At 48.7% G+C, this 144,179-nt stretch overlaps 1 protein-coding gene and 1 long non-coding RNA gene across 2 annotated transcripts; one reads left to right on the forward strand and one right to left on the reverse strand.

The window, feature by feature from the left end:
- The first annotated feature begins 22,679 nt into the window (after positions 1-22,679).
- LOC129382772 (globin-like) lies at positions 22,680-74,610 on the forward strand. The gene is made up of 2 exons (XM_055066953.1): positions 22,680-22,957; positions 74,194-74,610. Exons 1-2 carry the CDS (start codon positions 22,680-22,682, stop codon positions 74,507-74,509), a joined length of 594 nt encoding a protein of 197 aa, XP_054922928.1. The 3' UTR covers positions 74,510-74,610.
- Positions 74,611-104,710: 30,100 nt separating this feature from the next.
- On the reverse strand, positions 104,711-107,873 carry LOC129382773 (uncharacterized). The gene is made up of 3 exons (XR_011895050.1): positions 107,769-107,873; positions 105,961-106,126; positions 104,711-104,859 (listed from the first exon to the last, which is right to left on the reverse strand). It is a non-coding gene; the product is annotated as an uncharacterized lncRNA (long non-coding RNA).
- Positions 107,874-144,179: the final 36,306 nt, after the last annotated feature.

Genomic DNA, 144,179 nt, shown 5'->3' on the forward strand with positions numbered 1-144,179 from the left:
ACGGCAGGACGGCATCCCAGGTCTTGTGTTCGACGTCGACGTACATCGCTAGCATGTCGGCGAGGGTCTTATTCAGCCGCTCCGTAAGACCATTCGTCTGCGGGTGGTAGGCCGTGGTTCTCCTGTGCCTTGTCTGACTGTATTTCAGAATGGCTTGGGTGAGCTCCGCTGTAAAGGCCGTTCCTCTGTCGGTGATGAGGACTTCTGGGGCGCCATGTCGAAGCAGGATGTTTTCGACAAAGAATTTCGCCACTTCGGCTGCGCTACCTTTCGGCAGTGCTTTAGTTTCAGCGAAGCGGGTGAGGTAGTCTGTCGCCACGACGATCCACTTATTTCCGGTTATTGACGTCGGAAAGGGTCCCAGCAAGTCCATCCCGATCTGCTGGAATGGTCGGCAAGGAGGCTCGATTGGCTGTAGTAATCCGGCTGGCCTTGTCGGCGGTGTCTTGCGGCGCTGACAGTCTCGGCATGTTCTGACATAACGGGCGACGTCGGCGGTCAGGCGCGGCCAATAATACTTTTCTTGTATCCTCGATAGTGTCCGGGAAAAACCGAGGTGTCCAGCGGTCGGATCGTCATGTAGGGCGTGCAATACTTCTGGACGAAGTCCTGACGGGACAACAAGAAGGTAGTTGGCACGGACTGGTGAAAAGTTCTTCTTCACGAGGAGATTGTTTTGAAGCGTGAAGGAAGATAATCCGCGCTTAAATGCCCTGGGGACAACGTCGGTGTGCCCTTCCAAATATTCCACCAGGCCTTTTAGCTCCGGGTCTGCCCGTTGCTGTTCAGCGAAGTCTTCCGCGCTTATCATGCCAAGGAAGGCGTCATCTTCGTCATCTTGCGGCGGCGGGTCAATGGGGGCGCGTGATAGGCAATCGGCATCGGAGTGTTTTCGTCCTGACTTGTAGGTTACAGTGATGTCGTATTCTTGTAGTCTGAGGCTCCACCGTGCCAGTCGTCCTGAAGGATCCTTTATACTCGCTAGCCAACACAACGCGTGATGGTCACTGACGACTTTGAATGGCCTGCCATAAAGATAAGGGCGAAATTTAGCTGTAGCCCAAACGATGGCGAGGCATTCCTTTTCGGTTGTAGAATAGTTGCCTTCCGCTTTTGACAGCGACCGGCTAGCGTAAGCTATCACCTGTTCGACTCCGTTTCTCCTCTGGACTAGAACGGCACCGAGGCCTAGGCTACTGGCGTCAGTATGGATTTCTGTATCGGCGTACTCGTCGAAGTGCGCAAGTACCGGCGGCGTCTGCATGCGTCGTTTGAGTTCTTCAAATGCGTCGGCCTGCGGCGTTTCCCACTTGAACTCAACATCACATTTAGTTAGACGTGTCAACGGCTCGGCGATGCGTGAAAAGTCCTTGACAAAGCGCCTGTAGTAGGCACACATGCCAAGGAATCTACGCACTGCCTTCTTGTCGGTGGGCTGCGGGAACTTTGCGATGGCAGCTGTTTTCTGGGGGTCGGGGCGTACTCCGGATTTACTGATGACGTGGCCTAGGAACAGAAGCTCGTCGTAAGCGAAGCGGCATTTTTCTGGCTTCAGAGTGAGCCCTGATGACTTGATGGCCTCTAGTACTGTGGCAAGCCACCTAAGGTGATCGTCGAAATTTCCGGCGAATACAACGACGTCATCCAAGTAAACGAGACAGGTCTGCCATTTCAATCCCGCTAAAACCGTGTCCATCACGCGCTGGAACGTTGCAGGCGCCGAGCACAGTCCAAATGGCATAACCTTGAACTCGTAGAGGCCGTCTGGGGTGATGAAGGCGGTCTTTTCGCGATCTCTTTCGTCGACTTCTATTTGCCAATAGCCAGACTTGAGGTCCATCGAGGAGAAGTACTTAGCGTTGCAGAGCCGATCCAATGCGTCGTCTATCCGTGGAAGGGGGTATACGTCCTTCTTCGTGATCTTGTTCAGACGACGATAATCGACGCAGAAACGTAGGGTTCCGTCCTTTTTCTTCACCAGGACAACAGGGGATGCCCATGGGCTTTTCGACGGCTGGATGATGTCGTCGCGCAGCATTTCGTCGACTTGTTCTCTTATAGCTTCGCGTTCTCGCGGCGAAACTCGGTAAGGGCTTTGGCGGAGTGGTCGAGCGTACTCCTCGGTGATTATGCGATGCTTGGCGACTGGTGTTTGTCGAATCCTCGATGTCGTCGAAAAGCAGCTTTTGTATCGTCGGAGCAGACTTCTGAGCTGCTGTTGCTTAATCACTGGGAGACTTGGATTAATGTCGTAGTCTGGTTCGGGAACCATGGTCGTCGGGGTAGATGCGGCGGAATCCGAGAGGACAAACGCATTACTTGTTTCCAGAATTTCCTCGATGTACGCGATCGTCGTGCCCTTGTTGAGGTGCTTGAACTCCTGGCTGAAGTTTGTCAGCAACACTTCAGTTTTCCCTCCATGCAGTCGAGCGATCCCTCTTGCGACGCAAATTTCACGGTCTAGCAGTAGACGTTGGTCGCCTTCGATGACGCCTTCTACGTCAGCGGGTATTTCGGTGCCGACCGAAATAAAAATGCTGGAGCGGGGCGGGATGCTCACTTGGTCTTCGAGCACATTCAAGGCGTGGTGACTACGAGGGCTCTCCGGCGGTATCGCTTTATCTTCCGACAGCGTTATTGACTTCGACTTCAGGTTGATGATTGCGCCGTGTTGGTCCAGGAAGTCCATACCGAGAATGACGTCTCGTGAACACTGTTGGAGGATAACGAAGGTGACAGGGTAAGTCCGGTCGTGAATGGTAATTCTTGCCGTGCACATTCCTGTAGGCGTAATCAGGTGTCCTCCAGCGGTCCGAATTTGAGGGCCTTCCCATGCAGTCTTAACCTTCTTCATCTGGACGGCGATGTGTCCACTCATGACTGAGAAATCGGCGCCTGTGTCGATTAAGGCGGTGACTGCGTGGCCGTCTAGAAGCACGTCGAGGTCGGTGGTTCTTTGTCTTGCGTTGCAGTTGGGTCTTGGCGTCGGATCACGGCTGCGTCGTGTTGAATTGAAGCTAGTACGTCGCGTCGTGAAGTCGTCTTTCGTCGGTGCAGTCTTGGCTTCCTGACTTCCTCGGGACGGTGGCGCGTCGTCATTATGTCGTCGAGATGGTTTCTTCGGCGCTTTCGTCGGCGGCGGAGGATCTTCGTCAGTTCGACGAACAGCAACCGCACCTCCATCGGTTGCTGCTTTTAGTTTTCCGGATATGGGCTCGCTGACCGGCCCCGGGCTGGGCCACTGTATGGTCGGCGCTGCGGCGACAGGTAGCGGCCTGGTGATGGCGAACGCGACGCTCGTCGAGAGCTCCATTGAGTAGCGGCGAGGTAGTCGGCGATGTCATGTGGGCGCTCTCCAAGCTGTGGACGCGGCGCGTTAACGGCGAAACCTCGCAGTCCCATCTCTCGGTATGGGCATCGTCGGTAGACGTGACCTGCCTCTCCGCAGTGGTAGCAGAGCGGGCGGTGGTCAGGAGCGCGCCAAACGTCAGTCTTCCTCGGGTAGCTGCGCTGGGCAACGGGTGGGCGTGCTGGCGGCGGCGGTGGTGGTCGACGGAATTGCGGCGTTACGGGGCCCTGGCGCGGTAGTGGAAAGGGACCTTGACGGCGGGCGACGGCGGCGTAGCTCATCGCTTGCGGCTGAGGCTGCGGTGGTTCTGGTTGCACCTCAGGAACTCTAAGCGATCGGTGCACCTCTTCTTTTACGATGTCGGCGATCGAAGCCACTTGAGGCTGCGACGAAGGCAAGACCTTGCGCAGTTCTTCGCGCACAATGGCCCTGATGGTCTCGCGCAGATCGTCCGTGGCCAGTGATTGAATTCCTGCGTAGGGGGTAGAGCTTGTACGGCGGTTGAATTGCCGGTTCCGCATTTCGAGTGTCTTCTCGATGTTCGTCGCCTCACGAAGAAACTCTTCGACGGTCTTCGGTGGGCTTCTTACCATCCCGGCGAAAAGTTCCTCCTTCACACCACGCATGAGTAGGCGAACTTTCTTTTCCTCGGCCATATCCGGGTCGGCGTGGCGGAACAGACGGGTCATTTCTTCCGTAAAGATGGCAACGTTCTCGTTTGGTAGCTGCACTCGGGCGTCCAGCATAGCTTCGGCCCTTTCCTTGCGCACGACACTTGTAAAGGTGCACAGGAAGCCGCTACGGAACAGGTCCCACGTAGTCAAGGTCGACTCCCTGTTCTCAAACCACGTTCTGGCGGCGTCTTCTAAGGCGAAGTAGACATGCCGCAGCTTGTCGTCGGAGTCCCAGTTGTTGAATGTCGCGATTCGCTCGTAGGTCTCCAGCCAAGATTCCGGGTCTTCAGTCGCTGCTCCATGGAAGGTCGGTGGGTCCCGGGGTTGTTGTAGGATAACGGGGGACGCTGGGGCAGCCATTGAGGTTGTCTTGACCACGATCTTCTTTGTCGCCTCAGGTAGAAGTCCGTGCTCTGGGGGCAGGCCTTGCAGTCTGCGGCTAGCACGCTGGTCTCGGGCGGTGTCGGTTTTGTCCTCGGGCTTCGGGCTTGGATCGCGGCTTTGCGGGGGCGTTCGGTACATGAACGCACAAGCACCTCCACCAGATGTCACGTGGTGGTGACGTTGAAGAAAGAACACAGTAGCAATACTGTGAACAAGAAAACTAACTTTTATTGGGCGAACCTGTGCCCACAAAACAGGCTACACTTATAGCGCAACGATAGCGGCGAACACGCTCGGCGATCGTCGAAAATCTGCTCAGCGGGTCAAGCGCGTCGGCTTTTATAGAGCAGTCGTCGAATGTTCCAGACTAATCGTTTGGACCCGCGTGCTTTCCACAAAGTTCTACACCATTCGCGCTACGCGATGAAATCAGATAACACAAGGTTCGGCGACAACAGACAGCCGGGTAGAAGCATCGATAACTTTCCAGAAACGTCGGATACATGCAGGCGCGTCCCGCGCTGTGCGATTGCATTTGTTAGCCGCGAAACGTGGTCGCCCGATAAAGATAAGTACACGTATCAATATACAGGAACACTAGTTACACCCACTGCAGGGCAAAGGCCTCTCCCATACTTCTACAACTGCCCCCGTCATGTGCTAATTGTGGCAATGTTGTCCCTGCAAACTTCTTAATCTCATCCGCCCACCTAACTTTCTGCCGCTCCCTGCTACGCTTCCCTTCCCTTGGAATCCACTACGTAACCCTTAATGACCATCGGTTATCTTCCCTCCTCATTACGTCTCCTGCCCATGTCCATTTCATTTTCTTGATTTCAACTAAAATGTCATTAACTCGAGTTTGTTCCCTCACCCAATCTGCTCTTTTCTTATCCCTCAATATTACACCCATCACTCTTCTATCCATAGCTCGTTGCGTCGTCCTCAATTTAAGTAGAACCCTTTTCGTAAGCCACCAGGTTTCTCCCTGTACGTGAGTACCGGTAAGACGCATCTGTTATTCACTTTTCTCTTGAGGGGTAATGGCAAAATGCTGTTCATGATCTGAGAATGCCTGCCAAACGCACCCCAGCCGATTCTTAATCTTCTTATTATGTCAGTCTCATGATCCGGATCCGCGGTCACTACCTGCCCTAGGTAGATGCATTCCCTTACCACTTCCAGTGCCTCGCTACCTATCGTAAACTGCTGTTCTCTTCCGAGACTGTTAAACACTACTTTAGTTTTCTGCAGATTAATTTTAAGACCCACCCTTTTGCTTTACCTCTGCAGGTCGGTGAGCATGCATTGCAATTGGTCCCCTGATTTACTAAGCAAGGCAATATCATCAGCGAATCGCAAGTTACTAAGGTATTCCCCATTAACCCTTATCCCCAATTCTTCTCAATCCAGGTCTCTAAATACCTCCTGTAAACACGTTAGCATTTGAAAGGCCATGTTTCCCTGCCTGACGCCTTTCTTTATTGGTATTTTTTTTCTTTCTTTATGGAGGACTACAGTGGCTGTGGAGCCGCTATAGGTATATTTCAGTATCTTTAGATACGGCTCGTCTACACCCTCATTCCGTATTCCCTCCATGACTGCTGAAGTTTCGACTCAATCAAACGCTTTCACGTAATCAATGAAAGCCATATATAAGGGATGGTTATATTCCGCACATTTCTCTATCACCTGATTGATAGTGTTAGCATGGTCTATTCTTGAGTAGCCTTTACGGAATCCTGCCTGGTCCTTTGGTTCTTTGGAGATATGAAAGACTAAAAACTCTTTCCCTCATTATAAATAATCATGTTAAAATAAATAAATCAGATTACTTTGAGATAAAAACTAATAAAACATCAAAGCATCGTCATAGTAAGTTTATCCCATTACCGACTTTAAAAAATAATTGTTTCAAGCTTAGTTATTTTCCCCGAACTTCTAGAGACTGGTACTCTCTTCCAGATTCTGCTGTTCGGTCGACACCATTAGCTGAATTTCTACGCCACTTAGATGATTTCATCTATGGCACTAGCGCAAAGCGATGAGGTCAGATTGTTGCTGCATAAGATGGCTCTTCTGATTTCTGAGTGATGCATTTTGTTTTGTTTGTGTCTGCATTTCAGGAGATTATTTTTTTTTCTTTGGATAATATATAAATATGGTTTTCAATATGTTCTGTACTATTTATTTTGCTGCTCAGTTTCGTTTTCTTTTTTCCACTCCTGTTACAGCGCTTGAATGTGGGTGACGGTATGAATAAATGAAACGAAATGAAATGACAGAAGTCTAAGGTGTTCCGGATTCTACTTGCGATTATCTTAGTGAATACTTTGTAGACGGCTGCCAGTAAGCTGATCGGTCGATAATTGTTTCGTCTTTGGCGTCCCCTTTCTTAAGAATTAGGGTTATGTTAGCGTTTTTCCAAGATTCCGGTACGCTCGAGGTCATGAGGCATTGAGTACGGCTGGCCTGTTTTTCCAGAACAATCTGCCCACCATCCTTCAACAGATCTCCTGTTACCTGATCCTCCCCAGAAATCGCAAATAGAATCAGGAACACCTTAGACTTCTGTCAAGCAAAGGACCAGGCAGGATTCCGTAAAGGCTACTCAACAATAGACCATATTCACACTATCAATCAGGTAATATAGAAATGTGCGGAATATAACCAACCCTTATTTATAGCCTTCATTGATTACGAGAAAGCGTTTGATTATGTCGAAACCTCAGCAGTCATGGAGGCCTTATGGAATCAGGGTGTAGACGAGCCGTATGTAAAAATACTGTAAAATATCTATAGCGGCTCCACAGCCACCGTAGTCCTCCATAAAGAAAGCAACAAAATCCCAATAAAGAAAGGCGTCAGGCAGGGAGACACGATCTCTCCAATGCTATTCACAGCGTGTTTACAGGAGGTATTCAGAGACCTGTATTGGGAAGAATTGGGAATAAAAGTTAATGGAGAATACCTTAGTAACTTGCGATTCGCTGATGATATTGCCTTGCTTAGTATTTCAGGGGACCAGTTGCAAGGCATACTCGCTGACCTGGAGAGGCAAAGCAGAAAAGTGGGTCTAAAAATTAAACTGCAGGAAACTAATGTTTAACAGTCTCGGAAAAGAACAGCAATTTACAATAGGTAGCGAGGCACTGGAAGTGCAAAGGGAATACATCTACTGAGGACAGGTAATGACGGCGGATTAGGATCGTGAGACGGAAATAATCAGAAGAATAAGAATGGGCTGGGGTGTGTTTGGCAGGCATTTTCAGATCATGAACTGCAGGTTGCCATTATCCCTCAAGAGAAAAGTGTATAATTGCTGTGTCTTACCAGTACTCACCTACGGGGCAGAAACCTGGAGGCTTACGAAAAAGGTTCTACTTAAATTGAGGACGACGCAACGAGCTATAGAAAGAAGAATGGTGGGTGTAACGTTAAGGGATAAGAAAAGAGCAGATTGGGTGAGGGAACAAACTCGAGTTAATGAAATCTTAGTTGAAATCAAGAAAAATAAATGGGCATGGGCAGGACATGTAATGAGGAGGGAAGATAACCGATGGTCATTAAGGGTTACGTAGTGGATTCCAAGGGAAGGGAAGCGTAGGAGGGGGCGGCAGAAAGTCAGGTGGGCGGATGAGATTAAGAAGCTTGCAGGGACGACATAGCCACAATTAGTACATAACCGGGGTTGTTGGAGAAGTATGGGAGAGGCCTTTGCCCTGCAGTGGACGTAACCAGGCCAAGGATGATGATTATGATGATGATGATCCTCCCAAGCTGCCTTCCCCCTTTGAATAGCTGCCAAGGCTTTCTTTAATTCTCCTGGCGTTGCTCGTGAGATTTCAAATTCCTCTAGACTATTTTCTCTTGCATTAACGTCGTGGGTGCCACCGGTACTGTATAAATCGCTATAGAAGTCCTCAGTCACTTGAACTATCTCATCCCTAATATTAATGATATTGCCGGCTTTGTCTCTTAACGCGTACACCTGATTCTTGCCTGTTCCTAATTTCTTCTTTACTGCTTTTAGGCTTCTTCCTTTCCTGAGAGCATGTTCAATTCTATGCATAATATACTTCTTTGTGTCAGCTGTCTTACGCTTGTTGATTGCACTGAAATGAAATCTGAACTGGTTAACTTAGAAACTTCTGCCAGTTCTATTCTATCTGTAGGGTTAGATGCTTTCATACATTGTCGTTTCTTAATCAGATATTTCGTCTCCGGCGATAGCTTACTAGAATCCTGTCTAACAATGTTACCACGGACTTCTACTGCACATTCATTAATGATGCCCATAAGATTGCCGTTCATTGCTTCAACACTAAGGCCCTCTTCCTTAGTTAAAGCCGAATACCTGTTCTGTAGCTCGACCCGGAATTCCTCTATTTTGCCTCTTACTGCTAACTCATTGGTCGGCTTCTTATGTACCAGTTTCTTCCGTTCCCTCCTCAAGTCTAGGCTAATTCGAGTTCTTACCATTCTATGGTCACTGCAGTGCAACTTGCCGAACACGTCCACATCTTGTATGATGCCAAGGTTAGCGCATAGGATGAAGTCTACTTAATTTCTAGTATCGCCATTCGGGCTCCACCACGTCCACTTTCGGCTATCCCACTTGCAGAAGAAGGTATTCACTATCCGCATAATAGTCCGGAAGAAGGCTACATTACTGGCTCGTTAAGCTTCGCCCTACTACCCCATGTATCGCCCGCGGGCAACCTGTGCTTAATTTTCCCGACAGTGGACACAAGTACGCTCGTCGTTCTACGGCGCGACTTTATCAAGTCATCGTTGACTGCTTCCTATGAAGGCCCCTTTCGTGGGGTTTCGCATTGAGATAAAGCTTTGAAGATTGACGTTCGCGGCAAAGAATTGGCAATGTCGTGCGACATCGTGAAGCCAGCCTATCTTGAACATTCCCTCTTCATTTCTTCCGCCATTCACACCTGAGTCTCCGGCATTGTAAGGATAGGGGGGTGCAGCCCTTCTAGTGCCCGCCCGTGGCCTTGCGTCGTCGCGGGGGTCATTTCCCCCTGCTGTTTCTGCTGAATTGAGGTGGCTGCCCGACTGGTGCTCGACCGCTGCCACTCTGTAAATCTGTTTGTAGTTTTGAATAGAGCCAGTCGACTCTGCGTCCTCAACGTGCCGAGACGTGTATTCCTTGCTCTGCTAAACCGATCTCCCTACAACACTTTTTTCTCTGTTCTTCTTTTTGCAAAGGGCCCCTAAACTGGAGTTCGTTACAACGTATGGTATAAGCTTTTACAATATTGTATACTAGACTACGCAGCGCCGAAATAAACGTGACTGGCAAGTGAATGTTTTATATTCTACAATAAAATTGGTATATTTGCTATGGAAATTCTATGTTGTGACTAACAGTGCGCAAATTTGAGCTTGATGTGAAATCAGTGTTAGTGGTTTCGAACTTATACTTTCGTTTTAGGGCAATATTGTATCTCTTTTTCTGTCAAATAGCCAACTTGTCTTTGTTACATACTTTCTCCGCCTTTTTTTCTCGTTTGTTTGCATTAGAGAGCCAATTTTTCATAAGTATCTTTGCCTGACAGACGCAGTAGCGGGCATCCCTCAGTATGCCAGCCTTTCCCGCACCCGATTCAACAAAAACGAGAAGTTGCAAGACGATTCCGCCGTTAGTTGAAGACATCATCATCAGCAGCAGCCTGGTTACGCCCACTGCAGGGCAAAGGCCTCTCCCATACTTCTCCAACTGCCCCGGTCATGTACTAATTGTGGCCATGTTGACCCTCCAAACTTCCTAATCTCATCGGCCCACCTAACTTTCTGTCGCCCCCTGCTACGCTTCCCTTCCCTCGGAATCCAGTCCGTAACCCTGAATGACCATCGGTTATCTTCCCTCCTCATTACATGTCCTGCCCATGCCCATTTCTTTTTCTTGATTTCAACTAAGATGTCATTAACGCGCGTTTGTTCCCTCACCCAATCTGCTCTTTTCTTATCCCTTAATGTTACACCTATCATTCTTCTTTCCATAGCTCGTTGCGTCGTCCTCAATTTAAGTAGAACCCTTTTCGTAAGCCTCCAGGTTTCTGCCCCGTACGTGAGTACTGGTAAGACACAGCTGTTATAAACTTTTCTCTTGAGGGATAATGGCAACCTGCTGTTCATGATCTCAGAATGCCTGCCAAACGCACCCCAGCCCATTCTTATTCTTCTGATTATTTCACTCTCATGATCCGGATCAGCAGTCACTACCTGTCCTAAGTAGATGTATTCCCTTACCACTTCCAGTGCCTCGCTACCTATCGTAAACTGCTGTTCCCTTCCGAGACTGTTAAACATTACTTTAGTTTTCTGCAGATTAATTTTTAGTCCCACCCTTCTGCTCTGCCTCTCCAGGTCAGTGAGCATGCATTGCAGTTGGTCCCCTGAGTTACTAAGCAAGGCAATATCATCAGCGAAGCGCAAGTTACTAAGGTATTCTCCATTTACTCTTATCCCCAATTCTTCCCAATCCAGGTCTCTGAATACCTCCTGTAAACATGCTGTGAATAGCATTGGAGAGATCGTATCTCCCTTCCTGACGCCTTTCTTTATAGGGATTTTGTTGCTTTCTTTATGGAGGACTACAGTGGCTGTGGAGCCGCTATAAATATCTTTCAGTATTTTTACGTACGGCTCGTCTACACCCTGATTCCGCCATGCCTCCATGACTGCTGAGGTTTCGACTGAATCAAACGCTTTCTCATAATCAATGAAAGCTATATATAATGGTTGGTTATATTCCGCACATTTCTCTATCACTTCCTGGGCTTCCTGGGCTTCCTGGGCCAGTTGAGCGTGAGATAGGACTGGAGTCACTTCGCACGACACTCTAGCGTGTCATTATTCGCGTGACATGAGTAGGAGGAGCGTCCTATTTCTTAATGCTTTATGTGCACTATCTTCAGAGCCAACGCACATTTTATGCTGCCTTGTCTTTGTGATCAGCCCACCTTTTAACATATGGCCACGACAAACTTGGTGACATTCAAGTTGCGCACCCTTTGCATTGGCCACTGTGCACGCCGTACAGTGGTGTTGTTCAGCAACAACAGGCAGCGATCTTCGTGGCACGGGCAGCCAGTTGGACCCGGCTCGCATGCGCCACGCGCACGAGGTGTCACGCGAGGAGAAGAGGAAGACGGTTCGAGCCCAGTTTGAGAACGCGACTGCCGCGGACTTCTTCACGACCGCAGTGACTTTTACTTGTGGGCACAAGTTCGCCTTTAACAAATATCGTTGTTTTACTAACATCGTTACATTTCTGGTGGAGCTGCGGGGTATGAGTCGAAGCCCCACGAACGAAAGTCAGCGTAGCCCCGACAACCCGCGAGTCCATCCCGTGGAACTGACACCTGTACACCAGCGGACCAGCCGCCGTCTTCGAGGTGACTCGCCCGAATTCGGCCCTCTTCTCGTCTTGCCAAGAGAAACTTCCACAACGGACGCCGCCACAATGACTACCCAGCTAACACCGGCACATCTAGTCGTAAGCCAACCTCGCAAGCCGCCAACATTCCATGGTGACTCGTTCGAAGATGTGGAAGATTGGTTGGAACTGTTCGAGAGAGTGGCGAGCTTTAATGAATGGAATGAGAGACAGAAGCTCCATAACGTATATTTCGCTTTGGAAGACTTCGTAGAAACGTGGTATGAAAACCACGAACCCTCTTTGACCTCTTGGGAGGAATTTCGACGACAACTGCTAGCAACGTACGCCAGCACGGATCGTAAAGAAAAGGCGGAAATCGCACTTCAAGCCAGGAACCAGCTCACAAACGAGATCGTGGCGATGTACATCGAGGACATGTCCCGCCTGTTCAAGCGTGCTGATCCCACCATGAGTGAAGATAAGAAGCTGCGCCATCTCATGCGTGGAGTAAAGCAGGAACTCTTCGCAGTTCTCGTCCGCAACCCACCGCGCACGGTCGCCGAGTTCAGATGTGAAGCAACGACCATCGAAAAGACGCTGGAACAGCGGGCTCGGCAATACAACTGTGAGGCAAGCTGCGCACCTGTCCATGTCTTCCCTGGAGGCCTGCCAAATGACCTGGAAGCGCTGCGGGAGCTTGTCCGGTCAGTGATCAGGGAAGAGCTCCACATGTTGCAGATACCTCAGGCTCCAGTTGCACTATCTATCGTCGACGTTGTCCGGGACGAACTCGGGAACGTCATACGGGATCCAGAGCGTGAGCCACAGCCGACGCGGCGCACCCCAACGTACGCCGACGTACTCAGGCAACCCGCGGTACATAGTAGTGGAGCAGTTGTGACGACCGCTCCCTACCCGCCTACAGTACGCAGTGCACCTCGTCTACTCGAGCCACTGGCTGCCTATCAGCCTTTAGCACGTAGTGCACCTCGTTTTGTAGAACAAAGGCCCCGGAAAAGTGACGTCTGGCGTTACCACGAGCGCAGGCCTCTATGTTTCCACTGCGAAGAAGCGAGTCACCTGTATAGATTCTGCCCGTGCCGTCAAGTTGGGTTAAGGGGTTTTCCCTTAAGCGCACCATGCCCCGAAACGGTGAACGGCCAGCGGAGATCGAAGAATACTTGTCGACGCGCCAAAGCGCCGTTACTCCTCGCCAATGGCAACCACAATCACCGTCACCCATGCGCTACCGATCGCCTAGCCCACGCGCGTCTCCAATATTGCCTAGGCGTCGTTCACCAAGCCCACACCAGGAAAACTGAAGCAAGTGACCTGTGGAGGTGAGGCCGCTGATAACCAGAGTTACGAAGATCCTCCAACGCGATTCCAGTGCGGTGACGAGATAATTCAAGTCTACAGGTGCAGGAATGAAACGATTACGTCAGATTTGCGGTTGATAATAGACGGATGCGAGCTGAATGCCTCAGTCGACACCGGCGCTGATTATTCGGTAGTAAGCTTCAAGATGGCGAAGCACCTTGAAAAAGTTGTGACGAAGTGGACTGGTCCGCAGATACGCACGGCGGGCGGTCATCTAATTACGCCCCTTGGCCGATGCACCGCAAGACTTACGATAAAAGGCTTCACGTACGTTTCTGACTTTATTGTACTGCCAGAATGTTCACGGGAACTTGTATTGGGAATGGATTTTCTACAAGCTAACGGCGCCATAATTAACCTACGTAGGTCCAGTGTATCTTTCTCGACAAAACAAGCTATACCTGTGGAAGAATCGGAGGAGCGACGGCTCGCTGCACTGCGCGTCGTTGACGATGACGTAACTGTGCCGCCACGCTACAGTATAATGGTTCTTGTGGAGAATGAAAGATGTTCCGACCGCGAAGGCATAGCGGATGGAAACATAGAGCTCCTTTTCAACAAACGTATTTGCGTGGCTCGGGGCCTTGTTCAGTTAAGCGATGGCCGTGCAAATGTCGCACTCACAAATTTCGGTAATGAATTCCAACACATCGCACAAGGAACAGCTATTGCTTATTTCGACGAGTTCTGTGAAGCGACCGAATTATGCAGCCTAACTACGTCAACTGCCCTGCCAGAAACCTGCAGTGTCGACAGATCAATTACCGTCAACCCGAGACTCCCGGAAGCCCAAAAGAAACAGTTATATGCCCTGATAAAGGATTTTTCTGACTGCTTCTCCACGTCCTCGAAGGTACGGCGCACGTCTGTTGTGAAGCACAGAATCATAACAGAGGACGCCGCAAGACCGGTATGCCAGCACCCGTATCGAGTTTCACCAAGAGAAAGGGAGATCATCAAGAAGCAAGTAGAGGAGATGCTTTCAGATGACGTTATTCAGCCTTCCAGCAGTCCATGGGCGTCTCCGGTAGTGCTCGTTAAGAAAAAAGATAACACACTTCGATTCTGCGTCGAGTACCGTAAACTGAACAGCGTAACCAAGCGGGATGTGTAACCCCTTCCGCGTATCGACGATACTTTAGATCGGCTCCGATGTGCAAAGTTTTTCTCCTCCCTGGATCTCAAGAGTGGATATTGGCAAATAGAGGTGGATTAACGGGACCGTGAAAAGACAGCATTCGTAACCCATGATGGCCTCTCCGAATTCAAAGCACTTCCATTCGGCCTCTGTTCCGCGCCCGGAACGTTCCAGCGAATGATGGACTCTGTGCTTGCAGGATTGAAATGGCAGTCATGCTTAGTGTATTTGGATGGTGTGGTCGTATTTTCCACCACATTTGACCAACATCTAGAGCGCCTGAGACGAGTATTAGAAGCTATTCGCGCAGCAGACTTGACAATTAAGCCGGAAATATGTCAATTCGGCTTCGATGAACTTCGTTTTCTCGGACACGTCATCAGTGCTGAAGGCGTTCGGCCACATCCCGAAAAGACAGCAGCTGTTGCGAGGTTCCCGACACCCACAGACAAAAAGTCAGTGCGACGTTTCTTGGGTTTATGCGCATACTACAGAAGATTTGTGGAAAACTTTTCAAACATTGCTGAGCCCCTTACAATACTGACAAGAGAAGATCAAGCTTTCATGTGGAAAAGCGAACAACAAGACGCCTTTGACGAGTTAAGGAAACGCCTGCAAGCTTCTCCAATCCTTGCCCATTTTAATGAGACACCCGACACTGAAGTTCATACCGATGCGAGTAACGTCAGCCTCGGCACCATACTAGTACAGTGGAATAACGGCCAGGAGAAAGTAATTGCTTATGCAAGCCGTAAGCTCTCGAAAGCAGAGGCAAACTACTCCGCAACCGAGAAAGAGTGCCTTGCAGTTATTTGGGCAATGTGTAAATTTCGACCCTACCTCTATAGTTGACCATTCAGAGCAATCAGCGATCACCATTCGCTTTGCTAGCTGGCGAATCTCAAGGATCCATCCGGACGACTAGCAAGATGGAGCCTTAGGCTTCAAGAGTATGACATTACTGTCGTATACTGATCCGGGAGGAAACACAGCGATGCCGACTGCTTGTCACGCGCACCCGTCGAGACAACTGTGTCAGAGGAAGAGGATTTCCCGTTCCTTGGCATTGTTGACGCGTCACAAATTGCTCAACAACAACGATATCACCCGGAGTTGCTTCCACTTATACAGCGCCTGGAGGGACTCGAAGTTCAACTCCCGCGTATTTTCTCTAGGGGGCTATCCTCGTTCTGTCTGCGAGGAAGTGTCCTCTACAAGAGAAACTTCGAGAACAGCGAGACAAAGTTTTTACTTGTCGTACCCACATCTATGCGAGAAGAAATTTTGCATGCATGTCACGATGAGCCGACGTCTGGACACATGGGCGTGAGCCGTACAGTCGCCAGGATTCGTCTGAAATACTACTGGCCCAAGTTATTAGCATCAGTGCAGCACTACGTCAAGACTTGTCGCGAGTGTCAAAGGCGCGAGACTCCATCCGTAAAACCGGCCGGCCTCCTCCAGCCTATAGAGCCACCAAAAGCCCCATTCCAGCAAGTCGGTATGGACCTCCTTGGACCCTTCCCAACATCATCTTTAGGCAAAAAGTGGATAGTTGTGGCCACGGACTATCTGACCCGTTACGCAGAAACTGATTCCCTGTACAATGCAACGGCTGTAGAAGTTGCAAAATTCTTTGTCCACAATATCGTGCTCAGGCATGGCGCTCCCACAGTTGTTATTACCGATCGTGGAACGGCCTTTACTGCGGACCTAATGAAATGCTTGTTGCAAATGACACATACTGCTCATAGGAAAACTACGGCGTACCACCCTCAGACGAACGGTTTAACTGAACGCCTCAACAGAACACTGACCGACATGCTTTCAATGTATGTCGACGTTGAACATAGGCTGTGGGACGAAATTTTGCCATACACCACCTTCGCATATAATACGGCCGTTCAGGAAACAACACGAGTCACCCCGTTTGAACTTGTATTCGGCCGAGCAGTAACCACAACTTTGGGTGCTATGTTGCCGTTAGATGAAGAAAAGCATAACTCATCTGACCTAGATGATTTCTTGCAACGAGCCGAGAAGGCACGACCGATGGCAAGGTACCGAATACGCCGCCAACAACGCATCGACTCCAGCCGGTACAACCAGCGCCATAGTGAAGCTCATTACCAGGCTGGTGGCAAGGTGTGGGTATGGACCCTAGTGCGCCACCGTGGACTGTCTGAAAAGCTTCTGTGCCGATACTTCGGCCCTTACGAAATACTTCGTCGAATAAGCGACGTCACTTACGAAGTGAAATCCGCTGGACACGAGAGCCCAAGACGGCGCAACTCCGTGGAAGTTGTGCTTGTTGTTCGCATCAAACCCTACCAGGAGAGGTCATGAACAACAACAACAAAAAAAAGTGAGACCCCACAGGAACCCCTACTTCCTCTCAAGCATCGGGCCGATGCGGTAAGGAGGGGGATAATGCCACGACAAACTTGGTGACATTCAAGTTGCGTGCCCTTTGCATTGGGCACTGTGCACGCCGTACAGTGGTGCTGCTCAGCAACAACAGGCAGCGATCTTCGTGGCACGGGCAGCCAGTTGGACCCGGCTCGCATGCGCCACGCGCACGAGGTGTCACGCGAGGAGAAGAGGAAGACGGTTCGAGCCCAGTTTGAGAACGCGACTGCCGCGGACTTCTTCACGACCGCAGTGACTTTTACTTGTGGGCACAAGTTCGCCTTTAACAAATATCGTTGTCTTACTAACATCGTTACAATATGATGAACTGTTAATTATTTGAAATTATTTCCGTGATTTTCCATGTCAAAGCTGCGATCTGATTGCGAGGTATACCGTTGTGGGGGAATAGCGTCCGTGGCGTAACGGACACTGTAGCCGTCTTGTGTGCTAGAGGTCCTCAGCTCGAATCCGGCAAGTAGACAACTGTACCGATTGATTTATAGAAAAGCGAAGGGTGAACCACTGGCAGCAATATCAAGGTTTAGCTTTGTGCTTAAGGTGAATTCAAATGGCAGATTCGGAACACTTTCGGTAGTGGTTTCTCTGCTGCTTGCGGAGCAAGTCTATTCAATTAGGAGATTGTGAGTGCCTCCCGTATCTATCAGTGGCAGATTCGGAGCCGCTCCAGCGCCAGATGTACTCTACGGACCATGGGAAGGGGAGGCAATGTTGCTGGTGCATTTTTCGGCCCTTATTAGAGGACACGCGCACATGATGTGGTGAAGATCCGATCTACCTGCGCATAATTTACAACCTGCTGTACATAGCCCGGGACAGGGGTGGCTGTACGCCACAGGGTTTGGGAAAGTGTGCGTCTGTAAGAAGCCCCAAGTTCCTGATTGCTTTTCACGTAAGTTCTTGTGAGCGGGCACGGTAATGCTCCTGCCCTTTTGGTAGAATTGGGAAATTTTCTTGTAGCATATCATCCGGTCCCTGCCTTAATGGCTGAGGGATTCCAACTGCTCATTGCATGATGTTATCGTGCAGCCGCGGATGGCCACTTCTCGGGCCGCACTGAGAGCATCTTCGTTTCCCGGAAGACTACAGTGCGCCGGTGCCCAAACGAGTTGCGTCCAATTGCGTCGGGTTTCGGGTACCCAGGCTAGAATTTCGAGAGCTTCGGGAGAAATGCACCTTTGCGCGAAATTTTTAATGGCTGTCTTTCAGTCGCCGCCTGTGGAGGAGGCGTACGCCAAGGCGACTTCGACTTCCTCCCCGATCTACGGCGAGGTTATAATGATTCAGTTTGCTGCGTTGGTTTGCATTTGTTCATCTAGTCCAGCCGCTGACATGGTGTCTCGATCACGATACCCGGCCCCGTCTACATAGGCCACGTCCTCAGACCTTGCAAAGCGTTTTTGCAAGGAATAAGCTCTCTCCTGCCTGCGCTCTTGGTTGTGCTAAGGGTGGGTGTTCTTAGTTAATGGTAAAAACTCATTTTATTTCGTCCGCGGGAACGTATTCAATACAAAAAACGGGAATTTATTCCCAACACTCGTAGATGTACTAAAACCTGTCGTAAACAGAGTTCCTTTCCTCACCAGAAATCTCATATGTATATCGAGCAATATAAAGGCTAGTGCGGCAGTCGCATAAAGTAGAAACAGTCGCGTTCTTTTCGCCTCTGCAATTGTTGCTTCTTTCCTGCGCTTCAACTCATGGGTACTACTTTGGAGAATCAGCAGCCATTTCTACAAGCTTCTGACGTCACAATGAGAGCAATGACATCTTGATGTCTTTCTCAGCACGCCGTACACGACAGAAATTCTGACCGCCTCGTCGACGACGGCATGAAGACACAATTTTAGGCCTAGCATCCATGGACACCTCCTCTTGGCCGGACAGCTGCAATACCATTCATGCAGGTAGACGAGCCTTGTCCAGCGGAGACAACCTCGCATCAGTCAGCTAAGTTGAAAGGTGGTGAATCAACTTTTCGTGCTCTAGTGGCGCCTGCATTCAGAGTTGTGGCGTTTACATGGACTCTTATGGACGCCTTAGTCCTATCATGCAGGAAAAATATGGTTCGGAAATGAAGGGCGATGCTGCGGGAACCAAGTGCGCCTGAACGTATTGGCCCTCGCGTTACATGTTACGCGGAGGAAGGAGGTGTCTTTAACGTGGCGCTACCGCTTTCTTTACCAACTCGATTCAAATTGAGAATACCATGAGAATACTTCGAAAAGGGGCGGAAAAATAGCGTGTCTCTGCGTACGTGCATATGCGGGAGGAAGGAGTGCGTCACACGTTGCTAGAATGTATGTGCGCATGTGCGAGCGCTCGCGTTTTACTAGGGCTGGGTGCGTCGGTGCTTTTTTCCTGGAAGCTTACGCATGAGAACTTCAATGTGTGTGTCCGTGTGCATGTAGTTTCGTTGCAGCAGGCGTTTGCGAGCCCTCGCTTGTCGAGTTTTGACATACCGCACACACGAGCGCCTGATTCGACGCGAGGCACGGGTATAGCAAGCAAGTTGCGGAGGCGAGTACAACGATTGCCTATCGTCAATCCGACACGTCTTTGGCAGGTTTGGTGCACACTGATCCCACCAGAATGTAGCGTGTCTACTGTCGCTAACATGCCTGCATGTTCTCCCTTTGCCTGCGAAGAGGAGACCATTAAGACACCCTAAAAGTGGTGTGTGGTCAATGTCGCGATGCACAACTTGAACGTCGGTTAGGCAGCCAAACTTTCTGTACCTGTCGTTTGAGCGTGTTCCCTTGCCGCAATTATGGGACTTTTGCCATCACTGATTTAGGAAGGCTGCAGCCACATCCAATTTGGGAATACCGAATGATCTATGCACTTTTTACAGTGCCTCATACTGAGTAAAAACCATTTGCAGAAGTTTGTAGGTCGGCTGCCATGCTAGAGTTATTCTTTTTTAAAGAAATGCAGTCGTAAGTGTGTTACATTTCTTGTTTTAAATGTGGTTGCCCCCAAGTTAAGGAGAACGACACTTCACATGGTTTACTCGAGTAATATAAATTGTTGTTGTAGTTGGCTACGCATCGTTCTTTCATTCACTTTAGTCCGTGCTTCCTTTTATCATCTGCACTGTGTTGTTTTCGTGCGCGTTTCTTTATTGAATGTGCGATATGGCGGCTTTTCGTCGTGTTGATGAATGATATAAGCTTTATGGTATTGCTAGATGATATGTATCATTTCATGTAACATGCCCTTATTACGCTTAAGGTTCCTCGAGTGCTGTTTTCCTCTATGCTTTGTCGCCCGTGTGATGTAATACCTACAGATAATCAAATACACTTCAGACAGCTATCCGGACTACCATAAGATTTATTTTCCTAAATAAATCATAAATTACATAGAAATGCTAAGAAGCAATACAAAGGCGACAATGTACTCCTGTCCAATATTTCATTCGCTAATGGTGCTATAAAAAAGGCGTCGTTCGAACTTGAATCTGATCATCGTCACATGCTCTTGCGAACGTGAAAGCTCAAATGCAAGCTTTTTATTTGTACTGATTTCACGTTTCGACTAATGCTATTGAACAGAGTTGTCTAGCCGAGAAAGGACGGTAGCTAGGTCGGTAGATAAATGCTCTTTCTATACTTCAATTCTATAACAATCTTCAGAGAAGTATAATAAATAAATTCGAAATCTTATCAAACACAGCTAGATAGGTGGGAAAGAAAACAGGTTATCTTAAAAGTTGCTACCAGCACAGAAAAATGCTCCTGGAGCACTTTATCGGTAAATAATGAGTGTCGGAAATCCACGGCAGCAAAGCTGCACCGTCACTTCATTGCAGGAAAAAAAAATATAAATTATGTGGCAGGATCTCGAGAAACTATTTTTTAGAAATCTAGTAGCATTTACTCCACTTAGAGTCCCTAAATCCACTTAGAATACCTAAATACGCCTTCCGGAACTGAATATTCAGTTCAGTCGGAACAGTTTGCAAACTCCTGAGAGAAATGAAGTAATATTTACTCCTATTTGAACACCATTAAGACTCCTGCCAGAGATATAGTTAACTCAAACTGCATATGCATGGACAATATTAAACTCCCATTCAGCAATGTGCTAGGCGACGAGGTGTTCCCTCCCACACGGGCTTATTTCTGCTTATTGTGTACCATGTGATTGAATTATTACTTGGAACAGTGCGATATTCGTTTTTGGCGCTTAAGTCTGTCTTGCGGCTTTATTATCTACGACTTACATGCCTCTATTAGCTCGAATGATGAAGCAACCTGAATAATTTGGTAAATACATAAGGTAATGAGACTGAGCGCCCATGCATAATCCTTGCGGTCTGCTGTATCTATAAGACTATTTTTAGGATGCCCAATTCACTAAAGTCCAAAGGCGCTCGAAGCCAGGCGGGCTTATTTGAGGCAAATTTATTTACTGACCATCATTCCTGTGCTCGCAGCTCCCATAGACACTAGCGGCATAGATCACTCTAGTGGTTTTAGTACAAAAGTTTATGTGTAAGCCGCTTTCCACAAATCGAAAGCAGTCTTGCACGTTTTTCGTCAACCAAATGCGAGGTCCCGTATCTGTGATCATTATCTTTCCCAATGCTTGAAATTTCTCTAAGTGCCATCCACAATTTTTGAAGCAGCAACAAACTCAGTGTTCAAGTACAATCAATGGTAATGGTGATGGCTTATTGGCATCCCCTTTGAAGCGCAGCGGGGATATATAGTCACCTAGCCTTCTTGAGTTAATCAAATACATGCTTTTCATTGAAGCATTTTTGTATACATCGGTTTATTCTTTTCTTTATCTTTCCTAAAACTTGTCTACCTAGCTCAAACCCCTACCAATGCCTGTAATGGATCCAAACGTATAAATTGCTTCTCTGCTTTTGTCCACCAGTACTCGTACACATCTTGCTTATCTGGACTGATTACCGGTGGATGTTTCCATCCACTTTCAGCGCTTCTGGAAAGTCTACATTTCGTACGGGTCTCACTAGGTGAATTCCTTCTCATTCCATTGGTATCTACAGAGTGGTCTCCGTATTTTGATGCAGCATACATATACCTCATCTTGATGACAGTATTTGCTCCGGTGCCTTCTTGCCCTTAGAAAATCAACTCGAGCCTGAGGTAGCAAGGCATCGCCTTTGTGGTATCGCGCTTAAAATTCCTTCTAATTTCTTTGCTGCTTTTCTTGTAAATTTCAGTTGTGCTATTTTTGTTTCCATTCGTTGCCTCCGATTCAATGTCTCAGTTTCGGTCACTTTCTTTTGAAGACTCTTGGTTGCATGATACACTTTCAGTTATCCTAGAAACCCGCAGGTTGTGCCACCTTCCACTGGTGGCAAGTGCAGTAAATAAAATGGGTTTCTTTTGGTTAAACTTTAGTTTAAAATTATGTTTCCTATGTGCCTCTACTCTTGCGAAGAGCAATGGAAAGGTTTACATTGTCAAGCTAGATATTCTTGTGGGTGAATGAAATTTTGAATTTAAATTCACACATCACTCTTTCATTAAATTGCCACTAAAGTGACTTAGAGTAGCATTACTTTTGTTTTCATCAAATGCTCCATTTTCATGCAAACGTTACTATGAACAACACATTCCTTGATTACAATCTGCCTGTTCTCATGTTTTCTTTGAATAAAATACAGTTCTAATATTTTATTACATATTAGGCTGTCGGGTTCTTGGCCTATCCCCTAGACTAGGTATGTGCCACTAGCAACTCAGCTCTGCGTGTACATGTACATCAAGATTGTACGCGTAACATGGCAACAATACGCATCGAACGGCTCAAAAGTGCGAAGTTTCGTGTTTACTGCTTTGGCTGTTTTGCGCGTCGGTGTTTGTGCAATTCTGATCACATGTCTTTCTTTTTTTTACTTCCAATGGCGTTGCAGAAAAGGAAATCGCACGCCCCACACGCCCAATGTTCACCCTGCCCCACTGCATCCGGGTGCCGCACGAGACGGTGACAAAGAAGAACATGGGCAACAGCCTGCGCCGGGTCGCGACCTCCTCGGGGCATACCGGCCTCACCTACCGCGAACGGAAACATGTGCGCGACACCTGGCAGGCGTTTTGTCGCGCCAAGCCCGACTACGGGGTGCTGATTTTCGTCGAGTTCTTTCAACGGTACCCCACCTACCTGCAACTGTTCCAGCCCTTCGGAGACCTCCCGCTCAAGGACCTTGTCTGCAACCACAGGTGAACAATGAATGGCTAGCGTTGTGTCGTGTTGCCCCTAAGGCCGTACATATATAGCACGCACTGGTATCGGCAGTGTCGGTAAGATGGTAAGAAGATTACAGTAGCCTGAGTTTGCATGTGTACAATATCACCAATTAGGTAAGACTACCATAAAGCTGCGCAACATATGCAACAGCACTGACCGGATGCCGCCTGCTCAACAGCCTGCATAAAACACAGAATAAACAGCATGCATCTTGACAGAACTTTACCCCGCAGAAGCCGCCTCGGCATTCCTTAGCGCCGGGCTCGACTTGACCCTGATCGCTATCCCCCCTCCCCGTGGCTCGATGCAACCGCTAAATGCTGCAGTTTCCAAGGTCCCAGCAGGCGAGGGTGCACAATTGTCCGCCATTTAGCTGTGGTGGCAGCTCACGGCTGTAGCTGTTGCGCTGCTAATCCTGGTTCGACCCTCATCCGCATTTCGGTGGGTGCGAACTGGGAAAGCGTACGCGTACTTATTATGATCATTATCACCAACATCAGTCTATTTTACGCCTACTGACGGATGAAGGCTTCTCTCAGCAATCTTCCAATGCGCCTGTTTTGCGCTAGTTGATTCCAACCGGCGCCTGCAAATTTCCTAATCTCATCTCCCAGCTAATCCTGTGCCGGCCACAACTGCGCTTCCCTTCCCATTGTCCTCCACTCTAACTTTACTGGTACGCTGGTTATCTGGCCTACGCATTACACGGGCTGCTGCACAGCTCCTTTTTTCAGCAGCTACACATATTAAAAACATATAAAAGAACACTCTGCTGCTGGTAATGGTAGTGCATTTTATAGGCATTCCTTTTAAACGGGGTAGGGTCAAATAGTCCTATAGCCTGCTTGATTTAATGACGGTTTACTACATCCATCGCCACCTAGGCCTTTGCCTATCTGATCAATATCTTAACTTTTGTATTTAAAACCTCCATCACTAGACTGTACCATTATCTACGCTTAATGTAACTCAAGTTCTGTAAACCGCTTCCCTGCTAGTTTTTCCCACCAATACTCAAGTCGTCCCCTACGTATCTCGGCTTATGCTCAATTACTTCCATATTTTTTTAATTCTAACGCTTCTGCAAAATGCACACTTCCTACGGCTTTCGCTCGGGGAATATCTTGGTATTCTATGCTTCTTTTTATGATTTATTGGCTACCGATTTGAAATGGGGTGGTGACAAATAGTCACCTAGCCTGCTTGGTTAACTGGGGTAAGCTATACATGCTTTTTATTCTAGCCTATTTATGTACATTACGTTAATATTTTTCACTTCCTCAAAACTTCTCTATCTACCGCGTACCGCTACCTATGTTCGCAACGGATACGATTGTATCAATCTCTTCCCTACTTCTTTTTGCCAACCAATACTCCAAAGATCTCTTGCTTACCTCCACTGCTGACCGGTTGATGCTTCTGTCTGCTTTAAATCCAAGTGCTTTTGGAAGGTGTACGTTACCTACGAGTCTCACTGGGGGAATCTCTTTGCATTCCATTGGGATGTGCTCAGTGATATCTAGTTTTTTTCTGCCACATACACATGCCTAATCTGGTGTGTATATTCGTGGTATGTGATTGTCCGTAGGAAGCCAGCTAGAGCCTCAAATAGCAAGGCAATTCCCTTCGTGTTATTGTAATGATTTTTCCTTCTAATTTCTTTCTTCTCATTCTTGTAAATCTCCGCGGTCCTTTTTGTTTCCATCCTTTGAAGTTTGAAGTTTATTTCCTTTCTTCATTACAGAAAGAGGAAACAAGAGATAAAGGCCATTTGGCCTGACAAGGGGCTCTTGCTCCTAAGTGAGTTCGGCTTACATGATGATCCAATGTACGAAAAAAGCAAATATAACAAGAAACAAGCAAGTACGATGCAGAAAATACAAATAAACAAGATAATGTGTACATTATACAATGACTATGTGAAAAAGACATTTATGCTTCAATTTTTGTTTGTGCAATCACTTTACCGCGCAGATAAGGAATACATATATAGTGCATAAAAAAATTTAGTGCAAGAGCAATTTATGTGTAAATAATTTGATAGTGTATGAGTAGGTTTTTTATACCTTGCTTAAAATTCGCCACACAGAAATAAATTTTTTGCTCAACAATGTTTAGTAGCCTTGGTATTTGCATTCAGTTAACCGTCTCTCTTTCTCTCGCTTTCTTTCTAGGGGATTTTTGTTGTCTACTTACATTCTCATTTACTCTGCACTAGGTTGCCAAACGTCTTGACCTCTTCTACTATTTTGTGTGCACATTTTTCAGGTACAGATAAATCTCCACTTTAGCCACGCATTTATGTTGATCCACGTTCCTGCGTCTTTTTAGAAAACTAACTGTGCTCTGGTCTTCTCTGATTTCAAACGAGGCCAAACCTTTGTCCCCCTGCACTGCGTCATTTGTGGTTTTACCATGGGTTCCCAAAGCCAAATGGCTTACCAATCTTTGGTCAACTTCCAAACCCGACAAGATATCTAATCTTAAGCATAGAGTGGCATTCGCGAACGTTAGCGCTGGTACCATTACTCCTTTTCAGATTCCAAGCATAACCTCATATTTATTGTGACCCCAAAGGGCTCTATGTTTCATTATCGCCAGCTTTCCGCTTCCCCTTCATTTTCAGACTATCTCAGAGCGAATTCCTCTTCGGCGCCTATTGCAAAGCGAAGTAGGAGCGCGAGAGCACGGCCCACGCGAAGGCAACGGCCACCCGCTAGCCTTCCAACTCGCCGCAGGTATCGCCCAGGTAGTACGCGCTCAGCCACCAGAGCTGAAGCTATGCGCGCTTACCTGCACCATTTCCCGCTTTTCGTAGCGCGCACATTTCCCGCCTTCAGCCCTTACGATCGCCAGAAGCCACGGCCTCGTCAAGTCACACCCTTCTCGGCTCACTCTCGCAAGCTTTCGCTCGCACCTACAGCACACGGTCAGTGGATGCGATGTTATCGCACCTAATATATCTTGTACCATCGAGTATGCCTGTGACGTACCGAATCGCATGAATTTCTTCCCTGCTTTCTTTTTCTACAAATATTTTAAAGTCGGTTGCTTATCCCGACTGCTGACCAGAAGAGGCTTCCGTCCACTTTAAATCCAAGCGCTTCTGGAAGGTGCATGTTAACTACGGTTCTCATTCGGTGAATACCTTCGCATTCCATTTAGATGTGCTGAGTGGTCTCCGGGTTATTGCTGCATCATACACGTGCTCCTCATCGTGTTGCAAATATTTGCTCATTCATGTTACGGTACTTAGGCAACCAGCTCGGGCCTAAAATAGCAAGGTACTGTCCTTCGTATAATTGTACAGATTTTTCCTTCTACTTTATATCTTTCCATTCTTATAAATATTTGTAGTCTGTATTGTTTCAATCATTTCCATCCAATTCGCTGTCTCTGTTTTCCTCACCCTCTGTCTAATAGCTCCTGGTTTTCTGTTTACACTTTCAATTACCGTGTACTTGGCTGCCAACTTTCTCGACTTTTTCGTTCGTTGTCTGTCCAGGCTTTTCATGTACAGATGCTTGTGCACTGTGGCCGCCCACTTATTTTCATCGATGTTCCTGAGGGTTTCTTGAAAATTAATTTTGCTCTGCGCTTCTCTGACTTCAACCAATGTCACCATGCACTTCCTCATTTGCGGTTTCACCGTAAGCTCCATAAGCCAACCGGCCAGCCGGTCTTTGCTTAACTTCCATCCTCTGCAAGATGTCCGACTTGAAGCACATAATCAGATTTACGAGTGTTTTTTAGCGCTGGCGCCATTACTCCTTTCCCGATTTCACGCACCACCTCATATTCATTGTGGACTGAAAGTGCGTTATGTTTCGTTATTGCTGCATTATGCTATCGCTATATTTCCAGGTTATCGTGGAGGGCGCTTCAGTAAGACATTCTTTTGTTTATGAATACGTCGAGGTACTTAAACATCTTGGCTATTGGTATGACCTGTTGCATTCGCACCACATCACCTCTCTTCTCTTATGTAAACGTCACAATTCCCTATTTCTCTTTGCTGAACTTAGATGGAAGGTGGATGCAATGTGCATCCCAATGAAACGCGGGGGGGGGGGTGCATTTCACGGGCGGGGAATGCATGCCCGCATTTCTCTTCCCCTTAACTGTTGTTGTTCCTGTGTTTCCGCATTACCGGTTGCCTTCGTTTATTCATATACCAAGGTAATTATATCTTTTATTCGAGGTATTTCCTAGGCTTGTATTGACACTGTCTGCCCACTGTTTTCATTCAATATCATAACACCTGATCTTTAAAGCTAAATTTCATACCTAAATTCTACCGTTTCTGACCACAAATAATTGCCAGGCATTGCACATCATTTTGCTTCTTAGCTAGCAACATAATGCCGTCCGCATAAAACAAACGTGGAAGCTGCTGCTCTACTTATGTACCCGCCAATTTTTCTGATAGTTTAAACCCAGTATTACTTTCCCCTAGCGCCTCTCCATCCTCACCATGTACATTGTAAATAGCAGTGGGGATATAGAGCAGCCCTGCCTCACTCCTTTGTTGATATTGTTACGCGAACAAAGGATTAAGACTGGAGACCACTTACAAACTATATCTACAAAAGGTAACTGCAGCGCTAGCCAGTTTGGCCGACAGCTCGAGAGCCAGAGAGCGTTGGTCGTCTTCATCGGGGCGCCCACGTGCATCGGCCACAAGAAACACGCAATATGTATGTATCATTACCCCCGGCGGCAGAAACACCATCCCTGGGTGTCAAAATATCGGTGATAACAAGAGACTAATATGGCTTGAGGCGTGCGACATGCACACCGTCAGTGGAATTTGGGGCAAATGAGGCACTGCTACTGACTGGGCTGACTGGGGCGATATCGTAGGTACCGGGAGTCACGGCACGCAGCGCTCGATATGGGCCTGTGTACCGAGACAGGAGTTTTCTGACAGGCCAAGGTGACGAGTCGGGGACCACAGGAGCACCAGAGATCCAGGAGAAAAGTGCACGTCTATGTGTTGGCGATCGTACAAGCGCCGTTGCTTGTCTTGAGAGGTCAGGAGGTGAGCGCGGGCAATTACGCGTGCTTGGGTTGCCCTGGTGATGGTGTAAAGTGCCTACTCGCTGGACTCTGCTTCGGCGGATGGAAGGGATGCGTCCAGTGGCAATGTGGGCTCTCGGCTGAACACCAGAAAGAACGGGCAATAACAAGCATTGTCATGACGCGAAGAATTATATGCAAAAGTTACATAAGGTAGGGCAAGGTCCCAATCAGTATGGTCGGATGAGACATACTTTGCAAGCATGTGTGTTAGGGTGCGATTCAGACGCTCAGCGAGACCATTAGTCTGTTGAAGGTAAGCCGTAGTCAGCTTGTGCTTCGTCGAGCAGGACTGAAGGATGTCAGCTATGACTTGAGAAAGAAATGTCCGGCCATGGTCTGTGAGCAGTTGGCGTGGAGCACCTTGCTGCAGAATTAGGTTGCGCAAAAGAAAATCGGCAACATCTGTGGCACAGCTTGTTGGAAGCGCTATGGTGAAGGCCTAGCACGTAGCGTAATCTATTGCCACAGCAACCCACTTGTTGTCAGATGTAGATAGCGGGAAAGGGCCAAGTAAGTCCAATCCAACGCGAAAGAATGGCTCCGTAGGAATGTCGAGCGGTTGAAGGCACCCGGCAGGGAGCGTCGACGGTGTTTTTCGGCATTGGCATTTTTCGCACGCCGCAACGCATTTTCTGACGCAGCGGGCAAGGCATGGCCAAAAAAAGCGTCGGCCGATCCGGTCGTAGCTGCGGGAGACGCCAACGTCACCTGCTGTTGGTAAATCGTGAAGTTCTGGGAGAGCAGCTGACCGGAGGTGCTTAGGAATGAAGAAGAGGAGGGCAGGACCGTCGGCGCGTATATTGTGGCGATATAATACACCATCCTGAAGAACAAACAGGCGAAGAGACGAATCAGAAGGCGAAGATTCCAAGCCATTATGATGGCGCGCAGAGTGGCATCATAGCGTAGCTCGTCGGCAACGTGTAGCAGCTGAAAAACGGAGAAAACGCCAGCGTCGGTATCGGGGTCAGGGACTCCGGGTGGTTCTTCCACTGGATAGCGTGATAAACAGTCTGCGTCTTGATGTAATCGGCCCGCCTTGTACACTACTGTATAGAAATAATCTTGCAGCCGCAGAGCCCAGCGACCAAGCCGGCCGGTAGGATCCTTGAGGGAGAAAAGCCAGCCGAGTGCGTGGTGGTCTGTGATTACAGAGAAATGCCTGCCATACAAGTACGGGCGGAATTTGGAAACTGCCCAGACAAGAGCCAAGCATTCACGATCTCTAATCAAAGAGTTGCGCTCCGCTGCTGTGAGGAAGCGCCTAGCGTATCCGATAACGCGATCTTGACCTTGTTGGCGCTGGGCAAAGACGGCTCCGATACCGTGACCACTGGCATCGGTACGCACCTCTGTAGGAGAGGACGGGTCAAAGTGGGCCAGTATAGGTGTCGTGGTAAGAATGTTAGTGAGGTGGGTAAACGCGGCAGTTTGAGCGTGGCCCCACATAAACGGCATGCCCTTCTTCAGAAGATAAGTGAGAGGTCGGGCAATCGCTGCGAAGTCTTTAACAAAGCTTCCGAAGTAGGACCAGAGCCCTACAATATTTTCGACGTCTTTGACAGACGGAGGTACAGGAAAAGAAATGACAGCACAAATTTTCTCCGGGTCTGGTTGAATACCGGAAGCGTCGACGAGGTGGCCCAGCACTGTAATCTGCCGACGGCTGAAGTGCCACTTCGACGAATTTATTTTTAGCCCAGCTTCACGAAAGACTTGAGGAAAAGCTGATAAGCGCTCAAAGTGTGTCTGAGATGTACGGTAAAATGCGAGAACATCGTCTTGGTAGCAGAGGCATGCTGACCATTTGAATTCTTGAAGCAAAGAGTCCGTCATACATTGGAACGTTCCTGGGGCGTTGCATAGACCGAATAGCATAACTTTGAATTGATATAGACCATCAGGAGGGACGAACACGGTCTTCTCTTGGTCTTTTTCACCCACAGAAATCTGCCAATAACCAGAACGCAGGTCTATTGATGAAAAGTAGTTGGCACCATTGAGACAATCGAGGGCGTCGTCAATGCGAGGCAAGGGGTAGACGTCTTCCTTGGTAATGCGTTTACATGGGGATAAACTCCGCAGAAACGCCAGTGCCATCTTTCTTTTTAACAAGCACCACGGGCGACGCCCAAGAACTCGACGATGGTTCAACAATGCCTTTGGCAAGCATCTTGTTCACTTCATCTTGAATAACCTTACACTCTGAATCAGAAACTCGATATGGCCGGCGATGAATAGGACTGGCATCACCCGTATTTATGTGATGCTTGACTGTTGAAGTATGGCCCAATTGGCGATTGCTGAGGTCAAAGGTCAAACATGTCGTGGTAGTAAACCAAAACATGACACAGAGCGGCTGCTTGTTCAGGCAAAAGGTCCACAGCAATTATAGGATGAAATGTTGCGTCAGAGCAAATAGCATCCTGTGGACATGGTGAAGAATCTGAGTAGACATCTACGGAAAACGTCGTGACGTGGTAATCTCCGATAGCACGCAGCGTTCCAACCGAGATGCCTTTGGGTAGCGCCTCCTTTGTCAGGTCAAAACTAATGACAGGGAGGCATGTCCGGATATCGGCGAGGGTGACGACGGAGTGGGGCACAATGATATTGTGTATCAAAAGGACATCACGAACAGGTGTGGCGACGTAATCACCATCGGGCACAGAAAAAAAATGATTGCAAACCGACGAAACTCAATGCTTTAAGCGGCAGGCGGACGAACGCGGTCGTACTGAAGTTGGCCGGCAGGACGGCACCAATATGCGCGAGTAGAGGACGTTCGAGGCAAAGGGTAAAGCAAAGGTTCGGGTTCGAGCAAAGGGGCAGTACATTCGATCAAAGCTGAATGCGCCGTAAGAAAGTCGAGTCCGAGAATTACGTCTTGGGGACAATTGGTCAGCACTGTGAAAAGAAGAGGAGCGTGGCGACCAGCGATAACTATAGGGGAAGTACACATTCCAGTGACGTCAACAGTGCTGCCATCGGGCACGCGTACAGCTCGTGTAGTAGGAGGCGTGAGAACATTCCTCAGTCGACAACGGAGGTTACAGCTTATTATGGACACCTGGGCTCCAGTTTCTATTAACGCTGTCAAAGGAACACCGTCGACGTGAACATCAAGTAAGTTCTGGTTTGTTTGGAGCATCACTGGAGGACTTCGACACGACGAAGATAATGCAGCACTACCTCAAGAAGCTGCATGGCCTACTTTTCTGTCCGGGAGGGTCCATAATTGGTCTGCGACAAATAGCGGCGTGGTTGGGGCGACGGGGACCGATGGCACTGAGAAGACGGCGAGCGAGCAGAATGACGGTCATCGATGGATGCGTCAGAGGTAGGAGGCATACGGCGAGGCGAGTAGTGGCGCGGGTCGGCATATGGGCGATGAGACTGGGAAGAGGAGCTCGAATACGGCGACGTCCAGAAGGTGCGGACGTGGCGAGCGATGTGGCCAATGCGGAAGCAAAGAAAGCAAATTGGCTTGTCGCCCGGAGTTCACTCGATAGGGTTGTGGTATCCAGGAGGGGAATACAGATCGCCGTGAGGCGAAGCAGTCGGCACCGGTCGGCCGTCAGGTCGGGAGACGGAGCAGGCACCAGGAAAACCTAAGTTTGCAAATTCTTGCCGAACGACTGCCTCAGTGAGAGAGATCAGTGGGGCTAGTTGGCCAGTGGGTTCAACTGGGCGTCAATGGAACGGCACAAGACTTGTAGCCTCAAGCTCGCGGCGAACAATACGTGTGATGTGCTCACTTAAGGGTGGTGATGCGGTAAGGTCAACGCAAGACGACGTCGCAGCCGTGTTAGGGAACCAGGAGAACTGTGGAATGACGCGGCGGCTTTTGGCGAGCTCAAAGCGGCAGCATTCCTCGACAATGACGTCGATGGAGGGCACATTCCTGAAGACCAAAAGGTTGAAGGCATCGTCCGCGATCCCTTTGAGTAAGTGGCCGACTTTCTCAACCTCGGCCATTTTCTCGTCAACTTTCCGGCGAAGAACGAGCACGTCTTGTATGTACGAGGCATACGATTCAGTAGAAGACTGAACTCGGGTAGCAAGCTCTTTTCCAGCAGCCAGCTGCCGACCGATGCTATTTCCAGAGAGGTCGACGAGCTTCTCCTTGAAAACATCCCAGCTAGAAATCTCGTCCTCGGGCGTCCGGAACCGGACACGGGGAGTTGTTTTGGCTAACGCGCTCATAAAGGTTGAGCTAGTCCTCAATGTCGACATAATCTTGGCCGGCGAATATGCCAGGATCGCGGGGATTTGTAATGGTAACGTGCGTTGTTGTCAGGACCGTAGGAGTAGAAGGAGAGGAGGGGGCGTTAACAGGAGCCATGGCAGAAAGCCGGACGGTGCGGCCGCTGCGGAGCTCCATGGCGAGGGCGGTGAATGGCACCCGCCACCAAAATGTTACACATACAAAGGGTTAAGAATGGAGACTATTTACAAAGTATATTTACAAAAGGTAACTGCAGCGCTGGCCAGTTCAGCCGACAGCTCGGGAGCCAGAGATTGTTCGTCGTCTTCGTCGGGGCCCCCAAATGCATCGGCCACAAGAAACACGCAATGTGCATGTATCAACATGAGCCTTCTCCCCACTCCTCATTCCTTCCCGTTCAACGCAAACGGTATTTTCTAGGTAAATCTCTCTCAAAGGCTGTAGACAATCGTCGCCTAAGCGCTCCCCTTCCACAACATCCACAAAATGTTGCGGTCAACGTTGTCATACGCTCCTGTAATGTTTAAAAAGGCCACATAATGTGATCTGCTTTCTCCTCTCGGGTATCTCAATACACTGAGTACGAACACATAAGCTAGCATCCAACCGCCTACCTATTCTGAAGCCATTCTGAAGTTCTCCGAAAAGGCCATTATTTTCTTCCTATGCTTGCAATTTGTATTGAATTGCATGCACTGCTAACCCGTATATTACCGATGCATTGGTCAACGGTCCATACGAGTGGGTTTTATCTTTCTCCCCCTTACCTCTATAAATTAAATTCATTCTACATTGTCGCCAAATGCGTGGTATTCGTCTAACCTTTAGACTTTTTTGTACTGCTTACAACAGATCTTACTTACTTTTGGTCCAAGTTCATTAAAGGCAGATGACTGGTGGTCTACCTGAGTAACAAAAATAGTGAAAAGGGGAAAAGAAACAATTGAGCTTGACGCGCGTTTAGTCTGGTTTGAGGTGAATGGGTAAATTAGGGATGAGAGTAGGCTCACGAAGCAAATTGATAACTGTAGGATCGATGGGAGAGGCTTTTACACTCTACCGGACATACATATAGGATCGTAATGATGATGGTGACGTCGGTCACAGTCGTCGTTGGCGGGAAGGCGAAAGTGCACTTTAATCAGCCTAACGGGAACCTCGTCGAGCCCCGTGGCTGTGCGCCTCAAAATTTTTAGTTTTCTTCCAGTTGAAATCTGTCAGCGCCAGCTCATTTTCCATCTGGTCCTCCCCTTTCATGCCTCTTTTTTCCTCAACTAGAACCTCGTCACTGCCTTGGAAAGATGGCTGTTATATTTCGGATATACTTATTGCGGCTTCCCCTAGCACTTTGTTACTGTGTTTCCATCTACGTCTAGGATGCATTGTACTGTTGTTGACTTTCAGCCTGATAATTTTAGGTGTTTGCAAAATATTCTAGTTGCGGCCTTCTTTTTCTCACGTATTTCTGGCAACCAGCATTCACTTTTCCCTTTTATCCTTGCGTGCACCAGCATTTTAACCCTGTATTTTTTTGCTCCCAACATAATTTCCATTTACTGGCCACTTCATCTTGCGGCAACTGCGCCTTTGTTGCCTGCCTGGGCTCTCGGGATGCTTTCTGTCGTTCGGCAATAGCTTCCCGTATCTCCCTGTTCCACCAGCCTTTCGGATTCTTTTTTACTTTCCAACGAACATGCTGCTTCTCTTTCCGTATCTCTGTCGCTATTACACTTAGAAGCTCACTATATTCCCACTTTTTACTTGACCCTTTGCCAAGTTCTTCCCCGACTGTTGCGACTATATTTCGTATTTGTTCAGCGTTCAAATTTGGGCTGGCCATTTTGCACTCCTTGCTCACTTTCCCAACTACATGTCCCATTTTCAAAATCAGGCGTTTATGGTCACTCCCTGTGCTGCTATACCCTTTCTCGTCAATGACCATTTCTCTGAAGTTATCATGAATTCCTTTGTCATCAGGCAGTAATCAATGGTCGATTGCCCGTTTCCCACTCTCCACGTGATCTGCATTTCACACTTAGGCCCTGTATTCACGATAACATGGTTATGGTGCTCACAAAGGTCTAGCATTGACCTCCCGTTGTTGTCGGTATGGCCATGTAGATCCTGTATGTGGGCGTTCATGTAACCTAATACGATCATTTCAGCATCATTCCTGAAACCCTAACATCAGCACTTATGCATTCCACTAGCTCTTGATTCTTCTCTGTGTAATTATTTCTGGTCGAGAACGTTACGCCCAGCCAAACTTTCTTCCACACATTGTACCTGATACCGAAAGATTCTCTCGACATTTTGAATTTACTCTTTTCCATTTGGCTGCCTTCTGGAAGAGGATTCCGACCGACTCTCCCTCCTTTTCTTTCCGGCTCAGTTCTGTTCCACCCTTCCCACACAAAATTCTCACTCACTGGCGACTCTTCTGAGTCTGAAAGGTGCGTTTCTGTAACCACAGATACCCTTATTTGTTCTCTATTTAAGTGATACGCAAACTCTGCCCGCTTTCCTTTTTCGGGTGCCCTGCATGTTGACGTAGCCTATTGGATAGCGAGCTCTCTTTCTTGCTTTCCTCCTTTTTCTATTATAGACGGAGATGCTATGTTGAGGTTTCCCTACGGGGCTTTCTTCATTACTACCCACTCTGGCCTCCTGCGCGCCCGTTGTCCCCCTAAAGCAGCAAGAGCGCGAACAGCAAGTCGCGAACCCACTTATCGTCCAAGCCTGTAATTGAAGTGGATCTTGTCTCGTTCAAAACTACGACACCTTCTCACGTCCCTGTTTACGTCTACAACCTCGAAACCTTAATCTCGGTTCATTTTCGATATCGCCTCATTTCCGGCCACTGTGGCTCCTTGTACGTGGCTGTCACGTGCAGGCACCTCAGGCACCATGCACTCCTTAACCTGCACCTGTGGGGACTGCTCGCGCAAGTCATCTACCCCCTTCGCGAAGCGTTCGGCTAGCCCTGGCCCTTTCCTGTTTAGGACGTCATTTAGCCCACCTGCTACTACGACAAGGTTTCGCACGTGAAAATTTTTCGCGAGCTTTGCTTTTGCTCACTGAGTGACAGAACCCATTGTCCGCCCTGGAAATGTGCCTACCGCCCCTATTTTATCGCCTTTCACCCTTTCCAGATTTGCTTCTGAGCATAAACCCAGGTTTGAGTCACCGTCGATAATCACAATCCACTCTGTCCTTCCTCTCCCTGCTTCCCTCTTTTCTTTTCCACGTGATTACCATTTCACAAGGGGCATTGACCTCTGCGCTCCTGCTTTTTTTGCGTGGCGGCCTCAAGGTAGCTGCCGCTCTTTCCAGCTACCGCCTCACCACGTTGCCCGTATTCCAGGTGCTTTGCCGGCACGCCCTCTCCTGTGATGTCGCGGGACTGCGTTCCATTGTCACGACTATTCTCGTTGACAATGGCGTCCTTGTTCAGCTTTTCCTCAGAGCTGCTCGAAGTCTTTCTTACACTACCTTCCGTGCATCAAGTTCCATATTTTACTCATTTTTGAGCTCTTCGACCTGTTTGATAAGGTCATCCTGGAAAGCCTCCATTTTCTTCAGCCTGGCATCGACGCCACCGTGTGTGCCGATGGACTCGATTCCCTCTTCATTCTCATCCGTCCCTTCGTCTGCATTGAGGGACCGCTCGCACACTGCACGCTTACCCGGCTTTCTTGCCATGTATTGCAGGACGTTTTTCTAATACAAAAACTATAATGCTATAATAATGCAGAGCACGTGCTTTCTAGCAAAAACCGATACTCACAGAATCTAAATCCTTAAAACCGAGCGATCTAATTCTCACTAACGTTTTAAAAACAATGAATAGCACACAAGCTCAAGGTATGCCACATTTTCGCACGCGTTCAACCACGCGGCCATGCTCGCACTTTCTTACCAAAGCAATAGTCCCGATACCAAAGCACACACAGTACAATCACTAATAGCTATTGGTCTTGCCGCTACCAAGCTACTATTTCAAGGCTATAGAAGCTTAACGTCCCACTGGGTTGCACGTGCTGGAACACGTGGCGCGAAAGGACGTTCTGACTATTCTGCAACCACAAATATACACAAAACACACCTGCGTACACGAAAAAAAGGAAGAGAAGAAAAGGCAACTACCCAATTATTTTGGAAGGCTGAAAAATCTGCAAATCAAAAGCAGAGGCAAGCTCAACGCATGCACAAAAAACATGATTTCGTCGCCGCCAAAGAGCCCTCGAAAAACACGTCCATCGTCCAAAAAATCCCACGCCAGACCCCTACGTGTGCAGTTATTCTCACGTGTCTCACGTTAGAACTCGGATGGATGGATGGATGTTATGAGCGTCCCCTTTGGAACGGGGCGGTGGGTTGCGCCACCAAGCTCTTGCTACTATGCTGCCTAATCTCCTACCTAGGTTAACCAATGAAAAAAAAAAAAACACTATGAACTACCGCGTCCAAACTTTCTGATCCCCTATTGCGAATTGTGCTTTTGTACGTCTCCGTCTTTTGTCGTTTCCCTACTTTTCTTCCACCAATCCTCCAATCGCCTCTTACTAATGTCTATTGCGGACCTGTTTGCTTTACCACTGCTCCCGCTGAACCCAAGGGCTTCAAGGAGGCCAGTGGTGCCTAAATCGACCGCTGGGTAGACGTCTTCACATTCTAATAAAATATGCTCCGTCGTTTCCCTAGCTTTAACGCAGCAAGCACATGCTTCTTCTTCCTTCTTATATCTCGCTTTATAGGTGCGTGTTCTAAGGCATCCCGATCTCGCTTCGAAAAGTAATGAGCTTCCCTTTGAGTTATCATAAATGGTTTCTTTCCTGATTTCGTTTTTTCCTCTTAAGTAGTTACTCATGGCAGGTTTCTTTTCCATTGCCGCCACCCATGAGATTAATTAAGCCTCTCTGACTTTCCGCTTGACCTTCCTTGTTGCTGTGTTGCCCACCCCACAGGCCGCATACTTGCTGGTAAGCTTCCTAGTTATTTTCCTCCACTGTGAATCAATGTTTTGCCTGTACGGATACCTGAACACTCTCCCAGCCCAATCACTTTCTTTCATATTCCTCAGCCGTTCTTCATACTCAATTTTACTGCGAGCTTCCCTCACTTCAAAACTAGTCCAGCCCATATCCCCCTGCACAGCTTCATTTGTAGTCTTCCCGTGAGGGCCCAATGCGAGGCGACCCACTGACCTTTGGTTCCCGTCGAGTCCTGATTGTACCCCTGATTTAAAGCAAACAACCGCATTTCCAAAACTAAGTCCTGGAACCATTACCCCTTTCCACATACCTCGGAGGACCTCGTACCTATTGTATCCCCATAGCGCTCTGTGCTTCATTATGGCTGCATTTCTCTTCCCCTTGACTGTTATGGTTTTTTCCTGTGGTTCCATATATCCATTGCCTTCGTTTATCCATATACCAAGGTATTTACATTCTGTTACCCGAGGTATTTCTTGGCCCTGTATCTCCACTGTCTGTTCACTGTTTTCATTGGATACCATAACACCTGATTTTCTAACACTAAATTTCAAACCTAAATTGTTCCCTTCCTGTCCACAGGTATTAGCCAGACGTTGCGAATCGCTTTGCTTGTTAGCGAGCAACACAATGTCGTCCGCATAAAATAAACCTGAGAGTTGCTGCTCTATTACTGTACCTGCCTGTTTGTATGAGAGATTAAACCCGATATTACTTCCTTCCAGTGCCCTCTCCATCCTCACCATGTACATCATAAACAGCAGCGGGGATAAAGGGCACCCTTGCCTCAGTCCCTTGTTGATATGAACTTTCTCCGCGCTCCTCATCCCTTCCCATTCAACGCAAACGGTATTTTCTAGGTAAATCTCTCTCAAAAGCTGTATACAATCGTTACCTAAGCCATCCCCTTCCAGAATATCCCACAAAATGTTGCGGTCTACGTTGTCGTAGGCTCCTGTAATGTCTAAAAAGGCCACATACAACGGTCTGCTTTCTGCTTTTGATATTTCAATACACTGAGTAAGAACAAACAAGTTATCGTCCAAACACCTACCTATTCTGAAGCCATTCTGAAGCTCTCCCAAAATGCCATTATTCTCTGTCCATGCTTGAAGCTTTAATTTGATTGCCTGCATTGCTAGCCTGTATATAACCGATGTAATGGTCAACGGTCTATACGAGTGAATTCTGTCTTTCTCCCCCTTATCTTTATAAATTAAATTCATTCTACTTTGTCGCCAACTGTCTGGTATCCGTCTATCTTTTAAAGTTTTTTCCACTGCTTTCACCAGAGCTTCCTTACTTTTTGGTCCTAGTTCATTTATCAGCTTAACGGGAACCTCGTATAGCCCTGTGGCTGTGCGCTTAGGAATTTTCTCTTCAGCTTTCTTCCAGTTTAAATTTTTCAGAACCAGCTTCTTTTCCTGGGTCTATTTCATGCTCTTTTTTTTCCTCAAATACAACCTCGTCATTGCCTTGGAAAGATTCGGCTGTTATTTTTCGGATGTAATTTATTGCCGCTTCTCCTTCCAGTCTGCTTTCATCTTCGTCTAAGATATGTTGTTGTATTGTTGTTGACTTCCTGCCTAATAATTTTATGTGGTTCCAAAATATTCTAGGTGCGGCCTTCTTTTTCTCACGTATTTCTGACAACCAACGTTCACTTTCACCTTTTAATTTTGCTTGCACCAGTATTTGAACCATAGACTTTTTCTACCGGTATATTTCCCATTTACTAGTTACTCGATCCTGTGACAACTGCGCCTTCTTTGCCTGCCTGTGCTCTCGAGATGCTTTCTGTCGTTCGGCGATCGCTTCTCGTATCTCCTTGTTCCACCAGCTCTTTGGTTTTTTTTTTTTCCTTTCCAACGAACATGTTGTTTCTCTTTCCGTATTTCTGTCGTTATTAGACTTAGAAGCTCACCATATTCCCACTCTTTATTTGGCCATTTGCCAAGTTCTTCCTCAACTCTAGTGATTGTATTTGCTATTTGTTCAGCGTTCAAATTTGGACTGGCCATTTTGCTCTCCTTGCTCTCTTTCCCAACTACATATCCCATTTTCAATATGATGCTTTATGGTCACTCCCTATGCTGTTAAACCCTTCCTCAACCTATCATGAATTCCTTCTGTCATCAGACAGTAATCAATGGTTGATTGCCGGTTTCCCACTGCCCACGTGACCTGTCCTTCACACTTAGGCCCTGTATTCACGATCACGAGGTTATGTTGCTCACAAAGGTCCAGCATTGACTTCCCGTTATTGTCGGTATAGCCATCTAAATCCTGTATGTGGGCATTCATGTCACCTAATAGGACAATTTCAGCACCACTCCCGAAACCCTTAATATCAGCGATTATGCATTCCACTAACTCTTTATTCTTCTCTGTGCAATTTTTTCCGGTCCACAAATACGTAACACCCAGCCAAGTTTCTTTCCCACTCATTGTACCTGATAACCAAAGATGCTCTTGACATTGTGAATTTACTCTTTTCCATTTGGCTCCCTGATGGATGAGTGTTCCGACTCCCCCTCCCTTTCTTTCCGACTTAGTTCTGTTGCACCCTTCGCAAACATAATTCTCAATAACTGGCGGCTCTTCTGAGTCTCTAAGTTGCGTTTCTGTAACCGCATACACCCCTATTTGTTCTCTGTGTAACTGCTCCTCAATCTCTGCCCACTTTTCCTTTCTTCTGCCGCCCTGCATGTTTATGTAGCCTATTGCATGGCGAGCTCTTTTTCTTGCTTTCCTCCTCTTTCTATTATCGACGGCGATGCTCTTCTGATGTTTCCCTAGGGGACCTTCTTCATTACTATCTACTCTGACCTCCTGAGCGCCTGCGGGCCCCGTAAAAAAGCAACAGCGCGACCACCAAGTCGCCAGCCCACTTCTCGCGCTAACCTGTAATTGAAGTGGATCCCGTCTCGTTTAAAACCACCACAACTTCTCACTTCCCTGTTTACTTCGACAACCTCGAAGCCTTTCTCTCGGCTCATTTTCCAGATTGCCTCATTAGCAGCCACTACGGCTCTTTGTACGTGACTGTCACGCACAGGCGCCTCCGGTACCGTGCACACCACGATCTGCCCCTGAGGGGATAGCTCACGCAAGTCGTCCACCCCCTTCGCCAAGCGTTGGGCTAGTCCTGGCCCTTTCCTGTTTAGGACGTCATTTAGCCCACCTGCTACTATGACGAGGTCGCGCACGTGGGCATTTTCCGCGAGCTTTTCTTTTGCTCGCTCCATGATAGAACCAAGTGTGCGCCCTGGAAATGTCCCTACCGCCACTCTTCTGTCGCCTTTCACCCTCTCCACAATTGCTTTTGAGCACCCAGCCAGGTTTAATCGCCAGCGATAATGACCATTTCACTTTCTCCTACCTCCCCATGCTTCCCTTTGTCATTTTCCGCGTTTTTCGGACTCGACAAGGGGGATTGTCCCGTGGGCTCCTGCTCCTTTTGCACTCTTTTCGAACACGCCGCGCCATCTAGCGCCGGGTGCGCCAAGTCCGGAGGTAGTCCGACTTGTTTTGCGGGGCCTCCGAAATTGCCGCTTTGGCGCTCCTGTTCGTAAGAGAAACAAGTAGCGCCACAGGACACCACATATACCTGAACGTCGCCACCGAGGGCTCCGTGGTCGCTGCCCATGTGTGAACAGAGAGAAGGTGAGCAAGGAGAACTCTTTTTTCGCAGTATCTGACGTCATATTGTTGCTTGTTCTTGGTTTTTGAAACAGCTACCCCGAACGTAGCTTAGTCATTGACGTCATGTCGGTTGCAAGACGTTCTGCGCGCGCTTTTGTGTGTGTCGAAAGGGCCCAAACTTGCCCGATAGTCATGCGAACGCAGTTTGACTTTAGCATTCGTAGGCTTGGACTCCGTGACATTTGTTTTCGCCATATGTGAATTAACGGCTTGCCGACAGGTAAACTGCCACTGTACTTAGGTGAATATTTTGTTTTTCGTGGTCCTGAAATAACAAAGAGTGCGTCGCTGTGTTGGCGACTTAAATCGAGTGCGCTTACTGCGCATAGCGGGCGATTCAATTGCGCATTTCCTGCTGCATTATCGGTGTAGATAAGAAAAACCCTGTGAACCTTACTCCCTTCAGTCATTAGGTTACCGTATGTTTCGCTGTTATCCACTGCACATTTCTTGATATCCACTAACAATCAGCTTCAAATATCGACGAAGTGTGTATTAATCGTGTAGCTTATATTATGGCTTGCTGCTTTTTTTCAGTGGAACTTTTTTTTCCTTGGCAGCAGGGTTACAGCCGTGAAAGTTATCCTTTCGAGGAAACCTTTTCAAATTGAAGTTTTCTCTCATGTTCACGGGATAGCAAATTTCAGTGTTACATTCGCCACTATATTTTTCGATTCCATGTGACCTTGATTTAAGCTACCTCAAGTTGTATTAACGCGCAGAGGCTTTTAGCAAAAATAGTTGTCACCTGAAAAATCAGTCCACTGTGCCAGTTCTCTTGGAATTGTGCTATTTGTGAAATTGATCATATTTTCCCCGAGTCATGCTAAACTACTTCCCAGTCAAACGCTTGAACATTGAAGAAGCATTTTCACAATTTTCCTTCCAACTCAGTATTCTGACTGACGCTTCTCGGAAGTATGAGTGTGGTATTTGCCATGAGTTCTGTACTGCCATGAGTTCAAGTCAACATTCAGAAGCATTTGTCGCATGTAATTGTGGCCACCGGCTCTCTATCCCTATGTTACTAGAAAGTACAAAGAATTTATTTCTCATCTGTCGCAGCATTTCTTTTTCATTCCATCTTCAAGAAATTTGTTTACTTCTTTTCCTGGTCATTGTGCAGTTGCACACGTTGAAGTTTCGGATAGCTTGGTAAAAGCCTTGCATAGTGGGCCTGTAGGTTTTTCATTTGTATTTAGTGCCTTGCCTTCCTGACTGGCCAAATTCTGTCGACACAAACAGTGAATCCCTCCTTGCCATACTGGATTACGAATATTTCATACTTCCTTGAAATATCTGTTTCATGTGCGTCATAACAGTAGACGGTGCCATTTAGTATTCTACGATGTTGAATTCGGCACATGCACCTTCATATGAGGAAGTGTAGGTTTGCATTGCACCGGAAATAAGAACATGAGTGCCTCTTCAATTTTCTTCATCGCATTGCTGGTGCCTTCTTCAATCTGGTTAAATGATTTGTATCAATATTGCTAAGTGTTTCATGTGAGGATGTGGAAAAGAATAATTTTCTCCTTTTCTGCGGAAGGTATTCAGCCGAAAAAAAAGAATTTGACAGCTACCTCTTTAGCATGTTGGACTTCAAATATTCTATATAATGGTATAAGCATCCTGGCGTGTACCTGACGAGTAATGCTAGTTTGTGCATACGCATAATGTTGCTGCTGGGAGGATGACATATTAAGCAAATTTTTTTGATAAAAGAACACAAATGTTTCAATATTTTTCCTTGTGATTCAATCATAGTAGACCTGTTCGTTTCTCAGCTACATTGTTTATTTTTGTTACTTATCATTATTATGTACTATTAAGTTAGTGGGAATGTAAACTATTTGATGATGTATTCATGGAGAATCCTAGCTGATTCTTCGTCATGGGTATGTGCCATATATCACCGCAAGCAGTCATTCTAGTCTCTCTTCTTGTGATAACAGTATTTCAAAGCTCATTTTGTATGCGCACAGAGTAGTTGAGATTTAGAGATCAATGCCAGCTCACAAAACATCTCATACGGCAATCAGCCTGCCACCTCCACAGATGGAGAATTCTGCAGTTTCCAATGAAACTGTTTGCAGAGATTTTGATTGTGCACAGCGGGAATAAATTGTAGGACCATAAAAATGTGATAACAATGGCCATATATGTCTGAAATTTTAGTATATTCTGACCAGCATTACCGCAAGCCCTGCTAAAGGTCTGCGCAATGTACAAAACCATTAAAGTGCTGTTTTTTCATATGCTATATCTGCCGTGTGCATTAGCTTACAACTGCCTTCTTAGCAACGTCACCACCTGGGAATGCCCACTCCAAACACTCTCTCACATGCACTTCGACAGCATTTGCTGTGATCTACTTAACTTCATATCAGTAAAGATGGGCCTACTTCACAAAAGACTGACTATGTTGCATTCGGATGGAACCAAACAATTCTCGAAAACTTCCCGAAACCGGCCTAGCAGGTTTCGAGAACTTTTAAACTGGAAAATTGACAAAACAAAAGTTTTTTGAAATAACTGATGTGATGCTGATGAGGTTTGGGCATGCATTTCAACATGCTTGGTCTTCATAATCTCTAGTAATAGTGAACCCGCTAAATTGGCAAGGGCCTAGAATGAATTCTTCACTAGCCCCCACTATTTCTTTGTTGCCTTATATTGTATCTATAGGAAGAGTGCACAACAAACATTTTGTGGCCCACTTTTGCCTTAACACTCTATTGCTGCCTTAGATGTACAGCCATTTGATATTGTCACGTGGTAGTGACGTTAAAGAACACAGTAGCAATACTGTGAAAGACAAAACTAGCTTTTATTGGGTGAACCTGTGCCCACAAAACAGGCTACACTTAAAGCACAACCACAGCGGCGAACGCTGTCCGCGATCGGCGAAAATCTGATGAGCGGGTCAAGCGCGTCTGCTTTTATAGACCAGTCGTCGAATGCTCCCAAGTAATCGCTGGGACCCGCATGCCTTCCACAAAGTTCTACGCCATTCGCGTCGCGCATACATGCAATCAGACCACACAAGGTTTGGCGACAACAGACAGCGGACAGAAGCATCGACAACACTCCACAAACCTCCGATACATATAGACGCATCCTCCGCTGAGCGATAATATTTTGTGGACGGCAAAAGCACTCACCCACAAAAGATAAACGAGTTTACGTGTCAATTCCCCTCTCTCAAAAGGCATCGTCCCGATGCTGCAAACATAACAGGAGAGTAAAATACAAAAGGACACTTCTTCAACAAAGTAACAACAAAGAAGCAAAGTCCAAGGTGACCGAGTAAAAAAAAAAAAGAGAATCGGAAGTTCAGCTATGCGACGTCCCCAAAGTTCATTAGCGCTAGTGAAACGTCTTAACACGCACAAAATAAACTACTTCCGGTCATGAGCGAAAAAAATTTTCGCTGTGAATGAGAAATGCCGTCGGGCACGACCTCATACTCCAGTTCGCCAATACGTCGGATGACCTTGTAGGGTCCGAAATAGCGTCGCAATAGTTTCTCACTCAGTCCTCGTCGGCGTATCGGGGGGAAAACCCAAACACGGTCGCCAGGCTGGTACTGGACGTAGCGTCGTCGGAGGTAGTAGTGTCAGCTGTCGGTACGCTGCTGGTTTTTCATCCGTAGGCGGGCGAGCTGTCGGGCTTCTTCGGCGCGCTGGATATAGGTAGCGACGTCCAGATTGTCTTCGTCGGTCACGTGCGGCAGCACGGCGTCGAGAGCCGTCGTCGGGTTTCTGCCGGTAACCAGCTTGAATGGTGAGATCTGTGTTGTTTCTTGCATCGCCGTGTTGTAAGCGAAGGCTACGTACGGCAGGACGGCATCCCACGTCTTGTGCTCGACGTCGACGCACATTGCTAGCATGTCGGCGACGGTCTTGTTCAGGCGCTCCGTGAGACCATTCGTCTGCGGGTGGTAGGCAGCTGTCCTCCAGTGGCTTGTCTGGCTGTATCACAGAATGGCTTGGCCAAGCTCTGCTATAAAAGCCGTTCCTCTGTCGGTGATGAGCACTTCTGGAGCACGATGTCGCAGCAGGATGTTCTCAACGCAAAATTTCGACACTTCGGCTGCGCTGCCTTTCCGTAGAGCTTTAGTTTCAGCGAAGCGGGTGAGATAGTCCATCGCCACGACGATCCACTTATTTCCGGAAGTTGACGTCGGAAACGGTCCAAGCAAGTCCATCCCGATCCGCTGACAACGTCGGTAAGGAGGCTTGATCGGCTGTAGTAATCCCGCTGGCCTTGTCGGTGGTGTCTTGCGTCGCTGACAGTCTCGACATGTCTTGACGTAACGGGCGATATCGGCGGCTAAGCGCCGCCCCTAATACCTTTCTTGTATCCTCGATAGCGCCCGGGAGAAACCAAGGTGCACAGTGGTCGGATCGTTATATAGGGCGGGCAGTACTTCTGGACGCAGCGCCGACGGAACAACAAGAAGGTAGTTGGCGCGGACTGGTGAAAAGTTCTTCTTCACGAGTAGGTTGTTTTGAAGTGTGAACGAAGACAATCCGTGCTTAAATTCCCTAGGGACAACATCGGTGCGCCCTTCCAAATAATGGACGAGGCCTTTTAGCTCCGCGTCTGCTCGTTGCTGTTCAGCGAAGTCTTGCTCGCTTATTATTCCAAGGAAGGCGTCGTCATCCTCGTCTTCTTGTGGCGGCGGGTAAATGGGGGTGGGGCAACCGGCAATGGGCAATTGGCATCTGAGTATTTTCGTCCGGACTTGTGGGTTACAGTGATGTCGTATTCTTGTAGTCTGAGGCTCCACCGCGCCAGCCGTCCTGAAGGGTCTTTTAGGTTAGCTAGCTAACACAACGCGTGATGGTCGCTGACCACTTTGAATGGCCTCCCACATAGGTAAATGAGGAATTTTTCTGTAGCCATAATAATACCGAGGCATTCCTTGTCAGTCGTAGACTAATTGCCTTCTGCTTTTGACAGCGACCGGCTAGCATAAGACATCACCCGTTCAAGTCTGTCTTTCCTCTGGATTAGGACGACACCGAGGCCTAGGCTACTAGCATCAGTGTGGATTTCGGTATCGGCGTACTCGTCGAAGTGTGCAAGTACCGGCGGCGACTGCATGCGTCGTTTGAGATCTCGAAAGGCAACGGCCTGCGGCGTTTCCCACTTGAACTCGACATCACATTTGGTTAGATGTGTTAGCGGCTCCACGATGCGTGAAAAGTCCTTGACAAAGCGCCTGTAGTAGGCACACATGCCAAGGAATCTACGCACTGCCTTCTTGTCGATGGGCTGCGGGAACTTTGCGATGGCAGCTGTCTTCTGCGGGTCGGGGCGGACACCAGATTTGCTGATGACGTGGCTTAGAAACAGAAGTTCGTCGTAAGCGAAGCGGCACTTTTCCGGCTTCCGAATAAGCCCTGATGACCTGATGGCCTCTAGTACTGTTTCAAGCCACCTAAGGTGATCGTCGAAATTACCGGCGAAGATGACGATGTCATCCAAGTATACGAGACAGGTCTGCCACTTCAATACTGCTAAAACCGTGTCCATCACGCGCTGGAATGTTGCAGGCGCCGAGCATAGCCCCATTAGCATAACCTTGAAGTAGTACAGGCCGCCTGGGATGATAAATGCGGTCTTTTCGCGATCTCTTTCGTCGACTTCTATTTGCCAATAGCCAGTTTTGAGGTCCATTGACGAGAAGTATTTACCGTTGCAGAGCCGATCCAAAGCGTCGTCTATTCGTGGGAGGGGGAAGACGTCCTTCTTCGTGATTTTGTTGAGACGACGATAATCGACGCAGAAACGTAGGGTTCCGTCCTTTTTCTGCAGCAAGAATACAGCAGATACCCACGGGCTTTTTGATAGCTGGATGATGTCTTCGCGCAGCATTCCGTCGACATAGTGCCATATAGCCTCACGTTCTCGCGTAGAAACTCGATAAGGGCTCTGGCGGAGGGGTCAAGCACACTCTTCGGTTATTATGCGATTATTTGCGACTGGCGTTTGTCGAATCCTTGATGACATCAAAAAGCACTCTTTGTATCGTCGGAGAAGACTTCTTATCTGTTGTTGCTCAATCATGGAGAGACTTGGATTTATGTCAAAGTCCGGGAACTACGGTCGTCGGGGTAGATGCGGCAGAATCCGAGAGGACAAACCCATTGCTGGTTATCATCATTTCCTCGATGTATGCGATCGTCGTGCCCTTGTTGATATGCTTGAACTCCCGGCTGGAATTCGACAGCAACAGTTTCGTGTTCCCTACGTGCAATCGAGCAATTCCTCTTGCGACGCAAATTTCGCGATCGAGCAGTAGACGTTGGTCGCCTTCGATGACGCCTTCTACGTCAACAGGTGTTTCGGTGCCGACCGAAATAACAATGCTGGAGCGAGGCGGGATGCTCACTTGATCTTCGAGCACACTCAAGGCGCGGTGACTACGAAGGCTCTCCGGTGGCATCGCTTGATCTTCCGACAGCGTGATTGACTTCGGCTTCAGGTCGATGATTGCGCCGTGTTGGTTCAGGAAGTTCATGCCGAGAATGACGTCTCCTGAACACTATTGGATGATAACGAAGGTGGCAGGGTAAGTCCGGTCGGGAATGGTAATTCTTGTTATGAGGTGTCCTCCAGAGGTCCGAATTTGAGGGCCTTCCCATGTATTCCTTACTTTCTTCAACTGGGCGGCGATGTGTCCACTCATGACGTAGTAATCAGCCCCTGTATCGACTAAGGCGGTGACTGCGTGGCCGTCGAGAAGCACGTCAAGGTAGGTGGTTCTTTGTCTTACATTGCAGTTCGGTCTTGGCGTCGGATCACGGCTGCGTCGCGTTCACCTGTGGCTGGTATGTGACGTCGTCAGGTCTTCTTTCGTCGTCGTATTCTTTGCTTCCACACTTCATCGTGACGACGGCGTGTCGTTATGTCGTCGAGGTAGTTTCTTCGGCGACTTTGTCGGTGGCGGAGGATCTTCGTCAGTTCGACGAACAGCAACCGCACCTCCATCGGTTACTGCTTTTAGTTTTCCGAATATGGGCTCGCTGGCCAGCCGCGGGCTGGGCCACTGTATGGACGGCGCTGCGGTGACATGTAGAGGCCTCGTGACGGCGAACGGGACGGTTGTCGAGGGCTCCACTCTGTGGCGGCGATGTAGTCGGCGATATCGCGATTTCGTTCGCCAATCTGTTGTCGCGGCTCGTTAACGGCGTACCCTCGCAGTTCCGGTATGGGCATCGGCGGTAGATGTGCCCAGCTTCTCCGTAGTGATAGCAAAGCGGACGGTGGTCGGGGGCGCGCCAAGTGTCAGTCTTCCTTGGAACGCCGCGTGATGTGACGGGATGGCGTGCTGGTGGCGGGGTTGGTGGTGGACGACGGAACTGTGTCGTCACTGGGCCCTGCCGTGGGCGCGGAGGGAGAACATGACGGCGGGCTACAGGGGCGTATGTCATCGCTTGCGGCTGAGACTGCGGCGATTCAGGGGCTATTCCGAGTTGTTGGAGATCCTCACGTACGGTGTCGCCAATCAAAAGCACTTGAGGCAGTGATGATGGGAACAACTGTAGCTCCTCCCGCACGGATAGTCTCGCGCAAGTCGTCGGTATCGAGTGTCTAAACTCTGGCGTAGTTTGTCGAGTTCGTGCGGTGGTCAAATTGCCGGTTGCGCATTTCGAGTGTCTTCTCGATGCTGGTAGCCTCGCGAAGAAACTCGTCGACGGTCTTCGGTGGGCTTCGTACCATTCCGGCAAAAAGTTCCTCCTTAACACCACGCATCAGTAGGGAGACTTTCTTCTCCTCGGGCATTTCAGGGTCGGCGTGGCGGAATAGAGGGCTCATTTCCTCCGTGAATATCGCGGTTGTCTCATTAGGTAGCTGCACCCGCGTTTCTAATAGCGCTAGGGCTCGTTCTCGGCGTACGACGCGTGCGAATGTCTGCAGGACGCCGCTTCGGAACAGGTCCCAGATAGTTAAGGTGGCTTGTCGTTTCTCACTCTTGCTTTCGCTGCTCTTGGAACTGGTGCTGTGTTCCCGCCTCTCTCATTCGTCGCTGCGCTAAGTTGAGATGCGCGTGCTTCGTGCCACGCGGGCTAGTCCTGATCTCTCGCTTTCGCTACTCTTGGATGTAGTACTCTGTTCCCGCCTCTCTCATTTGACGCTGCACTAAGTTGAGATGCGCGTGCCTCGTGGCACGGGGGCTGCTCCTGCTCTATCGTTTTCGCTGCTCCTGGAACTAGTGCTATGTTCCCGCCTCTCTCATTCGACGCTGCGCCAAGTTGAGATGCACGTGCCTCGTGGCACGCGGGCTGCTCCTGCTCTATCGCCTTCGCTGCTCTTAGATCTAGTACTGTGTTCCCGCCTCTCTAATTCGACGCTGCGCTAAGTTGAGATGCGCGTGCCTCGTGGGATGCGGGATGCTCCTGCTATATCGCTTTGGCTGCTCTTGGAACTAGTATTGTGTTCCCACCTCTCTCATTCGATGCTGCGCTAAATCGAGATGCGCGTGCGTGGTGGCACGCGGGCTGCTCCTGCTCTCTCGCCTTCGCTGCTCTGGGATCTAGTACTCTGTTTCCGCCTCTCTCATTCGACGCTGCGCTAAGTGGAGAAGAGCGTGCCTCTGTGGCACGCGGGCTGCTCTTCCTCTATCGCTTTCACGGATTTTGAATCTAGTACTCTGTTCCAGCCTCCCTCATTCGATGCTGCGCTAAGTTGAGATGCGGGGGCATCGTGGCACGCGGCCCGCTCTTGCTCTCTCGCTTTCGCTGCTCGTGGAACGAGTAGTCTGTTCCCGCCACTCTCAATCCACGCTGCTCTAAGTTGAGATGCGGGTGCCTCGTCGGACTCGGGCTGGTTCTGTACCCTCGCTTTCGCTGCTCTTGGATCTTGTACTCTATTCCCGCCTCTCTCAATCGACACGCTGCGATAAGTTGAGATACGCGTGCCTCGTGGCACGCGGGTTGCTCCTTCTCTATCGCTTTCACTTCTCGTGGAACTAGTGTTGTGTTGCCACCTCTCTCAATCGACACGCTGCGATAAGTTGAGATGCGCGTGCCTCGTGGCACGGGGGCTGCTCCTGTACCTCGCTTTCGCTGCTCTTGGAACTAGTACTGTGTTCCCGCCTCTCTCATTCAACGCTGCGCTAAGTTGAGATGCGCGTGCCTCGTGGCACGCGCTTGCTCTTGTACCTCGCTTTCGCAGCTCTTGGGTCTAGTACTCTGTTTCCGCCTCCCTCTTTCGACGCTGCTCTAAGTTGAGATGCGCGTGCCTCGTCGCACACGGGCTGCTTCTGCTCTCTCGCTTTCGCTGCTGTTGGAACTAGCACTGTTTTCCCACCTCTCTCATTCAACGCTGCGCTAAGTTGAGAAGAGCATGCCTCGTGGCACGCGGGCTGCTCCTAATCTATCGCTTTCGCGGATTTTGGATCAAGTACTCTGTTCCAGCCTCTCTCATTTGACGCTGCGCTAAGTTAAGATGCGGTTGCCTAGTGGCACGCGGGCTGCTCTTGCTCTCCGCTTTCGCTGCTCTTGGAACAAGTACTCTGTTCCCGCCTCTCTCATTCAAAGCTGCGCTAAGTCGAGATGCGCGTGCCAATGGGACGCGCGCTGCTCCTGTCCCCTCGCTTTCGCTACTCTTCGAACTAGTACTGTGTTCCCGCCTCTCTCACTCGACGCTGCCCTAAGTTGAGATGCGCGTGCTTTGTGGCACGCGGGCTGCCCCTGCTCTCTCGCTTTCGCTGCTCTTGCAACTAGTACTGTTCCCGCCTCTCTCATTCGATGCGGCGCTAAGTCGAGTCGAGATGCGCGTGCCTCGTGGCACGCCGGCTGCTCCTACTCTATCGCTTTCGCTTCTCGTTGGACTAGTGCTGTGTTCCCGCCTCTCTCAATTGACAAGCTGCGATAAGTTTACATGCGCGTACCTCGCGGCACGGGGGCTGATCCTTTTTTCTCGCTTTCGCTGCTCTTGGAACTAGTACTGTGTTCCCACCTTTCTCATTCAACGCTGCGCTAAGCGGAGAACAGCGTACCTCGTGGCACGCGAGCTGCTCCTGCTCTCTCGCTTTCGCTGCTCTTGGAACTAGTACACTGTTCCTGCCTCTCCGAATCGACACGCTGCGATAAGTTCAGATGCGCGTGCCTCGTGGCACGGGGGCTGCTCCTGTACCTCGCTTTCGCTGCTCTTGGAACTAGTACTTTGTTCCCGCCTCTCTCATTCAACGCTTCGCTAAGTTGAGAAGAGCGTACCTCGTGGCACGCGCGCTGCTCCTGCTCTCTCGCTTTCGCTGCTCATCGAACTAATACTGTGTTCCTGCCTCTCTCATTCGGCGCTGCGCTAAGTTGAGATGGGCGTGCCTCGTGGCACGCGGGCTGCCCCTGCTCTCTGGCTTTCGCTGCTCTTGGAACTAGTACTGTGTTCCCGCCTCTCTCATTCGGCGCTGCGCTAAGTCGAAATGCGCGTACCTCGTGACACGCGGGCTGCTCCTGCTCTCTCGCTTTCGCTGCTCTGGGAACTAGTACTCTGTTCCCGCCTCTCTCATTCGACGCTGCGCTAAGTTGAGATGCCCATGCTTCGTGGCACGCGGGCTCCTCCTGTACTCTCGCTTTCGCTGCTCTTGGCAGTAGTACTGTGTTCCCGTCTTTCTCATTCGACGCTGACCTAAGTTGAGATGCGCGCGCCTCGTGGGACGCGGGCTGCTCCTGCTGTATCGCTTTCGCTGCTCTTGTAACTAGTTCGTCGTTCGCGCCTCTCTCAATCGGCGCTCCGCTAAGTTGAGATGCGCGTGCCTCGTGGCACACGGGCTGCTCCTGCTCTATCGCTTTCGCTGCTCTTGGATTTAGTACTCTGTTCCCGCCTCTCTCATCCGACGCTGGGCTAAGTTGAGATGCGCGTGCCTCGCTGCACTCGGGCCACTCCTTTACTCTAGCTTTCGCTGCTCTTGGATCTAGTACTGTGTTCCCGCCTCTCTATTTCGACGCTGCGCTAAGTTGAGATGCGCGTGCCTCGTGGGACGCGGGCTGCTCCTGCTATATCGCTTTGGCTGCTCTTGGAACTAGTATTGTGTTCCCACCTGTCTCATTCGATGCTGCGCTAAGTCGAGATGCGCGTGCTTGGTGGCACGCGGGCTGCTCCTGCTCTCTCGCCTTCGCTGCTCTGGGATCTAGTACTCTGTTTCCGCCTCTCTCATTCGACGCTGCGCTAAGTGGAGAAGAGCGTGCCTCTGTGGCACGCGGGCTGCTCTTCCTCTATCGCTTTCACAGATTTTGAATCTAGTACTCTGTTCCAGCCTCCCTCATTCGACGCTGCGCTAAGTTGAGATGCAGGGGCATCGTGGCACGCGGCCCGCTCTTGCTCTCTCGCTTTCGCTGCTCGTGGAACGAGTAGTCTGTTCCCGCCACTCTCAATCCACGCTGCTCTAAGTTGAGATGCGGGTGCTCGTCGGACTCGGGCTGGTTCTGTACCCTCGCTTTCGCTGCTCTTGGATCTTGTACTCTATTCCCGCCTCTCTCAATCGACACGCTGCGATAAGTTGAGATACGCGTGCCTCGTGGCACGCGGGTTGCTCCTTCTCTATCGCTTTCACTTCTCGTGGAACTAGTATTGTGTTGCCACCTCTCTCAATCGACACGCTGCGATAAGTTGAGATGCGCGTGCCTCGTGGCCGCGCTTGCTCTTGTACCTCGCTTTCGCAGCTCTTGGGTCTAGTACTCTGTTTCCGCCTCCCTCTTTCGACGCTGCTCTAAGTTGAGATGCGCGTGCCTCGTCGCACACGGGCTGCTTCTGCTCTCTCGCTTTCGCTGCTGTTGGAACTAGCAATGTTTTCCCGCCTCTCTCATTCAACGCTGCGCTAAGTTGAGAAGAGCGTGCCTCGTGGCACGCGGGCTGCTCCTAATCTATCGCTTTCGCGGATTTTGGATCAAGTACTCTGTTCCAGCCTCTCTCACTTGACGCTGCGCTAAGTTGAGATGCGGTTGCCTCGTGGCACACGGGCTGCTCTTGCTCTCCGCTTTCGCTGCTCTTGGAACAAGTACTCTGTTCCCGCCTCTCTCATTCAAAGCTGCGCTAAGTCGAGATGCGCGTGCCAATGGGACGCGCGCTGCTCCTGTCCCCTCGCTTTCGCTACTCATGGAACTAGTACTGTGTTCCCGCCTCTCACACTCTACACTGCGCTAAGTTGAGATGCGCGTGCTTTCTGGAACGCGGGCTGCCCCTGCTCTCTCGCTTTCGCTGCTCTTGCAACTAGTACTGTTCCCGCCTCTCTCATTCGATGCGGCGCTAAGTCGAGTCGAGATGCGCGTGCCTCGTGGCACGCCGGCTGCTCCTACTCTATCGCTTTCGCTTCTCGTTGGACTAGTGCTGTGTTCCCGCCTCTCTCAATTGACAAGCTGCGATCAGTTTACATGTGCGTACCTCGCGGCACGGGGGCTGATCCTTTTTTCTCGCTTTCGCTGCTCTTGGAACTAGTACTGTGTTCCCACCTTTCTCATTCAACGCTGCGCTAAGCTGAGAACAGCGTACCTCGTGGCACGCGAGCTGCTCCTGCTCTCTCGCTTTCGCTGCTCTTGGAACAAGTACACTGCTCCCGCCTCTCCGAATCGACACGCTGCGATAAGTTCAGATGCGCGTGCCTCGTGGCACGGGGGCTGCTCCTGTACCTCGCTTTCGCTGCTCTTGGAGCTAGTACTTTGTTCCCGCCTCTCTCATTCAACGCTTCGCTAAGTTGAGAAGAGCGTACCTCGTGGCACGCGCGCTGCTCCTGCTCTGTCGCTTTCGCTGCTCATCGAACTAATACTGTGTTCCCGCCTCTCTCATTCGGCGCTGCGCTAAGTTGAGATGGGCGCGCCTCGTGGGACGTGGGCTGCTCCTGCTGTATCGCTCTCGCTGCTCTTGTAACTAGTTCGTTGTTCGCGCCTCTCTCAATCGGCGCTCCGCTAAGTTGAGATGCGCGTGCCTCGTGGCACGCGGGCTGCTCCTGCTCTATCGCTTTCGCTGCTCTTGGATTTAGTACTCTGTTCCCGCCTCTCTCATCCGACGCTGCTCTAAGTTGAGATTCGGGTGCCTCGTCGGACTCGGGCTGGTTCTGTACCCTCGCTTTCGCTGCTCTTGGATCTTGTACTCTATTCCCGCCTCTCTCAATCGACGCGTTGCGATATGTTGAGAAACGCGTGCCTCGTGGCACGCGGGTTGCTCCTGCTCTATCGCATTCGCTTCTCGTGGAACTAGTGCTGTGTTCCCCTCTCTCTCAATCGACACGCTGCTATAATTTGAGATGCATGTGATTCGTGGCACGCGGGCTGCTCCTGCTCACTCGCTTTCGCTGATCTTGGAACTAGTACTATGTTCCCGCCTCTCATTCGGCGCTCCGCGAAGTCGAGATGCGCGTGCCTCGCGGCACGCGGGCTGCTCCTTCTCTATCGCTTTCGCTTCTCGTGGAACTAGTGTTGTGTTGCCACCTCTCTCAATCGACACGCTGCGATAAGTTGAGATGCGCCTGCCTCGTGGCACGGGGGCTGCTCCTGTACCTCGCTTTCGCTGCTCTTGGAACTAGTACTGTGTTCCCGCCTCTCTCATTCAACGCTGCGCTAAGTTGAGATGCACGTGCCTCGTGGCACGCGCTTGCTCTTGTACCTCGCTTTCGCAGCTCTTGGGTCTAGTACTCTGTTTCCGCCTCCCTCTTTCGATGCTGCTCTAAGTTGAGATGCGCGTGCCTCGTGGCACACGGGCTGCTTCTACTCCCTCGCTTTCGCTGCTGTTGGAACTAGCACTGTTTTCCCGCCTCTCTCATTCAACGCTGCGCTAAGTCGAGATGCGCGTGCCAATGGGACGCGCGCTGCTTCTGTCCCCTCGCTTTCGCTACTCTTGGAACTAGTACTGTGTTCCCGCCTCTCTCATTCGATGCGGCGCTAAGTCTAGATGCGCGTGCCTCGTGGCACGCCGGCTGCTCCTACTCTATCGCTTTCGCTTCTCGTTGGACTAGTGCTGTGTTCCCGCCTCTCTCAATTGACAAGCTGGGATAAGTTGACATGCGCGTACCTCGCGGCACGGGGGCTCATCCTTTTTTCTCGCTTTCGCTGCTCTTGGAACTAGTACTGTGTTCCCACCTCTCTCATTCAACACTGCGCTAAGCTGAGAACAGCGTACCTCGTGACACGTGGGCTGCTCCTGCTCTCTCGCTTTCGCTGCTCTTGGAACTAGTACTCTGTTCCCGCCTCTCTCATTCGACGCTGCGCTAAGTTGAGATGCCCATGCTACGTGGCACGCGGGCTCCTCCTGTACTCTCGCTTTCGCAGCTCTTGGCACTAGTACTGTGTTCCCGTCTTTCTCATTCGACGCTGACCTAAGTTGAGATGCGCGCGCCTCGTGGCACGCGGGCTGCTCCTGCTCTATCGCTTTCGCTGCTCTTGGATTTAGTACTCTGTTCCCGCCTCTCTCATTCGACGCTGGGCTAAGTTGAGATGCGCGTGCCTCGCTGCACTCGGGCCACTCCTTTACCCTAGCTTTCGCTGCTCTTGGATCTAGTACTGTGTTCCCGCCTCTGTAATTCGACGCTGCGCTAAGTTGAGATGCGCGTGCCTCGTGGGACGCGGGCTGCTCCTGCTATATCGCTTTGGCAGCTCTTGAAACTAGTATAGTGTTACCACCTCCCTCATTCAACGATGCGCTACGTTGAGAAGCGCGTGCCTCGTAGCACGCGGGCGGCTCCTGTACGTCGCTTTCGCAGCTCTTGGATCTAGTACTCTTGTTTCCGCCTTCCTCTTTCCGCGCTGCGCTAAGTCGAGATGCGCGTACCTCGTGGCACGCGGGCTGCGCCTGCTGTCTCGCTTTCGCTGTTCTTGGAACTAATACTTTGTTCCCGCCTCTTTCATTCGATGCTGCGTTAAGTCGAGATGCACGTGCCTCGTGGCACGCCGGCTCCTCCTACTCTATCGCTTTCGCTGCTTTTGGAACTAGTACTGTGTTCCCGCCTCTCTGAATCGACACGCTGCGATAAGTTCAGATGCGTGTGCCTCGTGGCACGGGGGCTGCTCCGGTACCTCGCTTTCGCTTCTCTTCGAACTAGTACTTTCTTCCCGCCTCTCTCATTCAACGCTTCGCTCAGTTGAGATGCGCGTGCTTCGTGGCACGCGGGCTGCTCCTGCTCTCTCGCTTTCGGTGCTCTGGGATCTAGTACTCTGTTTCCGCCTCTCTTTCGATGCTGCTCTAAGCTGAGATGCGCGTGCCTCGTGGCACACGGGCTGCTTCTACTCTCTCGCTTTCGCTGCTGTTGGAACTAGCACTGTTTTCCCGCCTCTCTCATTCAACGCTGCGCTAAGTTGAGATGCGCGTGCCTCGTGGTACACGGGCTTCTCTTTCTCACTCGCTTCTGCTGCTCTTGGAACTAGTACTCTGTTCTTGCCTCTCTCATTCAACGCTGCGCTAAGTTGAGATGCGCGCTTCTCGTGGCACGCAGGCTGCTCCTGCCGTCTCACTTTCGCTCCTCTTGGAACTATTACTGTGTTCCCGCCTCTCTCAGTCGACGCTGCGCTAAGTTGAGATGCCCATGCTACGTGGCACGCGGGCTCCTCCTGTACTCTCGCTTTCGCTGCTCTTGGCACTAGTACTGTGTTCTCGTCTTTCTCATTCGACGCTGACCTAAGTTGAGATGCGCGCGCCTCGTGGGACGCTGGCTGCTCCTGCTGTATCGCTTTCGCTGCTCTTGTAACTAGTTCGTTGTTCGCGCCTCTCTCAATCGGCGCTCCGCTAAGTTGAGATGCGCGTGCCTCGTGGCACGCGGGCTGCTCCTGCTCTATCGCTTTCGCTGCTCTTGGATTTAGTACTCTGTTCCCGCCTCTCTCATTCGACGCTGGGCTAAGTTGAGATGCGCGTGCCTCGCTGCACTCGGGCCACTCCTTTACCCTAGCTTTCGCTACTCTTGGATCTAGTACTGTGTTCCCGCCTCTCTAATTCGACGCTGCGCTAAGTTGAGATGCGCGTGCCTCGTGGGACGCGGGCTGCTCCTGCTATATCGCTTTGGCAGCTCTTGGAACTAGTATTGTGTTCCCACCTCTCTCATTCAACGATGCGCTACGTTGAGAAGCGCGTGCCTTGTGGCACGCGGGCTGCTCCTGTACCTCGCTTTCGCAGCTCTTGGACCTAGTACTCTGTTTCCGCCTGCCTCTTTCGGCGCTGCGCTAAGTTGAGATGCGCGTGCCTCGTGGCACGCGGGCCACTCATTTACCCTCGCTTTCGCAGCTCTTGGAACTAGTACTTTGTTCCTGCCTCTCTCATTCAACGCTGCACTAAGTTGTGATACGCGTGCCTCGTGTCATGCGGGCTCCTCATGTGCTCTCGCTTTCACTGCTCTTGGAACTAGTACTGTGTTCCCGCCTCTCTCAGTCGACGCTGCGCCAAGTTGCGATGCGCTTGCCTCGTGACACGCGGGCTGCTCCTGCTCTATCGCTTTCGCTGCTCTTGGAACTAGTACTCTGTTCCCGCCTCTCTCATTCGACGCTGCGCTAAGTTGAGATGCCCATGCCTCGTGGCACGCGGGCTCCTCCTGTACTCTCGCTTTCGCTGCTCTTGGGACTAGTATATTGTTCCCGCCTGTCTCATTCAACGCTGCGCTAAGTTGAGGAGCGCGTGCCTCGTGGCACGCGGGCTGCTGCTGTACTTCGCTTTCGCAGCTCTTGGATCTAGTACTCTGTTTCCGCCTCCCTCTTTCGGCGCTGCGCTCAGTTGAGATGCGCGTGCCTCGTGGCACGCGGGCTGCTCCTGCTCTCTCGCTTTCGCTGCTCTTGGAACTAATACTCTGTTCCCGCCTCTCTCAATCGACACACTGCGATAAGTTGAGATGCGCGTGCCTCGTGGCACGCGGGATGCTCCTGCTCTATTGCTTTCGCTTTTCGTGGAACTAGTGCTGTGTTCCCGCCTCTTTCAATCGACACGCTGCAATAAGTTGAGATACGCTTGCCTCATGGCACGGATGCTGATCCTGTACTCTCGCTTTCGCTGCTCTTGGAACTAGTACTGTGTTCCCGCCTCTCTCATTCAACGCTGCACTAAGCTGAGAAGAGCGTGCCTCGTTGCACGCGGGCTCCTCCTGGTCTCTCGCTTTCGCTGCTCTTGGAAATAGTACTCTGTTCACGCCTCTCTCAATCGACACGCTGCGATAAGCTGAGATGCGCGTGCGTCCTGGCACGCGGGCTGCTCCTGCTCTCTCGCTTTCGCTGCTCTTGGAACTAGTAATCTGTTCCCGCCTCTCCCATTCAACGCTGCGCTAAGTTGAGATGCGCGTGCCTCGTGGGACGCGGGCTGCTCCTGTACCCTCGTTTTCGCTGCTCTTGGAGCTAGTACTGTGTTCCCTCTTCTCTCATTCAAATCTGCGCTAAGTTGAGATGCGCGTGCCTCTTTGTATGCGGGCTGCTGCTGCTCTAACGCTTTCTTTGCTCTTGGATCTAGTACTGTGTTCTCACCTATCTCATTCGACGCTGCGCTAAGTTGAGATGCCCATGCCTCGTGGCACGCGGGCTCCTCCTGTACTCTCGCTTTCGCTGCTCTTCGCAGTAGTACTTTGTTCCCGCTTCTCGCATTCAACGCTGCGCTAGGTTGAGAAGCGCTTGCCTCGTGGCACGCGGGCTGCTGCTGTACCTCGCTTTCGCAGCTACTGGAACTAGTACTTTGTTCCCGCCTCTCTTATTCAACGCTGCGCTAAGTTGAGGAAGGCGTGCCTCGTGGCACGCGGGCTCCTCATGTACTCCTCCTTTCTAGCTTTCGCTGCTTTTGGAACTAGTACTGTGTTTCCGCCTCTCTCAGCCGACAGTGCGCGAAGTTGAGATGCATGTGCCTCGTGGCACGCGGGATTCCTCTTGCTGTATCGATTTCACTGCTCTTGGAACTAGTACTGTGTTCCCGCCTCTCTCATTCCTCGCTGTGCCAAGTTGACATGCGCGTGTCTCGTGGCACGCGGGCTGCTCTTGCTCTATCAATTGCGCTGGTCTTAGAACTAGAGTTGTGTTCCCGCCCCTCTCATTCGACGCTGCACTAAGTTGAGATGCGCGTGCCTCGTTCCATGCGGGCTGCTGCTGCTGTCTCGCTTTCTTTGCTCTTGGATCTAGTATTGTGTTCCCACCTCTCTCATTCGGCGCTGCACTAACTTGAGATGCGCCTGCCTTGTGGCACGCGCGCTCCTCCTGTACTCTCGTTTTCGCTGCTCTTGGAACTAGTACTGTGTTCCCGCCCCTCTCATTCAACGCTGCGCTAAGGTGAGATGCGCGTGCCTCGTGGCTCGCGGGCTCCTCCTGCTGTATCGCTTTCGCTGCTCATGAAACTTGTACTCTCTTCCCGCCTCTCTCATTCGACGTTGCGCAATTTTAGATGCGCGTGCCTTGTGGCACGCGGGCTGCTCCTGGTCTCTGGCTTTCTTTGCTCTTGGATCTAGTACTGTGTTCCCACCTCACTCATTCGGCGCTGCGCTAAGTCGAGATGCGCGTGCCTCGTGGCACGCGGGCTGCTCCAGCTCTATCACCTTCGCTGCTCTTGGAACTAGTACTGAGTTCCCGCCTCTCTCATTCAACGCTGCGCTAATTTGAAAACAGCGCGCCTGGTGGGACGCGGGCTGCTCCTGCTCTATCGCTTTCGCTGCTCTTGGAACCAGTGCTGTGTTCCCACCTCTCTCATTCAAGGCTGCGCTAAGTTGAGATGCGCCTGCCTCGTGGCACGCGGGCTCCTCCTGTTACTCGCTTTCACTGCTCCTGGAACTACTACTGTGTTCCCGCCTCTCTCATTCAACGCTGCGCTAAGTATAGATGCGCGTGCCTCATGGCTCGGGGGCTCCTCCTGCTGTATCGGTTTCGCTGCTCTTGGAACTAGTACTGTGTTCCCGCCTCTCTCATGCGGCGCTGCGCAAAGTTGAGATGCGCGTGCCTCGTGGCACGCGGGTTCTTCATGTACTCTCACTTTCGCTGCTCTTGGAACTAGTACTCTCTTCCCGCCTCTCTCACTCGACGCTGCGCTGAGTTGAGATGCGCGTGCCTAGTAGCACGCGGGCTACTCCAGCTCTATCGCTTTCGCTGCTCTTGGAACTAGCACTGTGTTCCCGCCTCTCTCATTCGACGCTGCGCTGATTTGAGATGCGCGTGCCTCGTGGCACGCGGGCTCCCCCTGTTCTCTTGCTTTCACTGCTCCTGGAACTACTACTGTATTCCCGCCTCTCTCATTCAACGCTGCGCTAAGTTGAGATGCGCGTGCCTCATGGCTCGGGGGCTCCTCCTGCTGTATCGGTTTCGCTGCTCTTGGAACTAGTACTGTGTTCCCGCCTCTCTCATGCGGCGCTGCGTTAAGTTGAGATGCGCGTGCCTCGTGGCACGTGCGTTCTTCATGTACTCTCGCTTTCGCTGCTCTTGGAACTAGTACTGTGTTCCCGCCTCTCTCATTCGACGCTGCGCTGAGTTGAGATGCGCGTGCCTCGTGGCTCGGGGGCTCCTCCTGCTGTATCGGTTTCGTTGTTCTTGGAACTAGTACGGTGTTCCCGACTCTCTCATACGGCGCTGCGCTAAGTTGAGATGCGCGTGCCTCGGGGCACGCGGGTTTCTCATGTGCTCTCGCTTTCGCTGCTCTTAAAACTACTACTCTCTTCCCGGTTCTCTCGTTCGACGCTGCGCTAAGTTGAGATGCGCGTGCCTCGTGGCACGCGGCCTGCTCCTGCTCTCTCGCTCTCACTGCTCTTGGAACTAGTACCGTGTTCCCGCCTCTCTCATTCAACGCAGCGCTAAGTTGAGATGCGCGTGCCTCGTGGCTCGCGGGATCCTCCTGCTGTATCGGTTTCGCTGCTCTTGGAACTAGTACTGTGTTCCCTCCTCTCTCATTCCTCGCTGTGCTAAGTTGAGATGCACGTGCCTCGTGGCACGCGGGCTCCTCCTGCCCTCTCGCTTTCGCTGCTCTTGAAACTAGTACTCTCGTCCCACCTCTCTCATTCGACACGCTGCGCTAAGTTGACATGCGCGTGCCTCGTGGCACGCGGGCTGTTCCTGCTGTATCGCCTTCGCTGCTCTTGGAACTAGTATTGTGTTCCCGCCTCTCTCATTCAACGCTGCGCTAAGTTGAGAAGAGCGTGCCTCGTGTCACGCCGGCTCCTCTTGTACTCTAGCTTTCGCTGCTCTTGGAACTAGTACCGTGTTCCTGCCTCCCTGATTCCACGCTGCGGTAAGTTGAGATGCGCGTGGTTCGTGGCACGCGGGCTGCTCCTGCTCTCTCGCGTCCTCTGCTCTTGGATATAGTACTCTGTTCCCGCCTCTCTCATTCAACGCTGCGCTAAGTTGAGAAGAGCGTGCCTCGTGGGACGCGGGCTGCTCCTGCTCTATCACTTGCGCTGCTCTTAGAACTAGACCTGTGTTCCCGCTTCTCTCATTCGACGCTGCACTAAGTTGAGACGCGCGTGCCTCGTGGCACGCGGGCTGCCCCTGCTCTATCACTTTCGCTGCTCTTGGAACTAGTACTGTGTTACGCCTCTCTCATTCGACTATGCGCTCAGTTGAGGTGCGCGTGCCTCGTGGCACGCGGGCTCCTCCTGTACTCTCGTTTTCGCTGCTCTTGGAACTAGTACTGTGTTCCCGCCTCTCTCATTCAAAGCTGCGCTAAGTTGAGATGCGCGTGCCTCGTGGCACGCGGGCTGTTCCTGCTCTCTGGCTTTCTTTGCTCTTGGATCTAGTACTATGTTCCCACCTCTCCCATTCGGCGCTGCGCTAAGTTGAGATGCGCCTGCCTCGTGGCACGCGGGCTCCTCCTGTACTCTCGTTTTCGCTGCTCTTGGAACTAGTACTTTGTTCCCGCCCTTCTCAGTCGATGCTGCGCCAAGTTTAGATGCGTGTGCCTCGTGGCACGCGGGCTCCTCCTGCTCTCTCGCTTTCGCTGCTCTGGGATCTAGTACTCTGTTCCCGCCTCTGTCATTTGACGCTGCGCTAATTTGAGATGCGCGTGCCTCGTGCCACGCGGGCTGCTCCTGCTCTATCGTTTTCGCTGCTCTTGGAACTAGTGCTGTGTTCCAGCCTCTCTCATTCAACGCTGCGCTAAGTTGAGGTGCGCGTGTCTCGTGGCACGCGGGCTCCTCCTGCTGTATCGGTTTCGCTGCTCTAGGAACTAGTACTGTGTTACGCCTCTCTCATTCGACGCTGCGCCAAGTTGAGATGCACGTGCCTCGTGGCACGCGGGCTCCTCCTGCTGTATCACATTCGCTGCTCTTGAAACTTGTACTCTCTTCCCGCCTCTCTGATTCGACGTTCAGCAATTTGAGATGCGCGTGCCTCGTGGCACGCGGGCTGCTCCTGCTCTCTGGCTTTCTTTGCTCTTGGAGCTAGTACTGTGTTCCCACCTCTCCCATTCGGCGCTGTGCTAAGTTGAGATGCGCCTGCCTCGTGGCACGCGGGCACCTCCTGTACTCTCGTTTTCGCTGCTCTTGGAACTAGTACTGTGTTGCCGCCTCTCTCATTCAACGCTGCGATAAGTTGAGATGCGCGTGCCTCGTGGCTTGCGGGCTCCTCATGCTGTATCGGTTTCGCTGCTCTTGGAACTAGTACTGTGTTCCCGCCTCTCTCATTTGACGCCCAGGTAAGTTGAGACGCGCGTGCTTCGTGGCACGCGGGCTGCAGCTGCTCTATCGTTTTCGCTGCTCTTGGAACAAGTACTGTGTTCCCGTCTCTCTCATTCGACGCTGAGCTAAGCTGAGATGCGCGTGCCTCTTGGGACGCGGGCTGCTCCTGCTGTATCGCTTTCGCTGCTCTTGTAACTAGTTCTGTGTTCGCGCCTCTCTCAATCGGCGCTCCGCTAAGTTGACAAGCGCGTGCTTCGTGGCACGCGGGCTGTTCCTGTACCTCGCTTTCGCAGCTCTTGGATCTAGTACTCCGTTTCCGCCTCCCTCTTTCGACGCTGCGCTAAGTTGAGATGCGCGTGCCTCATAGCACGCGGGCTGCGCCTACTCTCTAGCTTTCGCTGTTCTTGGAACAAATACTCTGTTCCCGCCTCTGTCATTCGATGCTGCGCTAAGTCGAGATGCGCGTGCCTCGTGGCACGCCGGCTGCTCCTACTCTATCGCTTTCGCTTCTCGTAGAACTAGTGCTGTGTTCCCCCCTTTCTCAATCGACACGCTGCGATAAGTTGACATGCGCGTGCCTCGTGGCACGGGGGCTGATCCTTTTTTCTCGCTTTCGCTGCTCTTGGAACTAGTACTGTCTTCCCGCCTGTCTCATTCAACGCTGCGCTAAGCTGAGATGAGCGTGCCTCGTGGCACGCGGGCTGCCCCTGCTCTCTCGCTTTCGCTGCTCTTGGAACTAGGACTGTGTTCGTGCCTCTCTCATTCAACGCTGCGCTAAGTTGAGATGCGCGTGATTCGTGGCACGCGGGCTGCCACTGCTCTCTCGCTTTCGCTGTTCTTGGAACCAGTACTGTTCCCGCCTCTTTCATTCGATGCTGCGCTAAGTCGAGATGCACGTGCTTCGTGGCACGCCGGCTGCTCCTGCTCTATCGCTTTCGCTTCTCGTGGAACTAGTGCTGTGTTCCCGCCTCTCTCAATCGACACGCTGCGATAAGTTGAGATGCGCGTGCCTCGTGGCACGGGGGCTGATCCTTTACTCTCGCTTTCGCTGCTCTTGGAACTAGTACTGTGTTCCCGCCTCTCTCATTCAACGCTGCACTAAGCTGAGAAGAGCGTGCCTCGTTGCACGCGGGCTCCTCCTGGTCTCTCGCTTTCGCTGCTATTGGAAATAGTACTCTGTTCACGCCTCTCTCAATCGACACGCTGCGATAAGCTGAGATGCGCGTGCGTCCTGGCACGCGGGCTGCTCCTGCTCTCTCGCTTTCGCTGCTCTTGGAACTAGTAATCTGTTCCCGCCTCTCTCATTCAACGCTGCGCTAAGTTGAGATGCGCGTGCCTCGTGGGACGCGGGCTGCTCCTGTACCCTCGTTTTCGCTGCTCTTGGAGCTAGTACTGTGTTCCCGCTTCTCTCATTCAAAGCTGCGCTAAGTTGAGATGCGCGTGCCTCTTTGTATGCGGGCTGCTGCTGCTCTAACGCTTTCTTTGCTCTTGGATCTAGTACTGTGTTCTCACCTATCTCATTCGACGCTGCGCTAAGTTGAGATGCCCATGCCTCGTGGCACGCGGGCTCCTCCTGTACTCTCGCTTTCGCTGCTCTTCGCAGTAGTACTTTGTTCCCGCCTCTCGCATTCAACGCTGGGCTAGGTTGAGAAGCGCTTGCCTCGTGGCGCGCGGGCTGCTGCTGTACCTCGCTTTCGCAGCTACTGGAACTAGTACTTTGTTCCCGCCTCTCTTATTCAACGCTGCGCTAAGTTGAGGAAGGCGTGCCTCGTGGCACGCGGGCTCCTCATGTACTCCTCCTTTCTAGCTTTCGCTGCTTTTGGAACTAGTACTGTGTTTCCGCCTCTCTCAGTCGACAGTGCGCCAAGTTGAGATGCATGTGCCTCGTGGCACGCGGGATTCCTCTTGCTATATCGATTTCACTGCTCTTGGAACTAGTACTGTGTTCCCGCCTCTCTCATTCCTCGCTGTGCCAAGTTGACATGCGCGTGTCTCATGGCACGCGGGCTGCTCTTGCTCTATCAATTGCGCTGGTCTTAGAACTAGAGTTGTGTTCCCGCCCCTCTCATTCGACGCTGCACTAAGTTGAGATGCGCGTGCCTCGTTCCATGCGGGCTGCTGCTGCTCTCTCGCTTTCTTTGCTCTTGGATCTAGTATTGTGTTCCCACCTCTCTCATTCGGCGCTGCACTAACTTGAGATGCGCCTGCCTTGTGGCACGCGCGCTCCTTTCGTACTCTCGTTTTCGCTGCTCTTGGAACTACTACTGTGTTCCCGCCCCTCTCATTCAACGCTGCGCTAAGTTGAGATGCGCGTGCCTCGTGGCTCGCGGGCTCCTCCTGCTGTATCGCTTTCGCTGCTCATGAAACTTGTACTCTCTTCCCGCCTCTGTCATTCGACGTTGCGCAATTTTAGATGCGCGTGCCTTGTGGCACGCGGGCTGCTCCTGCTCTCTGGCTTTCTTTGCTCTTGCATCTAGTACTGTGTTCCCACCTCACTCATTCGGCGCTGCGCTAAGTCGAGATGCGCGTGCCTCGTGGCACGCGGGCTGCTCCAGCTCTATCACCTTCGCTGCTCTTGGAACTAGTGCTGTGTTCCCGCCTCTCTCATTCGACGCTGCGCTAAGTTGAGATGTGCGTGCCTCGTGGCACGCAAGCTCCTCCTGTTCTCTCGCTTTCACTGCTCCTGTAACTACTACTGTGTTCCCGCCTCTCTCATTCAACGCTACGCTAAGTTGAGATGCGCGTGCCTCATGGCTCGGGGGCTCCTCCTGCTGTATCGATTTCGCTGCTCTTGGAACTAATACTGTGTTTCCACCTCTTTCATGCGGCGCTGCGCTAAGTTGAGATGCGCGTGCCTCGTGGCACGCGGGTTCTTCATGTACTCTCGCTTTCGCTGCTCTTGGAACTAGTACTCTCTTCCCGCCTTTCTCATTCGACGCTGCGCTAAGTTGAGATGCGCGTGCCTCGTAGCACGCGGGCTGCTCCAGCTCTATCGCTTTCGCTGCTCTTGGAACTAGCACTGTGTTCCCGCCTCTCTCATTCGACGCGGCGCTGAGTTGAGATCCGCGTGCCTCGTGGCTCGGGGGCTCCTCCTGCTGTATTGGTTTCGCTGTTCTTGGAACTAGTACTGTGTTCCCGACTCTCTTATGCGGGGCCGCGCTAAGTTGAGATGCGCGTGCCTCGGGGCACGCGGGTTCCTCATGTACTGCTCTATCGTTTTCGCTGCTCTTGGAACCATTACTGTGTTACCGCCTCTCTCATTCGACGCTGCGCTAAGTTGACATGCGAAGTGCTTTGTGGCGCGCGGACTGCTCCTGCTCGATCGCTTTCGCTGCTCTTGGAACTAGTGCTGTGTTCCCGCCTCTCTCATTCGATGCTGCGCTAAGTTGAGATGCGCATGCTTCATGGCACGCGGGCTGCTCCTGCTCTATCGCTTTCGCTGCTCTTCGGACAAGTGCTGTGTTCCCTCCTCTATCATTCGACACGCTTCGCTAAGTTAAGGTGCGCTTGTCTCGTGGCACGCGGGCTGCTCCTGCTCTATCGCTTTCGCTGCTCCTGGATCTAGTACCCTGTCCCCACCTCTCTCATTCGACGCTGCGCTAAGTTGAGATGCGCGTGCCTCGTGGCACGCGGGCTGATCCTGCTGTATCGCTTTCGCTGCTCTTGTAACTAGTACTGTTTTCCCGCCTCTCTCATTCGACGCTGCGCTAAGTTCAGATGTGCCTGCCTCGTGGCACGCGGGCTCCTCCTGTCCTCTCGCCTTCGCAGCTCTCGGAACTAGTACTGTGTTCCCGCCTCTCTCATTGAACGCTGCGCTAAGCTGAGATGCGCGTGCCTCGTGGCGCGCGGGCTCCTCCTGCTGTATCGGTTTTGCTGCTCTTGGAGCTTGTACTGTGTTCTCGCCTCTCTCATTCGAGGCTGCGCTAACTTGAGATCCGCGTGTCTCGTGGCACGCATGCTCCTCCTGTTCTCTCGCCTTCGCAGCTCTTGGAACTAGTACTGTGTTCCCGCCTCTCCCATTCAACGCTGCGCTAAGCTGAGATGCGCGTGCCACGTCGCACGCGTGCTCCTCCTGCTGTATCGGTTTTGCTGCTCTTGGAACTTGTACTCTGTTCCCGCCTCTTTCATTCGAAGCTGCGCTAACTTGAGATGCGCGTGCCTCGTGGCACGCGGGCTGCTCCTGCTCTCTCGCTTTCGATGCTTTTGGAACTAGTACTGTGTTCCCGCCTCTCTCATTCGACGCTCCGCTAAGTCGACATGCGAAGTGCTTCGTGGCGCGCGGGCTGCTCCTGCTCTATCGCTTTCGCTGCTCTTGATCTAGTACTCTCTTCCCGCCTCTCTCATTCAACGCTGCGCTAAGTTGAGAAGCACGTGCCTCGTGGCACGCGGGCTCCTCCTGTTCTCTCGCCTTCGAAGCTCTTGGAACTAGTACCCTGTCCCCGCCTCTTTCATTCGGCGCTGCGCTAAGCCGAGATGCGCGTGCCTCGTGGCACGCAGGCTGCTTCTGCTCTATCGCTTTCGCTGCTCTTGGAACTAGTGCTGTGTGTCCGCCTCTCTCAATCGACGCTGCGCTGTTGAGATGCTCGTGCCTCGTGGCACGCGGCCTGCTCCTGCTCTCTCGTATTCGCTGCTCTTGGAACTAGTGCTGTGTTCCCGCCTCTATCATTCGACACTGCGCTATGTTGCTTTGTCGCGCAGCACGTGCCTCGATGCGTGCAAGCTCCGCCTGCTCTCTCACTTTATGTGATCTGAGAGCTAGTAACGTGTTCCCCCCTTCCTCATTGAACGCTCTGCTAGGTCCCGCAGCACGTGCCTGATGGCGTGCTACCTGCGCCTGCTCCATTAATTTATGTGCTCTTGGAGCTAGTAACGTGTTCCCTCCTCTCTCATTGCACGCTCTGCTATGTCACGCAGCACGTGCCTCGTTGCGTGCTAGTTGTGCGTGCTCTCTCACTTGAAGTGCTCTTGGAGCTTGTAATGTGTTCCCTCCTCTCTCATTGCACGCTCTGCTATGTCACGCAGCACGTGCCTCGTGGCGTACTAGCTACGCCTACTCTCTCACTTTATGTGCTCTGGTAGCTAGTAACGTGTTCCCTCCTGTCTCATTGCACGCTCTGCTATGTCACGCAGCAGGTGCCTCGTGGCGTGCTAGCTGCACCTGCTCTCTCACTTTATGTGCTCTGGGAGCTAGTAATGTGTTCCCTCCTCTCTCATTGCACGCTCTGCTATGTCACGCAGCAGGTGCCTCGTGGCGTGCTAGCTGCGCCTGCTCTCTCACTTTATGTGCTCTGGGAGCTAGTAACGTGTTCCCTCCTCTCTCATTGCACGCTCTGGTATGTCACGCAGCACGTGCCTCGTGGCGTGCTAGCTGCGCCTGCTCTTTCACTTTATGTGCTCTGGGAGCTAGTAACGTGTTCCCTCCTCTCTCATTGCATGCTCTGCTATGTCACGCAGCACGTGTCTCGTGGCGTGCTAGCAGCGCCTGCTCTCACTTTATGTGCTCTCAGAGCTAGTACGGTGTTCCCTCCTCTATCATTGCACGCTCTGCTATGTCACGCAGCACGTGCCTCGTTGCGTGCTAGCTGTGCCTCCTTTCTCACCTTATGTGCTCTTAAAGCTAATAAAGTGTTCCCTTCTCTCTCATTGTACGCTTTGCTTTTTCGCGCAGCACGTGCCTCGTGGCGTGCTAGCTGCGCCTGCTCTCTCACTGTATGTGCTCTCGGAGCTAGTAACGTGTTCCCTCCTCTCTCATTGCACGCTCTGCTATGTGTCGCAGCACGCGCCTCTCGTGGCGTGCTAGCTGCGCCTTCTCTCTCATTTTATGTGCTCTTGGAGCTAGTAGTGTGTTCCCTCCTCTCTCATTGCACGCTATGTTATGTCACGCAGCACGTGTCTCGTGGCGTGCTAGCTGCGCCTGCTCTCTCACTTTTTGTGCTCTGGGACCTTTTAACATGTTCCCTCCTCTCTCATTGCACGCTCTGCTATGCCACGCAGCTCGGGCCTCGTGGCGTGCTAGCTGCGCCCGCTCCCTCCCTTTTTGTGCTCTTGGAGCTAGTGACGTGTTCCCTCCTCTCTCATTGCACGCTCTGGTATGTCACGCAGCACGTGCCTCGTGGCGTGCTAGCTGCGCCTGCTCTTTCACTTTATGTGCTCTGGGGCTAGTAATGTGTTCCCTCCTCTCTCAGTGCATGCTCTGCTATGTCACGCAGCACGTGCCTCGTGGCGTGCTAGCAGCACCTGCTCTCACTTTATGTGCTCTCAGAGCTAGTACGGTGTTCCCTCCTCTCTCATTGCACGCTCTGCTATGTCACGCAGCACGTGCTTCGTGGCGAGCTAGCGGCGCCTGCTCCATTAATTTATGTCCTCTTGGAGCTAGTAACGTGTTCCCTCCTCTCTAGTTGCACGCTCTGCTATGTCACGCAGCACGTGCCTCGTTGCGTGCTAGCTGTGCCTCCTCTCTCACTTTATGTGCTCTGGAAGCTAATAATGTGTTCCCTTCTCTCTCATTCTACGCTTTGCTTTTTCGCGCAGCACGTGCCTCGTGGCGTGCTAGCTGCGCCTCCTCTCTCACTGAATGTGCTGTCGGAGCTAGTAACGTGTTCCCTCATCTCTCATTGCACGCTCTGCTATGTCACGCAGCACGTGCCTCGTGGCGTGCTAGCTGCGCCTGCTCTCTCACTTTATATGCTCTGGGAGCTAGTAACGTGTTGCCTCCTCTCTCATTGCACGCTATGCTATGTCACGCAGCACGTGCCTCGTGGCATGTTAGCTGCGCCTGCTATCTCACTTTATGTGCTCTGGGAGCTAGTAACGTGTTCCCTCCTCTCTCTTTGCACGCTCTGTTATGTCACGCAGCACGTGCCTCGTGGCGTGCTAGCTGCGCCTGCTCTCTCACTTTTTGTGCTCTGGGAGATAGTAACATGTTCCCTCCTCTCTCATTGCACGCTCTGCTATGTCACGCATCACGTGCCTCGTGGCATGTTAGCTGCGCCTGCTCTCTCACTTTATGTGCTCTGGGAGCTAGTAACGTGTTCCCTCCTCTCTCATTGCACGCTCTGTTATGTCACGCAGCACGTGCCTCGTGGCATGTTAGCTGCGCCTGCTCTCTCACTTTATGTGCTCTCGGAGCTATTAACTTGTTCCCTCCTCTCTCATTGCACGCTCTGTTATGTCACGCAGCACGTGCCTCGTGGCGTGCTAGCTGCGCCTGCTCTCTCACTTTTTGTGCTCTGGGAGATAGTAACATGTTCCCTCCTCTCTCATTGCACGCTCTGCTATGTCACGCATCACGTGCCTCGTGGCATGTTAGCTGCGCCTGCTCTCTCACTTTATGTGCTCTGGGAGCTAGTAACGTGTTCCCTCCTCTCTCATTGCACGCTCTGTTATGTCACGCAGCACGTGCCTCGTGGCATGTTAGCTGCGCCTGCTCTCTCACTTTATGTGCTCTCGGAGCCATTAACGTGTTCCCTCCTCTCTCATTGCACGCTCTGCTATGTCACGCAGCACGTGCCTCGTGGCGTGCTAGCTGCGTCTGCTCTCTCACTTTATATGCTCTGGGAGCTAGTAACGTGTTCTCTCCTCTCTCATTGCACGCTCTGCTATGTCATGCAGCACGTGCCTCGTGGGGTGCTAGCTGCGCCTGCTCTCTCACTTTTTGTGCTCTGGGAGCTAGTAACATGTTCCCTCCTCTCTCATTGCACGCTCTGCTATGTCACGCAGCACGTGCCTCGTGGCGTGCTAGCTGCACCTGCTCTCTCACTTTATGTGCTCTGGGAGCTAGTAAAGTGTTCCCTTCTCTCTCATTGTACGCTTTGCTTTGTCGCGCCGCGCGTGTCTCGTTACGCGCGGGCACAGCTGCTCTCTCACGTTCGGAGCCAAGCTCCTGTTATTATATTGCCTAATGTCCTGCCTATATTAATGAAGAAAAAAGGAAAAGAAAGAAAGGTATGAAAAAGAGAAAAAGCCGATGATTAATTCCCATAACCAAAATTTCCCAAACCCATTTGTGAAATTTGCTTTTGCACACCTCCGTTGTTTGTCGTTTGCCTGCCTTTCTTGTACCAACCTACTACCAACCGCCTACTAATCTCTACTGCGGACAGGTTTCCTTTCCCTCTGATAGCTTTACCGCAGCAAGCACATGCTTCTTCTTCCTTCCTATGTCTTGCTTTCTAAAAGCGCGTTTTAAGACATCCTGATCTCCTTTCGAAATGCAATAAGTTTCCCTTTGAGTTATCATAAATTGTTTCTTTTCTGATTTCTTTTTTCCTCTTAAGTACTTACTCATTGCAGGTTTCTTTTCCACTGCCGCCACCCATGAGATTATTTCAGCCTCTCTGACTTTCCGCTTGACGATCTTTGTTGCTGCGTTGCTCACCCTATAAGCCACATACTTGCTGGTAAGCTTCCTAGTTATTTTTTTCCATGGTGAATCAATGTTTTTCCTGTACAAATACCTGAAAGCTCTTTAAGTCCATTTATATTTCCTCCATATTCCTCAGTCGCTTTTAATAACCAATTTCACTGTCAGCTTCTCTCACTACAAAGCTTGTCCAGCCCATATCACCCTGCACAGCTCCATTTGTAGTCTTCCCGTGAGTGCCCAATGCGAGATGTCCTACTGACCTTTTGTTGCCATCGAGTCCTGATTCTACCCCTGATTTCAGGCAAACAACCTCATTTCCAAATGTACGTCCTGGAAACATCGCACGTTTCCACATACCCCGGATACCTCGTACCATTTGTATCCCCATAGCGCTCTGTCTTTCATGATGGCGGAATTTCTCTTCCCCTTTACACTCATTGTTCTTACCTCTGTTTCTATAAGTGTATCAATTTACCAAGCTATTTATATTCTTTTACCCGAAGTTCCTCCTGAACCTGAATTGACAATGTCTGTTCACTGGTTCTACTCCTCACCCGCTCCGCGCGCGCGGTCACTTCAATGCCAGCTGTCCTAAGGGTAAGCGGCGCTTGGTCTGGTCCACCGAAGAGGAGGCAGCCTTCAAAGAACGACAACGGGAGCGGGCCTGTGAACGTGTGCGATCTCGATGAAGTAATCCTGAGTTTCCCCAAGCGCAAGCAGAAGCGAAAGCAGAACGCCGGGCCGATGAAGGAGTTCGACAAGCCGAAGCAGTAGCGGAACGACAATGGCGGGCCCAGCCGGAGGTTAGGGCTAGGCGTGCCGAGGGAGAAAGAAAACGGCAGGCCAATGCAGTGGTTCGACACGCTGACGTGGAGTCAAAATGACAACGGCGGCCGGATCCTGAGGTCGGGGCTGCCGCAGCACAGGCTAAGGCCGCGCCTCCAGAAGCAAACCCAGAAGTCCGCTAGCGTGAAAACGAAGCTAGACGCCGGCGGCGGGAAGAGAATCCGCAGCTGAGGGTCAATCGTGACATCCCACTGCGCGACGTCAGAGAGCAAGCATCGACAAGGGCACAAGCAACGGAAACCAGTGGCGGTGAAGGTGGATGAGTTGTAAAATTGAACAGCACTAACCACAATACCTTTCTAATTAAAGAAAACCTCTCCTGGATCTTTTCCCCCAATTCTACCAAACGTCAACCATCTGGGACTGCGTATGAAACAACTGCACCTCAGTCTACTACCTTGTAAATATCCAATGTCACACATACATTCTATATTGCAGCACCAACATTTATATAGGAGCGGCAACCTGCACTATCGTAAGTAAAAAGGCATCATTACTCTTTGCTCGAAACAAGCATGTCTGTTTATTGCGTCTCGGCAGTCATATCGAGAGGCCGCGTTTGGTTCGTTATGCCGAACAGCAGGCTGCGTTGAAGGAACGGCTGCTGGCCCGTGAACGTACTCGCCAGGCCAATTCACCGTTTCTCATTCGTTCCAACAACCACGTCTCTTTGTCTCCAACACTCAAAAAACTAACCAACCCTAGAGTTGCGCAAGCATTGCGTGCACCCCTGTTCCCGGTAGGGAAGGGGTTCTAATATTTTTTGTAGGCCCTTTGAACAAGATCGTCAGAAACAGTCACCTAGTCTCCTGAAGTTTCTCGCGTATGCTATCAATGATTTTTAATGTAGCATCTTTGTATACATCTCTTTAATCTTTTTTCGCGTCCTCAAAACTTCTCTGTCTACCTTGAGCCCGCAGCGGATCCAAACGTACCAAGATCTTCCCTGCTTTGTTTTTCACAAATACTGCCAACATCTCTTGATTATCTGGACTGCTGACCGGTTGATGCTTCCAATCACTTTAAATCCAAGTGCTTCTGGAAGGTGCACCTTACCTGCGGGTCTCACTGGGTGAATCATTTTGCATTCCATTTGGCTGTGCTGACTGGTCTCTGGATTTTTACTGCAGTATTTAGATGCCGCATCTCGCTGCGAATATTTCCTCTGGGATGTTTTTGGGCTTGGTAAACAGCAGAGCCTGAAATAGCAGAACACTTCCCTTCGTGTTATCGTGCGGATTTTCCTTTCTAATTTAATCCTATTCTTGTAAACCTACATGGTCCTTTTTGTTTCCATTGTTTGCATCAAATTAACCGACCCTGTCTCTCATTTTTTTTTTCTGAGGACTCCTGGTTGTCTAGGTACATACTCAATTACCCTGTACTTGGTAGCCAACTTTCTTGACCTCTTCCTCTATTCTGTGAGCACATTTTCCAGGTACAGATACTTATGCACTTTAGCGACGCATTTAAATATAATCCACGCTCCTACATTTTCTATAAAACTAATTTTGTTCTGCGCTTCTCTCACTTCACGCGAGGGCCAGGCCATGTCACCCTGCACTGCCTCACTTGTGGTTTTGCCGTGGGCTCCCAAAGCCAACCGACATTTCGTTAACTCCCAGCCCTGAAAGGATTAAAGCATAGAATGGCATTTGCGAACGCTAATGCTGGTGCCATTACTTCTCTTCGGATTCCCTGAACAACCTCACATTTCTTGCGACCCCAAAGTTCTCTATGTTGCATTAACGCCGCTTTCCGCTTCCCCTTTATTTTCAGATTATTTGAGAGCAAATTCCCCTTCAAGCTGCCTCTAACTGAATAGTGAAGTAGGGGCACGAGACCACAGCGCACGCGAAGCCATCAGCTATCTGAGGTTCACTAGCTGAGGTCCGCTAGCCTTCTAACTTGGCGCAGATATCACCCAAGCTTGCACGCGCTCAGCCGCCGGAGCTGGAGTGGTGATGCGCGCTAACGCGCACCCTTCCCCGCTTGTCGTAGCGTGCGCGCATTTCCCGCCTTCATCCTTTACGGTCGCGAGAAGACAACGCCGCGTCAAGTCGCCGTCCATCTCGGCTCACCTTGGCAAGCTTTCGCTCGCACCTACAGCATACGATGCGCAGCCGCGATATTATCGCATTTGGATTTTACATGGAACAGCATCGCGGGGCCGACGACGACGGTGAAAATGGGCCTGGCTTGTCCCTACTATCTCATCAAAGAATGTAACTTGATGTAATTCCTTGCATGCATGCCTGCTAGTAGTTAGTGTGATATTTCCGCCTTATATCGCAAAATGTGTCAGCAATAGCAGCGATTTTGTGAAGCTGCCTGCAACAGTTCTTTCCTGTTCTTCCCCAGTAAATTAGAGGACACATAAACACTTTTCGTTTGATTTGAAGCGAACGTGTGGTTCATCCTGGTCACCTTGCTCACAGGTTCCGGGCGCACGGTTCCGCCGTCGGCCACCAGTTCACGGCAGTGGTGGACACGCTCGACGAACCGGATGTGATGATTGAGCTGATCCGCAAGAATGCAATCAAGCACGCACTGAAACCCGGCGTCAAGGCCGAACATTTCGAGAGCCTGTTGCACGTGATGCTGGAAACCATGCAGACGCGCTGCCCCGAACACTTCACGCCGGATGTCATCGTCGCGTGGACAAAGCTCTTCGACGTGAGCTACAATGGGGGCGCGCTGAACCGAGCGGTCACAGTGATCACTTCTTTCTGCATAGATACACAATGCTCTTAACAATACCCTCGCTACATCAAAGTTAAGCTCACAAGAAATACACGTATCCTTACAGTTTTCGCTGAATGCGGCCTATTGTAAGTAATATACGAAGGGGTGACAAGAGCGATACATCGAGCGCGCAGCCTCGTATCACACGATAGAACAGTTACCTATTAAGGTCGCGTTCAGTTCACTCTCTCGCGACAGTATCTGAGCCTATGGATTCAGGTATATCGAAACAGATATGCGCACTTTCTGCGGCTGTTCTCTTACATAAATCAAGTGTGGCATGAGCCACTGAGAATATTTATGCAAGCATGCGCCAGATTGCAAGCTGCTGAGAAGTGGAATCAGCATTCTCTCCATTCTTCGCACCGGCGTGTTGCTCGTACATGCTTTTTGAACAGTCTTCTAGCTTTGCTATTGGGGAGTTCGAGTTGCATCTGCACATAGTAGCAGTTGCGTCACCTGCCCCAGGTATGCGCATTCGCTTTGTTGCACGTTAACGATACGCTTGCCGTTCACCCACCTAATTCTAACGTGAATAGATTGTTGGGCGCGCCTATGCGGCGAACTATACCGCTAAACCCACAATGACAGTGGTGGACAGACAGATGGCTCTATAGTGAATTGTGTTTTCGCTGTAGCGCTACATTCGCCGCTAGAGCCATACCCCCCTTGAACAATTGAATGAACAATGTGACATGGCTACCCATGGTTGAATCAAAGGCCCTTAACAGACGGAAACGGAGGATAAGCATTTAAGACAAGCGCTCACCGAACCTCAATGCTCCCTGCAGGTGAAAGCTGCACAAAAAGAATGTCAAAAACGCACAAAAAGTTACATCTACGATCCACAGTGCGTGCAACATGACCTGGACAAGCTAAGGTACTAAGGATATCAATGGAATTTGTTTCTACTACGTATGACACTTCACAGTTTAACAACCTTGACGATGCATGGCTGAGGCACATGACGCCCTTTTTCTTGTTTCCTTTTTCCCCATGCGGCAGCTATATTCAGTGTATCCATTTCCTCGTGCCTAAATATAGCACAACTGCATTTTCATGCGGGCGCACAACTGGTCTTAACAATTCGCAAAGTGCGATACATGAAGCCCTGTTTAAGCAGCAGCAATGTTCCTGTAAAATTATGTTCAAATAGCTACCCTACTTATTAACATCATTGCCCACAAGACGTAGCTTAATACGTTTGAAGCTGTCGCTCGTCCGGTCCACCCATTTGTCCAGTGTTTTCGCCTGCTTGGGTGTACACCATGAACCCTCAAGGAACAACTTCCCCTATTCGTCACAATGAACACTAAGCACTCGGAACATTTATTTCGCTGACTGCCTTTGAGTTGTGGGACAAAATTGCACTGTACAAATTAAACAACGGTGTTTGTTTAGGCCGAGTGTACGAAAAAAATATGCACAACACAGTGGACCTACGCCTCTAGAATGCATGGTGGTCCATCCACTAGCACTGATTATTATTAGTATTGTTATTATTATTATTATTAGTCGTAGTAGTATAGTAGTAGTAGTAGTAGTAGTAGTAGTAGTAGTAGTAGTAGTAGTAGTAGTAGTAGTAGTAGTAGTAGTAGTATCCATTGGCATCTCCCTTGCAACCTGTCAGGGGCAAATAGTCACCTAGCCTGCTTGAGTTGATCAGGTACAGTGTACAAGCTTTCCATTCTATTATTTTTGTCTGCATCTCCTAAATCTCTTTTTTTCTGTTTCTCAACACTTATAGGCCTTGTACTGTTTCGTATGCCTCTAACGGACCGGGCCGTCCCAATTCTTACCCTGTTTATTTTTTCGGTTAGTACCCTAAACGTATCTTAATCTCCACTGCCGACCGGTTGATGCTTCCGTACACTTTAAATTGAAGCGCTTCTGTCAGGTGTACTTTACCTATGTGTCGGATTGGCTGAGTGCTTTCAGGATTTTCGCTGCAGTATACATGTCTTATCTTGTTGCTGATATTTGTCCGCTTTGTTTGTGTCCTTAGGCAGCCAGCTCAAGCCTCAAATATCAAGGCACGGCCATTTTTGTGACTGTAAATATTTTACCTCCCAATTTCTTAGATAAATTGGAGCGGTGTCCTCTCGCGAGTGACGTCACAGCCTGGACGCCACATGCTCCAGCTCGCTGGCTTCGTTGATGCTAGGGACTAAGTACGCGCTGGCTATGCTTTCTGAAGGATGTTTCGGTTGTTGTCTGTTCTCAAGCCTGGAGTACAGTTCCATTTTTCTGGAAATGGTGTGACCGGTAAAAAATTGAAGCTTAATACTCGAAGCTTCGAAGATTCGGAGGGGTCGACTGATCTGTGAGTGTTGAGTTATGTCGTCCATGTCAATGAATTCTTGTTTAAAAACATGCCTGCAAAATTAGCGTGTAAAAATTTGCGCTATATTTTCCTGATAGCGTGAAGATTTCCCTTATTACTTAGGCTCTGCATTTTGCACAGGAAAGCAGCCTTGCCATTAGGTGTGAACATCTTAAATGCGCATACAAAGCGGATACTGCTTGCAAACATCCCATCGAGCTTCTGTAGGTCTAATGAGTTGTTCTACTCAAATGTAGGCACTACATTCATGCGCAAAACACATAGGAACACATTTTCTACGAAACAACTTGTTACAGTTCTCTCCGTTCTTGACTACAGTTACTCAGAAAAGCCAATATTGGTCAGCTTTCATTGTGTGACTGCGCATCAAATATTGTATATAGTTGACAAATACCTGGATAGAAATCATCTCGAATGAAAGCGTGGGCAAGAGGAAGCTTTAGTTGGGGACCTAAGTACAATTTCCCTATTCAAATACGCTTAAAGTTGGAAATACTTTCTTGACACCTCTGAACCTATGTAAATTAAGTTTAATTCAAGAAACTCTAGAGCGTGTGATATGGCCACTATAAGCTACGCTTCTCAGTATCCCGACATAGCTGTATAAAGTTTGAAACAGGCCTATATTTTGTTATTAGGGCACGTTATTGCCAATATGTAGGCAAACTTCAAAGACCGGAAACTAATTATGACATTTGCAGTAAATTACGCATGCAAGCGACACGGAACATTACGATTCTGTTTTGCGAACAGAGAATTTATCCCGTTACTCTGGGAGAACTGTGAACTCAACAGGTATCGAATGTAGCGGCAATTGAGTGGGTAGCGGGTGTCAGGGAGGGAGGATGCCATTGTAAACGTTATAGTGAAGCAACATGCGTGTTGGTGAATTACTGTTTTTTTTTAATTCCCACCAAGAAGTGCTCCAAATCATTACATGCGGGCAATTTTTCACACGGGACAGTCATATATATACGCGCAACATTTTAAAGTATGCGACATAATTACAGGAAATTGAAACTTATTGGAACTGTTCGAAAGAAACAGCTTCGCTGGAAATTGGTTTGCGATTCTCCAAGGTCGCAAACGTCTGCGGTCTTTTTTGCAGCGAAGCTGTAAGCCTCTAGTTCGTCAGCACTTTTCGTGCCATCATCCATGGGCAAAAATCTGGGCCGATCGCCGATGTTGTGCAATACTGGGCCCAGCCGCGGAGGAGGTGAAGCAGACTTCAAGCACTCGGCAAAGTGAAGCGAAAAGTGTATACACTCTTTGGAATCATGCATACAACATACAGAACGGCATTCGTTTCAATAACGAACAAGCTGAAAACAAGTATCCGGACCACATAATCGATGATAAGGTGCTCCTGATAGCCATGCCAAGTACGTATTGCTCCCCACATATGTTTCACGGTAGAGATTACTGTGGCGCAAGCGACCGCAGCAACATCGTCATGCGACGTGGAGAGTGACGTCACTGGTCTTTGGTATAAAAAATAACAAACCTAGCAACTGGTTTTATTGTTGTTGCAGTACTGTTATGGGTAGGCGACGCATAGTTAGGACTCCCGAGAAGGAGCGTCAAGAGGAGGAACGGCAGAGGGTAAAACGGCAATACGACCAACGGCGGCGTGCTATCAAAATTACCAATACTCCCGTTATTACCATTACTCTAAATCACAATTACTATCATTACTCTAAAGCAATAAAGCATTGCATACCCTCCTTAGCAGCTGTAGTTGTGGTTTTCAACAGCTTCTTTGTCATTCCCCTTTCGCAAAGCCTGGATGTCGCGATTCAGTTATCTTCTTGTGAATATTGCAGGTAATTTATGTTGATTGTACTTCGTTGCGCATATCCTCGACACATACTATTATCTAAGCTAGCGATACGTTTACGCTGTTGACTTAACCATCAAGTACAATTACTTGTTTAATTATTAAAATTGTTTGTAACAAATACGAATTATTTATGTGCTCTGTACTGCTGCTACGGGGCGGGATCAGGGATATCTCTCAGGCACTCATCTGCTTTGATGTCTGCATAATCTTGCCATTTCACGCAGTTGCAAGAAATAAATGAGAATATACATAATGCTTCGGGTCGCGTGCTTCACGACTTGTTATAGATAAATAGATCTATGTCTGTTAAATATAAATATAACTGACTGAAGCACTTCCAGGTAATTTCATTTATTGTAATATTGTGAGAAGCCAACCAACTAACATGCCAAGGACAACATAGGGGAAATTACTTGTACTTACTAATTAATTAATTATGAATTAATTATAAGTTAATGCCAATGAAAGTGAATGAAAAAACAACTTGCCGCAGGTGGGGATCGATCCCACGTGTTCGCATTACGCCGGTGATGCTCTAACCAATTGAGCTGCCGCGGTGCCATTCCCCCTTCCACTTTCTTGGGTATTTATGTTTCACTACTACAAGTAAACTTGGCAGTGTTCGCTAGTGCGACCACACCGAAGCTTTGGCCACGGATGTGGAACATTCTTTCTGCCGCAGGCGTCGCGGTACGTGATCTTTTTGGGTGAAGGCAACTGGTGAAATATGCAGTATTTCATGTAATAGTCATTCGCTATATATATATATATATATATATATATATATATATATATATATATAGAGAGAGAGAGAGAGAGAGAGAGAGAGAAATCGTTTGCGCTTGGCCCCTCCCTCCCCACTCTAGAAATAGCTGGCATGCCACTGAACACGTGCTCGCGTGTTTCCTCAAACAGTGGACCGACCTCTACATACTTACGGCGACAAACACTATTCTAAGGCAGGCCGTTTTCTCGAAGCGCGACTGAGCCTCTATAAACGCCTATCAATTGCAGAAAAAACTGCTGATTCTCGGACGCTCGGCTTATACGCGTGGCGATTCATCCATTCCCGATTCGCGCTCGTCGGCGAAAGCTGTTTGCGTGCTTTTTTTTTTTTGCATTCTATTTTTGTTCAGTGCACTCTCTGTGTCACCGCGGCAATTTCGAATCTTAAAGGCCCGTTCAACACGTGGTGTAAAAGCTGCGAATTAAAGGCGATGTCCTGAATTGCTGGGGTTGGGAGGTAATGTATTGTAGAAATGTGCTCTATATGTAGAATATAAAGAAAGAACAAAAGCCCACCCTGAAGGTTGTAAGATTCCAAAATTGAAGCAGTCTGATGCTCCTCGTACTCTCTTGACGCGAGCGGTGACGCAGTTTAGTGCCCTGCACGGTGACTGCCACATTCTCACTGGCAACTCACCAATGAAGACCTGTTCATTGATAAAATTCAGCTGGAAGTAGAATCGCGTTCCTACATTTTTTTGTTAGTTAGAACTACATAAGGCAAACAGAAAATGAAGCGCAGAGGACGGCCGCCGCGCCAGCTCAGTGGCAAAGGCGCACAAGGCATGTACTCGGCTCCCACTGGCGGCTAGTTGTCTTCTCATCCGCTTTCAAGTTCTCTCTGAACATTTCCATTAAGCATAGCTTATTTGTCCTGTGCATTCTCTGACATCATCGCATGTTCGCTCGAGTTATGTAGTAGTAAGAAGCAATCTTCGAAGATTGCGGCTCCATTACATACATGTCAGCAATGCAATCACACACGTGCGCTTCTTAGTAACTGTCGCCGCCAGGCATGATCTGGTGGCCACGACCGGCAGCCGTACGGCCACCCACGAAACGGCGGCATCTTAATTTTCATTTTTTTTTTTGCCTTCACTAAATAAAGTTTGTACCACCGCCACCTTAGTAATTTTATGCACATGTAGCTGCTGGATGTGGGCGGCGTCGTAATATTGTATTCTAAGCGAATGCTACTGCAAAATTTGACATGAAATTTACTTATTTATTTATTTGTACATACTGCAGCCCGATCGGGCTATTGCAGAACTAGGTGTGAAAGGCAGAGAAATGAAACTATTAAGTAATACAGGCATTACGAACAATACAAACCAATACAAACCAAAACTATTCAATGGCCGCCAAGAATAAGTTTAAAGGAAGAGAACAAGTAGGACCAGGCAAGGAATTCCAGTACTCGATTACACGGGGAAATAAACCATTTAAGAGTGTCCGCACAGCCAAAATAAGGTGCGATGTTTAGGTGATGGTGACTTCTAGTATTAGATGGTTTTGCAGGAGTTTGGTAATTGTCTGAAGATATACGGCAGGAAGAGTTAATTCCGTGCGCCGGCGATCTGAGAGCGGTTGTAAGACTAGGGATTAAAGCGCTGTATAAGGTGAAAAATCCCTATCGCACCTACGGCATATCACTTTCTTTTGGATTGCCTCAGTCTTATTAATGTCGCACTGTTTGTGTGGATTCCAGAGGGGAGAAGCACATTCTAGTAAAGGCCGGATTAGTGATTTATACATCAGTAGTTCAGTATCCTTTGGGACTGTGGTCAATGTGCGGCGCAGGTAGCCTAACTTTTTCAGTGTTTTTGAGGTTATTAAATCTATGTGCTTCGACCAAGACATACTGGGTGTGAAAACAAGACCAAGGTATTTATATTCACTGACGCTCTGAATTGGAATGTTGCTACGGAATAGTATTACCGATGACGAAGAGGCGAGCAGTGAGAAGACGACGACGATGATTGGAGGCCAGCGCGGGCTGTTGCCTCTTGGCCAAGTGCGACGTATTACGTTGTAAATATACTTGTATATAGCTTTTGATCTGCGTCTTCTTACGTAACATATCTGGTGGAGGTGGACGTTCCCTGTGCCTCGTCACGGAGCTTCGCAGTGGACGGTACGTCGAGCCTCGCTTCATGGCTCCCGGCAATGACAACTCGACTCAGCCGCCTCCGACACCTGCTGCCACTTCGACGACCTACATCACTCTCCCTGCTCCTCGTGATCCTGGCGTATTCTCGGGCAAAGATGGGGAAGACGTCGACGACTGGATCAGCCTGTACGAACACGTCAGCCGCAATAACCGGTGGGACCCTACTATCATGCTCGCCAACGTGGTCTTTTACCTCGGTGGCACACCTCGAGTTTGGTTTCGGACGCACGAAGAGGAGCTCACCAGTTGGGATTCGCTCAAGCAAAAGCTCCGAGACTTGTTCAGCAACCCCTGCGGTCACAAACTTGCCGCGCAGAAGGCGCTTTCCGGCCGTGTGCAGACGTCAACAGAGCCCTATGTCACGTACATTCAGGACGTCTTGGCTCTGTGCCGCAAAGTTGATGCACACATGACTGAGTCAGACAAGGTATCCCACATCCTCAAAGGCATTGCCGATGACGCTTTCAACTTGCTCGTATTCAACAACGTCGCGACGGTGGATGCTGTTATAAAAGAGTGCCGCCGCATGGAACTCGCTAAAAGCAGACGTATCGATCAGCAGTTTGCCCGTTTGCCCAGCACCCCAGCGACACCTTCCTGTGCCGACGCTCCTCGTCCCAACAACACTGGCGATATTACCAAGATCGTCTGGCGTGAGATTGAGGCCGCCTATCCGGCTGCCTTCGACTCCAGCCCCACCAACGCACCTGCAGTCAGAGTTTCCCTGATCCAGGAAGTTGTCTGCCAGGACTTCGAAAACATACGCCTTCACACCATCAGCTCGGCCCATCGCCCTGATACCCATCCGGCTTCTTCGATTCCGCCCCGTCCCGCATCTTCGTATCCACCACGTTTCCGCAACCCAGCTGAATGGCGCACTGCTGACGACAAGCCCATTTGTTTTCACTGTCGTCGCATCGGGCACATTTCTCGGCACTGTCGAAGTCGCTGGACTTCCCCGACCCGGTCTGCTTATACTGCCTACTCTCGCCCCTCAGGTGGCCCTTCTCGTCCCTATGCCGCACGCTCCGATAATGCCGCCACTGACTCTCCTGCGCCAAACCGCCCCTATTCTCGTTCACCTTCGCCCCAACGACGACAATCTCGCTCTCCCCAGCCCCGTCGCTCCTTTTCGCCGACTCTCTTCGGACGCCACTCCCAGCAGGAAAACTAGATGATGCAGCGCCTCGAGGTGACGCTGCATTGCTCCCTATGCCGCCAAATCCTCTACTCACGTTGCCCACTCATCTGAACCTTCTTGACGTGCAAGTCGACGGTGTTCCTGTATCTGCTCTTATAGACACTGGGGCGCATTTGTCGGTAATGAGCGCTGACCTTCGTACCCGCCTGAAAAAAATAATCACGCCCGCCACGACGCATGTTGTCCGTGTCGCCGATGGCGGAACAGCCCCCGTAATTGGTATGTGTGCCGCCCGTGTCTCCTTCGCCGACCGCTCCACAATTGTGCTATTCACAGTCATCGCCCACTGTCCCCGCGACATCATCCTCGGCTTAGACTTCCTCTGCGCACATTCTGCTCTCATTGATTGTTCCGCCAGTACTCTCCGCCTTGACCTGCCTGTTCTGGATCCCGCTGAACCACACCCCAGTCGTCTCAGTTCCGTCGACTTCGTTCGCTTGCCACCTACGGCACTGACTTACGTTGACCTAGTGTCATCCCCACCAGTGCCCGACGGTCACTATATCGCGGCTCCTATGCAAGACGTCCTCCTTACACACGGGATCACAGTACCTCATACCGTTTTATCTATTACGGCTAATTGCGTCTGCCTGCCAGTGGTCAATTTTGGCTTGACGACACAAGTGCTGCCACGCGAGATGTCTCTGGCTCAGCTTTGCTCATTTGAAGATCACTCAATAGCATCTATTGAGGTAGACGGCAATTCAGCCGATCTTCCTCTACCATCTCAGTCGACAACTTGTACCATCGCCGACTTACAGAAAATGATTGCGCCCGACATGCCGTCCGAGCACGCTCGTGAGCTCTACCGCGTTCTGTTTTCCTACAACGATATTTTTGACTTTAACGATCGTCCTCTGGCCCAAACTACAACTGTTAAACATCGCATTAATACCGGCGATGGCCCTCCTATTCATCGCCGGCCGTATCGAGTGTCACCGGCTGAGCGTCAAGTTATTCACGCAGAAGCTCGCAAAATGCTTGCCAAGAACATCATAGAACCGTCATGTAGTCCATGGGCGTCACCTGTTGTACTGGTAAAAAAGAAGGATGGCTCATGGCGCTTTTGCGTGGATTATCGGCACCTTAACAGGGTTACCAAAAAGGACGTGTATCCCCTACCTCGGATCGATGACGCCCTTGACTGCCTCCATGGTGCTCGCTACTTTTCTTCTATTGATCTCCGCTCCGGCTACTGGCAGATTGCCGTGGACGATCTCGGCCGCGAGAAGACTGCTTCTGTAACTCCGGACGGTCTTTATCAATTCAAAGTGAGGCCGTTCGGTCTATGTAACGCTCCTGCCACTTTTGAACGCATGATCGACTCCCTTCTTCACGGTTTCAAATGGTCCACATGCCTGTGCTACTTGGACGACGTCATAGTATTCTCCCCAACGTTCGCTACGCACCTCGAGCGCCTCTCGGCAGTCCTTGATGTTTTTCGTCGCGCCGGTCTGCAACTGAACGCATCGAAGTGCCAATTCGGCCATCGCCAGATTACCATCCTTGGGCATCTCGTTGACGCGAACGGAGTGCAACCGGACCCAGGCAAGATCCATGCTGTTACGCACTTCCCTATTCCGAAGTGTGTCAAGGATGTGCGCAGCTTCATCGGCCTTTGTTTATACTTCCGCCGTTTCGTGAAAACTTTCGCGGCCATAGCACGACCACTAACCGAGCTTTTTAAAAAAGACGCCCCTTTTTAGTGGGGCGATAACGAGGTCTCTGCATTCTCGCATCTAATCGACGTTCTCACAACGCCCCCCGTTCTGGCCGATTTCGATCCTTCTGCGCCTACCGAAGTCCGTACTGATGTCAGCGGTCACGGAATTGGCGCAGTACTGGCACAACGCCAGCGCGGCAACGACCGTATTATCGCTTACGCCAGCAGGCTCGTCTCACCCGCGGAGCGCAACTATTCCATCACTGAGCTTGAGTGTCTGGCCCTAGTTTGGGCGGTCGCGAAGTTCCGCCCATACTTATATGGCCGACCCTTTTCCGTTGTCACAGACCATCACGTGCTTTGCTGGTTATGCTCACTGAAAGATCCTACAGGAAGACTTGGTCGCTGGGCATTACGCCTCCAAGAATATTCATATACTGTCACCTACAAATCTGGCCGACTACACAAGGACGCTGACTGCCTGTCTCGTTACCCGGTAGACGAGCCTGACGACGCCGACAGTAGTACCGCCAACGGCATTTTCTCTGTGTCTGCCTTCGCTAACATCGCCGATGAGCAGTACCGAGACCTACCACTGCGAGCACTCATCGAGCGTCTGCGCTCAACACCTTCCGACGCGTCCGTTCGCCGCTATGTTCTCCAGGGCGGCATATTGTACCGAAGGAACTTCCTCCCTGACGGATCTGATCTTCTTCTTGTCGTGCCAAAGCATCTACGAGAGACTGTGCTCTTTGAGATGCATGACGCACCTACTGCAGGACATCTTGGCGTAACCCGCACGTACGACAGCGTCCGCCGCCGCTTCTATTGGCCTGGTCTCGCTCGCTCCGTCCTACGCTATGTTGCTGCCTGTGATACCTGCCAGCGTCGGAAAACACCTCAGGTGCTACCTGCCGGTCATCTCCAGCCGATCACTGTCCCTGTGGAACCGTTCTTTCGTGTTGGATTAGACCTCCTCGGTCCCTTTCCCACGTAATCCTCTGGAAACAAATGGGTAGTCGTCGCAACTGATTACGCCACCCGATACGCTATCACGCGGGCTCTCCCTACCAGTTGCGCCACTGACGTCGCGGACTTTCTCTTGCGTGACCTTATCTTACTGCATGGCGCCCCGCGACAGCTGCTCACTGACCGTGGTCGTTACTTCCTCTCGAAAGTTATCGCCGACATTGTACGTTCCTGCTCCACTCAACACAAGCTGACTACCTCATACCATCCTCAAACCAATGGCCTGACAGAGCGGTTAAACCGTACTCACCGAGATGCTGTCCAAGTACGTTTCCAAGGACCACCACGACTGGGACATTGCCCTTCCTTACGTCACATTTGCTTATAATTCTTCCCGGCATGACACCTCCGGATTTTCTCCCTTTTATCTACTCTACGGTCGCGAACCGACCTTGCCCCTTGACACGGCACTTCCTCCTGCTTCGATCTCAACAAACGAGTATGCACGCGACGCCATCGCCCTCGCCGACCATGCACGCCAGCTTGCCCGTGCTCGACTGACGGACTCGCAAACCACTCAGCAGCGTCATTACAACGCCCGCCACCATGACCTACAGTTATCGCCTGGTGCGCTCGTGCTCTTGTGGTCGCCCTCTCGTCACGTCGGACTTTCACAAAAGCTCCTTTCGCGATACACAGTGCCCTACCGCGTGCTGCGCCAGGTGACGCCTGTGACGTACGAAATTGCTCCTGTGAGCTCAACCTCGTCATCTACTCTGGCATCTAGTGATGTCGTGCACGTCAGCAGGCTCAAGGCCTACTACACTGCTTCCGAGTCCGGCCTTTAGTCGCTCCGGGACGGCGCTTTTGCCGCCGGGGGTAGTGCTACGGAATAGTATTACCGATGACGAAAAGGCGAGCAGTGAGAAGACGACGACGACGATTGGAGGCTAGAGCGGGCTGTTGCCTCTTGGCCAAGTGCGGCGTATTACGAAGTAAATATACTTGTATATAGCTTTTCATCTGCGTCTTCTTACGTATCAATATTATTAACTTTCTAAGTAAAAGCGGAAGGCGTTGTTTTATTAGTGAAAGTCATAACAACGGTTTTACGGATGTTTATTGTCATTTGCCAGGTATCGCACCAAGAGCTAAAATTAGAAAATTATTTTTGAAGCAGTAAATGTTCATCAAAGGAGGAAATTTTATGATATAAAACACAGTCATCAGCATACAAACGTATATTTGAGGTTATGTAACGAGGCAAATCATTTCTAAAGATCAAGAAAAGCAATGGACCCAGCACGGGAGCCTGTGGCACTCCAGAAGGCACCTCTGTCATCTGGAATCAGCTCTGTTAAAGGACACAGATTGAGATCGATCGGAAAGAAAACTATAAATCCAGCTGAGAATGCGGGGATTGTTAAGGATGGCGTCAAGTTTATGCATCAATTTCGAATTAATCACTGTATCAAGTGCCTTTGAAAAGTCAATGAAGATTGCGTCAATTTGGTTGCCCGTGTCGAGGTTAATACAAATGTCATGTGTAAATTAACTTAGCTGTCTTAATGTGCTGAACCCACGTCTGAAGCCGTCCTGGACATTAGTTAGTATTTATGTGACTCAAGGTATTCTATAATGGGCTTGTAAATAATATGTTCTATTATTTTACACGAATGAGAGGTTAAAGAAATTGGTCTATAATTAGATAAGAGGTGCTTGTCACCTGTCTTGAATTAATGAAGAAGTAGGGCCATTATCCAGGATGAGGGTACCGTAGAGGATGCCAGGGACTTGTGAAATATGACAGTGAGGTAGCGACAGGTCCATAATGAGTACCGTACCAAAAACAAGTTCGGAATGCCATCTGGCCCAGCAGACTTCTTAATATCGAGTTTCCATATTAAGTTCAACACAGCTTCTTCGGTAATGTTAATGTCATTGATGGGTACGTCACTACGAGCAATGGTGTCTGGTTGGATGACGTTGTTGTCACGAGTGAAAACGGACTGGAAATACTCGTTAAATGCGTTTTATATATGAAATGGATCATTGGTAGAATCATTGTTAATCACCATAGTAGTAGCCGTTGTATCACGTGGCAAAACAGAAGACCAAGATTTACGCGGATTGGTTTTTAGTAGGCCCTGCAGCTGCACACTGAAGAAGAAATCCTTACCGCAGTTAATTTTCAGTCTAAGCTCCTCTTTTGCTTTAATGAAACACATCATGGCTGCGTGATTGTTTGAGCGCCTCTTACCCCTGAGTCTATTTACACGACGTGTCAGGTGTTATATATCTCACGTCATCCAGGGAATTTTCACATTTTTCTTCTTTGTTTTAAAAGGAATAAAACACTGAATACTTCTTTTAACCAAGCATTCGAAATAAGTTACCAATGCGTTAACATCACAAGTAGTACTTTGTGCAGAAAATTTTTCAAAACCATCAGACAGAGCGTCTATTATTGAAACATCATTAGCGCGAATAAAATCAGGAACTGTAGAGAAAACGAAATTTTGCATCCGAAATTCCCTCAATGCCATCACTTCTATAACCCTTCGCAACAATGTTAGAACTAACGAAAACCAAATCGAGCAGAGCACCGCATCGTGTAGGTTTATTGATAATCTGGACAAGGTCGAATAAAAGAGAAAAGGCAACTAGTTCTCTATTTATGGAAGTCTCTTTCACAAGTGTTAATGTAGGCCAATGAATTCCGGAGGCATTAAAATCACCCATGCAAATTAGGTTACCCATATTTAGCTCCTGCTCGTTAACATAGCGAATAAGAGTTAGAACATGGTCGGCAGAGGAACTTGGTGGACGGTAAACCACGCCTATCACGACATGTGCTTTGTCTAGATAAAGTTTACATCAGCCTCATTCTACGTCACCTAGTGGTGACAATCGTGAAAACTTGAGATCCGACCGAAAAAGCAGCGCAACGCCGGCACCTTTAGAGAGACGGCGATATGCGCGAACCGCAACGTAGCCAGGAGGACTGAACTCAGAGTCTAGTATATCATCATGCAGCCAAGGCAAAGTCTCTGTGACACCAACCACATGAGGTGAGTGTGCAGAAGTTAAAGACAAAAAGTCTGCGAACTTGTTAGTTATGCTCCTAGCATTGAGGTTTAAAATTGACAGGTTACAATTGGAATTAGGAGGCAGTCAGTCAGAAGAAGTGGAATGTAGTGACTCAGAAGGTTTAACTGCAGCCGACGAATCGGGCGGTGTGGACCGAGAGGCTCTGTTAATGAAGGATTTCGGGTCTCTTATAAGGGCATTCGACACGCCATCCCAACTGTAGCGCACTTTGTCGATAAAAACGTAATCGTAGCGTAGCTTGACAACAGATCCCTGTCTTCGAAAAGGTTCTGAGGAATGCCAAATTTTTTTCCGGACTGCACGAACGCTGGCTGAAAAATCCTCAGTGATGTAATGTTGCGATTATTTAAGCTTCTAGACGTTTTTCATCACCGCAGACCTTTCCCGAAAATCCAGCAGCTTAAGAATAACTGGGCGTGGACGCTCTCTGCGTTTTCCGCCAATCCTGTGGCAACGCACAATGTGTGTATATGAGAGAGGGGGGGGGGGGGTAACTTGTAGCATATCAGAAAATATCTGTGCAAACACATCTAGCAAAGTATTCTCATTTTCATCCGTTTTTTCGTCAAAGCCGTGTATAATAATTTTGTTGCGATGGGATCGGTTATCAAGGTCGTGATTCTTGGCAACCAACTGAGCCACAGTTCCAGTTAGTCCTTTAACCTCGGAGCGCAGAAGATCGGAAACATTGGCATCAACCTTCTGGCCTGTTGTAGGCGATTCAAGTACTGCTACAAGGTTTTGTAGCGCATCAAAACGTTAGTATACAGGAGCTTGGAATGACTTAATTTTGGCAAAGTCCTCCGCCATCAGCTTTTGTCGTTCAATAACCTCAGTAAGCATAGTGACAATGTCAACGTTCTCGGTCGAACATGCCGCAGTAGCCGAATGTTGAGTGTTCATTGTGGAGCGCGTAGAGCGGTCAGAACTGTTACTAGAATCATTACTTTTCAATGAATTGCCGAGCTTTTTTCAGAGAGAGAGAGAGAGTAAACATTTATTGTAATAGAGGTTGTTTGGTTATGGTGGGTGGAGCCCCTCCTCCAGCGCCCCACTGGTTACAGCGGCTCGCCGGGCCTGGTCAAGGGTCGCCAGTTGGCTTCCCAATTCCACTTCCGCGAGTCGCGCCTCCCATGACCAGTTATGGAGAGTGTTGTCTAGCAGCGGCGAGGTGGCAGCCGCCGGACGTAACGCGCACTGGAATGTTATGTGTTCCAATGTCGGTGTTCCTTCGCACCACGGGCATTTGTTGCTGTATTTGTCTGGGTACATTTTGTGTAGCCTGTATAAATGTGGGAAAGTGTTTGTTTGCAGGCGGCGCCAGTCCCGTGCTTGCCTCCTGTCTAGGTCTGGGTGAGGAAGGGCTTTGGTTCGCCTACTGAGAGATCAACTTTGGGGGGACCAGGATTCAATTCAACGTCTCCAGTCAACAAAAGGCAATTGATACAGTACAAGGCATTCAAGCATAAATCAGCTACGTCTTGTGAGAAAAGAAACAGCAGCAATAATCGATTGTTGGATTTAAATCATCGAGAATTTTCGAAATAACATACCTGCACAATGAAGAAACAGCGTTTTAACATCGTGTCGCCGCCGCTGTCACTTTGCCCACTGACGAGCGATGCTTCGAGCGCCGCTTTTCAACCCTTGAATGGTGACGTCGGGGTATCACTCCAGATATTGATGGTGTGCGCACAAGTACCAGAGCTTTTGCAGTCTTTTGCAGCTTCTGCAGAACCGCTGTCTACCATCTGGTCTGTGTAACAACGGCCACTAGTCATATTGGCTATCGGTACAAATATCTCTATACAATGTTTTCCTTATACTGCAAGAACCATTCCTTCATTTTATGATTGATTGATTGATTGATTGATTGATTGATTGATTGATTGATTGATTGATTGATTGATTGATTGATTGATTGATTGATTGATTGATTGGAGTACTGCCTCTCAGGAACAGGCTGGGTGAAGCGTGCCCATGCGTCAGCCCTCCGCGGCGCTGTCCGGGTTCATTCTTCAAGCAACACGGGGCTATTCGGGGCGTTGTAGAGAAGGGCTCCGGAACAATTTCCGACATTTGGCGTTCTTAAATGTACACCGAAGTATAAGTACGCGAAAGTTCTTGTATTTCACCCCCATCAAAATGCGACCGTCGCAGCCGGGAATCAAACCTGCGACCTCGTGCTCAGTCCCACAGGGGCGTGTGCGTCTCATGTGCTGTGACAGCACGAACTCGAGCGCGGGGGATTCGGCCCTCCCGCGTTTAACCGTGCGTGGCTTGGCCGTGTACGGTGAAAAGCGGATCCTGAAGGTTGAGCTGATGCTGTGTGTTTGGACCCTCAAGGCACCTTGGTGGAGACAACACACCTCTTGGGCCTTCACGCAGATGGTACCTCGGGACTGACCAAGCTGGGGGAAATCGGTAGTTGCCTTTTCGTATCCTCCATTCCAGACATCGCATTTCTCTCTCACTCCCCGTCATTCGTGTGTTCTCCTCTTTTCCTTTTACTTCTTATTTTGCAGGCAGCGAGGGTTGACCTTGTGTGGGAAGCCAATCTTGGTTATACCATATTTGGTTGCAGCACTAATGTACGGCTGGCGTTGTTGCCGCACCTGTTTTACGGTTTAGGCAATCTACGGCATCCCTTTGTTGGGCTCCCTGGCAGGTGGCTGGCATAGCTCCGGAAACCCCCACATAAACTTATGCTAGTTCATTGCCAACACTCCCTGATCACCCTAAAAAAAGCCGGAAACATTCCGCGATTCCATGTGAGTCACTCGGAAAAAGGAGAAAAACAAGCACAAACAATTTCCTCTTTTCTTGTTTTTAAATCTCTAACTAAGGCTCTCGGAAAAAGAATATAAAGCGTCGAAGATAGCAAGTGTGATCTCTTGGAACTCCTCCATCAGAAACTTGAAAAGCTTCACAATCAAGTCTCGTTTGGGAACGTTCCTGTGACTGCTCCAGCATCGCTCCATGAACACCACCCGCAGCGTTGTCTCAGATGATGACTTCATGGAGATGAACGAGGCTGAGCTCTTGGAGTGAGCAGAATGCCATCAACGTCAAAGACATCAAGATGACGCATAACGGCAAAGAAATTCAGACCAAGCATCTAGTACTTCACGAGTCCATCCAGGCCAGGTACATCAACCTTCGTGTTAGGCCATACGTCCCAAAACCTTTCAGATGTTTCAAGTGCCGATAGTTCTGCCACAGTTCAGAGAACTGTCGATGCCGGCTGACTTGTGGCCGGTGTCCTAGCTGCCAAAAATGAGCTTTGCCGAATTGACGCGTCATGGGGCTGCGCCACACACGCCTAGTAAGCCAGCGGTGACGCCATCCGCCCCATCTGTGGGTGCAGCCAGCGCTTTTCCGTCATCCAAGAAGAGCCCGTCAACCTCCGCGTTGGTAGGCTCCAAGGTCTCGTCTTTCGAGGAGAGATTTTCAAAGGAAACACGTCGCTCGCACGAGCGCGTGTGCAGCGCCTCTCAGAAGGTGATGGACGCCGCATCGAGCGCGACGGCACAGCCAGCGCCCGAGCAGCGGCGCGATTCCTTCGACCGCTCCAAAAAAAAAGAACACCACGCATCACGGCGCCAGAAAAATGCTCCGTTAGCTCATTTTACATTCTTAAACACGCAACATAAAACATATTCAAAATGGACACACATTCTACAGGGTAATATGAGAGGACTTCTCCATAACCTTGACGATAGCGCAGAAGGCCTCCCTAAATATAATCTGACGGTATTGTGTGTTCAGGAAGCATTTCTAAAACCTACACAAATAAGCTTCTTCAGACAATGCTATCTTCCGGAAATACCGTGACGACGCCCTTGCCTTGTCCGGAGGTGTAGCAATAGTTGTACTGAAGTCTGTTGCTTGCTAGAATCTTTCTCTCCAGACGCCTCTCAAGGTGGTTTCTGTGCGAGTGATTCTCTTCAATCAATTATGACAACCTACTTTTCATGCACTTCTGCACTTTAAAAAAATATGTAAAATTAAGAGAAGACGAAAGACGAAAGAACAGGTAAGATGCTGGAGAAAGACCAGCGTCCTATATGCCCTTTCGCCTTTCCTCTTCTCTTGATTTTCGCACTTATTTGAAACGCTGGAAATGCATAAAATGCCGAATTTGGAACTAACCCAGCCGCTCACTCGAATAACAATCGGTTGCATTTAGGTCTTACCTCATTACTACATCAGCAAAACAGAATTGTACATGCTGATTGACCAGCTCCCTGAACCATACATTCTCGCCGGTGATTTTAATACTCACAGCGCTTTGTGGGGAGACTCCCGATGTGATGCCAGCGGACGGCTTGTAGAAAGGTTTCTGGTAGCCTCTGGTGCGTGCCTCTTCAATAAGAGCCCACCTGCTATAATATCCGGCAAAATTCATTTTCTTCCAAACATTTAGTGATTGATACAGCTACTCTTCTTCCCTGCGGAGAATGTAATGTCGTCGAGAATTCATTTAGAAATGACCACTTCCTTTTAACGCTGAATTGATACAGCAACATGGCAGTCAACCGCCCGCCCACAGTTGGAAAATAACGTCGGCTCAGTGGAAAGTTCTAAAGGAACTGACAACTCGCCAGAATGTGTTTCGAGAGGTTCATAGAAATGAAATGACCATGATTTATAGTGATAAGGAATTAAGCACGCTGCTCGCGGTTTACGTAGGAATTATAATTTTAAATTGTCAAAGGAAATCTCAAAAACCAGTAAGTAGCGAGGCTTGGTGGTGAAATATTGTTACTTTGGATGTAGTCTACTAGATACCGTACGTAAGTCGGCTGTTATTAGGTGCTGCATAATTATTGTTTAAGATTGCAGTTGGTGTATTATTAGGCACTCGCGCATTATTTTATGCTTCGGAAGTCAAAATAACACGCGTGGCTAGGGCTGCACGCTGAACTCTGTATCACTTATACAAGCGCCGCTTCGTGTTCGATCCGATTGGTTTGGTTTGGACTGGTTAATCACACAAGCAGTCGGTCAGGAAACCACCAGAACATGTAGCCGTTATCGCAGAAATATTTTAACAATTTGGAAAACATGAATCGCTGGAACATTTACTTCATAAAGAAAATCATACTTTGTCACAGATACGGCCCCACTTGTCTGCCTCCCACTACAGCCGGCGTCTAATTGCTATCGCGGTCACATATCAATGTTTCCAGCACGCTTCCAGTGAACGACTACATCGAAGATTGAAAAATTCTGATAAAAAATGTTCCACGGTGTTTTCTACTTTAGCACTTCATGATTGGCGCACTCTGACCGGTAAGCTTTCCATCGCAATGAAAAAATGGATACCATGAAAATAGGTTGTCAGTTCCTTTAAAGAGTCAACCTAGCACAATATTTTATCAACAGTTGTATTCATGATGCAGTAGCCTATTTCACCACTTTTATTATTCACGCAGCCAATGAATTATTTCCACAAACAAATAGTCTCTTGTATAAAATGTAGGTACGCTGATGTAGTGAGGACTGCAGACTCGCACGACAGAAGTCCCACCGAGCAGCCGCTGCTTCTTCGGTGAGATATCATTTTATGTTTTCTTCGAAGAATCAGTGCTGCTCTGACACTTTTTGCTGTTGGGCAGAGAGAACAGACATTCGGTCGTATACCTATGTGTTCACGATCACGCACATTGTAGTGTGAATTTGCTGCGCTCTTCAGCGCATCTCCACCTGCCACGGTGGTAGGCAGCACAGAACCCCGGCACGCGTTCGGCAGCGCGTTCCGAGGCGCATGGGTGCCGCAGAATCCGCCCCGCATTCTCAAGTGCCACAATAGGGGACTAATGTCACCAAGCTGGCGACACTAGTTTTCAACGCTGCAGTACGTCCGAGCGCACCTTCAGTGAATATGGCCGAGACGTGCGGAAGCTAAGCCAAGAAACCACGGTTTGAGACATCTACCTATGAACTAAGCGAAGAAGAAATAGACTGGGACAATACGCCGCTCTCTTTGGTAGCGTATGAAAAGAAGAGACCTGAGGAAATTCCGGTTGTTGCATTTTTTTCGACCTTCACAGCAAGGCTGCAATTTCTGGCATATGAATCCAACCTGTGCTGCGTCAGAAATTGTTTCCGTGACAAAGAAAAAGGTGCAGTCATTTCACGTGAATACAGATGGAAGTTTCTCTGTCAACGTTCTTCCATTGTACCTTCAAGACCTCTACTGTGGGTCAAAATCACTCGCTTGGGAGTCAAGCCATTTAAATATTGGCAAGATACGCCGTCTCCGAGCTCAACATACGGAAGAACAACCGGTTGATTTTCTGAAGGATTTCGGCGTGACATCTGCCGGTCTTCAGGCATGCTACAATCGCCAAGAAGACGGAGCGATAGAATCACGCCCTCTGATAACCATTATTCTCCATTTCAGAGAAGACAAACCAGTGCCGCAGAGTGCACTTAGGCTTTACGAGTCATTCTGTAGGAGAATATTTCGTACGGCTCGGAAATGCTACAACTGCCGGAGATTTGGACATTTGGCGAAGAACTGCTGCAGTCCAAGTCGCTGCAAAGTATACTCAGAAGACCACAGCCACTTGAAGTGCGAGTCTGTGTGTCTGTCAAAGTCTGCCAACTGTGGCGGAAACCGCGTCTCACTCCGGGTGCCCGCAGAGCGACGCTGCTCAACCAGAGTGGCCGTGACATTTTGCGGCGGATGAGCGTGTTTTTCCAGGGCTCCGTGGTGGCGACCAAGTCATAAGCTTTCTCTGCATGCTTTCAGCTTGTTTCTGTTTTTTATTTGATGATTTCTTTAGCCTTTAAATATTAATTGCATAGCTTCCTTTTTTTCTCTCACTGTCTCTTCGTGTGCAGGGGTGTGTTTCGTGTATATTTGGTTATGCAGGATAGAGCGTTCTTTCGCGCCACGTCCTTTAACACGTGCAACCGGTTGGGACGTGAAGTCTTTATGGCATTGAAACAGTAGCTTGAAAGTGGCAAGCCTAATAGCTCTTAGTGGTTTTACTTTGTGTGCTTTGGTAAGAAAGTGAGAGCGTGACCGCGTTGCTGAACACGTGCGAACACGCGTCATACCTTAAGTCCGTGCGGCATTGATTGCTTTTAAAACATTGGTGAGAATTACATCGCGGCTTTCTAAGGATTTAGATTTGTGCGTATTGGTTTTTGCTAGAAGGCACGTGCTCATAAAGCTTCGGTACTTACATTAGAAGAAGCCGTGCAGTACATCGAAAGAAAGCCGGGAACGCATGCAGTGTCCAGGGGGTCCCTCATGGCAAACAAGGGGACGGATGGGAATGGCGAGTGAATCGAGTCAAACGGCAGACACTGTCAAACGGCAGACACGAGTGGCCCAGTGCATTGCGAAGGGGGTACAAGACTTGCACGAGCTGTCCCCTCAGGTACAGTGCATGGTGTGCACGGTGCCGGAGGTGCCTGTACGAGACAGTCACGTGCAAAGAGCCGTAGTGGCTGCTAATGAGGCGATATGGAAATTGAGCCGACAGAAAGGTTTGGAGGTTGTCGAAATAAACAGGGAACTGAGAAGGTGTGCTGGTTTTGAACGAGACGGGATCCACTTCAAGTACAGGCTGGCACGAGAGGTGGGCTGGCGGCTTGGTGACCGCGCTGTATCTTTTTCAGGGGGCCCACGGGGGCTCAGGAAGCCAGAGTAGGTAATAATGAAGAAGGTCCCCTAGCGGAACCTCGGAAGAGCATCGGCGTCGATAACAGGAAAAGGAGGAAAGCAAGAAAGAGAGCTCGCCATGCAATAGGCTACATAAACATGCAGGGTGGCAGAAGAAAGGAAGAGTGGGCAGAGATTGAGGAGCAGTTAAATAGGGAACAAATAGGGGTGTATGCGGTTACAGAAACGCACCTTAGAGACTCGGTAGAGCCGCCAGTGATTGAGAAATATCTTTGGGAAGGGTGCAACAGACCTAAGTCGGAAAGAAAGGGAGGGGAAGTCAGAATGCTCATCCATCAGGGAGCCAAATGGAAAAGACTAAATTCAAAATGTCAAGAGCATATTTGGTTATCAGGTACAATGAGTGGAAAGAAAACTTCGCTTGGCGTAACGTATTTGTGAACCTGAAATATTCGCACAGAAAAGAACAAAGAGCTAGAGGAATGCCTCAGTGCTGATATTAAGGGTTTCAGGAATGATGCTGAGATTATCCTATTAGGTGAAATGAATGCCGACGCACATGATCTATGTGGCTATACCGACAACAATGCGCATTCAATGCTACATCTTTGTGAGCAACATAAGCTAGTTATCGTGAATACATCGCCTAAGTGTCAAGGGCAGATCATGTGGGAAGTGAGAAACCAGCAATCGACCATTGATTACTGTCTTATGAGAGAAAGAATTCATGATAGGTTGAGAGCAACGGTCATTGACGAGGAATCCTATAGCAGCATTGCGAGTAACCATAAAGTATCATCTTAAAAATGAGATATGTAGTTGGGAATGTGAGCAAGGAGTGCAAAATCACCAGTAGAAATTTGAACGCTGGACAAATAACAAATATAGTTCCAAGACTGCAGGAAGAACTTGACAAAAGGCCAAGTAAAGAATGGGAATATGGTTAGCTTCTAAGTGTAATAACAAGAGAAACATTCGTTCGTTGGAAAGGAAAAAAGAAACCGAAAAGCTGGTGGTACAGGGAGTTACCAGAAGAGAACGCCGAACGGCTAAAAGTATCGAGAAAGCACAGGCAGCCAAAGAAAAATTGCAGTTGCCGCAAGATGAAATAGCCATAAAATGGCAAATATACCGGGTGAAAAAATCTATGGTTCAAATACTGCTACAAGCAGAGATAAAAGGTGAAAGTGAGCGTTGGTAGTCAGAAATACGTGAGAAAAAGAGGGTCGCGCCTACAGTATTTTGGAATCACATAAAATTATTAGGCAGGAAGTCAACAACAATACAACAAGATATCCAGACGAAGATGGAAAGAAACTGGAAGGGGCAGCGGCTTTGAGTTACATCCGAAAAATAACAGTCGCATCTTTCCAAGGCAATGACGAGGTTGCAATCGAAGAAAGAAAGAGCATGAAAGAGAACCAAATGGAAAAGGAGCTGGTGCTGACAAATTTCAACTGGAAGAAAGTCGAAGATAAAATTCCTAAGCACACAGCCACAGGGCTAGACGAGGTTCCCGTTAGGCTGATTAATAAATTAGGACCAAAACGTAACGAAGCTCTTGTGAAAGCAGGGAAAACGAACTTCAAAAGATAGACAAATACCAGACGGTTGGCGATAAAGTAGAATGAATTTAATTTATGAAGGTAAGCGGTAGGAAAACAAAATTCCCTCATATAGACCGTTGACCGTTACGTCCGTAATATACAGATTAGCAATGCAGGCAATCAAATTCAAGCTGCAATCACGGGCAGAGAATAATTACATTTTGGGAGAACTTCAGAATGGATTCAGAATAGGTAGGCGTTTGAATGATAACTTACTTTTTCTTACTCAGTGTATTCAAATATTAAGACTAGAAAGCACACCGTTATATATGTGGCCTTTTTAGACAATACAGGAGCCCATGACAACGTACAACGCAATATTTTGTGAGATAGTCTGAAAGGGGAAGCCTTAGGCGACGATTTTCTACAGCTTTTGTAAGAGATTTACATAAAACATACCGTTTGCGTTGAATGAGAAAGGATAACGAGCAGAGAAAGTTGATATCAACAAGGGACTAAGGCAGGGGTGCCCTTTATACCCACTGCTGTTTGTGATGTACATCGTGAGGATGGAGAGCACACTGGAAGGAAGTAATATCGGGTTTAATCTCTCATACAAACATGCGGGTACAGTAGTGGAGCAGCAGCTTCCAGGTTTATTTTATGCAGACGTCATTTTGTTGCTCGCAACAAGCAAAGTGATCTGCAACGTCTGGCTAATATCTGTGGCCAGTAAGGCAAGAATTTTGGCCTAATATTCAGTGTTAGCAAATCAGGTGTTATGGTATTCAATGAAAACAGTGAACAGACAGTGGCAGTACAAGGCCAGGAATTACTTCGGGTGAAAGAATATAGATACATTGGTATATGGATAAACAAAGGCAATAGATATAGAAACACAGGAAAAAACTAACAGTAAAGGGAAAGAGAAATGCAGCCATAATGAAGCACAGTGTGCTATAGGGATACAATAGGTACGAGTTGCTGCGGGGTATGTAAAGTGTGCAAGGATTCCAGGACTTACATTTTTTTTAAATGCGGTTGTTTGCTTGAAATCAGGGGTACAATCAGGACTCGATGGCAACCAACGGTCAGTTGGACGTCTCGCATTGGGTGCTCATGGGAAGGCTACAAATGAAGCTATGCAGGATGATATGGGCTGCACAAGTTTTGAAGTGAGGGAAGCTCACAGTAAAATTGTTTCTGAAGAACGACTGAGGAATATGGGCTGGGAAAGTAAATGCGCTGGGAGAGTGCTGAGGTATTTTTACAGGAAAAATATTGATTCACCATGAAGGAAAATAACTATGTGTCTTATAGGGTGAGCAACGCAGCAACAAAGACCGTCAAGCGGAGAGTCAGAGAGGCTGAAATAATCTCATGGGTGGTGGCAGCGGAAAAGAAACCTGCCATGAGTAAGTACTTAAGAGGAAAAAAAGAAATCAGGAAAGAAACAATTTATGATAACTCAAAGGGAAGCTCATTACTTTTCGAACCGAGCCTTAGAACACGCACTTACAAAGCGAGATACAACAAGGAAGAAGAAGCATGTGCTTGCTGCGACAAATGTAGGGAAACGAAGGAGCATGTTTCTTTAAAATCTGAAGATATCTGCCCAGCGGTCGATTTAGGCAGCACTGGCCTCCTTGAAACCCTTGGGTTCAGCGATAGCAGGGTGAAAGTAAATATATCTGCAATAGAGATTAGTAAGAGGCGATTGGAAGATTCGTGGGAGAAAAGTAGGAAAGCCACATAAAACTGAGGCGTACACAAACAAAGTTCACAATAGGAGATCAGAAAATTCCCTTTTGAAAATTAGTGCTTCTTTTTCTTTTTTTCTCTCTTTTGACCTAGGTATAACATTAGGCAGTATAATAGCAAGAGATTGGTGGCGCAACAGGACCGCCCTGTTCCAAAGGGGATGCTCGTAACATCCATCTGTCCGTCCATGCACCCATCCATCCATCCATCCGGAGCTGCCTACATTGACTCGAGTTGATATACGGAGGGCTGCCGCCTTATAATGCGCCTACACATAACCTTGATATCCCATGGTATGCCCCTGCAACTACCAACAAATAGCAGGAACAAGCGGACAATTCTGCGGCTATAAAGCAACCAAGTCGACAACGTTCCGGTAGTGGGCGATACGACCCCTTTACGGGAATGCTGCTCATCTTGCCCAGGCGTCGAGCCAGAATTGCCGACCTTCTCAGCAACGCCCTCTGCCATTGACGAACCTACCTAATCTAACATCTCAGCGACTACCTCAGCATTCGCCCCAACCACACCACTCATGCGAGCGGCCATCCCAGACAGCTCTTGAGCGATCTGTTCCGGTCAGAGATGGTGCTTCAGTGTCGTTTGGTGATTGCGCGTCTATACTTGCGGCACAGATAATCCTGCCCATGCTATTCACAGCTCTGCGTGCAATTCTCAGTGCCATTCCAGAAGCGAGCAACCTGCCGTAGGTAAAAGCGCTTCTGTCTATGGAGTCGCTGGTGCTTCTCCAACCACCATCAGCTCCACGGGAGGCTTACAATGAATAATCGTTACGGCAATGTTTTCATATTTCAATGGAGTACTAATAGCCTTCGTAATAAATAAGCTGATTTTCGCAAGCTACTCGCTCAACATAACTTTCCTGTTTTATGTATACAGGAGGCAGGCGTACGAGATGACTTCGTCTTTCAAGCTATGTAATGTATAAATCATCGCGGATTGCTAGGAATAGCAGAGCGATGTTATACATGAGGAAAGACCTGGCGTCTTATTTAATAGTGTCCATTGTTTATTTACCTATTTCTGAAATCTCTGCAGATTAAAAATATTCTGTGCGTCCTTCAGATAGCGAAAACATGCCTGGCCAAACAGACGCTAAATATGCCAAGATTTTTAATGAGAACGGCTTTTTCACACCACTACATGGAAAGAATTAGGTTTTCGATCTACGAGATCACTCACATTTACTGTCTTTCGCAAATCAGTTCTGTGTATGCCCGCAACGGGGAGGAAAATTAATTAATGGAAAACTGCATTGTCTTGCTTCCCTAGAACTGATTTTCCACGTTCAGTGTCATAGTGCTTGAGTTCTCGATTAATACAGCCTCGCGCTGGCAACCTTCTAGACTCCTGGTTAGCTCAGATGGTATGGCGAGCGTCCCCTAAAAGCGTTGGTCCCGGGTTCGATTCACGAGTCACAACGTAGTTTTCTTAATCTGCGAAGATTGCTTTCTGGGAAACAATTCCTTTATTTTTCCTCTGTAGCTTCGTACTACCATTCGAGTAGATGACAATTTCTTTTCCCATATGTTACGTGTTTTTACGCAGGTGGTGATGACCGTAACGAAGCCAGCGTTCATCGTGACCCCTCCACCCGAACAGGTTCGTATACTTTCTAATTTTGCACTACGCTAAACCATAAGGCGGCTATATTTAAGCAGATACTTTGTAGCGATGAAACGCTGGTTCCTTTCCATCATTGCACATGCTTTTGGTTTTGGCACAGATTAGGCGCGAATCATTCGCCTTCGTGCCACAGTTTCAAACAGCGTGAGGAGAGGAGGTGCAAGAAAAGATCATGGAAAGCACAGTTGATTAATATCGAACAATACAGAAACAATTCCGGCCTATTTGCAAAATGTAGCCGATGTGAATTGCGTAGAAGAGCAGAATCGCATGGTATGCACATGCCGCCGCTTCCTATTTTCCATAATTGCCCGGCTTTCATTACGCCTGCGTGGGCACCTAGACGTGCTGAGTCATACTCAGCAATTCACATTTAATCTGCTTTATATTCCGGTTTCGCTAAGATCCTAAACTTGGCTGTGTTGCAAACCGTAGAGAAAATACCCTATCTCCATACGGATCCCCGTATGGACTTTGCAGCATTTTCGCCGGTTGGCGAGGCCACCCTTGGGTTTACTGCGGGACGTACAGGCTCTTGCCCCTAGACTTGCAATTTTTGAAATTCCTCCCAAGTAAACCTCGGCAAAAGCACAAAATCTGGACGGCCATATACCCACTCAAGGTTATACTCTATCACTCTATGGTTCCCTGCAACGCTGCGGAACTGCACGACTTCTTATACAACATTTAGGAACGCTACAACCCGTCAACATATGCTCATCCGCGCCACCTAATCGCCCGGCGTCTGCACGCCGTCTGGTTGACCTGCCTGCTGTTGCGTTGATGCAACAAACGTACACTCGTGGTAACCTTAAACCACCTTGCTAATCAACAGCAAGGCCTCCAATAAATACGCACGTCTATGTCCTATCTTTTGCTTGGCGTGTAGATATCGTTTGTGGGTCACTTTGCTGTTTCTTGCGTCTGGAAGCCTAACCGTAGCTAGCGCTCCTTGACGTTCTGGAGGAAAGTGATTCTTTGCACTCATGCTTATTTTCCAGAACGGCGGCAGAGTACCCGCGACAGCCCTTATCGCGATACGTGGTACCTTAGATGCGCCCACTTCCTGCTTTACCACACTAGACATGCCTAGACATTAGCCTTTTGACGCACCGTCATCGTATACCATGCTAGAGCACTGTAATAGATTAACGGGTCCCTGAAATGGCCGTAACGCCATAACGTTAACGAGCCCGTGTTGCAGAAAATCCGACGTTGGCGTCCCACGTCGGCGTCTAGCGACCGGCATCGGACGTTGTTTCGACGAGAGAGAGACAGAAAGCACTTCATTTGCACCCGTCAGAGAGTATGGGTGATCGGGGTGAGACACAGCTCCCTCTTTCATCGTCTACCTCCCCTCTAGACGTCGGCCGGAATCAGTTGGCTTCCGGCGGCGGCCTGGGCTTGACCGATGACTTGTTTTTGGGCTTGTTCTTCCTGGCTATGGAGGGAGGATTCCCATGATTCTTTGTTCTCATGTAGACCGTTTAGCGCTGGGCAAGCCCAGATCATGTGATTTAGTGTCGCTATGCCTTCACAGTTTTTGCATTTGGAAGAGCGCACCTCAGCATGCCATTTGTGTAGGATATAGGGGTTTGGGAAGGTACCCGTCTGTAGTTTTCGCCAGATAACTTCTTCCTTCTTTGTAAGAGATCTATGGGGGGGAGGGAGGGTTCTTCTGCCCATTCTATACCCTACCGGCAAAATTTACTATAACCAAGCATGGTAAATCATCATTGGCCAAGCTGTCCGTCACTGGAAAGTTGTTGGAGGCCAAGCAAGGTCTGTGCGTGGCTGGAGTGACAAGCCTACCATTGGCCAAGCAATGGAAGGCCATGCATGGCCAACGATTGGAAACACCTCTTGCCATAGCTGGCACTGCAGTGGAACACCATGCAACAGCCAAGCATATTCTTCCTGTGGAAGCCAAGCATTTGGCCAATGCAATTTCTATCCCCAATTTTTTCGTTTTTATCTTGGCTACATATAAATGCCCTGCTACTTTCTTGTAGATTTTTATCTGTCCCACATCAAATATGTCTCAACACAAACATTTTCGGCGTTTCATTTTTATTTTGTGCTGAAGAATACAGTAGCATCATATCGAACATGTCTAAACACAAAGAAAGCATAGAATACACAACTACGTGAACAAATTAACTGTCACATCATTTTTCAAAAAGGCAGAATTCAACACACCGGTGAAGACTCAATGTATCCAATTCCTTAACAGGAACAGCAGCGAACTATATCCCAGAAAATTATTGCACATATCAAGCCAACAAGGTGCACAGATGGTCGAACCACACATCATTCGGCTGTATAAAAATGAAACTTCACAAAAAAGGAAAGGGTGAATACAATTATGTGAACAAATAAACTGTTACATCATTTTAAAAACGCATACTTGAACACATAATTAGGTCAATATATCCAGTTCCTTAACAGGGACAGCAGTAAACTACAGAAAATGACTGCACGTATCAAGCTAACAAGGGAAACAGATCGCCGAACAGCACATCATTCGGCTGTAAAAATAATGAAATATCACAAGAAAGGAAAGGGTGGAACACGATCATGTGAACAAATAAACTGTTACAGCATTTTAAAAACGCATAATTGAACACATCAGTTAATATATTAAGTTCCTTGCCCATGACTGTAGTAAACTGTATCACAAAAGTTATTGCACATATCAAGCCACGAGACACAGAAGGCACAGCTAATGCTCTCTTTTAGGTGGCCGAACCACATGACATCATTCAGCTGCCTAAAAATGAAATGTCCCACAGAAAAAGGAAGGGCGAAGGCAATTACGTGAACGAATAAGCTGTTACATAATTTTAAAACGGCATATTTGAACACATCAGTCAATGAGTGGGCTCAAAGATTACTGAGCCATCTGCCACACGCTGGCTTAGTGTTGGAGGCTCGTGTGCTGCTGTCCAAAATAATCTGCAAGCCATCACAGCAAGTCTCTCCCGAGAAGCAGATGAGAGGGGTGACAATAAGGCAGCTGTGCTGCTAAAGCTTAACTTAAGTGGCAGGTTTGTAGGCACACTTTTGATGATGTATGATATCTCATTGACTGAGAGGCTATCAAAGCCCTCCAAGCAAGGTCGCTGCATGTTGATCTCTTGCAGGACGTGATAACATCTACAATAACCATGCTGGAGGCACAGAAAGACCTCAAGACAAACCTTAAAGAATTCTGTGCCAGCAATGATATTACATTGTCAGTCACATCAGAATTTGAAGTTTGAATGCAGGGAACCAGAAAAGCTTTTGTTGATAAACTTGTAATCAACTTGAAGGATAGGTTTCAAGTACACCCAGTTTTGGCAAAATTTGCAATACTGTTTGCCAGGGAGTGTTACCGGGACATCGTTGCAAGCAAAGGCACTGAAGTTGTTTGTACATTGTACACGCTGTGCGCCACGCTGGGAAAGCTTTACACTCCTGATATGTGGAATAACATGTAGCAGAACTGTTTTAAAAAAAAGAGGCTACATCAAACAGATTACGAGGTGCTGGCTTGGCTTGTGTCGGATTGCCTCAACAAGGCGACGCGCCGTCTGTGTGTCCGGCCTCCCTGCTGGTCTGCAGCAAGCATCAGCCACCTTTTGATGGTATCTGCAACAGCTGCATCAGTCGTGCCGAAGAGGGCACGTGTTGCACCTGTGAAAAAGAGTTCGGCAAGTGTTACGCTCTTGTAGCACAAGAAGGCGAAAGCCAGCTACACATTTGGTAATATATTAAGTTATACAGTTAGGGTTGAACTTCTTTGAAAGACAATTCGTGATGCATCAAGTTATACAATCAGGGCTAAACTTCTTTGTAAGACATAACGAGCCGCAATGGGAAGTACAGGTGTGGTACTAAGGCGACCTCCTGAACGCCACATATGGACACTTAACGTTACATAAATTGCTGTATGTTATTGCATGCACTAGGCCACATCGTTAGACAGCAAGATGGCTGCCACGGGACGTGTGAAATCAGGCACGCACTAGGCATACGTTTAAAAAGCTAGAACAGTGAAGCGGCCGTGGCTTCAGGGAAGCGTGCTCATCTCGCACCCAGGCGTGCCCGGGTTTGATCCACAACCAGACCGATACGTACCAATTCTTTCTTTCAAAGCTACCAATTTACTTTTTTCACAGGAACCTCCCCGAGAAATGTGACGTCAATCCAAGCATTTTTTGCGGTGCTGGCCATTTTTCTTCAATGTCACCTTAAAATGTCACCTTCGCCTTAAAATTACACACTTAAATGCATAAATATGTCTTCTGAAAATTTTGAAACACATTGTTTTATGTTAAACTTTTCGATCTTCCCCTAAGCAACCTGTACCTTACTTGTGTAGCTCAGTAGTAAACCATAAAATTGCGTGCCTGCTTTCATTATGAGCTTAAAAAATAGGAAAGTTCATAAACACAAACTAAGGTGATCCAACTCTGAACTGGGGAAGCAATGATTGTTGCGAAACTGTGTTCCAACCTTGTTGACTCTGTTACTCCAGATTACACAACTATGCAGTCTTCACGAGGGCAGCCACTGTTGAAAACTGAACAAAACAGCATCTATAGGACGTGCTGCCAAACAAACATCAGTAATGGAGTGTCTGTAATATACTGATCATGGTCAAATATTTTATCTAAACTGTAACTGCAACACCATAGCATAGAGAAGTATATATAACACTAAAGCTCGTAATGGTGGAAATATTGAAAGCCGCAGCAGAAGACAAAGTACTATTTGTTTTACGTTGATGCTTACCAAGCAAAAGATGCAGCACATTTGTGAGGCTTTTGAATGGAATTTTTTTCCCTGAGGAGCCGGCCCAGCTGCACTGCAGTGCAACTGTCTTGGAGACGATTTGTCGGAGCACCCTGCGAACTCCGTCTTCTGCACCGCTGCCACCTTTCAGAGAGAAATAGCCAACCTGCAACACGAAATGCAATACATGAATAAAACAAGTTGCAGTTTCGCCCAGAAGGCGAAGCATCGATTGCGATAGCAAATTAGTAGACAGCTATCCGAAGTAAGGATAGTAGTTTTATCAGCTGTATAAAGTTGTAAATGTTCGCTTACTAAGTAAACAAGCACGGTGTCACGCGCGTACAGGTAAACATGAACACATCTCGCTTGATGACCGCGGAAACTCGTCAAAACCTGGAAAGCACGCCAGCAGCAGCAGGCAAATTGACCTTCGCACTGTCGCTTGTATCGCTTCAACGCGAACGCTGAAAGCACAGCGCATACTAAGCTACCAGCACTCGGCGTATGCACTTCGTACCCATCGCAGATTGCTTTGAAAATGAGGCCCGGTGGGCGCACACTTCGGCCACACAGCAGATCGCTTTCAAGGTACGGTGCCCGCGCGGCAGCCCCGTCAGCAGCAGCCACGAAAGCAGAACGCAACCCCCACCTCTACCGTCTCCTCCTCCCTGTGTACCGCTAGTAAACTCAGTCCGCGGGCTTCCGGCCACCTTCCTTTCTCGCATGCTCGAGAATAAGCTACGGTTGGCGGCTCAGCCTCGCACGCTTTCACTCGCACACCCAGCGCGCAGCGACGGTTTTATCGCCGTTGGATTTTATACGGAACCTCACGGTGACGCCGACGGCATAAATGCACTTGGAGTGTCCATATAATTACTATCCAAATAAAAGTTCAGTGAAGCAGTGTTGTGTTATGTTTAAATGGTCTGACAAACATCTAAACTGCACCTTGAATTTTGTCATTGCAAGATAATCTTGCAATGATAGGAAAAAGCATTTTATCTCTTAAAAACCATATCTTTAAACCAGCAAAGAAACTCCTGCGAACTGACACAAGCTAACCTTCTGTAGCGAAAAGTTGTCATTAAATGTTACAAAAGCAGTAAGTGTTCAGGCCTCAGTTCTTGTAAAATGCAATTTTTGTAAATTCGCAGAAGTTTATCTCCCACTGTTATAAGTATTATGTGTTTATCTGTGTATATGTAATCCATACAGTCGAACCCAGATATATTGAATATGATATGGATCACAAGAACTAGATATATGAAGTAAAATATATATACATGCATATTCGAGGGGATATTACAGCTCTTTGATATACACAATAATTCGTTATATGTGGGTTTAATATATCCGGGTTTGACTATAAGTAGGTCGATATGTGGGGCTGCCTCTATGCTAGAAAACGAAATGCAGAGGTTGTACCTTTGAGCATATAGGAGCGCTAGGTATGCATATGTCAATTGGCAATTTACAGAAATCTCATGGAGGATTACTTCATTAGTTTTAATATCACATTTCCATAACTTCTTTGCCAATTCCATTCACAATAAATTCGTAGTATGCATCAGGTGAAACAGCACAAAAATCACTGCAAGTTCAGAATGCATTATAGCCAGCGATGGCATATCTTACAAACTCACGCACTTATTAACCACGACATTTAATTAGTACAGAGTTCCGAACTGACATGCACTGCCTCATTTATACGGGTCTAAAATTGGCACGTTCATAATGCACAAACTGCAGGCAAGATAATTGTGCAGGTGGCAGCAAAGCTTATTTCCTATGGTATAGTGGCTTACCACTAAGTCCATGTGGTCTCGATCCGAGAGATAGTTGTCAAATGCCAGAATTCCTCTATAGTGCTGACGGGGAGTGGTGTACAGTCACTGGGCAGCTTCATGACAACATGGCTCCCACTGGCGTTTTCCTTGCGCACACTTCATACGCTGAAGAGTATGTCGCCAAGGGCCTTTAAGACTTCCTTCTCGAATCCTAACGAATGTTTCAACGTTAGGATATCCTAAGAAAAAGCACTCATATACTCAAAAATGCTCAACTGCACCTGATACTGGTACCGAAAGAAATGCATATCCGCCCGTCTTAAAAGACAGTATAATTTTTATGCTGCTGCAGAGACCGTTTTTTTTTTCACTGGCACCGCCATGCTGCATACGCAGTGGCGCCAACCGTGGGCAGTAGGCATGCAAGCTTGGGCGAGCACTCCATGTTGTATGGCAGGTATACCTCCGGCGGCAGCCTCTGGTGGCTGTTTTTGCTTCGCGCTCTCTATTTAGCATAACGTGGCGTCTTCTTGAGGGAAACTGTTCCGTGAGATGTACTGAAGCAATTTAGGTCAGCATGGCCAAAGTTTCTGCGCCATTGAGGTGGACGAAACACCCAGCACGATGTGCACGTGCATTTGAGCCTACAATCGGCCTCAGGATCAGTCGGTATTTCTGAAAATTTTTTTCACTAATGTAACCTCACTGCAGCTTTCTCACTTAGTTTTAAGCTGTAGTTACGCAGCAATAAGTACTGTTCTGCTGCGGAATGAGTTGTACTGTTTACTTTGACAAGTGTTCGAACTGTTACCTGCAGAAATATTGCGGGATAACCTTATTGTCCGCCCGCGAATAATATAGTTTTTGTTGGTAATAACAGCATACCGTATACAGTGAATTACACTTGTCGAATGCCCATCTGTAGACTGCGCGAGCATCCGAAGCAGTGGTAGTTGCTGGGTTATAGATCTGGTTGTTCCTTGTAGCACATGATCCAAGCATGCGGCATGACCATGCAAGGTCTTATTGCGACGTTAGCCCATTTTCTTTTTTTTTCTCGCGGTAGAGGGGGATGAGAACATATTTTTTTTACTTTGTTCATCCCATCCTCTACGACGCCTCACTCGTCTTACGGAAATTGCGTCCTCGCAAATAGCCACCAGATTCTTTCTGTGCGATCTCCTTTGGACATTACTGCTTTACACGGCAAAAAGGCAATGCAGACGCACAAAGCTATATGCGTCATGCTGGTTTACCAACCGCAGTGATCGCTGTGTTGAGTAACGCCATACAGGAGGCTCGTGCAGATATAGCATGGTGATTTCAAGTCTACTGGACTTGAAATGCGTGAGAACTATGCCGGTGACCAATGCAAATATTTTATCACGATTGGCGCTTCCGGGTTGCACTGGGTTGGCCATACACGAGCACTCTTTTCTGTTTTAGCACCCACAACAAGTGATCACAATGAGAAGATTTTCCAATTCACAATGGCCATTCACACATCGCTATTCCTCGTCAAGCGGAAACCGATACTCCGAAAATAGTTAACAGCACTAGGTATCCCGCACACTCTCGTTACGACTGCACTGAAAGGCTACACAGTGGTTTCCCAAAGACCTCATATGAACTGACATCACTTAAAGTTCGCGGAAAACAATCTAAAACATGTACAAATCGTTCCACAGCACTCAACGGCAACACATTCAAGCAGCACCGCATCAGCTTTCACAAGCCATCCTTGCCCGATAAGGTGTATAGTTTAACTTATCCACCTTGAAAAATTCCTGATTCCCCAAGAAAACAGCTTTTACAGATATTTGTACTGTTTCGGTGTAGCAACATCACGCACGTTTTGGCTACCCAGGCAATATTTCACATGACTAAAATGCAATGTTTTCAAACCCCTTGCAATTTTTTCATTCAAAACGCATTCGTGTTCATGAAACAAAGTAATCAGGGTGACCCAGCAAGGCTAAGTTCTAAGCATGAAATTTGGTGTTAGTCCCTTTAACAACACACGAAAGTATCAGTGTTTCCTCTATCAAGCACTGCATTTAATGTGATTCTTAGGAAGCTGTCTCATGTGAAGCTGTTGTACAAGATCAAATATTTCCGTAAGTGTGGGGCATGGGCTGCTTTCTTCTGCAAACAATATCAGAGCATTTTAGACTAATGGTATCATCGTTTTATATAAAAAATGTACACGGATATAATATTTAGTTTTCTGTGAAAACCTCATTCAAGCAGAAGGGCAAAAGAATGTCGGGTCTAATCGGTCAAACAGAAAGGGAAAACTCTGACCAAGAGTAAGTTACTAGCACTCATAAAACAAACATTACTAAATATATGTTTCATCAGATGTTAACAAAATATGATCATCTAGTGGTTAGAAAAGGAACAAAATTAGGTATTTTACATATATTAATAAAACTATATGCAGAGAAAAGCTGATTCAAACCCCTAATATTTTCGCCTATTTATACCTACAATGATGGTTACAACTAGCCAACATTTATTTTTTCTTGCGCTATGTACAGTAGGATGCAACAGGGACAAACCGGACACGGAATATTGCCGCGACGCCATCTGTGCCCAACCATGCTGACGACGAGGACGACGACCTCGTGCGTGCAAATGAGGCTGCTAGAGAAGAAGAAGCCAAAACTGAACGCTTGTTCTAATTGTCTAGATAAAATACCGCTCTCCGCTCTTGTCTCAAGTGAGCCGTGACACTGGTGGACGTGCTGGGTATCGCATCATCGCCTAATGATAGGGACGACTCCTGCGAGTAGCCCTCCGTCCAGCCCTTCAAGACATCATCCACGCGTCGAGGCACCTGTGCACCACGCAAGCCGCCGCCTACAAGGTCTGTGCCCGGAATTCGGTCTCTTGCAACGAACTTCGTCAGCGACCTCACCGACTCAGGAAATGGCGATTGCGAGTCCAACACAGGTGACTATCCAAAACAATCTAGTCCCCACAAGCTTCCACGGTGACACGTACGAAGACGCCGAAGACTGGCTAGACCAGTACGAACGCGTAGCTAAGGTCAATCAGTGGCGTCCGGACCAGAAGCTTTCCAATGTGTACTTCGCTCTTGAAGGTAGCGCAAGGACGTGGTTCCAAAACCACGAGGCACATTTGACAACGTGGGACGAATTTTGCCGTCGGCTACTTGACACCTTCGGAAGCACTGATCGCCGAGATAATGCACAACGCCTTCTCGAGTTGCGCATTCAGAAGCCCAATGAAAGTGTCTCCATGTTTGCCGAGGACATGTCTCGTTTGTTTCGCCGCGCGAATCCCAGCCTGCCGGATTCGAAGAAGCTGAGCCATCTCATGCGCGGCGTCAAAGAACAGCTATTCGCTGGTCTCGTGCGTAACCCGCCTACAACAGTGGAAGAATTCATTAAGGAAGCCACAGCAATCGAGCGGGCGCTCCAGCAGCGTTGTCGGCAATACGAACGCCTGACTAACGATGCGCCTGCAGGAGCCGCAGTACTCACAGTGACAGACGAGACCTCGCTGCGTCAACTGATAAGGGACATTGTGCGCGAGGAGATTGCGAAGCAAACTGTGACACCGAAGGAGTTCACTGTTTCTTCGGTCGCTGAAGTTGTTCGCCAAGAAATTCGGCAAGCATTAGCACCTCCTGAGCCACTCCCTGAACCGAGTCCCGGGCCGCGCTTCGAGCCATGCGCATATAGCTACGCAGACGCTGTCCGTCGCCCGCTTTCAACCATGCCGGTACAGCAGTACCACCAGCGGCCACCTGTTGCTGCCTGGATACAGAGGGAGCATTTCAGGCGACCACAGCTTCGCAGGACCGACGTATGGCGCACTGCTGATCACCGACCATTGTGTTTTCACTGTGGCGAACCAGGGCACATTTATCGTTTTTGCCCTCATCGCCAGGGTGGCATCCACGAAATGTCATCTGCCACTCCGCGCCAGTTTCAAGAGAGACATCCACGCTTCGACGACAGTGTCACTCGGGAACAAGGCAGCTCAGCTAATCTTCGGTCACGCTCGCCGTCTCCATTACGTTATTCTTCGCCGAACCGTCGCAGTTTCGCCGACGTGGTACGAGGCCGCTCTCCAAGCCCACGGCGGGGAAACTGAAATCAGCGACCTCCGGGGGGAAGGTTGCAAGTCGTCGAACCGCCGAAAATCCCCCATTATTACTGAGAAACGAGCAGAGCAACCCGGAGAAACGGGACGCCGACGAATTTAAGTGCCAACCTACCCTTAATAATTGATGGGCACGACGTGACAGCTTTAGTCGATACTGGCGCAGACTTTTCGATAATGAGTGAGCAGTTGACAGACCGGCTTAAGAAAGTCAAAATGCAATGGACGGGCCCTTATATTCGAAGTGCCGGGGGCCAGATAATGATACCTACAGGAAAATGTACTGCACGGCTCCAGATAGGAAATACAGCTTTTGTCGCCACTTTTATGATTTTAAAGGAGTGCTGCAGAACACTCATCCTTGGAATGGATTTCTTGCGGGAGTACGGCGCCGTGGTTAACGTACGGGACGGCGAGATAACCTTGTCAACTAGTACAGACTCGAGCCAAGACGAAGAGCGCCGACGTACATCGTTACGTGTAGCCGACGACGACGTCTGTATACCACAACTATCATGCAGTCTTGTCTCCGTAAGTTGCGGAGAACAGTTTCACAAGGACAGTGTAGCTGAACAACTAACTGCACTTCTGTTCCATCAAGGTATTGCCGTCGCTCGGGGCATCGTCAGCCTAATCGGCGCTCGCACAGAGGTACTACTGACAAATTTTACCAATGAACGCCGGCACATCAGTAAAGGCACCGCTGTGGCGTACTTTGACGAAATTGACCACGTCCAACACTGCTTTGCTGTAAAAGAGGAATCAACCACCGATACGATGCCATCTACACCCGTCGTCGACGTTGACCCAGGTTTAGCGCCGCAGCAGAAACAAAGGCTCAGAGAACTGATTGACCATTTTAAGGACTGCTTCTCTACAACGTCCCGAGTGCGTCAAACACCACTGACGAAACACCGCATCATTACGGAGGAAACAGCAATACCCATCCGACAGCATCCGTATCGCGTAGCTGAGAAAGACCGTGAAGCAATACAGCAGCAAGTCAAGAAAGTGCTAGAAGATGATGTCATCCAGCCGTCGAAAAGTCCTTGGGCATCGCACGTGGTACTCGTTAAGAAGAAGGATGGCAGCCTGAGGTTTTGTATCGATTATCGCAAGCTCAATCGGGTTACGAAAAAGGATGTGTATCCCTTACCACGCATCGACGATTCCCTCGACAGGCTACGGCATGCACGTTACTTCTCATCCATGGACTTATAAAGTGGATACTGGCAAATAGAGGTCGATGAGCGGGATCGCGAAAAAACTGCGTTTGTGACGCCTGATGGGCTCTATGAATTCAAAGTTCTCCCTTTTGGTTTGTGCTCTGCCCCAGCCACGTTCCAAAGGCTAATGGATACTGTTCTCTCAGACCTTAAGTGGAAGACTTGCTTAGTGTACCTAGACGATGTGATTGTTTATTCTGCCACATTTGATGAACATCTCAGTCGGCTACGGTCAGTTCTTCAAGCCATACGGTCCGCTTGGCTTACCTTAAAACCTGAAAAGTGCCACTTTGGCTATGAAGAACTACAGTTTTTGGGCCACATAGTAAGTCACACAGGTGTCAGACCTGATCCTGAGAAAATCGCAGCCGTCGCAAAGTTTTCAAGGCCTACGGACAAGAAGGCAGTCAGACGCTTCCTGGGCCTATGCTCATATTACTGGCGATTTATTGCGGGTTTTGCACGCATCGCCTCACCGCTCACCTGCCTAACCAGAGAAGATGTCACGTTTGTCTGGGGCGAGGAGCAGGAGGCGGCATTTAACGAGTTGCGGCACCGTCTACAAACTCCACCTGTTCTTGCCCACTTTGACGTGGATGCGCCGACAATGATCCACACCGACGCCAGCAATGTCGGTCTAGGTGCCATCCTTGTTCAGCGGCAAGACGGCGCTGAGCGAGTCATCGCTTACGCGAGTAGAACACTGTCACGTGCCGAGTCGAACTATTCTACCACAGAGAAGGAATGCTTGGCTGTAGTATGGGCTGTTACCAAGTTCCGTCCGTACATATATGGCCGCCCATTTCAAGTCATAAGTGACCACCATTCTCTCTGTTGGTTGACCAACATGAAAGATCCATCTGCACGTTTGGCACGCTGGAGCCTACGGCTTCAAGAGTATGACATGACAGTGGTCTATAAATCGGGAAGGCACCACTTAGACGCTGACTGCCTCTCCAGATCACCGATCGAGTTGTCAGGCCGAGATGATGACGAATCCGCAGGCTTTTTAGGAGTTGTTGGTGCGGCTACCATCTCTCAACAACAGCAAGAGGACCAGGAGCTCGCTTCACTAATTGATAGTAAAAGCCCAGATTGTTCTCAAGGAACTTGTCATCATTCTGCATACGCAACAGTGTTCTTTTTAAGAGGAACTTCAATTCAACAGGGAAGCGATATCTACTGGTCATCCCTCAAACTCTCCGCAGTGAAATCTTGCAGGCCTGTCACGATGAAGCTACCTCGGGCCGCCTAGGCTACACAAGAACATTAGCACGGATCAAAGAAAAGTATTACTGGCCACGGCTCGCAGCACAGGTGAAGCACTACGTTCGAACGTGCCTTGACTGTCAGCGACGAAAAGTGCCACCTACGAAACCTGCCGGACTATTACATCCCGTTCAAGTGCCGCAAACACCGTTTGCACAAATTGGGATGGACCTTTTGAGCCCATTCCCAATATCAACTGCAGGAAATAAGTGGATCATAGTTGCAACAGATTACCTTACGCGTTATGCAGAAACCAAGGCACTTCCGAGCAGCACAGCAGCCGAAGCCGCGCAGTTCTTCATCGAAAACGTCGTCCTCAGGCACGGGGCTCCAGCGGTCATCGTAACCGACAGGGGAACCGCGTTCACGGCTGAACTTTTGCGAACTGTACTCACGCTCATGGCACGGCACACAGAAGGACGACAGCTTATCACCCGCAAAGCAATGGACTTACGGAGCGCCTCAACAAGACTCTCGCAGACATGCTGTGCATGTATGTCGATGTGGAACACAAGAACTGGGACCAAATATTACCCTACGTAACCTTTGCTTATAATACGGCTCGGCAAGAAATAACAAGAATGACGCCATTCCGTCTCCTCCACGGTCGAGAAGTGACTACAATGCTGGATGCTATGCTTCCTCATGATTCTAGCGATTCCGAGACTGACGCCACAGATTTTACAGAGCGCGCCGAAGAAGCCAGACAGCTTGCGCGCGTTCGCATTACTAGCCAACAAGACCGTGATGCGCGACGTTACAATCAACGCCATCGATGCGTCGTCTACCAGCCCGGCCAACGAGTCTGGGTTTGGGCTCCAGTACGCCGCCGAGGCCTCGCGGAGAAACTTCTGCGCCGATACTTCGGACCGTACAAGGTTCTACGACGCCTTAGCGACGTCAACTATGAAGTCATTCCTGACAGCCAATCCTGCTCGAGGCGCCGTCAGGACCTGCCTGAGACTGTGCACGTGGTGCGCATGAAACCTTATTTTGCTGAATGACATGGGCACTTGCTGGTCGGCTGGACACCGGGTGCTACCCGCCGAGCATCGGGACGATGCTCCTTTGAAGGGGGGGCAAATGCCGCGACGCCATCTGTGCCCAACCATGCTGACGACGAGGACGACGACCTCGTGCGTGCAAGTGAGGGTGCTAGAGAAGAAGCCAAAACTGAACGCTTGTTTTAATTGTCTAGATAAAATACCGCTCTCCGCTCTTGTCTCAAGTGAGCCGTGACAATATGAAGCGGACACGAAGTGACACACAGGAGCGCAAACTAGCAACTGGTTTATTGTCAGATCATACCACATCATTTTAAAGCACACAACGAAGTATTGCGACTGCATGAACTATGATTACAGCAGCTACACTCAGATCGCGTTCTCAGGTTTCTGGTTGTTATGATTCTATAAGTTCATTCTCTGTGTGTATGCATTCTTTGCGTAAGTAATTTCGGCTTTTGTTAGCATGATTAAAGGGTGCTCACGCAGTTGTCTTTTTCTTCTATTTCTAAAGCCTCTAGGATTTCTCTGGTTAACTTTTTCTTTAGCGACGACTGTCATCTTGCCGTCCAGTTGTGTCCTACTCTACGTAGCACAAGAAAAAATGAATGCACGCCAACTAGCCCAATTCATAGCTCTTTTAGACAACTAGCCAAATTGACAAAAAATGCTAACTGGACTGGTTTAAACATACTTTTAGCTTATAGATTATAGAGCCTAAAAGTACTTATGCTAGTATCACTTGTAGCGTAATTTAAAGCACAGGCATCAGGCCCCTGATAGAGACACAATGTTCAGCCAAATACAGGAGACTTAGCCACTTTACTATCAATGCTGAGTTCCTCTCTGCTTAAAAATGTTAGTTTCGCTATACCTTGGCTAGAGGGAACTGGATCTCGTGACGTAGAAGCATGACGAGTGACAGGAGATGGGCAAAAGCGCCCTGCAGTTAAGGAAAGGCAGTGACCACAGCAACATGAAATTATTGTATAACAATAATGAATTTCAACAAGAAAGAAATGCAGCGCATGTTTTGAAAATGCAAGAACCACTGCAATAAGCAAATGACAGCTCATTCACATAGCGGCAGGAAATGCTCCTACCGCTAGAAATAAAAACTTTCATCCGCCTAAATTTTTAGGCAACGAGTTTTAACCAAGTAATCTCAAAACAGGCCTTAATCACTTTTGTTATAAAAAAACCAACTCAATTGTAAGATAACTTTTTTAGATATGTCACTTAGCTAGTTCAATAGTACTACAATGGCAAAATTTGGTAATTCGGCATAGCAGCTCCTGCTCCCTCGCAGCCTAGTCATTAAAAAGCCTCCACTTGAATTTGTCTTCATTCCTATAGGCTGGTGGTAAGTGTTAGTCCCCTGATATGCGAAGAGAAACAAATACTCAACAATTCTGAATAGTGAGTTTCGAATCAAACAGCAGATGCTATTCGAATTGCATTATAAATATTGAATATTTGCACACCCCTCGTAACCTCACAGTAGAGCCCAAGTGTTTGCAGCTGTGCAAACCGGAGGAAACCACAAATTTTAGTTTCAACTATGTGAGTGTTGATGGTTCCAAGCAGCCAAACAGAGTTGAAGGACACATTGTATCAGCTGAACAAATTTAGAATGCAGAGATAGTCATTCATGTTCGTAGTATCTGTGTCAGAACATGGTGTTTCCTGCTGCGAGCGACCAGCCCTGGGTGTTTGACATGGCGTCGGCACACGATGCTGAGCAGCTCTTGGGCCCAGTGACATGATGTCGGAAGATGAACACGCACTGTCTGGAATTAGTAAATGTAGTTGGTCACAAGAACATAAAAAATTATGCGTATGATGACAGCTGCACACTAGACGGCAGTCTTTATTTTGAAAACCTGGAATGTTTGCAAAAAATGTAATGTTGCAAAATTTTGCCATAGATGTAAGTTGCTCAGAATTACAAGGTAAGCTGTGCAATTTAACCTAGTTCAATAAGATAGAAGGTTCCCCCCCTGATCACACGTTTGCTCAGTTTCTGCTGGCTAGTGCATTTCAGTGCAACAGCTGTGCGGGCAATTAGACAATACTACCAATTTGTTTCTCGTACACACTGCTGCAGGAACTACAAACATGCAGTCACGGTAGTGAGAAGGTACAGACCAATAGCATATGAATACAGATGATAAAGTTTTTGATTGGTTAAGTTTGGGCCAAGTATCAGTCCTGAATAAAATGAATCTATGCCTTAAGAAGGCTCCTTTTCTCTCTACGAGAATTAAATTTGCTTTCTTAATCTACATTGGTCACCATTACTAACAGCAACATATTCAAAAATTACTGTTAGTAAACCTGCTCTAAGTAACACTGGGTGAAAAAATGTTAAATCCTTGCACTCGCATGCACTATTTAATAATTGCTGTACCTGACTGCAATGTAATTGAAGAGGAGGTAGACAGCTCAAATAGTCCTCTGGTCACTGGCTAGGTGAACTCTCAATTGGGCATGTCACTACCACAGCACTTGAGTATGGGGCGATTGCTTGTGGTTTCGGTGCAGGTGGCAACATTGAAGCTGTTAATAAAGCTGACTCAACATAAACAATGTCAATAAATGCCTGAACAAAAATATAAGGACGCTATATATTCTATGGATATGTTATAGATACTGTAATTGTGATTATAAAACAACAGCAGTCCCATTCAAAAGAAATGCAATGGGCTGCAATATTTCAAAAGAAAAGTTGCACATTTTATCAAAAAGTAAATAGAAAAAAATTACCTCTAGTGTGTCATGATGGCTGTGTTCCCACGTCCATTAGCTCATCAACATCATCCGTGTCCGAGGAGTCGTAAATTATTCTACGCTTTCTCAGCTTTTTTGTTCTCGGTTGTTCATCCGGGTCAGACTGCCTCAAATCAGATGTGTCCAGTGACTTATTCAGCTTTTCAAAGGCTGCCTTCAAGGTATCTTAAGAAAAACCACATACTGCAATGACATATTTTCACACAGTGAAGTTTTAGGGTACGTGAACTCCATTCAACAAACCTCGATGGCCAATAATCTTCACTTCCTCAAGTGTCCATGAAGCGTCGATAACCTTCCGTGAGGTCATGGCTTTTGAATCTGAAAAAAACAGATGCCGGTATTAAAATGTGAAGTCGTGACGCACCAAAAGCAACAATCAAATGGGTTACATTGACTGGCTTTAAGCTCACATAAATGGATGGATATAAATAAATGATTGAAGGTATTAAAATGTGGCTGTTTGTGCCAGTGGCAGTGTGAGGTGGGCAAATAGTTATTTTATTTTTAATCCCTTGCGTAATTTTAAGAACTGTTTCTGGACATCAATTCAATTGTTTTATCCACATCTAAAGGCAGCTCCTTCCTATAAAATGTTTTAGATGTTTTCATTGGTCTATCCGCTAGCAGCTACTAAGGTGTGCTTCCTTTCAAAGCAAGTTTTCCACAGAAATGCTCCACAGAGAAGGCACTGTTAGAAGCGTGTGCCAAAGTATTATTTAATACACAGGAATGAGCTCCCCTTTGATGTGCCTTCTTTATATATACTGTGCTAATTCACAGCAAAAATAACTGTTTGACTTAACTATTTACTTCTAGAAATTTGATGTCGTATCAATAATGCATACTTGCAATCTGCAACCACAGTAGGACGACACGGCAGATCTGCCGCGTGCCTCTCGTTCCCTCTCAAATCAATGAGTCACCAAAGCGGCAAGGAGTTGTTGTTTCAATCAATGCCGTTATTTTTTAAAGTTGGATCCCCTTAAGAGGAAGCTTAGCTCGGGCCCAACTATGGTGCCGTGTATTCAAATACATGTAAAACACAGAAATGCTTTTCTGAGGTTACCCCTAGATCGTTTTATTGACACTTGTTGCACATGAGAGAGGAAGTTAAATTCTAGTGACTGTTGCAAGTGGAATGTTGATTTAGCGGGAGAGTTCTTTTAAGAAATTTTGAAAATTTAAGTTTGGAAAAATAGAAGCACGAAGTTTAGAAATTCGTAGCTCTATGCCACGAACAGATATGGCGCAGTTCTGTATACACCGCATCCATTAGATCGTCTAAAGCGGACAAATTTGATATGTCAATTTATATCCTAAGTGAATTTGATACATTGTTTTCAAGAGTTTTTCAAAGTCCACTGACATATTAGTAGTTTCTTTAAAGCCATGTGTAATATACCAATCTTGTTCGCTTTAGATGTACTAGTGTATTAGGTGCAATATACAGAACTGTGATATCATTTTTCATTGCTGAGTGACAGATCTGTAGACATGATAGTATCACTTTCTGAGAATTTACGATTTTTAGAAATCTTTATTAACCAATTGACGACATAAATAAAAAAAATTCGGAACCAACAGTCACTGGATTTTAACGTTCTCTTTTAAATGCGACAAACCTCATGAAATTTGGAGCACTGGTTGCTGACGAAGACTATTTCTCATTTCCCGTGTATTTTGACAGGAGCCGCCGAGCTAAAGCTTCCTCTTAATTGTCAAACCTAGGATGCCCAGAAATCTGTCTTTCCCGTGATTGTAAGGCACTTGCGCGAAGCCCTTTGCACGCGATGGCGTACGTCGAACGCAGAACAGTACAAGAAGAACCGAACGCACACGAAATGGTGGAGAACAAAACAGACGTGGTTAAATTGGCAAGGCATGTACATATATATCCACCATGATTTCGTAGCATTCGAGTGCACCACCCGTTTTTATCTCATATATGATCGCACATACACCCTTGCAATTTCATATTAATATAGCGCGGGCGGCGACAGCACGGCGCGTCAACGGCCTTATAGCAATGCGGGGCACTCCTGAAGCGATAGCGCAGCAGAGTACCTTCCATTTGCCTCGCACGCCACGCATGCATCTGTCGCCGATCCCGCGCTGCTAGGAGGGCGCTGACACATGCGTACGTAGTCACTGGACGGCGTGGCGCGAACGATGATGTCACGTCGCATTTTTGTTTTCCTCCAAAACGGCGTAGCGCGAGCGCTCATAAAAAGGCTAATTAAATCGGTTCTCGAACCTTGTACCAAAAAGCGCTGCGCACATGTCCGTTGTTAGGTGGCACGTACCGCAGCCAGATCTGATTGCGTCGCGGCAAATGCACAGCGATATTAAACCGTGAGAAAACTCCAAGTTCTATAAAGCAAATCTAGCGCTATATACAACCGATTCTCGCAACGGAAGTATATACGAGCAATGAAAACGAGCAGAGACGCACAGGCGCTGTGCTCACTTTCTCGCCTTTTTTGCTGAATGGTACCTCTGTTTCAGCACATTATCAAATCGCATTGCAAGGAACGAACAAGGACAATTCGAAACTATGCTCAAATCTCACTCACCTTCTATGTGGCCGAGTCGGGGGTGATTAGCAGGGGCGAACTCCGGGGCGAACTCCGGGGCGAACAAGCACGAAAAATCCACAGCGGTAGAACAACGAGCGCACGAACTAGGGGAAACAGAACGCACGCCGCTGCACGTCCGAATGCGCCAACGAAGTGACACAGCGCAAGAGCACATACATACAAATACGCACATACAAATACACGTTTAACTCAATATGAACTGTACATTTGCTGACGACTTGTGTAAAATAGTGTTATAGCATAACGATCGCGGCAGTTCTCGCGTGTGTCAAATTTTTCTGATTGCCTCCTCTGACGAACTATTTTTTAACGCAGTATGGCAGTGCACCGGCCAGCGCGTACGTAGCGCGAGAGAATGTGCGAAATTCAAACGTCGCAAATGTAGCGCTGTACGTGTGCGCGCGCACGTGCAGTTTTGATCGTTTGGATAAAAAAAATGAAGCATTTCGTATAGCAACCGGCGCGGACTAAATTAATGACCGGAAACGTACAGAACTGTGGCTGTTTGGGCTTTTTAGTACAACTGCATGACAAATCGAAGCGCAGAACTTGCAGCCGGTCTGTCACTTTATTTTTCTTCTCTCCTCTTTTACATTTCTACGTTTTTCGCTCAACAAATTCTCATGGAAACTACAGCAGCGCAGATTGTGCTTGGTGGCCAAGCAGATTCCCAGGACATTGGCCAGCACCCAGGTTTATGTCCAGACCATGCCCTTTTCAATCACACAGCCAGGACACTGGCCAATTATAATGGGAGCCGATGGGAATCCAGGATGTGTCCAATCATCGGCCATCGGGCCCTGCTGGTAGGGTAGTGTTCTAGAATTTCTCTCTATGTAGTTAAATGTCGCTTCTTGAACAGGGGGTAGTCTGCCTGCGACGTGGCCCGCTGTGTGAGTCCTCGGGCGACCTCGTTGGCGATTTAGTTCCCTGTGAGTCCGCTATGGGCAGGCGCCTATATTATTGTAATTAGGTCGTTCGGTACGTTCTCCTGGCCTGCTTGCAGAATTTTGCCGGCCTCTTTGGACACCTTACCGGTGTCATAGGCTTTCATTGCAGTTTTAGAATCGGTGATAATTATTCTTCTTGATGGGTTTGTGATTGCCAGGACAATCACCGCCATCTCTGGCTCCTCTGATGAAGAGTGTCTCACGCTACAGCTTGAGATTAGCTCGCCTTTGTCGCTCACTACTACTGCAACGTAGTGCCCTTCTGGATAATCTGCCGCATCAGTGTACACTACCCCTTGTTTTTGGAGGAGGGAGCTTTGGAGTCTTTCGACTATGCTTCTCCTGCGTTCCTCGTTGTGTATGGGGTGCATGTTTCTTGGGATGGGGGGTATTCTTAACCTGTTGGCAATTTTTTCGGTAACAGTGGTTATCCCCCCTCGCGATTCTGGGCTCTGGTAGCCCAGTTTCCTAAGGATGGATCTGCTCCTTTGGCTGCCAGTTCGTCTGACATATTGTGCCGTGAGTTTCGCACCGCACATTTCCTCTGGGGTGTTTAACACTCCTAGGTTGAGGATCGTCTCGGTTGATGTGCACGATGGTAAATTTAGAGTGGTTTTGACACCTTTCCTGATGAGGATGTCCACCTTGTCTCTCTGCTTTTCTTGTCTTTAAGTAAGGGATAGCGTGGGTGATTCGGCTAATGATGAAAGAGTTGACAAGCCTAAGTAGGTTCGCCTCCTTCATCCCCGCGTTTTTGTTTGCTATCCTTCTGAAAAGTCTGCAAGTTTGGTTGGTCGTGGCTTCTAGTCTGTTTATCGTTTCGGTGTTACTCCCATTTGCTTGTATCCACATACCCAATATGCTGATCTTGTCCACCCTTCGCACCGGGGTGTTGTTGGCCAGGTGCTGGATATGGACCTTCCCATTCACCTTGCTGGATGTCGTTCCAGTGTTGTCTGTTTAGTGTTAGGGCATGGCTCTCAATTTCTTTGTTGAGAGCTGCTATTCTCCTTCTCAGGTTACGGTTGCCCCTTTTTTGGACGAGCTCGGTTTCTGCCTCTTCTTTCTTTTGCCACAGTTGTCTCATGTGGCTATCTACCCAGTCTTGTTCCTCATCTAATTCTGTGTCCTCAGCCTCCTTGCATGCATGCTTGATGACATTGGTCCACTCAGCTATGTCGGTGATCTCCCCGCAACCCCCTCCGTTGTCGCAGATAGATTTCCAATTGGTGGATTCGAGCGTTTTCCTCGCACGTTTGATTTTGACCCAGTTTTGGACAACAATCTCTATGATTCTGTCATCACTGCCTAGGTTCTCTCTCGTGTTGTGCCATGTAGCCTCAATGTCCGTTCCGATCATGGCCAGGTCGGGAGTGGTGTCGTATGACACGTTGTTCCCCTGCCTGGTCGGTGTGAGTGGATCGTTGAGGAGTGCTAAATTGCACTGTACAATGGCGTCCCATAATTCCCTCCCCTTTTTCTGGGAGTAGTTGTTTCCCCATGCTTGGTGTGGCGCACTAAAATCCCCTACTATTAGGAGACGCTGCTGCCCTTGTGCCAGTGCTTCAGCTTTGGCAAAAAGCTCCCTGAAGCCACAGCCTTTCCTTAGTTTAGGAGCACTGTAAATGTACAGGACTAGAAGGCTGCGTTCTTTCCTTCTCTGCGGTATAATCTCCGTTAACTCGTAGTCAATCTGCGTGCATCCTACCTCATGCTGCATGACGGTGGTATTTCTCTTCACCAGGCTAGCAGTCTGAGTGTTTGGCGACCAGCCTGGGTATGTTTTGTATCCGCTCAGTTTAGCGTTTTTTGCACACTCTTGCAGCGCGATGATGTCGGGACCATCGCGGCTTGGAGAACGTTTCCTTTCTGTGTGTGAAGCCCCTACAGTTCCAATGCCATATTGTGTTTGCCCTAGTGTTGAGTCTGGCCATGATTCAACCGCAGAAGCATTTGCTTTTGCTGTTCTGCCAGTTGATCCATTCTAGTTCCCCTTGGGTTGACTAGTTGGCTGAGCTGAGCTGAGAGTTGGTCTACCCTCTCCGCGTTACGCTGGGTAGCTATGGCAACCTGTTGCACTACATCTTTGAGTTGCTGCATGTCTACCGCAAGTTTTTATACCCTGCCCTCGGCCTTCTCAAAGCCCGAATTGGTCTTTTTAACTTGCTTCTTCTTTGGCGGTGCAGCCACCTTTCATTTCATTTCATTTATTTTACCCTTAAGGTACATAGCACATTATAGAGGGGAGGGGCTAAGAGAATACGAAGTAAACGTCGGTAAAAGTAACTCAAACAAAATAAATAACAGCAGTAATGATTCTAAATTTGAATTAACATCCGATGATAACAAACACAGGTACACAAGATACAAATACGAATGTGATGTATACAATGGTAAAGAGGTTCGAAAAACATATTATGTACAGTAGATTCACAAAATGCATTGTTAACTTTTTGATCATGGCGCTGATGAAAACGCTGCAATAGAAAAAGGTACATACCCATAGGCAAGACATATGCTAAGTATATTAGAAAAGTTCGTTTTCAAGCGCGTTTCTAAACATAAGTGGATTAATTATACCTGTTAATGAAGGCCATAAGTTGAATAAGAATAAGAATGAATGAATGAATAAGAATGAATTCGCGCCCATGATAGTATTGAAATGCGATATGCTAACTTTCTTATTATGATCACGACGAAAAGAAATGAAAGGTGCTGGCCTGATCCAAAGAGTGTGTAAAAAGGTGTTATGGTAATAGATCTTGTGAAAAAGAGAAAAGCGTGAGTGTTTTCGGCGGTCGGATAAGAGAGGCAGGTTTAATGAACAATTCATGTGTGTTACGCTTGCTGTCCGATTGAAGTTATTTAAAAATTGGAGGACGCTTAAGCTTCGCCTTCAAGAGTGAAACGCGACAGCGTTGCCGTCGACCCACCAAGGGGTGTAAGACAATGCGCTACGGCACAGCGATCACTTACGAGGCGCCCTGCATCGGACTTTGCACCCACCAATCACGCGGTGAGCGTCGAGCAACGCAGCGTTCGGCGTGGCAACGAAACGTGCGCCTGAGCAAGCGGAACGAACCAAAGAACTCGGTGCCTCGGAGGGGAAACGATCTACGCCAGCCAAACGTCGTTATCGGGATGGGCAGAGATCTAAAGAAAGGAAGGACGCTTGATTCTGCAACCCGTGAGAGAGCACGGCGAAACGTCGTCAGGGGAGAGGGAGTCGGGACCGCGGCGCACCTCGCACCGGTCCCCGCACAGCCCCAATGCGCGCGTGGCGCGCCACCTGTCCGGGCCGTGCCATACATTGAGAAGAGGGGGTCTTCTGTGTTTGCCGCAAGATGGCTCTGCGTGTGCGGAAAGCGCAGAAGAAATGTAGCGGAAACGTACTTCGCTACTCGTGCAACTGGAACTTCTGTAAGTTACATGCTCATAATTACCGATATACACAGCAGTACAACTTTCTACGGCACGTTTCTAAGACAACACGGCATTCACTAGAGGCGCTTTTGTACCGCTTTGAAGCGTCGAACTCGTGGCTGAGTGGTAGCGTCTCCGCCTGACACTCCGGAGACCCTGGTTTGATTCCCACGCAGCCCATGTTGCAAGTTGTTTTTATTTATGAATTGCCTGCCGGGATTTTTCGCTCATGGCCAACGCCGCGGACGCCGACGACACCGCGACACGAGCTCCTTAACGCTATCGCGTTAAAATGAAACGGGCTGAGCGGTTTTGTATAGCTTCCAGCGAATGTATTAGTGTTGAATGCCAGGAATCCCATATTGATGAAGCACACTCAAGTTGCGAGCGAACGTAAGTGGCATACAGTAATTGTTTTAATGATGATGGTGCATGAGAAAAATTTTGGCGCGGGTACCCTAAAGTGCGGCTAGCTTTGGGCACTATAATATCTATATGCGATTTCCAAGACAAATATTTAGTTATGGTCACTCCTAAATAACGATACGAGGTGACACAATGGAGTGATATATTAGTCAGAGAGTAATTAGGAGAAATAGAGTTAGTACGAGAAACCCTCATAGTTTTGCACTTCTTAATGCTAAGTTGCATTTTCCACGTGCTACACCAATCAGTTATTTTATTTAAGTCAGTTTGCAGAGCTGTTACGTCACAGTCATTCGAAATGTTGCGGTATATCACACAATCCTCTGCGAGTAAACATATATTTGATGAAATATTAGTAGGTAAGTCATTAATGTATGTAAGAAACAAAAGTGGGCCCAGCACAGATCCTTGAGGGACGCCTGAGCCGACAGGAGCTAAATAGGAATTAGATTCATTAGCAGAAACAAACTGAACGCGCGATGTAAGAAAGCTACAGATCCAATTAAGTAGTGTAGGGTTCATGTTTAAAATGCTTAGTTTGTGTAAGAGAAGAGCATGACACACCTTGTCGAATGCCTTAGAGAAATCCAAAAATATGCAGTCCGTCGTGAAGCCTGCGTCAAGGTTAGAGTGTAAATCGTTTGTAAATGTTAGTAGCTGTGTTTCGCAAGAGAGGTTTTTTCTAAGCCCATGCTGGTGAGGAGTAAAGAAATTATTGTCGTCAAGGAAGTTAATGAGATGCATGTAAATTACATATTCCATAGTTTTACAGGATACTGAGGTAAGAGAAATTGGTCTATAATTAAAAGGATTATGAGTGTCACCTGATTTCTGTATGGGAACCTTTGGCTCGGTTTCGGAGGATTTATCGTCCATGGCCTCCTGATGCGCTTCCAGTTGTCTGAGTTGAGCTTTGAGCTCATTGTTGTCCCTTTGCAGCTTGATAACGTGACTACGGAGGTCCTGCATCTGAGCTTGTCTGGTAAAGTTGCTCCTGGTAAAGCTTCATCATTTCATCATTTTGTGTTGTTTCATTTGCTCTTTGAGCTCACTGTGTCTGAGCCATGGGAATTCCCCGCTTCGCAGCCTAACTTTTTGGGTGAGTGGTGCCCCTTGCTTATTGGGCGCGGTGGTGGTGGCCTGCTGCGGTAGCCTGGGGAAGGATGTGGACCGGAGTCGCTCCTTGCTCGTGGTCCGCGTCTTACTCTCGTCCCGCCTGCTGCGATGTTCTCGTAGTTTCTTCTTCTCTTCCTGCTGTTGCTGGAGCTTCTCCCATTGTAGTTTCTTAACGATGTATGGGGTTCTGAAGATCTCCTTGCAGGTTCTGTTGCCGGTGGGGTGCGGCTGGCCGCACAGCTTGCAACTGGGGTTGCAGTCGTGTCCCTTGGTTGGGTTGGGGATGCCGCAGCCCCTGAGCTTCTCCTCCTTGCTCTCGCATACGCCGGATCGGTGTCCCAGGTCTGCGCACTTATAGCACACCTCGTACTTTTTTCTTGTACAAGTAACAGTTCAGGTTGGCACCTAGGCACTTGATTTTCCTTGGCACCTCCTTGGAGGTGAATGTGAGCATGACGGTCTTGCTCTTTCCTAGTCGTCTGATCTCCAGTACCTTGGGATTCTCTTCTTGTTCTGCTATACCTTGCTTGATCTTTTGCAGTGACGTGCTCAGTCCTATTCCGTGTATGACTCCTCTCGAGAAGTCATCGGGTACCGCCATGTGAACGGTCATCCCGTGCACTTACCCTTCAATGTCCAGGTGTGTGATGCGTAGGAGCTTGTCTCTTGCATCCGTGCCGTGGGTGAAGAAGACAAAAATTCCTTGCTTCTCGTTCTTGACGAGCTGACACGCCTTGTTCCATTCAATCTTCGCAGTTACATATATGGCTTCGGTCAGGGTCGTTCCATCGTACTGTTTGACTACCATGCCTCCCTTGGGGCGGAAAATGATTCTCCAGCCATTCTCCGGAAGCTTGACTTGGTTCCAGGCGATCGATTTCTCCGCTTGCTGTTTGCCGTCGCGCTTTGGTGATGGTGGCAGGGTATCTATCACTTTCACCTCTCCTAAGGCGAGCTTGGCTTTCCATGCCCATTTCTCCTAGAGGTTGCAGTTGTTGAGTACTGTGATCCAATCCGTGGAGTCAAGCTCGCCCGTTTCAGCGCTGCGAACTTGCACGGTGATATTCATACCGCCTCTTGGCTGCCGCACGGCTGACGCGGCGGCACCGGGGTTCTCGGTAAGCCTTAGCCCTCGTTAGGCCTACTGGCCAGCGTTAGGGTTATCACGTCGGCACAACGGTTGGCAGACGTTTGGCTCTAAAATACGAAAAATCCACTTATGGACAAAACTCTGGTTTCTGCAGAGTCCTCTCAACTTCCGATTGATGATTTTAACCAGCTCTGGTCGATCCAACAACATTTGCCGCTAGAAATCACTGCAGGAAGAAAGAGCGAACGCGACACACGTCCGCTCGCCACGGGCCCCCAAGTGGCGTTCTCATTTCGACGAAAATATTTTCGAACCACACATACCCAGGTCGTTCATGTGACGCACAGAACTCATTGAACTAATTGAATTTCTCAGTCTAGAATAGGTGAAAAATCGTAAACTAGCATTTACACACAACCTACAAACATGATAGCTCTCGAATTGTACTTTGAGTATACGAGAAACCATTATTCTGTTACTAGAAAACTCAAACAAATCCCTTTTCCGCGTTTCGACAATTTATAGACCGGAGATGGCGTTCGCCATTTGCGCACACCGGCGCGAAAATCTCTCACAGCCCACGGAGCGGCGCGCCCGCTTCCTTGAAACGCTTCCAGATGGCGCTCGCCTCAACCTCATCGCAGTGTTCCTGAATCTGGTCCCGCAGGGAGCACAGTTGCGCGTAACATTTCTGGCGCCACTCGCCCCGCTATTCGCCGAGCGCTATCATGTGGTACAAGATGACGTTAAATGTTCAACTGCACCACTGCACAGCCAATTTTACGGGCGCGGCGCCGACTCGTTTCTGTCAGTGCGATCAAAATCGCCATAGGTGTATCTACCGGGGGGCGGGGGGGGGTGCAAGGTGAGCACTTGCGCATCCCCTGCTTGGACAGCGAGAATTGTCTTTTGTGCCTTCTCGGGACGCCCGTGGACGACGAGTGGGATTGGCCATACACACTCGCATAGCGAAAAACACCTGACGCTGGGCAGTCACCATCCTAACAAATGTGAGCTTGCGCATCTTGCATCATGCGCAGGTTTTTGGCCCCGCTATTTCCGTATTCGAAAGCACAATCAGCTTGACACATTTAGCCTGCGGGAGAGGGGGAGGTCCGGATAAAGCGTTACAATCAGCCGCGCCCAAGGACTGGAATGCCTGACGGCATGAAATTGTTGGTTTATCGAATGCTGGAACTATTTAATCTCTCTCTAGAGATAGCCTACGTAGCGTTGCAGCGTCAGTATGTTAACTATGTTAACGTGTTGATTTCATTTCATTTCATTCATTTATTGATACTGTGACTTCCATCAGGGATTGTAACAGGAAGGGCTGTATGTGATACATAGGAACATGATATAAGGTGTTACTTACTAAATCTTATACAATAAGAAACTTGGGCATATAACAATTTGATTACGTGATTATACAAGAAAATAAATAGAACGGAGAGGTTATGACAACAATTATTGTAGTTGCAGAAACCAGTTACAGGGTCAGTACTGAGGTAATAACAGTCACGCAACAATCAAGGTTACAATAATGCCAACAAGAAATGTATTGCATCATTGCCGTAATTATATTAAAGCACAAACACCGTTAAAATAACAAGGCAACAAGGAACTACGTAAATAATGAGAATAATTATTGCTGCAATGCGTATAGTTGATCCGCAATCAGGGTACCAAACGTATCTAAGGATGAGCTGTCAGTGATACTTGTGTTAAGATTATTCCACTCGCGTGTCGCCCTTGGAAAAACGAGTATTTGAGAATATCAGTGCGGAATGAAAATTCGCTTAATGTGTGTGTGCGTTTATGACGAGTTAATCTATTCAAGGACGTTGATATGTATTTTATAATAAGCAGTTTAAGTTGATTGTGTATTAACTGATACATAATTTTTAGTCTAGCAAGCTTGGCTCTGTTATGCATGGTTAGAAGTTCTGCCCGTTTCAGTAATGCTCTTGGTGAGTCTGTGATGGAGTGTTTATTATATATGTATCTCAGCGCTTTTCGCTGCACCCCTTCATGTTTTTTTTTTTTTTAATCAGCTTGTTAGTAAACGGGAACCAAATGGTGTTGGCGTACTCTAGAACCTGTCTTATAAGTGTTTTATATGCGAGTAACTTTGTTTCACATGGTGCTAGTTTAAGGCGTCTGTTAATGAAGAATAGCTGTCTTATTGTGGTTGATGTGATATCGTTAACGTGAGAATCCCACCTGAAGTCAGATGTTAGTGTCACACCAAGGTACTTATGCTCATGAACAGATGCAAGAGGAATGTTAAGGGTGTACTGGAAGGCTGGTGTATGTTTTTTTCTGGTTATAGATAATAGAACGCACTTTTTTAGATTGATATCCATCTGCCAGTCCTTGCACCACTGGGAAACTGCTGTTATCACGTTATTTTAAGTTCTATGGTCATCAAGGCAGTTAATTTGCTGGAAAAGAACGCAGTCATGTGCAAAAACTTTGATATTCTCTGAAGCATATGCTGGTAAGTCATTAATAAAGATTAAGAATAATACTAGGCTAAGACACTTCCTTGGGGTACTCCTGATATAACGTTAGTTGTCGCGGACCTCTCGTTGTTAATTTCAACAAATTGTGTGCGATTACTAAAATAGCTTTTATTCCAATCAAGGATCGGGCCGCTTCCCAAAGTTAGTTCTAGTTTTGCAAGAAGTTTAGTGTGTGACACGCGGTCAAATGCCTTCGAAAAGCCTAAAAATATGAGGTTTATTTGTTTCTGGTTATCAATGCTTTTGGATATGTCATGTGTTAATTCAATTAATGGCGTAATAGTAGAAAGGCCTTTACAAAAGCCGTGCTGACAAGGGGTTAACATATCATTTACTTCTAGATAAGCATTTACGTGTTTTAAAATAATATGTTGTAATAACTTGCATACTGTGCTGGTGAATGATATGGGTCTGTAGTTTGAAGGATCAGATTTATTTCCTGATTTGTGTATTGGTGTTATTTTGGCAGTTTTCCATTCCGTAGGAAGGGTGCAAGTAGAGAGTGATTTGTTAAAAAGGAGGATTAGGAATTTTGCCATCCACTCGGCATATCGATGAAGGAATATGTTAGAGATGTTATCTGGCCCTGGTCCTTTTTTGTGTCGATATTTAGTAAAAGATTTAGTACTCCTGTTTCTGTTATAATTAATGGTTCCATCTTCACACCAGTGCCGGAGGTTATTCCTGGCAGTTCTCCGTTATCAGATGTAAAAATAGTGCAGAAATAATTATTCAAAGAACTCGCGGCGTTCTTGTTATCCGCAGGAGATGTCGGTCTTTCATCGCGTTTTTTAGGGTTTAAATAACGCCAGAATTTTTCGGGAGCATTCTTTATGAAGTTAGGAAGTGTGTTTGTAAAATAGTGTGATTTGGCCTTCTTCATTTTTGTTTTCAAATCGTCCACGGCATAAGTTAACTGTTGAGCAGTTCGTTGTGAGGGATGGGATTTTTTGTTTCTTCTGATTCGGCGAACATTCCTTTTTGCATGAATAACGGTCCGAGTTATCCAGGGGTTATGTTTATGAGTTTTCTTAGCTTTCAAGGGGACGTAGTTACTGATGCAATGTGATACAACGGACTTAAATTCGTGCCATAAAATTTCTATGTCTGTATTTTCATCATGTGCGAGTTGATTGAATGACGATAGTTGAAATGACAGTGTATCAATGATGCTTGTATCATCAGCTCTGCTGTAGTCTTTATACGTTTTTGTTGGTTGTGAAGAGGGTAGCGAATCCTGATACGGCATCTCACACAATACTATTTTGTGATCTGACAAGCCGGTTGAGACTTCGAATTTAGCGTTTTGGGTGGGGAAATGATTGCTTAAAAATACTAGGTCTAAAATGTTAGAACTGGATCCTTGTACACGCGTGGGTTCAGTTATTATCTGGGTTAGGTTAAAAGAGAGCATAATGTCGAAAAGAATATCTGCGCAAGGTGAATGCTGATGCAGTGTGTGCCAGTTGATATTAGGGAGAATAAAATCGCCTAGTAATATGAGCTTGGTCCCCTTCACATGCTGCTGCTTACACACGTGCAATGATTGCAATACATTCAGATCAGTAGAAGGACTACGGTAAATGCATCCAACAATGAAGGTGGTATTGGTAAAGCAAAGTTTGCAAAATACAGCTTCTACTCCCTCAACGTCAGGCAACTTAACGTACGGAATTTCCCTTTTTAACAAAATAGCAACGCCACCGCCTCGTGTTGGCCGATCTTTGCGAATAATGACGTAGTTTGGGGGAGTAATTTCGAAGTCTTTGACGTCTTTGGTTAGCCAAGTCTCTGTTATGCCTATAAATTCCGGTTCGAAAGCTATTAACATTGATAACATTGATTCGAGGGGTCAGACCTTACTGCTAACACTTCGAGCGTTAATATTACCGAACGTTATTTTGGATGTTGGTGACGGCGGGGACGCAAGGTTCGCGTGCCGACGTTCTGGTTTTTTGTAGCGCTTGAAGTGGACGTAATGGGGGTCACCTCATTATTTTCCTCGTCCCAAGAATAAAGGCAACTATTAACCATTAGTTTGTCGTAGACCAGGGCCACTTTATCATCGGATTCCTTCCTTGCTTTTCCATATTGTCATAGCTTCTTCCTAATATCTCGAACTCGCGGTGAAAGGTTTTCGCTGATGGCGTAATCGGTATCCTTGAGTTTTTTACAGTTACGCAAAATTTTGTTTTGTCTCAGAAGTCTAGGAGCTTAAAGATTATTGGTCTTGTTTTGTTTGCCATTGGTTTGCCTAGTCTGTGGATGCGTTCTATTGCCACTGGTTCTAACTTCAAAGTATGCCTAATGACCTTTTCATTCACTGCGCGTTCCAGAGATTCGGTATTTTCTTCTGTATCTTCCTGCATACCTACACAATAGGGTTCGACCTTCTGGATCTATTCTCTAGATCGTCTAGCCTTAATTCCAAGGACGATACGGTTTTTTGTAGGCCAGCGACTTGTTTAGTGCAAGCTGAAACATTATCTTCAAGGCATGATAGACGTTCTAGTTTTTTATCTATCAATGTCAGTCGTTCTTCCTTTATTGTCTTTATATCAGCGGCGATTTGAGTTAACTGTTCGGCAAGGCCCGGAAGGTCAGGCCCGGGATTTGTCTCGACATCTCCGGCAAGCAATAACAACTTTGCAAGGTACACCATGTCATACCGAGAATCGAGAAGCACCGTAGGGCACGGCAGCACGACGATACAGCGCTCATTAGAGCGAAAACACTTTCCAAGACGTCTTCTAACCTGCATTAAGAAGACAAGTAGGTGAGCCATCTGCGTGCAAGCCCAGCTGCCGTGCCCTTTGGTATGTGCTGGGTCGTCGCCGGCTTTTATGCTCCGGGTGAGGTGAGGGGCCGTGCTGGACGGCTTCAAGAATGTTCTTCTGCTGGAGGTAGACGATGACGGGTTCCCTTCCGCAAATGGTAGGAAAGGAAACGACGGAAAGGTGTCGTTCTGAAGCACATGCGCGTCGAGAATCACGAAAGGCTGATTTGGTTCTTGGTGTCCCGCTGGTATCAGCAGAAGGCTGGCGATAATCTGCATAAAGAAGACAAGTGGGTGAGCCATCTGCGTGCAAGCCCTGCTGCCGTGCCCTTTCTTTTTTCTTTTTTTCCGATGATTTGATCGGACTAGGAGCAGCACAGCGGCGATAGTCTAGGCAGATCACGTACTCCGAGCGCGAGTGGCATTCACGAGCAACAGCGCTGGAAAGGACGACCCACTATATCGTTCCCAGTCTCTCTCTACACCCAGGTAGCACAAAAGAGATACGTAACGTTTTCGTAGCGTTTATCCAAGACGATAAAAACGGGTTAAAGAAGACACGAATGAGAGAACTTCGGCGGCAAAACGTCGTATATCTCTGCTAATGTCCGGCTTAATTACTTTCTTGAGACGATCTAGAACAGGTCTGCAAGACGTATTCGAAAAGCTGGTCTAGAAATAGGATTGGGAAAGACACAAGTAATCCCTTTGGCAAAACTATTCGTAACCAATTCCTTAACGTTTTTAGGACGTTATCAAAAAGCTGGTCTAGAAGCAGTCTTGAAAGGTTTACGATCATCTGAAGCTAATTTTCGCGGGTGACGGGCGCGATCAGACATCGTTGTTCAAAACACGCGTTTCGTTTAGCCTCACGCGACTGGCCTATGCCGCGCAGACGTCGTCAGCCGCACCCGTCGGCACGGCCTAGGCCAATCGCGTGAGGTGAAACTGATCGGGCGTTTCGAACAACGATCTCCAATCGTGCCCCAGATGAGTAGAAGCGTCGGTGTTGACTGTAAGAGCCATGGAGCAGTGCCAAGCACTGTTCCCCGCATAGCCGGCGCATGCTATACCAAGTCGCACGAAAATGAGCCTGTTAGGAATAATAAATCCTTAATACCGCCTTTAGTAAGCTACGATGCTTACAACCACAATGGGAATGACATCCTGCAAAGAACAAATGGCCACGTCTTGGCAGGTGGCCAAACCAAGCCCTTCATGCCAAGAGTGCATGAAATGAGAACATTGTGACAAAGCAAAAACACTTTATTAAAATGTAATGCTTATGCAAGGTTCGAACAAACTGTGTGAGAAATGCAAATAGAAGTAAAGGTACATTAACAATGACAAAAGTCGCAGAAAGGATTCGTAATGAACTCGAAAGTGAACATTCACTAGCACATAAACAAAATTCCAAGTACACATACAAAAATGAACAGAAAAACCTGGAGTGTACTAAAGTGTCTAATTTATCATAGTAAAGTGCACGTGCTATTAGATGGACTAGAGTTATGCAGAAGTGACATCGGAGCGAATGGAAGAAGTAGACTGAAAAATGCAAGAGTATGAATCGGATGGTAACTGCCTCCAAGCAATGTTACCTATCAGCTAGAAGCTTGAAAAGAGCACAAAAAGAAATACCACCGCATAACATTCCTGTGACAGAAATTTTAAAAAATGGGAACAATGCAAAATTGGAAATATTGCCTTTAGGATATATCAAAGAAGGTAATGGCGAGAAAAAATAACCATACAACAAAAAAGCAAAAAGTGAAATTAGTACAGAATACTTAAACGGGGGATTCAGTGTAACAAGTGAACACTACTGTAGTACAGCGAACGATGAGACAGTAATGCTGCATCTTGCCACTCCAGAACGTGAGAAATGAATATGCAAGCCTCATATTAGAAACTTACATAAACATGGAAATAAACTGGAATGCACTGGAAGCTGCATTTGTGTAACAAAGGAAGCAATGGTCATAATAAATAGTATGTGTTTTATATATAAAACCCTTTACACGAAGCAAAGTTGTACCTCTCTGGCAAAAACAAAGTTGCAACGAATAATTTGCAAACCAGCAAATACATTAATTAGCACACTGACATGTCCCACTTTGCGCACATCTCCAGTCTCCTAAAGTAAAAAAAAGCACTCTGAATGAGAAAAACGTTTAACACATGTAGCCCAGAGCAAATTCTTTGCCAGTTCACTCACACTTTCACATCCAAAACATTTACCACAAAGTCCAGGCACAGTTCCGCTGATGTTTACCAATTCACCCCCACTTTCACGTCCAAAAATATTTGGCACACAGTCCAGGCAGAGCTTCATAGATAAACAGCTTGAGAGCACCCTTCTGATTATTGTGCAGTCCCGCTGCTGGAAATAGAACTGCCGCACATGCTGGTAGTGGTTTCAATGTAGACACACTTGCTGCCCTGGACAGGTATACTCAGATATCTGCACTGGTGCTCCATTTTGTCGAAGTAGCCACATTGATGCACTACGCTGGTAATTGAAATGTATTGAATGCACAAGTATTGGCTTCACCAGAGAGACTTGCCCACATACAACCACTGGCATATATATGCACTTGCGCTTCACTCAGTAGCAATGAACTTAAGGTGTTCCCTATGTGGGAGCCATGTGTAAAACCGGTGTCACACGACCACTCTCGATCGCGATCACGCCCGATCCGGATCGAAATTATCGATGCGACTGGCTCACTCTCGTAGCTTGCGCAGAGGAGCCAATCACGACCGAGAAATTGTAACCGATTTGTAACGGACTGGATAGTGGCTAAAAGAGCCCCGTGTGAAACCGGCATCAAATAATGCACAGTCGTACGCTAGGAAAATGTGTTGCACAAGGACAAAGAACTGCGACATGCCCTGTTGTGCGAAGCGCGCGAACAGAATACATGTATATATACATATATATATATATATATATATATATATATATATATATATATATATATATATTGACACGTGTACTTATATTTAACGGGCGACCACGCTTCGCCGCCTAACAAATGTTATCACACAGCGCGGGACGCGTCTGCATGTATCCGAAGTTTCTGGATAGTTATCGATGCTTCTATCCGCTGTCTGTTGTCGCCAAACCTTGTGTTATCTGATTTCATCGCGTGACTCGAATGTTGTAGAACTTTGTGGAAGGCATGCGGGTCCCAACGATTAGTCTGGAACATTCGATGACTGCTGTATAAAAGCCGACGCACTTGACCCGCTGATCAGATGTACGACGATCGCCGACTGTGTTCGCCGCTCTCGTTGCGCTATAAGTGTAGCCTGTTTTGTGGGCACAGGTTCGCCCAATAAAAGTTTATTTTGTCGTTGACAGTATTGCTACTGTGTCATTCAACGTCACCACCACGTGACATCTGGTGGAGGTGCTTTTCGTTCATGTACCGGACGCCCCCGACAAGCCGTGATCCAAGCCCGGACCGCAAAGAGAACACCAACGTAGTCCCGGAGCATCGAGCAAGCCGCCGTCTTCAACAGCTTCGCCCGGAGCACGGACTTCTACTTGAGAAGACCAAGAAGATTGTGGACAAGGCAACCCCAATGGCAGCCCCAGCGTCCCCCATCGTGCTGCAGCAGCCCAGGGAACCTCCGACGTTCCGCGGATCAACCTTCGAGGACCCAGAAACCTGGCTCGAAACGTATGAGAGGGTCGCTAAGTTTAACAGTTGGGACAGCGACGACAAGCTGCGGCATGTCTATTTCGCATTGGAAGACGCCGCCAGGACATGCTTCGAGAATCGGGAAGCCACCTTAACGACGTGGGATCTTTTCCGAAGCGGCTTCTTGCACACGTTTACAAGCGTCGTGCGAAAAGAGCGAGCCCAAGCTCTACTAGAAACCAGAGTGCAGCTGCCAAACGAGACGATCGCGATCTTCACGGAGGAGATGGCCCATCTTTTCCGGCACGCCGACCCGGAAATGTCGGAGGAGAAAAAAGTTCGCTTCCTGATGCGCGGCGTCAAGCAAGACCTTTTCGCCGGACTTATTCGTAACCCACCGAAGACTGTGGCTGAGTTTTCTGCAGAGGCATCGACGATCGAGAAAACTCTGGAGATGCGCACCCGGCAATATAACCGCCAGGGGCACACGCCGCAGTATGCCATCCAAGGACTGGGTTCGGACGACCTTCAAGAGACCATCAGGGCCATTGTGCGCGAAGAACTGCGCAAGGTCCTGCCTTCGTCGCAGCCTCAAGTAGCTTCGATCGCTGACATCGTGAAAGATGAGGTTCAGCGATCGCTTGGGGTTCCTGAGGTGCAACCTCAATTACCGCAGCCCCAGCCAGAAGCGATGACCTACGCCGCCGTCGCACGCCGTCAAGGTCCCCCTCCGCGACCACGCCAGGGCCCTGCAACGACGCAATTCCGTCGTCCGCCGCCGCCGCCGCCGCCAGCACGCCCACCCGTCGCCCAGCGCACCTACGCGAGGAAGACGGACATTTGGCGAGCCCCCGACCACCGTCCGCTCTGCTATCACTGCGGAGAAGCCGGCCATGTGTATCGCCGATGCCCATACCGGGAGATGGGACTGCGAGGTTTCGCCGTCAATGCTCCGCGCCCGCAGCGAGGTGAACGCCCTCGCGATATCGCCGACTACCTCGCCGCTACTCAGTGGAGCTCTCGACGACCGTCGCGTTCGCCATCACCAGGCCGCTACCTGTCGCCGCAGCGCCGACCATACACTGGCCCAGCCCGGGGCCGGTCAGCGAGCCCGTAAAGCAGCAACCGATGGAGGTGCGGTTGCTGTTCGTCGAACTGACGAAGATCCTCCGCCGCCGACGAAGACGACGAAGAAACCATCTCGACGACCTAATGACGACAGGCCGCCGTCCCGACGAAGTCAGGAAGCCAAGACTACACCGACGAAAGACGACTTGACGACGCGACGTTCCAGCTTCAGTTCAACACGACGTAGCCGTGATCCGACGCCGAGACCTAACTGTAACGCAAGACAAAGAACCACCGACCTCGACGTGCTTCTCGACGGCCACGCAGTCACCGCCTTAGTAGACGCAGGAGCCGATTACTCCGTTATGAGTAGACCCATCGCAGCCCAGTTGAGGAAAGTTAAGACTGCATGGGAAGGCCCTCAAATTCGCACCGCTGGAGGACATTTGATTACGCCAACTGGGATCTACACGGCAAGAATTACCGTTCATGACCGGACTTACCCTGCCACCTTCGTTGTCCTCCAACAGTGTTCACGAGACGTCATTCTCGGCATGGACTTCCTGAATCAACATGGCGCAGTCATCGACCTGAAGTCGAAATCGATAACGCTGTCACAAGATCAAGCGATACCGCCGGAGAGCTGTCGTAGTCACCACGCCTTGAGTGTGCTCGAAGATCAAGTGAGCATCCCGCCGCGCGCCAGCATTATTATTTCCGTCGGCACTGAAACACCCGCTGACGTAGAAGGCGTCATCGAGGGCGACCAACATCTACTGCTCGACCGTGAAATTTGCGTCGCAAGAGGGATCGCTCGACTCCACGGAGGGCAAGTGGAAGTTATGCTAACCAACTTCAGCCAAGAGTTCAAGCACATCAACAAGGGCACGACAATCGCATACATCGAGGAAATTGTGGAAACCAGCAATGCCTTTGTCCTCTCGGATTCAGCCGCACCTACCCCGATGAGCATTGTCCCCGAACCAGACTTCGACGTGAATCCAAGTCTTCCTATGAGTAAGCAGCAACAGATCAGAAGTCTTCTCCGACCATACAAAGACTGCTTTTCGACGTCATCGAGGATTCGACAAACACCAGTTGCAAAGCATCGCATAATAACCGAAGAGAGCGCTCGACCACTCCGCCAGAGCCCTTACCGAGTTTCGACGCGAGAACGTGAAGCTATTAGGCAACAAGTCGATGAAATGCTGCGCGACGACATCATCCAGCCGTCGAAAAGCCCGTGGGCCTCTCCTGTAGTCCTGGTAAAGAAAAAGGACGGAACCCTACGCTTCTGCGTCGATTATCGTCGACTGAACAAGATCACGAAGAAGGATGTGTACCCCTTTCCACGGATAGACGACGCATTGGATCGGCTCTGCAACGCTAAATACTTCTCGTCGATGGACCTCAAGTCTGGCTACTGGCAAATAGAAGTCGACGAGAGAGATCGCGAAAAGACTGCCTTCATCACGCCAGACGGCCTCTACGAGTTCAAGGTCATGCCATTCGGACTGTGCTCGGCGCCTGCAACGTTTCAGCGCGTCATGGACACGGTGTTAGCCGGACTGAAGTGGCAGACGTGCCTTGTTTACCTGGATGACGTCGTTGTCTTCTCCGGAAATTTCGACGATCACCTTAGGCTGCTTGCGACAGTGTTAGAAGCCATCAAGTCATCAGGGCTCACTCTGAAGCCGGAAAAGTGCCGCTTCGCTTACGATGAGCTTTTGTTCCTAGGCCACGTGATCAGCAAATCAGGAGTACGCCCCGACCCACAGAAGACAGCTGCCATCGCAAAGTTCCCGCAGCCAACCGACAAGAAGGCAGTGCGCAGATTCCTTGGCATGTGTGCCTACTATAGGCGCTTTGTCAAGGACTTCTCACGCATCGCGGAGCCGCTAACACATCTAACCAAATGTGATGTCGCGTTCAAGTGGGAAACGCCGCAGGCCAAGGCATTTCAAGAACTCAAACGACGCATGCAGTCGCCGCCGGTACTTGCACACTTCGACGAGGACGCCGATACCGAAATCCACACTGACGCCAGTAGCCTAGGCCTCGGTGCCGTCCTAGTCCAGAGGAAAGAAGGACTTGAAAGGGTGATATCGTATGCTAGCCGGTCGCTGTCAAAAGCGGAAAGCAACTATTCTACGACTGAAAAGGAATGCCTCGCCATCATTTGGGCTATAGCTAAATTCCGCCCTTACCTCTATGGCAGGCCATTCAAAGTCGTCAGTGACCATCATGCATTGTGTTGGCTAGCTAACTTAAAGGACCCTTCGGGACGGGTGGCGCGGTGGAGCCTCAGACTACAAGAATATGACATCACGGTAATATACAAGTCCGGAAGAAAACACTCCGACGCCGACTGCTTATCGCGCGCCCCCATCGATCCCCCGCCGCAAGACGACGAGGACGACGACGCCTTCCTTGGGATAATAAGCGCGGAAGACTTCACTAAACAGCAACGAGCAGACCCGGAGCTAAAAGGCCTCGTCGAGTATTTGGAAGGAAACACCGACGTTGTCCCTAGGGCATTTAAGCGCGGGTTGTCGTCGTTCACGCTACAAAACAACCTGCTCGTGAAGAAGAACTTCTCACCAGTTCGCGCCAGCTACCTTCTTGTTGTGCCGTCAGCGCTGCGTCCAGAAATACTGCACGCCCTACACGACGATCCAACCGCTGGGCACCTCGGATTCTCCCGGACGCTGTCGAGAATACAGGAAAGGTATTACTGGCCGCGTCTAACCGCCGACGTCGCCCGTTACGTGAAGACATGCCGAGACTGTCAACGACGCAAGACACCACCGACAAGGCCAGCAGGATTACTACAGCCGATCGAACCTCTTCGCCGACCATTCCAGCAGATTGGGATGGATTTGTTGGGGCCGTTTCCGATATCAACATCCGGGAATAAGTGGATCGTCGTGGCGACGGACTATCTCACCCGTTTTGCTGAAACTAAAGCTCTACCAAAAGGCAGCGCAGCCGAAGTGGCGAAATTTTTCGTCGAGAACATCCTGCTGCGACATGGTGCCCCAGAAGTCCTCATCACCGACAGAGGAACGGCTTTTACAGCAGAGCTCACCCAAGCCATTCTGCAGTACAGCCAGACAAGCCACAGGAGGACAACTGCCTACCATCCGCAGACGAATGGTCTCACGGAGCGCCTGAACAAGACCCTCGCCGACATGCTAGCAATGTACGTCGACGTCGAACACAAGACGTGGGACGCGATCCTGCCATACGTAACCTTTGCGTACAACACGGCGGTGCAAGAAACAACACAGATCACGCCGTTTAAGCTGGTTTACGGCAGGAACCCGACGACGACGCTTGACGCCATGCTGCCGCACGTAACTGACGAAGAGAACGTTGACGTCGCTAGCTATCTCCAGCGCGCCGAAGAAGCCCGACAGCTCGCCCGCCTGCGAATCAAGAGCCAGCAGAGGACCGACAGCCGACACTACAACCTCCGACGACGCTTCGTCGAGTACCAGCCCGGCGACCGTGTTTGGGTGTGGACCCCGATACGCCGACGAGGACTCAGTGAAATCTACTGCGACGATATTTCGGTCCCTACAAGGTCATCCGACGTATTGGCGCACTGGACTATAAGGTCGTGCCAGACGGCATTTCGCATTCACAGCGACGCCGCGCACGATCTGAAGTGGTCCACGTGGCGCGTCTTAAACCCTTTTACGGACGCTGACGAACTTCCTTATGTTGTTGTTTTCTTTGATATAGGAGTGCTTTTCTTTTATTACTTTCGTTTGTTTGCAGCATCGGGTCGATGCTTTTTAAGAGGGGGGTATTGACACGTGTACTTATATTTAACGGGCGACCACGCTTCGCCGCCTAACAAATGTTATCACACAGCGCGGGACGCGTCTGCATGTATCCGAAGTTTCTGGATAGTTATCGATGCTTCTATCCGCTGTCTGTTGTCGCCAAACCTTGTGTTATCTGATTTCATCGCGTGACTCGAATGTTGTAGAACTTTGTGGAAGGTATGCGGGTCCCAACGATTAGTCTGGAACATTCGATGACTGCTGTATAAAAGCCGACGCACTTGACCCGCTGATCAGATGTACGACGATCGCCGACTGTGTTCGCCGCTCTCGTTGCGCTATAAGTGTAGCCTGTTTTGTGGGCACAGGTTCGCCCAATAAAAGTTTATTTTGTCGTTCACAGTATTGCTACTGTGTCATTCAACGTCACCACCACGTGACAATATATATATATAAAATTGTGAGAGCGCTTCGCGAACTCCATGCGCACATGTGCACATGGCACCCGCACGAACTCGGCAGGCCGCCGTAAAGCGCGAAGGGCGCACAGCGTACATTCCGACACATGTCCCAAACTGCAAACAATCGTACTACCTTAAGCATACAAGTTATTTTATACCAAGGGCATACTCGACTCACGTATGCAGTATCCACAAGCCAGTTATGCAGCGTACATGCTGTATCCATTCACCAAATAGTAAAATTGATAACAAGCACAAAGCTACAAGGGACTCAATACGTTACTACCATTTGAGGCGTCAAATAAAATCGAATTTGGCCGTTTCATATATTGGACACAATATATGGACACATGTGGTACCCCGTAATACCATGAAATACCCATCACATGGGTAAAGGGGGCGAAAACACAATCGAGAACCTGAAGCGCAAACGATAAAAGCACGGTATGGTGCACGCAAAATTCTGTCAGTGCACTGCAGCGCGAGGGAAGAAAATAGGGCGAGCACTTGACCTCACCTTTTGGGATACCGCACTAGTACTGAGTCATTAAAAAAAACCTGTGTGAACCAGTTCCCTTGTCTGCAACTCTTGCTAAACGGGAGACTAAAATACCACGATGACGGCTCTATTGCGGAGATCGGCAAGGTGCGCACAGACAGAAACTTTGCCGCCTTTCTTCGCATTCTGCAAAATGCTTTCTTGTTAGTATCACGCATAGCGACCGATCCCGACGCTAGGGACACACAGGCACGATTTCGTCCCTCTAACTTTCATCCTTATACTGCCCTTACCGCCTTAATTACAGCGTCAGTGAAAAGGCGCCTCACATAACATGACAATGAACTTGAAGAGCTGATTAGTGCCCTCCACTCCGCGCCCTCCAATTGAAAACACTACTGATTTCCAAATTAAACTACACAAACAGATCGCACAACCCAAACTAATCACAGAACGTCGTTTTCTTGACGGCAATACCCTGCAACACTTACATGACAAAGGGCAGCGGCAGCACATTCAGAACAGCCGCTATCATACCACAGCGCAATGCAAGTGCGATAACGCTATTATGCCCGGCTCAAATAGATCGCACAACCCAAACTAATCACAGAATGTCGTTTTCTTGACAGCAAAGCACTGCAACACTTACATGACAAAGGGCAGCGGCAGCACATTCAGAACAGTCGCAAACAGACCATAGTGTCATGCGAGTGCGATAACGCAACTACGCCCGCCTTCACGAATAACATGGCCGCCTTGGTCACAAACAATTGAAAACACTACTGATTTCCAAATTAAAACCACACAAACATATCGCACAACCCAAACTGATCACAGAATATCGTTTTCTTGACAGCAAAATACTGCAACACTTACATTGCAAAGGGCAGCGGCAGCACATTCAGAACAGCCGCAAACACACCACAGCGCAATGCGAGTGCGGTGACGCGAGGACGCCATGACGACGCGACTATGCCCGGCTCGCCCGGCATCACGAATCACGTGGCCACCTTGGTCACATGATTTGACGACGGTATCGCCACCTTGCGCAAGGTTGGATCGCGTTGATGGGTTGTTGAATATTGTAGAAGCCGCTAAAGAGGCTGACGCGCCGTGGCGTGGCGGTGGCGCCTTGAGTCGTTTTCAAAACGTATTCACCCCTCGTTTTTAAGCTGCCTGGCTTCCAACGTTATCAAAACGTATTCACCCCTCGTTTTTAAGCTATCTTGTTTGGAACGTCTTTGATGCGTCGATTTCGGTCAAAAATCCGTTTCAGACGTTGAATCCCTTAATACGACGTTTTCAAGACTTTGTGTGCTACCTGGGCAGTCACCCCCGGCAACGAAAAGGGAGTCATCCGGCGACCTAACAGCTTATGAGTCGGTCATAGTAAGTCTTGAGGCGTTCGACGTTAACAATGTCTCGCCCACGACAGCGTGTAGAACGTCCGCAATGGCAACGCGAGTGGTGCACGCCGCTACGGGGTTAATACGCTGGGCGCTGGCTTTACATCAACAATCTAAACAATCTTCTTACATATATAACTGCCCAATTTCATCGTGTAATTATGATGTATCGTAGATATGCTAGTTAAAATGACCTTGGTCGAACGTTCAGAGCCATTTCAATAC

Source organism: Dermacentor andersoni, chromosome 6, assembly GCF_023375885.2.
Source record: "Dermacentor andersoni chromosome 6, qqDerAnde1_hic_scaffold, whole genome shotgun sequence".
Classification (NCBI taxonomy): Eukaryota; Metazoa; Arthropoda; class Arachnida; order Ixodida; family Ixodidae; genus Dermacentor; species Dermacentor andersoni.

Coding starts and splice junctions, on each gene's coding strand:
- LOC129382772 (XM_055066953.1), top strand. CDS start 22,680: ATGTTCACCCTGCCCCACTGCATCCGGGTGCCGCACGAGACGGTGACA. Junction 22,958..74,193: donor GACCTTGTCTGCAACCACAG/GTGAACAATGAA, acceptor CCTTGCTCACAG/GTTCCGGGCGCACGGTTCCG.